General features: G+C 40.6%; 1 protein-coding gene across 4 annotated transcripts; it reads left to right on the plus strand.

Moving 5' to 3' along the window:
- Positions 1-4,089: 4,089 nt before the first annotated feature.
- STK31 (serine/threonine kinase 31) lies at positions 4,090-77,499 on the plus strand. 4 transcript variants are annotated; one of them, XM_072650940.1, is made up of 24 exons: positions 4,090-4,258; positions 8,448-8,494; positions 8,577-8,629; positions 10,365-10,463; positions 12,906-12,980; positions 17,369-17,527; positions 23,161-23,507; positions 24,425-24,599; positions 27,549-27,664; positions 28,868-29,027; positions 36,182-36,304; positions 46,528-46,707; positions 50,803-50,919; positions 52,484-52,603; positions 53,313-53,444; positions 53,774-53,875; positions 54,727-54,807; positions 56,208-56,333; positions 58,090-58,215; positions 58,426-58,512; positions 60,315-60,464; positions 64,288-64,413; positions 70,001-70,069; positions 77,104-77,499. In XM_072650940.1, exons 2-24 carry the CDS (start codon positions 8,467-8,469, stop codon positions 77,323-77,325), a joined length of 2,973 nt encoding a protein of 990 aa, XP_072507041.1. In that variant the 5' UTR covers positions 4,090-4,258; positions 8,448-8,466; the 3' UTR covers positions 77,326-77,499. The 4 variants fall into 4 exon arrangements, with proteins under 4 accessions (XP_072507041.1, XP_072507040.1, XP_072507038.1 ...); XM_072650939.1 differs by lacking the exon at positions 4,090-4,258 and adding an exon at positions 5,815-5,975 and having other exon boundaries at positions 75,683-77,291; XM_072650937.1 differs by lacking the exon at positions 4,090-4,258 and adding an exon at positions 5,817-5,975.
- The last annotated feature ends 66,680 nt before the right edge of the window (positions 77,500-144,179 follow it).

Here is a 144,179-nt window from a genome sequence, read left to right on the forward strand (position 1 = left end):
CAGACAGATGCAATCAATAAAATGAAATAAACTGATCCTTAATGAAGACATGTTCTTTATGGTGGCCAAATCACGTGATAGCTTAAATGTGCCCTTTAGTTGTCCCCTTCATGTGCCCGTCTGGTTTGGAGGCCTGTTTGTATTGGCAGGCCCTGGGGTTGCTAACTGCTTTTAGGAGTTCATTAGACATATTTCAGAGTGCCACAGGGCTGGACCCATACAGTTTGATTGCTAGGATCACAAGGGAGCCAGTGGAAGCCTCTTGCCTCTTTCCTGGTAGGGTAGGCACACTCCTTCTGCAATAAATTCGGATCAGATATGTATGGCTCACAGATGAAGGAGATAGCAAAACTGAAGCAATAAATTTCCAAGTTGGGGAAAGAGTGGATTAAAAGTACATATTGATACATAGATCTGCGGAGTGGAGCAAAAAGTTGTCTCTGAAATATATCATGAGTAACATATTGAGTGTTATTTAGTCTTGTCAGATTGTGGCCTATTGGATGCTGTGTTTGAAGATTTCCAGTCGCTGGAAATAATGAATTGCAGTTTTGTTTTATTTTGTTTTTTTCAGCTCTTAGGGCTTTATATAGCTAATGGAATGTTAGTTATGAGAAAATGAGATGATAACAACAAACCATGTTTACCTCAATAGCCTGATGGGCCAAGAGGTTCGGTGATTTCTCTGAGGTCAGGGAAGGAGAAAGTGAGGTGCTGGAATGTGCTAAACTGCTTCACTGTGGTCAGTTTGACCTCAAATCAAGCTTTCCTTCTTCCTCTGCCTTGGCAAGAAAGCACTTTGGAATAGTAAAGCTACTCGGGAGAAGTAATAATGTATAACATAATTACGGCTAAACCTTGGTATAATTTAAAGGTTTGCTACAATGATTTTTATCATATGCTTAATTACTGTAAAAATGAAAGTATTTACTTTTTGACAAAAACTTTTTCAAATAAAAATGATAACTTTGTTACTAGTTTAAATAGTAAAGAATTGTTTAATATGTTAAATTATTGATTTTAATAGGGTCAGATGTGTTTTTTTCTTCTGTTAATTGTAACGTCTTTCTGTCACAGGGTAATTTTTCAGTAAGGGAAACAAGCGAATCATTCCCTGAGCACACTCGGCCTCCGTAAACCATTTTACCCCCAGCTTCCGCCCCAGAGCGCCACAGCTGGATTCCAAGGGCTTGTTTCTTGTAAATTTCTAGCCGACGCCCAGTACAAGTCAGTACTCACCACCCATCCCTCTGAATCTAGCTTATCGACGGTAAAGGCCTCTGTGGAAGCTGTAGTCTGTGATCCTGATTCTTTTCTTGGTAGGGGGAAATTGAGAGAGAGAGAGAGAGAGAGAAAGAGAGAAGGACCTCGCTATTAAGAATAATAATGATATAACCCAGTTCTTACCATGTGCCAGGCGCTGTGCCAAGTGATTTATAAGTAGTATCTCATTGATACTCAACCCTGGGAAGTGGATACCATTATCACCTCTATTCTACAGATGAGGCAAACAGAGATTAAGTGATTTGGCCTAGGGTCGCATAGCTAGGAAGTATACAAGAAATATACCCTTTGGTAAATTCTGCGATGGGATAAGTGGAAAGAAACTTAGCATTTGCTTTTACATAGCTTATTGGTCTCTCCCTAATCTGGTGCTTCCTGGTGGTCTGGAGTTGATTTACCTTTGGTAATAGAAGACTAGACCAGTGGCAGGTCCTACCATGCTGGAAAAGCTTTAAGAAGGGTCCCAGCAGATTGTTTTCTAAGGATTCACTGACGAGAAAGAAGTAGACCATACCTCCTAAAAAACCCAACAAAAACTTTTGGGTAGTATTCCACTCTGGGCTACTCCTCCAATTTCCAATAATACTTGAGGGGTGGGACCCCAGAAAGTTTCTTATTCTCAGGGTGCAAGGGCCCTCTGTAGTACTCGCCTCCTAAAATGACAGTCCGGGAACCTGCGCATTTGTGATTCTCATTAACAATCAGCTGGCAGACTCAGATATCTCTTAGCAAGTACAGAATATTACCCCTGCCATCCTCCCCAGCTCCAAATATGCAACATGATGGCCATGGGGGTGAGTGGCTCATATGGAGGGCTCAAATGTGGCTAAAGCGACTCACAACTGCAGAACTGGGCTCACAACTGGAGTCTGGGCTTAGGTTTGGTTGCTCATCACAGCGCACAGCAGCTCTGATGGCACGGAAGGGGGCGGGGGCAGGTGTCCCCTTGATCCCTTTGGACTTGCTTCTTAATGGACAGATATAGTTCGCATCACCTCCAGCTTCAGATTGTAGTTCTCAGCTAGGGGTAAATCCTTTAGCCTAGGGCTGGTACAAGACTTTCGTTCCCTCATGATCTCAGATCTAAGGCTTCTTTCTAAGCAGGAAATAAGGCTTCCCAAATCTTTTCTCCGCAGGCTAGACTACAATTGGAGAATGGCAGTCTTATCACCTGTGGTCCTTATCAGACTGCTGGGAGGCATGATATGGGGCTCTGGACTTCAGTGTTTCCCAGTTGTTTATTTTTTAAACTCTAAGATTCTCTTATTGATCCATGCAAATGAGTAGCTAAACACCCAGGGCTTGGCACATAGTAAGTACTTAATAAATGCTTGTTGCTTGTTGGGGCGGGGAGAGTGTTCTTCTAAAAAGCTAGGTCCTAGGAGGAACTTCATGGGCTCTGCGGGCCTTTTCTTATGCCTTTGAACCACTCAAAGCTTCAGTTCCTCTGCCAGGGGTAGAATGGGCCCATGGCATCTGTTCTAGGTTCGAATACTGTGAGTGGGACCTAGAATGATCCTCTCATGTCTGAAAGGAGGATCACTTCCAATAGAGCATCTTTATCTGATGGGGAGTATGACAGAGTAGATTTAAGGGGAATGTGAACTTGGATTGGAAAAAATGTTTACGTCTACTAATAAAGTGATGCCTTTACCAGTGTTTTCATTTTAATAGTGTTTTTTTAAACTGGTTTTTATTTAATAAGATCTTGCAGAGTATATGATGTCACAGTTTCATCATCAAATATTACCTTTAAAACTTTAAATGTGATTTTTCTTACACAAAATCCCTTTTCAAAATGAGTGCAAATCATCTATAATTTATCAAGTTGCTTGCTTTCTCAAGGAAGGGGGAGAGTTGGGAAGGAGGGAAAGAATTTGTAACTCAGAATTAAAAAAAGAATCTTAAGCTTTTCTTCACATGTAATTGAGAAAAAATAAGCAACATACATAAAAACACACTATTGTTAGAAATAACTGAGACACATAAATCCAATAGCAAAATAATTTTATTGACATAAAATAGAAACTAGGAACAAAATCAGAATTTTTTTTAGGAGAGGGTATTTTCTTCTTTGGAGCCCTTCAAGTTCAAATATAATTGTGTGGCCTGTGATGATTTTGGGGGGCTTTTTCAAGATTTCACCTGACCAAAAACACAGGAGGGACCATCAACTGTTTCGTTAAAGAGCCACAATATGACCTCTTGCAGCATTCAAGGATAACTACAGTGTTAAGGTTGCTTTTGCATTTTGGTGCTCTTTACCTACCCTCCCTCCATCTCTTTCCTTCCTATCTTCCTTAGTTCTTTCACCAACCCGTAAGTTTAATTAAAAACAAACCATCTTCAATGCAGGGGCAGCCGGGTCGTACTTTGGATAGAGTAATATGGCTGAAGCCAGAAAGACTCATCTTCCGGAGTTCAGACACTTATGGCTGTTGTGGCCCTGGGCAAGTCACTTAAACCTACTTTACCTCAGTTCCTCATCTTTAAAAATTAGCTGGAGAAGCTAATTTAAAGTACCTTTGCCAAGAAAAGCCTAAATAGAGTCATGAAGAGCCAGACACCAAAGAACAACAACTTTTCAGTGTGGGGAGGTACATTTAATTTTCAGGAGACATTAAAGAATTCATTGGGCCTAAGGCATTTAAATCCACAGATAATCTAAATGCTTCACTTTAGTTATGAGCTCATTCTACAGGCATTTAACCTTTATCAAATCTTTTAGAAAATGAATTATATGAGCCACCAGAAGTCAGATCACCTGCTGGTTCTTAAAAGAACTAGCCAGCTTGAATCCAATTTAATCAAATCATTGATTGCCTTCCGGTGGGGTGTGTGGGTGTGCGGTCCCTCCTTTTTTAACCAGTAACATAATTTTTTACTTAGTAAAAAGCAAACACCAAACCTTTTGGGAGACAGATCGCGCTTTCAACGCATTATCCCACTTAAATGTCAGAATCTGCTGACCCGGGTAGGTGGCGTTCTCATTTATTTTTACTTTTAACTTGGATTCTTCACTATAAATAGTTGATGTGAACTGGGCAAGCTAGGGCTTGAATGGAGGTTCTCTGGCCTCTTTCTATACCCTGGGCTTTGCACTCAGTGTTTAATGCAGGCTTCATTCGAATTCAGGCTCCCCTGCGCTCGCCACTAGAGCGGGTCTAGGTCTAAAGCAAACCCCAGCCTCCGGTTGTGTCTGCAGAGCGTCACCACGCTTGTTTTGGTCAGGATTCCACGGGGCCTGGGAATGCCCAGGGCGCCCACAGCTCCTGCTCCGCTAGCCTTAGCCTTGCCTGGGGCCACTGGGACGGCCGGCTCCGGCTCGGCGTCTTTCGGCTTCCAAGCGCAAGGAGCAGGGCTCGGGGCCAGGCCCGGCCCCCCAGCCCCGGGTCCGGCCCCCCCAGCCCAGGCCCGGCCCCCCGCCCCGGGTCCGGTCCCCCCGCCCCCCCAGCCCAGGCCCGGCCCCCCGCCCCCCCAGCCCAGGCCCGGCCCCCCAGCCCCGGGTCCGGCCCCCCCGTCCCCCCAGCCCAGGTCCGGCCCCCCGCCCCGGGTCCGGCCCCCCCGTCCCCCCAGCCCAGGCCCGGCCCCCCGCCCCGGGTCCGGCCCCCCCGTCCCCCCAGCCCAGGCCCGGCCCCCCGCCCCGGGTCCGGCCCCCCCGTCCCCCCAGCCCAGGTCCGGCCCCCCGCCCCGGGTCCGGCCCCCCCGTCCCCCCAGCCCAGGTCCGCCCCCCCCCAGCCCAGGCCCGGCCCCCCGCCCCGGGTCCGGTCCCCCCGCCCCCCCAGCCCAGGCCCGGCCCCCCGCCCCGGGTCCGGACCCCCCAGCCCAGGCCCGGCCCCCCGCCCCCCCAGCCCAGGCCCGGCCCCCCAGCCCCGGGTCCGGCCCCCCCGTCCCCCCAGCCCAGGTCCGCCCCCCCCCAGCCCAGGCCCGGCCCCCCGCCCCGGGTCCGGTCCCCCCGCCCCCCCAGCCCCGGGTCCGGCCCCCCAGGCTCGGTGAATGTGCAAGAAGGGCATCGCGTCGGGCAGGGAAGGCGGCCGCGATCCACGGGCTCGGCTGGCACCCGGGTCGTGGAGGGCGCTCGGTTGCAGGCCGCAAGGGAGAGGGTCACGAGAGGCAGCGATCAGGGTGCCAGGGCCCTGGGTGGGGGGCGGGCCAGCGCCCTCCTCCTCCTCCACGGCAGATGAGATGCGTGTGCCCGGAGCGGGGAGGTGTGGGGGCTCCTCAGTCACCCCCCCCCAGCCCCGGGTGTCGCCGTGGGGGGCAATGTCTGCCCCCGCCCAGAGGGGAGGTGCTGGGGGCGGGGTCGCTCCTCTCTCCGCCTAGCGCGGGGAGGGACAGATTTCTCCCTTCCTTTGTCAGAGCCCCGGGTGCCCCACGAGGAGCGCGCGAGGGCGGGGCGCGAGGCAGGCAGCGCGGCAGGGGCGGCCGTGGGTGGCCCGTGGCCGTGGGCAGCGCGCACCCGGCTCGAGCCCTCGCCTCCCTGCCGCCTCTGGCAATTATAAAAGCCCTCCCCCTCCTCCGCGTGCCGCCCCGCCCCCGCCCGCGGTCTCCATGGCGACACCCGAAGCAGCCTCGCGCAGGGAGGGGCGGCTGCCTCGCCACGTGCTCTTCCCGCGCCCTGACGGCTGGACCTCAGTGCGCAGGCCCAGAGGCCGCCGCCAGGAAAACCGGCTGTGGTGGCGGCGCGCGAGGTGCGAGGAGCGGGGGCGGGGCGGGGTCACGTGGGCGGGGCGGGAGCGGGAGCCGACAAGGAGCGAGCGACCGAGGTGGTGGGGAGCTGGGGGAGGGGCCGCCTGTGGCGTCGTGTCCACGTCCGTGGGCGTGAGGGAGGGCGCGAGTGGGTGAGGAGCCCGGGCCGGGGCCGTCGCGAGTGGGGCGCTCCCCCTGGAGAGGCCGATGATGGACGCCGGGTCTACTGACCAAGGGCCCGCCCAGCTAAGGGCCCAGAGGTTCGTGGGCAGGCGGGCGCCAGGCCCCGGGGGCCCTCCCCTCCCCGGCCTCAGTTTCCTCGTCTGCCCCAGGAGGGGCTGGGGGAACGAGGGCTTCTCCAGGGGCCCTTCCAGCTTCAGACTCTTTCCGTCTGACTTTCCCCTCCCCAGCCTCAGTTTCCCCATCTGGACACCGAGGGGCTGATCAGGCGTCTCTGCTAGGGCCCCCGCTCGTCGTCCATTCTCTGGAGTGAGGGATGAGAAGGCGGCGCTGGGAGGGCGCCCCTCCCCCTCAGCCGGTCTCTGCGACTCTGCGCGTCGAGGAGGTCCTCGTGCAGAGGGCGGTGCTTCCCGTGCCCGGGGCGGGGCGGGGCGGGGCGGGGCGGGGCGGCCTCCTCCTGTGTGCCGGTGTCGGGTTACAGGAGAAACCAAAGGAAACTATGTTACTAATTTACGTGTAGTGCTTGCTTTGTGCACTGGGAGCACCTCCCCCGCTTTGTGCACAGGCAGAATGACTTGCCCAGAGTCACGCAGTAATTGCCTTAGGTAGGGATGGAGCTCAGTATGCCTGACTCCAAGTCCAGTACTCTTTCTCCTTATATAAATACTTGTATATTTAGATGCTGTTATAAAGATGCTTTTTAAACGAAGTTCGAGGGCTTGATGTTAAGAACCTTTGCTCTGTAGTCTGGTTGTCTTGGACGAGAGCTTGCAACATTTTTGTGCAATTTAGTTTCTAAATATTTTAACTTTTCCCATACCCTACTGGTGCTAGTGCAGTAATTGGTGTTTGTGAGAGGCTCTGAAATGAAGTACTGCATTCAAAGCGTTTTCAATTAGTTTTAAACTGCCTGTCAAAGGGACAGTGTTTCAAAGTCTTCAGCCTTTGTGTTCTCAGTCTGAGAAAAATTAAATAAAGTTAGTTTAATTCTCTTCCTACTTATTAGAAGATAGCATTAAGGGCTTGAAGCTCTGTGGGCATTTCTGTGGACATCTTTTTAGAGGCTTGAGGTGAGAAAATGCTTTCTCTGAAGTTATATTTAGTTTCTTTCTAAGAAGTGTCCCAAATGGTCCATACTGTTTTTAATTTGATAAGGATTAATTAATAAATAATGCAGATTTCTATTTTTTCTGATGAAGTAGTTGGTCTCCCCTTAGCCTTGCTTCCAGTATATGAAGAAAACTATTTATGTTTGAGGAAAAATTGAAGATGTTTTATCCCCTTTTGTAGTGTTTGTGTGTTTTCAAAGTCTTTAATAAAGGCTCAAGCCATGGCAGTTCCATATTTTATTTTAAACATTTTCCTTATGGCACTTTTAAAGTTGCCCTTCAAGTTTTTTGAAGATCTGGTTTCTTTGTGAACTCCACCATCTAGCTAGCTGATGTTTCAATAAGATTGCACATTTACACAGTAGTGTACAAAATTTTGCTTGCAACAATCCTATGAGTTAGGTAGTAGAAGCATTGTGTAGGTGAGGAAATTCATGCTTATGGAGGTTAGGTGGGTTTCTCAGGGTCATATATATATATATATATATATACACACACACACATCTATACACACACACACACACACACACATATATACATACATATGTATATATAACTAGCTAGTAAGTAACAGAGCTGGAGCCCTGCCGGTCCAGGCATTTCTGATGATCAAGTCCAGGTTTTTCTGTTTCATTACTCTTTCTTTATTGCAGAAAAAGATGTCAGGTGTCCATCTGGTAGTGTAATTAAGCAGAATGTAGTTTGTCTCTGCTTTTATGTTGTAAACTTTAGTGAATGTTTAGCAAAATTAAAGATCTTTAGTAATAGAGGCTATCTTGTAAAGGACAGGAAACATTTGCATTGCCTACTTTGTGAAACAAGTTTGATCAGAGCAGGAAAACTGTTGGTGCAGAAAACAGTTGACTACTGTCTTGTGGCCTGGATTTCAAGGGCAGAGACCTGCTTTTTGCTAGTTCATGTTAGCTTTTCAAAATGACACCAGGGTGGAACTATAGTTGAAATAGAATATTCAGTGCCTGAAGTAGTTAATCATGGGTTTGAATTTTGGTTCAGTTATTTATTATGTGCAATATATGTGTAATCTTGGGCAAGTCATGCACCTTCTCTGGGCCTCAGTGTTTTCATCTGTAAAATGAAAGAGTTCGTCTAGATTCACTAATGAGGTGTCTCGTCAGGTTCTCCATTTATGATCCTTACTATATTTAAGGTACTGCATAATTTTAGTTTTTCAGGGGCTGTTGACATGGATGAAGACGTAACCTATAACAAAGGTACGGATAATACAAATTCTTGTGTTCAAGAGCACATTCATGTCGCGTCACTTCTAACTTTTTCCTGTCATTCTGGTTTCAGTTGAGGATGTGGTTGGAAGTCATGTAGAAGATGCAGTCACATTTTGGGCACAGGTAAAAATATCATCTGGATGTTGAAGGCTTATTTTGTGTAAACAAATGTGAGGGTCACTCATTATCTTCAACCACCAGCCTTTTTTGGATAGAGCAATGGTAAAGACTCTGATTTGAATACCACAATGTACTGTGTCTAAGTATATGAAAGGCACTGCTGGATTCTTAGGAGATGATATTTAATAGGGAAAAACATAAAATCTCATGTTTGGACTAAAAGAATGGGCTTCATAATTACAAGTAGGGGTGGGGGAAGCTTGACTCAATAGGAGTTTGAGAAAGATTTGGAGGTTTTAGTGGATCCTAAACTCAGTGTGAGTTAGCTTTGTGATTTGGCAGCCTAGGAGGTGAATACATTCTTTGGTTCAATGTGTCTGAGACCACAGGAGAGCTGTTTCATTTCTATTGTATCCATTCAGACCACATCAGAATGTTCCAATTTTGTACTGGATGCCACTTTGAAAGGCCTTGCATTCATGCCATATAATAATTTGTTCAAGAAACTAGAGATGTCTGTCCTGGAAAAGAGAAGACTTGGGAGAGGAAGGGTTAGGACATGGTAGCTGTCTTCACGTGTCTGATGGAATGTCATGAATACAAGAGATTAGACTTGTTCTGTTTAGTTCTATGTACTGCCACAGATTGCCTTTACAAACTTGGTAGAACTCAGGATCATTTCTAGAATTCTCTAGAGATGCTGAGGAGTGATGTATGGATGGTGCAAAGAGAGCAATTTATGCTTGAAGTAAGGGAATAGTTTCTGTTAGAGATATTTCAAAGTGCAATGGAATGGAGTAAGCATCTCCTTATCTTCAAGCAAAGGCTGGATGACCATTTGTTGAAGGTATTATGTAGTGGATTTTTGTTAGACTGTTAGCTGCACTAGAAGTCTTGAGTTCCCTGTTGGTTTAGAAGTGATGGGATTTGGAATTTGGAATTTCTGAGCATCAAGGAATGCATAACTCTGCTAGTGGTTTTTTTTTAACCTGTGGGATTGAATTCCAGGCATCCCCAGGAGACAGAGAGGGGATTTTTTTAATCCTCAGAATTTTATCTTAAAATTAATGTCTTTGAGGAGCTTAATGAATAGGATGTTAATGGCTTTGAATATCAAGTGACTTGAGGAATTTCCAAGAAATATCTTTTTCATCCACATCCTATGAAATGTCCTGTTGAAGGGTGGGGATGGGGTGGGATGAGGAAGCTTCTGCTCAGCACTGTGAAGAAATCTGGGCGATTACTTAAAACCCCCCAAGTAGTTTTTTTTTGTTTGTTTGTTTTTGGCTATGGTCTTGCTGTTCCTCACTGTGGCGTGGAGATGATCTGGTTTTTTAGAGTCGAAGTGTAAGGCATACAGGGCCTGGCAGGCCTTATCCCAAAGCAAAGCTTAAAAGTGTGGGTCAGGCAGTCAACCACTTGTGATCTGAGGTCTACACTAAGTCAGTTCAAAGGTGCTGGTTATTAAGTTCCCTATGGGGGGTGGTGGTAGAGTTTTTTGGCCATAGCAAATCATGAATACTATTTATGGAATTGTAGAAACAATCTGTGGCAGTGTGGGGAATGTTCATGCCAATGAAATTGTGGATTCTGGAGAAAAATAGTTTAAAAATTGCCATAGTACTTAACGTGGCAGAAAATAAGACCGTCAATTAATAGAAACCTGTTGGATTATAGTTAACACATGTATTGCTTGCTTTCTCTCCCTCCCTTTGATTCCATGCCATTTGTCTCTTAGAGTATCAATAGAAATCGTGATATTTTGAAGATAGGTTGTGCTCTGGCTGAAGTTTGTCCCCAGTCTAATTCAGTTTTTGGGAATCCTGACCTAAACAAGGTGAGCCATTCTTTGTTGTATTTATTTCATTCATTCTTATACTCTTATTTTTCCCCTTTTTTTATTTGAAGTTGAGATCGTGTTTTCTTAATTTCTAGAGTTTATAGTGCATTTTTGACATTTGATAAGAAATGTATGTTTAGAACCTGTATGAACTGCAATTCTACTAAATTTACGCAGCTCTAAAAGTCACATTATAAATGCTTAAAGGAGAGGATATGATTTAGAATCCTAAAGGAGGACATGGTATGACTAGGAACTCTCACCATGTGTATACTTGTTTAGATCTGATCTCAGTGATATGAATACTCCCCCTTAACAATGCAAAGAGGAGCTTGTATGTCTAAGTGAGGGAGAATGAAGTGAAATTTAAGTTGACTTAATGTAGTTTCATGGCCATGTTCAGTGAAAACAAACAAGAAAACATAATGGCAGTTTCCTAGACTTGGGCTTCTCCCACTCTGAAGTTATGTAAGGAGGTACTTAAGTCTGACTTCTTAACCAGGATCACGTTCACTGTAAACAACTAATTTGGATGTTCTCAAAGCAGAAAAAAAATCCAATTTAACTTAAACAATGAAGTGCCCACTATTTTTGAGGCAGAAGTGGTCCATTTTCTTTGGACCTTCACATACATGAAGAGGAGCAGGATGAAGCGAGATATGAGGTGCTTTGAAGCCAGCCAATCAAAGGCTTTAAATACCGAACTCTCAGGTGTTTGCATTTTATCCTAAAGGCAACAAGGAGCCTGGGAAGACTCATAGTGACTTTTCTTTTCCTCTGCCAAAGTCCTCATCACCACAGGATCAGCTCCTAAGTGATTGGTCTTCTTCCTGGTCTCCAGTTCAGTCTTCAGATCGCTGTTAAAATCTTGCTGAGGCATAGGTCTGACCAAGTCATTCTCTTGCTGAAAACCCTTCCCAGGCTCCTTGGTGCTTTTAGGATAAAATGCAAATACCTCCGTTTGGTATTTAAGGCCTTTGGTTGGCCAGCTTCAACTTGCCTTATAGCTCACTCATCCTGCTCTTCACGTATGTAAAAGTTCAAACACACTTTTGTCTCACAAGTGGTAGGCACTTAATAAGTGTTAAAGTTAAATTGGATTTTTTTTCCTGCTTTGAGAACATCCAAATTAGGTTCACTAAAGGAAGGCATAGTTGACATTTTTGTGACCTATCTGTTAAGGATTTTTTTCGAATATGTTGTCTTCTTCTTCGATCCTTGATTAATGCTGTCACTGTCTCCCTTCTGGGTGGTCCAGTTAATAAAACATAATTCCTTTGGTGTACTGATCAGCTTGGTAGGGGAAAGTGGGACTTAGAGATTTCAAATAAGACCTGGTCCTTGTATAAGGACCTTGAGAGTGTAGTAGAGGGAAGTCAGGTGCCACGTGTATGATACACAGTGAAGTGCTGTGCATCTTGGATCCCTGCTCACCAGTTGTGGGGATGTCAGGAAACAGTTGGAATAGGAAAATGAGTGTAAGTGTTTCTGAATTCATTCCAAAGTCTTTTGTTTGCCTGTTATGTTTTGTGTTGCCAGCATGATTCCTCCTTTGTGTGGATAACTGGCTACTTGGGGTAATCCTAGCAAATTCCGGCCATAGAGTTACTCCTTGGTATTTTTACTCACAATAAGGAACATATCTCTGATTGTGACCCAGAAAACCATTTAGGGGACAAGAAATGCTCCCCAGAGGTCTGGCTGATTCACCATTGATCTTATCAGTACAATAAAAAACTAGATACACAATCTGAAAGGATAATTGATTTTTTCCCCCTTTATAGCTTAAAATTATATAATTTAGTGAAAAATGTTCAGAGCTTGAAAGAACTTGAAAGCTAAAGGATACAACCTGCTATGCTTTAGGGGTCTCTAACAAGATTAACTGTGCACAAATTAATATATTAATGAAGTGTGTAAATCTTTACTGGCTATAACCTAAGTTCTGCAATTAGACTTAATGGTATCTTCTGGATTAAAAAAATAAACTACAATCATTCATGCCTCTGCTATTCCACTTAATATAATCTGTTTTATCTGAAGCTGCTTAACAAACAATATTCTATACAAGTTGTCCCAAAAGTCTTAGTACTCTCTTATAATTTTTTAAAAAAAAGTTTTAGAGGAGAGGAAGTCAAGGCAATTGGTATTAAGTGACTTGATCAACATGACACAGCTAGTGTCAAGTGTCTAAGGCTGGATTTGAACGCAGATCCTTCTGACTCCAGGGTCAGTGCTCTATTTACTGAGCTACCTAGCTGCCCCCTCGGTGCTCTTTTAAGCTCAAAGCAGTGCTGAGACTTTGGAGACTCCCTGTATGTGTATCTACGTTCATTCTGACTCTTGAAAATTGGACTTTTTTCCCTTTTAAGCTCTGTCTTCCTAACGTCACTTAATGCTTGTAGATGGATAATCTAGTTTCCTTTTTCTCTTTTGCAGATTTATGCTGGGTTGTTTTCTGAAGATAAGTGCTGGTACAGATGTAAAGTGCAGAAAGTCATCAACGATGAAAAGGCAGGACACAAAGGATTCACTCTTTTGCCTTGATGATATATGAACTATGAACTCTGGGATGCAAAACAGAAGTGGTTTTGAGTGTTATCAGTAATTATTAACTTTAGCATTAGTCAGGGTCTGCGCGTTTGAGGATGTTTCTGTGTTTGAATTTCTGAAGTTACTCAGTAGAAGTAGATGATTGATCACTTTGTGCCTTGGATGTGAGTGGTTAATGAAGAGAGACCGAAGGAATATGGTCTTGAGCCAGGCATTGAAACTGGGTCTGAATTTCCTCATCTTGTCTAAAATGAGGGAATTAAGACTAGATCCCTTTGAGGTCCTTTGTCCCTCTTCTTACTTAGCCAGTGGAAAGAGGCCCTCTGACTCAGTGGCTAATTTAGCAAACATTGCTGAAATGAATGCCAGGAGCATAAAGGCTGAGGGGAAATAGACCTTGCCCTCAAAGAGCTTGTATTTTATTAGGGGCATAGAAAACCTACGTAGGTAAGTAAATGCAAGGTCATTTGGGGAGCAAAAGAACATTAACAGCAGCTGGGGGTGGAAGAAAGGTTTCCTGGAGCCAAGCCTAAGCTGAGCAGTGAAGAAAGAGAAGCTTCCTGAGGAACGGAAGGGAGGGGGCTGCATCAGGAGCGTGAGGGGCTGCTGCCAATCCCTAGCACTTTCCTTGCTTCATCCAGGGCACAGCTAGTCATTCACTTTGGCTGAGCTGTAATATGGAAAGCAAGGCTAGAAGAAGTAGGATCAAACTAGCCTTAAATACATGACTTTAATTGGTACAATGATAATCATACCAGTCAGATATAATCCTTTACCATTCACTGATTAAAGCTTTGTGTATTTTTGAGCAGTTTTCTCCTTTGGTTTCCATATTACCGGTTTCTCAGAGCTTAGTGCCTTTATAGGTTGTGTTGAAAAAAACCATTGAAGGTAGTCAGTTCATATCACAAAGTTGTGGAATTGGCTTTTACAGAGTATGAATAAAGTGATTTGAAATATTAGTGACTTAGTTTCTGGAGATGGGAGAAAGCTGTACAAAATGACATATGAATCCTCTGTAGGGCCAGAGTGTAACTGATCATAATTGGGGCTAGGAAGGAAATACTGCTCTTTTTTTTGTTTCCTCTGTCTTCCCCTTTCCTCCTTCCATGTAGCATCTTTGTAGCCTTTGATAATATTGACACCTTCCTTGGAGCTGCTCTGGCCTCCCTTGACTTCTGCGACACTGCTATTGCCTGCCTAAATGCACGTTGCTTTTTGGTGTCCTTTGTTAATCTCTGTTTTGTGCCATAAATATACGTGGTCCCCAGTGTTCTGTTCAGTTCCGTTTATGTTCTTTTGGTTCATTCGTTAGTTCCTTTGAGTTTCAAATATCAGCTTTATGCGGAAGACTCCCAAATCTAGAGATTTGGTCTTTCTGCAGAATAAAATACAGCGCATTCCAAAATGGAATTCCTGTTTACCCTCAAAGCCATCCTTACTTTTTTGTGTGTGTGACTGGAGCCAAATGACTTGGATTTTTGACTCTGCTGTTTATATTATTTCTTTATATTTCTTTTTTTTCCCTTTTTTTATTATTATTTTTTAATGTTTAACGATCACTGCCATACAATTGAGATTTATCCCCCCCACACCTACCCCCCACTACCCCCCTCCCTCCCCACGACTGCATACAATTCTGTATGGGTTCTACATATACTTTCCTACTGAGTATATTTTCACTATAGTCATGCTATGTAGTCAGACTAAAATAAATGAAAGAAATCATATAACAAATCAAAACATGATACACAAACACATACACATACACAAACATGATCTGCTACATTTTGTGAATGACTTCCATATTTCTTTCTCTGAGTGTGGAAGGCATCTTGCCTTGAGAACCACCTTTGGGATTTTTTTTTTTTATAAGAAGTTTTTGCGTTATTACAAAATTCCAAGTCTACCAGAAAAAACTCTCGCACACTGTGGTCGTTGCTGTGCACAAAGTTCTCCTGGTTCTGCTCCTTTCACTCAGCATCAGGTCATATAAGTCCTTCCAGGCCTCTCTGAAGTCTTCTTGTTCCTCATTTCTTATGGCACAATAGTACTCCATTACATTCATATACCATAATTTATTCAGCCATTCCCCAATTGATGGACATCCCCTTGACTTCCAGTTTTTGGCAACTACAAAGAGTGCTGCTATAAATATTTTTGTACATGTGGGACCCTTTCCCATTTTTATGATCTCTTGGGGATATAGTCCTAGTAGCGATATTGCTGGGTCAAAGGGTATGCACATTTTTGTAGCCCTTTGGGCATAGTTCCAAATTGCTCTCCAGAATGGTTGGATGCGCTCGCAGCTCCACCAACAATGAATTAGTGTTCCAACTTTCCCACATCCTCTCCAGCATTTATCATTTTCTTGTTCTGTCATGTTTGCCAATCTTATAGGTGTGATGTGGTACCTCAGAGTTGTTTTGATTTGCATCTCTCTAACCAATAGTGATTTAGAGCATTTTTTCATATGATTATAGATAGCTTTAATTTCTTCCTCTGAAAATTGCCTGTTCACATCCTTTGACCATTTATCAATTGGGGAATGACTTGTATGATTATACATTTGGATCAGTTCTCTATATATTCTAGAAATGAGGCCTTTATCCCCGAGCTTAGCTGTAAAAATTCTTTCCCAATTTACTACATCCCTCCGGATTTTGGTTGCATTGGGTTTGGTTGTGCAAAAACTTCTCAGTTTAATGTAATCAAAGTTTATTTCTTTATATTTCTGTCACAGTTTCTGGTGAGGTACATGGAAGGGTGATCAAATGAGTTAATACATGTAAAGCAGTTAGAATGAATAGTTAATAGGTACTTAATGAAGCTAGGTGACACAGGGCACGGACCTTGGAGTCAGGGAAGAGGTGTTTCTGTGAGTTCAAATCCAGCCTCACACACTTACTGGCTGTGTGACTCTGAGCAAGTCACTTTACCCAGTATGCCTCAGTTTCCTCATCTGTAAAATGATCTGTAAAAGGAAATGGCAAACTGCTATCTTTGCTAAGAAAACCCCAAATGAAAGAAAGTTGGATATGAGTGAAAAATAACTTCACATTAAATGCTTGTTTCTTCCTCCCCTCCCTTCCTACATTTCCTTATTTTTGTCAAGGGCACCCTAATCTTTCTAGTCACTAAGGTTTGTGACTTTGATGTTGTCTTCACCTAACTCTTTACTCTCACATATCCTCTTTAGTTAGTCTTCCTCCCCAACAACTTTAATGCACATCCTTCTTCACATTTATAGTTACTTCAGGCCCTTCTCTCTTGTCTACACTATCACAATAGCTTCCTAATTTGTCTCCCTACTTCCACCCAGTCTGCCATAGACATCTTCTACACAGCTGTCCAATAAGTATTCCTAAAGTATGACTTTGACCATGTCATTTCCTTACTCGGAAATCTTCATTGGCTTGCTCTTACCACTAGCACAAAATTTAGACTCCTCTGTTTGTGGTGTGGCTTCCAGCCACCTTCCCAGTTATATTTCATATTCCTCCTCTCTGTTCTAGTCAAGTTGGCCTCCTGCTCCTCTTCATGCAGTTTCTTTGTCTTTGGCCCACGTGGTCTTTCGTATTGAGCGTGGGCTTCCTTCCTGCTTCCGTCATTTAGAATCTCGAGCTTCTTTGAAGGCATGACTCAGGGGCCACCTTCAAGCTGAGGCTCCATGATCTCTTCCTCCTCTTCCCCTCCCCCATAGGCTCTTACTCTTGGGATCACTTCATCTATGCTTCCTGTTTTGTTGTGTACCCACAGTAGACTGTTTGCTGCTTGGGGATGGGATGGTTAATTTTTTTTTTTGTCTTTGTATCCCTAGCATCCAGCTCAATGTTTTGCACTAGGCAGGTGTTTAATAAATATTGGTGGCATTTCATTTCCTCTTTCCTACTCCTTTAGTGTTACATTTGCTCCCACTTTGAAGTAAAGAATTCGGAATTATTACAGCCACTTGACATTAGAAGTAGGAGGTAGATTGTTGAAATGTAATCCTGCATCATCCCTTTTTAAAGGATGCCAATGTTTTTAAAATTGCATTTAAAAGTCAAACAAATATTTTTCTGAAATATTACTTATTCCTTGGGCCTTGAATTTCATTGATTTCAAAGTTATAGCAGAGTTTTCTTAGTAATCTTAGTTTCATTTCTAAAAGCATTTGGTGCCTGGCCTGCAGGAAATGCTTAGTAAATGGCGGTTTTGAGAGAAGATGGCACACATGGTTTGTTGTGACGCTTACGGGTAGCGGATGGAGTGGAAACATGAACATACGTCTCAGTAACAAGCTGGGTTTTCTCTTGGGGCTGGAGCTCAAACTGCCGTTTCTATTGTTCCTTTGTGTTTCCTCACAGTGTCTGGTGAGGTACATTGACTATGGAAACACAGAGATTCTGAATCGCTCTGAAATTGTGGAGATTCCTGTGAATCTACAGTTTCCTGATGTAGCCAAAAAATATAGACTCTGGGGACTACAGATTCCTTCTGGACAAGAAGTTACTCAGTTTGACCAGGCAAGTAATATTCACTTTTTAAGACTGCATGTCATTGAGTGAATGAACTTTTAAGTATTGAGGTCCTTTCCTTGGGAAAGGAACATGGGGAGTATTGGGTAAATATGCTATAAAAGTATGGTAAATCTCACTAATTTAGACTGGGAGGAAGGTTAGTCTGAATGTTTGAGAACTATGAATTATAAACAAATTGAAAAGAAATGTAATATTAAAGTGTAGAGACCCTAGTTCCAGTTTGACCACCAGGTAGCAATAGTTTGCTAGCAAAACTATCCCGTAGTGATGATCCGTTAACTCAACATCCTTATTCAAGTTGATCAGGAACATAGAGGATGGTATGCTATAGAGGGTGGTGTAGTGGAAGTTGGAAGACTTGGTTCTGATTTCTTCTCTTGACTGTAGCTTTGTGACATGGAACAAGACCATTTGGCAACTCCTTGAAGTTTATTTGCTGAGTCAGTCATTTTTTTTTTTAATTCAATTTTATTTTACTTTAAGGTTCACATTCTTTTTCTCCTCCCTCCTCCCATTTGAGAATGTAAGAAAAACAAAGACTATTAGAAATATGTATAATGAAGCAAGACATGTTCCTCCATTAACCATATCAAAATAAAGGTGGCGGGGGATATTTCAATGTGCACTTTGAGGCCATCTCTTCTCTATTTGGAAGTGGGTAGCATAAAGCATAGAGTTAGGATTGCTGTCATTGAATATCATGAATATATCATAAGGTTTTGAAATAAATGGAACTGTTTTCTTGTTAAAAGGTCCTGAGCATACTTGTTTAATTAAATGTAGAAGTGATTTTGCAGTTTAGAATAGCTACATATTAATCAGTTCTTCTGATTTGCAAAGCCATGAAAAATGTGTCTTCTGATGTATTTCAAGTACATTCTCCATAACCTGGTTCATATTATTTCTTTCTGCTGACTTTTAACAAAGGCAGAATTGACAATCTTCTTCAGTATCTCCAATTTCAAGTTAGCAGAACCTGAATTAGTGAGATTTGGGAATTGGCAGACTCTCACGCTGGCAAGCTGCAGGTGCAAATGCAGTGTGTCTTAACTATGTTGTAGCGTATTAATTTCTTTAGGATTTTGTTATAATGACATGTACCCAAGGAAGGAGATAATAATTTCAGAGCTTTTCTCTCATACAAACTTCCCCCCAACTCTCAGTTTTGCAATGATTGTTATGCTTTTTTTCAGTGATAGGAAATTACATGCTTCTTTGCTCTGGGACTCCATTTTCCTTAGCAAAGTGGGTTGTTTTTTTTTTTTTTTGGTGAAAAGTAATTGAGATTATAACACACACAATTAAAATTCCTTCTCATACCTGTAATTACCTGTTTTTTTTTTCTGAGAATCTTGCAGGTGTTTTTGTAAAGTAGCTTCTCAACACTGTCATCGTTAAAGGGAACATTTCTTTGTGCTGAATTGGGTCAAATCTAGATGAAAATAGCTGTTCTTACATGATTGATTGTAAGCTTAAATGACCATATACAGTCTTTAGTACTTTGGCATTGAGGGGCTTAAGAGCAAAGCTGTAAGTATTTTTAAAAATCTGACTTTACTCTGTACAGACTTGTTTATAAACCCCTCCCCCCCATATATATATATATATATACACACACACTTAGAATCATACAGTTTTGGAGCTGAAAGAGACTTCATACTTGATCTACCCTCAATTTATTGGTTTTTTATGAGGAAACTGATTTAAGCAATAACTTTTTCTACATAAGACAGAGACATCTTTGAACCTTAGTGTCGTGGAAGAATGTTATTTAACTGGATTTTTTTCCCCTAAATGAGCATGCCAGGTTAAAACTCATCTTTGTGGATCTCTGATTTCTGTTTTGCTTTGTAGTAGTTATGTAGAATGACCCTGTCTTAAAAGAGCTTCCCTTCTAGATTAGACCCTGTAGGTGAGCATATGACTCATGAACTTCAGCAGTGGTTACCATTTAAAAACCGGATGTAAGGAAGTAAAATTCTCTCCTGTTAAGACTTTTTGAGGACCTGAATAAACCATCTAAAATATAGCCACTAGTGAGGAAGTATAAAATGGGGGCAAAAGCAGTGTTAGTAGAGGAAAAAAACAAAAAAAAAACAACAAAAAAGAAAAAAGAAGAAAGGCGGGGAGAAAGTAGGATTGAAGGGCAGGGAGAAGGTCTGTCTTCAGTGTGGAGGTCTTTGCCTAGGATCAGTCTTTCTGGATGCCTTTGCAGGAGTTATAACTCAGTGCCCACCGTCCGTTTTGAACTGCACTAGGTTTAGCTTTCTAGGGAAGAATAAACTTGTAGTCACAGTATCTCTGAATTAGAAGGAACTTTGGATATCATCTAACCAACCCATGCCTCAGTTATAATCTGTACAGTCCTGGAGTATGATCATTTAGGTTTTGAAAGGCCTCTCATAAAGGAGGAATCAGTTGCTTCTTTAGGGAGCCCATTTCATTTTTGGATAATTCTAATTGTTAGAAGTTTTTCCTTATGTTCTGGTAGGTATTAACATCTTTTCTTCTTTCTTAGATCCTCATGTGACTTTTGCCCCGATATTGTTGTAGGATCAAGGGAAAAATCCTTTATTAAATGTGACAGAAATGAGGCATTTAAAATATATCTCTTAACACCTGAGTTTTCTAATAAAATTATATATTTGGTTGGAATTTTATAGAAATTGAGCTAGTTCAATAATTGTTTACATGAGGAAGAGCTCAGTCCTTCCTTAAATAAATGTCTTCTGTATTCTTACACACCAGTGTCTTATGATGGGATTATTGAAGTTCTTTTAGTGGTTGATGGAGAATTAGAAATGCTTGTTTTTCTGTGTATGGGGAGAAGTACAGGACTGAGCATCAGAAAACCTGGGTGTAAATTAGTCTACCTATAGCCAGGTGACTTGCAGTCTAACCTGTGCCAACTATTATTACCGCAAAATCCAATTACAGGTGGAAGTTAGTCTTTCCAGAACATTAAAAAGAATTAAAAAATTCCTTGAGGGCAAAGCTTCTTTATTAAAAAAAAAAAGTCACCTGTGTAGAAAAATATTTGTAGCAGCTGTCTTTGGCCAAGAACTGGAAATTGAGGGGATGCACATCAATTGGGGAATGGCTGAACAAATTGTGGTATATGAATGTAATGGAGTACTGTTGTTCCATAAGAAATGATGAGCAGGCCGACTTCAGAAAAACCTGGAAAGATTTATATGAACTGATGCTGAGTGGAGTGAGCAGAACCAGAACATTGTACACAGTAACAGCCACAGTATTCGATGACTGATTTTGATAGACTTAGCCCTTCTCAGCAATGCAAGGACCTAAAACAATTCCAAAGGACTCATTATGGAAAGTGCCATCCACATCCAGAGAAAGAACTTATTGAGTCCGAATGTAGAGCCAAGCAGACTATTTTCTTTTTATTTGTTCTTTTGTCTTTTCTTTCTCATAGTTTCCCCATTATAATTCTTCTGTACAGCATGACTAATGTGAAAATATGTTTAATAGGAGTGTGTATGTAAAACCTATAACAGATTGCAAGCTGTCTTGGGAAGGGAGGGGAAGAAATGGAAAATTCATCAAAGTAAATGTTGAAAGTGAAAAATAAATAAATTAACTTAAAAAAGAAAAAAGTCAGATGTACTGTCATGGGTGGGGAAGAGAATGTCTCCCTATTTTGAAGAGGTTGGCAAGAGCTCTATATGTCTCCAGGCTGGGTCAGTGGCTGCTGGGGAAAAAATGATGCAGTCCCAGGTACAGGCACAGTGAAGGCATTCTAGGCATTTCATTCAGCTGAAGAGGACTGAACTTCTTCCAGGGCTCAGTCACTTTGGACTGGGGCAAGTGCTGCTTAGACCAGTCTAATTAATGAGGATTATTAAATGCTTACGAGGTGCAAATACATTGTGTTAGGGATATAGAGACAGAGCAATAACCCACCCACAAGAATATTATATTCTCCTGGAGGTGGGGGTGTTTGTGTGCTAAGTCGAAGTGTGTAAGTTTATGCAGAGTGAGTGTGAACCTAAAGGATTAAGAAAGGCTGATGGAGCTGGCCTGGAAGTCAAGTTTTGCACAGAACAACTGACCCTTCTCAAGAAGAGGAGTAATGTGGTTAGTCTTGGGCTTGAAGAGACATGGGGCACATGCTGAGTGAGGTGAGAGCACTCCCTGGTGTTCACGCTGGCTGCATGAGCAGTTCTCACTTGGGATGGCTCCCAGATCCCAGGCCTGAAGCAAACTCCTGGGCCTTTTGTGGTGGTGGCTCCCCTGGGAGCAAAGTTTCTAACAACATGCTGTCCATCTTGGTTAAGGGTTATTATTACAGTCTTACTGCTGTGGTGATATCTGTCTGTGCTTATCTCTTTGTCTGCCTGTATCCGCAAGGGGAACTGATTATGGAAAAAGTAGTTCTCAGAATAAAAGAGGCATGATCTTTGATTTGCAGCATGTCATTGTGAAAGAGCAGCTGAGTGATGCCATAGTGCATGGAGTGCTGGCCCTGAAATCAGGAAGACCAGATTTTAAAAGCAGCCTCAGACACTGACTAACTGTGTGACCCTGGGCAAGTCATGGAACCCTGTTTGCCTTAGTTTCTTCATCTGTCAAATGAACTGGAGAAGGAAATGGCAAACTACTCCAATATCTTTGCATGTTTATATTCAGTCATGTCCAACTCTTCATGACCCCATTTGGGGTTTTCTTGGCAAAGATACTGGAGCAGTTTGCCATTTCCTTCTCTAGTCCATTAGGCAAACAGAGTGACTTGCCCAGGGTCACACAGCTAGCAAGTGTCTGAGGCTGGATTTGAATTCAGATCTTTCTGACTCCAGACCCAATGCTTTATTCACTGAGCCACCTAGCTGCTTAGGTACCTATTTCTACCAAGAAAATCCCAAATAGGGTCAGTAAGAGTTAGACATGACCAAAAGGAAAATGAACAGTAAGAACATAGCATAATGGAAAGAGTGCTGAACGGTTAAAATAGTAATAATAATGATAGTTAAACATTTTGTATACTATTTTCATATTTACAAGGTGTTTTACATTATCTTATTTGATGGCTCAACAACTCTGTATATTAGATGCTATTATTGTTCCCATTTTACAGACATGGACACTGAAACTGAGAAAGGTTAAGTGATTTGCTCAGAGTCACAAAGCTAAGAAGGAAGAATTTGAACTCAGGGCTTCCCAATTCCACTTTCAGTGCTCTTTTCCTTGGGCTCCCCAACTGTTTCTGTTTTAGCTGTGTGACTGGGCCAGCCAGTTCTTTCTGGGCCTTAGCTTCCTCCTTTGTAAACTGAGAAGGTTGGATGAGCGGATCCTTGATGTTTCTACCTCTTTTTATATGCTCCATTTCTGGGAGTCTGTTCTTTCCATTCTTTTGTATCCCATAAGTAACCTTTAGAGATGACCTTAGAGGACCTCGGTTCAAATCCTGCTTCTGCCCTGTACTGTCTGGATTTGGGTGAGGCACCTCCACTTCCCTTTGTAATTTGTCCATTTGTAAAATGCAGTTTGCAGTAGATGATCTAATCAGTTTGCTTCTAGCTCCAAGTTGTAAGACTCTGACCCCTAGAAGATGTGCTTATATAAAATCGCATGACTTTTCTCTTTTCTGTCTTTCCTAGGGCAGATCATTTTTGGGGAGCTTGATTTTTGAAAAGGAAATAAAAATGCGACATAAAGTGACCTACCAGGATGGTACAATTGTTGCTCAGGCGGAGTATGGCAACGTGGATATTGGTGAAGAAGTGGCCAAGAAAGGCTATGCGGAGAAATGCAAACTGCCCTCCAGCAACAATGCCCTTGAGGAAAAGAAGACAGATCCTGGCCAGCTTGGCATTGGGAACCTTAAGAGCCCTACTCCTCTCTGGGGGCATAGGCCCAACCCGTCAGCCTTCACCAGGCCGAAGGGCCGCTTCAATGGGCGAATGGGTCCTGACCTAAAGGCGAAAACTCTTGTTGCATTCCCCAAGTAAGCAGAGGCTCTGTACCATAATGGGATGTCAAGGACCTGAGCCAGGGCACGTGTAGCCACAGGTCAAGTGTAACTACTGATGCTACACTTAATTTCCATTTCCTGTTCTGTAACTAGGTGATGACATGTCTAGTGATGAGTAATGTGGGAGGGTCCAGGAATAAATGTATTTCCATGGTGGTCGTTGTTCTTGCAATTCTCTAATTTACTTTAGAAGGCCACTAACTCTTTAATTACAAAGGCAAATGTAGAAAAGAAGAACTTGTAGGAGTTTTCCTCTTTTTTTTTTTTTTTCAAAGTATAGGCATGTTTTATTCTCATTTGTCCATTTTTACTTGGGAATAAAAAGATGAGTTCTTGAACCTTTAATAGCGTGGTGTGGGGAAATGAAGTACTTTGGAAAAGTGCTTATGTTTCTGAAATTGTGACCCACTTTGAAGCAGAAAGCCTGGCTTGTATCGGCACCTCAGTGTAGGATATTCTCTTGGACATTCAGGCCAGAGTTTGCCACCTGTAGGTGGAGACAGCTTGATAGTGAGGGTCTTTGGTCCCCAATTCCATGGATGAAGTCCAGGACAGAACAGCTTTCTGTTGTGTCACTGAGAGTCTCCTGTGTATACTTCTTGGGTTGGAGTAAGAGGAGGCAGTTACTGCTTCTTTGTGTTTTTTTTTCTTTTTTTGTTAAGTAGTATTTTTAGCCCTAGAATTTAGGCAGCCTTTTCTCTCCAGATGTTTGTATGTTGCACACTAGTTAATGTTCTGCATGGGGCAGTCATCCAGCTCACCTTGACATAGTCACAAGTCTGATTGTGAGCAACATTGAAGGTATTTTGAGTTCCTCATCTCAGATAGCTGCGTTTGAAAACTGGGTTGAATTTTCTTTTATTTTACTGTTTCTTACTCATTTTTAACAGAGATAGGTTAGCTGTTGGTGACTTTAATTTGGGATCAAATGTCAGCCTGGAAAAAATCAAGCAGGATCAGAAGCTAATTGAAGAGAATGAAAAGCTTAAATCAGAGAAGGAGGCGCTGCTTGAGAATTACAGAGAGCTGGAGTTGAAGGTTGAGCAAACTTCCCTAGAGTTGCAGGTACAGCCTGGGTGCCTCTTCTTGGGGGCGGAGAGAGAGGGAGGGAGGGTGTGTGTGTGTGTGTGTGTGTGTGTGTGTGTGTGTGTGTGTGTGTGTGTGTGTGTGTGTGTGTGTGTGTGTGTCTGTGTGTGTGTGTCTGTGTGTGTCTGTGTGTGTCTGTGTGTGTGTGTCTGTGTGTGTCTGTGTGTGTCTGTGTGTGTCTGTGTGTGTCTGTGTCTGTGTGTGTGTGTCTGTGTCTGTCTGTGTGTGTCTGTGTGTCTGTGTGTGTGCGCATACTCCACACCTTGGAAAGGTCTGACTCGAGGTTGGTTCAGTTTTCTTTGGGGTATGTGGACGACCCATTCTTCTTTCTCTATTTTCACTCTTCTAGCCTCAAAAAGAGGCAGCTCTGAAGTCTAGAGTCAAGTCATACTGAGGGGGAAGAAAGAAAGACCCCCTTATTCCCACCTAAGAAAGTATATACTGCACAATGGCACAGGAGATTTCAGAGCCAAGTTAGGTAGAAAGAAGACTCCCACAACAATGATTCCTCGGGTGGGTTTTGTAAAAATTCTAAAAGGGAACTTCCTCTGGGCTTCTGGGGTTGAACTCAAGTAAAGGCAACATACCTTGAATCCTCCAGTAGTGGAAGAAATCTAGAGAAACCACAGAACTCTGTGGATTTGTTGAGGAGGACAGTCCACTTTGGAGAAACAAAGGGAGGGTTGATTTCAGTTTCTCTTTCTTTTTATTCTGAACTTAAGAAATAAAAGAAATATTTCCATACCAAAGTGGAATAGAAAAAAAGAGGATAGCGCTTGAAACTGCAGATCTGTTATGTATAACTTGCTGTTCATTTCAAATATACAACAGTTATCATATAGCTTTTTTATCTCCCCCTCCCACTGCCCCTGATTTATGTCAGTTCTTTCTTTGGATGGAGGTAGCATCTTTCTTCATATGTCTTTTGTAGTTAATTTGAGCATTTATAATAGAATAGTCACCTCAGAGTTCTAACAATGATATTGCTGTTACTGTGTTCTCTTGGTTCTGCTTATTTTGCTTTTCATTATTTTGTGGAGGTCTCTTCGTGCTTTTTTAAAATCATTGAGCTCATCATTTCTTATCATGACCATATACCACAACTTGTTCAGCCATTCTCTAACTGATGAGTGTCTCCACAATTTCCAATTCTTTGTTACCACAAAGAGAGCTGCTATAAATGTTTTAGAACATATAGGTTCTTTTCCTTTTTCCCCTAATCATGTTGGGGAACAGATCTAATAATGGTATTGCTCGGTCAAAGGGAATAACTCTTTGGGCACAATTCCAGATTGTTCTCCAAAGTGGTTGGATCAGCTTACAGTTCCACCAACAGTGACCCAGTTTTTTCCACCTCTCCTCCAGCATTTGTCATTTTATTATTTTAGCCAATCTGATAGGTGTAAAATATCTCAAGGTTGTTATAATTTGCTCTTCAGTAATGATTTAGAGCATTTTTTCATATAGTTATAAATTATTTTGATTTCTATATCTGAAAACTGCCTGTTCCTATCTTTTAACTATTTGTCAATTGGATAATGACTCCTATTCTTAACGATTTGACAAAGTTATATATTAGAAATATGAGCCCTTTCTCTGAAGAGCTGTCTATAAAATTCCTGCCTCCCCTCCCAGTTTTCTGCTTTCCTTCCGATCTTGGCTGCATTGGCTTTGTTTGTATGAAACCTTTTAAATTTAATGTAATGGAAATGATCCATTTTACACCTCACAGTGTTCTCTCTCTGTCCATTAATCTGATAGGTAGTATGTTGCATGTTCTTCAGTCTTTCTTGTAATATCTCCCCTTCTAGCTAGGTCTTGTATTCATTTTGATCTTATCTTGGTAAATGACATAAGATGTTGGTCTATACCCAGTTTCTGCCAGATGCTTTCTAGTCTTCCCAATAATATTTTACTAAATAATGAATTCTTGTCCTGAACACTTAAGTCTTTATACTTGCCAAACTCTAGGTTACTATATTTATTTGCTGCTATAAATTTTGTGTCTACTCTCTTCTACTGATTTCCTTTTCTTTTTCTTAGCCAGAACCAGATAGTTTTGACAGTTATTACTTCATAACATAGTTTAAGATCTGGTTCTGCTAAACCTTTTCCTTTACATGTTTTCATTAGTATTTTTTTTGTTCTTCTAAATCTGACTTCATTTTCAAATGTAGTTTTTATTAATGATAAATGTTAATGATTTGATTTCAATGAATGTTTTAATATAGCTGTCATATATCATCTCTATATACTAGAGTTGAAATAAACCTATAAGGTGACTCCGAAATTTTAAAATATGCTGCTCTGTAAAAGTAAAAAAAAAAAATGTAGTGGAAGTACACTTTTGATTATCTGGGGCAAATGTTAAGTCTTATTTAAGCAACTCAGGCCTGTTTCTGGGCCACCGTCTGTTAGCTGGTAAATGGTACCACAAATTTAATTTTAATATCAGGGTAAAGCTTCTAGGAAAAATCATATAACACATTCCAGAGTTAAATATAGATAATTTAATATTACTAAGGCCATTGCTTTCTTTATTCTAGAAAATCCAGTGTGGGCAAAAATTTGGAATAACAAAGGCAGGGAAATTGTACCTGCTCTGTATCAGGGAAGTATTTCACATTCTCTGTTGTATAAACTGGCATAGTGCTCATAGGGAAGACAAAATTTTAGAGTTCTTTCTGAGGGCAGATTTCTATATTGAAAGGAAAATGATCTGACTCCTTCCTCAAGCTGCCATGAACATGAACTGAAGATAATTCTATCTTCTGACGCAGGATTATTTGTCTTTCCCTGTGCCATCTGAATTTTTTGTCCATTTATGTCTTTTTTTTTTTTTAAAGAACCCCCCCCCCCCCCAGTCATTTCAGTTTTAGAATTGTATTACCCTGTGGCTATACCAACATATGTTTTTCCTGTTTTCAGCGAGCAAAGGCAACTTCTGTGGAACTGACTAAACATTTGGAAAACACTCTGCATACACACGTAGGGACAAGAATGAAGAGTCTTGCTGCAAAGGTTGAAATATTGAAAGAAGTCAGGTGAGTGAAGTCACTGTTAAAGAAAAGAGAGGAAGACTCTTGTTACATTTTGGGGTTGGTTTCATTAGTGCGACCCCAGCTTTCTCTTGCTCATTTAAAAACAAACAAACAGCAACAAATCCAGGTTTTTTCCTGAAGCTTTAAAGAGAATTTGGTGTAATCAGCCCACCCTCTTATGGGTGATTGATCTCATTGCAGAGGAGCTTTTCTGGTCACAGCTTGAAGGGTTGACTCCAGGATAGAAGGACAATATTTATCTTGCCTTGTCCCCCTGGCATATTGCTTTGCATGAAGCAGGCACTTAGAGTCATATTTGATTGGATTGTTTTAAAAGTGATTTAAAAAAATATAAAAAATCAAAGTGGGAGGGTTTCATTGTGGATAGTAAGAAACTGGGTTCATAGACAAGAAAAATGTGGGTTCTAAAGTCACCTCTGCATAATCTGAACCAAGTAGCTTAACTTCCTTATGGTTAAGGCAACTCTGTAGCTGTCCAGCTGCAAAGGCCTAAAGAAGTTTGATTGGTTTAGACTTTAGAGCATTTGCTATGAAGATGAAGTCATGAATTGTTCTCTCTTAGCTGCTGAAAATACAGATTTCTTTTTGAATTCAGTATTAAAAAGTGAGAGGATTTATAGGTTTATCTGAGAGATTATCAACGCTTTAATTGTATAAATCTTTAAAAAGTTGCAGGGTTTTTTGTTTTTTTTTTTTACTCCTCCTTGAGGTATTGCTTCTCTCCCATCCTCTTTGCCCTTTGGAAGCTGAATTGGCTATGTTGGGTTTATAAGTAGGTTAATATTAGGATAGGCCTTCCCTAGAAAAGTAAGTATGGATTTGATAAAAAGGGGGTTCTAGATTTCATAGCAGGATTTGAGTTTTTATTTTTGTGAAGAAGAAATAACTATTTTAAGAATGGAAACGTGTAAGTAACCAGTTATGGAGAGAAAAGCTAGAAAACTCTGGTGACATGTCAGAAAGGACATGCAGAACTTAATAAGTGAATTATGTAGTAAATTTTAGTTCCTAGAAATGCTCTTAGGAAGAATTTAACTTTTTGTTTAGGCTAGTGGGGAAGATCTAGACCTGGTGAGAGGTTAAAAACTTATTTGGAGCTCATTGATATTAAATGGTAGTCATCTTTTCTATCATGAGACTTCTGTTTTCTAAAAATTTGGTTTCTTGTTTTGCCCCCACTAACAGGCGAGCAAACATCAATGTTCGTTGTGGAGACGACCTCTCCGATGCTGTCAAAGTGGTGGCTGAAGGTCACTTGGTCACTCCGTCATCCTTAGATGAGCTGGAGAAGATATGGGAGGAATACAACTTGGCTCAAGAGAAGATTCAGATTTGCCAGAATGTGGTAAAGGGGACAGTTTTTCTTTACTTTGTTTCTGGGTGTGGGAATATGATGGTGCAGGTATATTTGTGTTGCATCTTTTAAGAGAGGACGGATATTTGTATGTTTTATTTGTTCACCACCATCAAGCCTGGACAGGGTGGTGGTGGTGGTGGTGGTGGATAGTGTTGCCATTTTACATATGAAAAGCATATGAGGATGTGACTCCTAAGTCCAGAGGCTTACTCTATGTCTTTCCCCATTGCTACCACATTGTTTAAAACTCTTTCAAGGTATAAAGAGACTGAAATTGGTAGATTGGGGAATGTCTTAAGGTACAACATGGCTAGATTTCACTTTTGATAAAGTCTCTTAATACTTTTATGGACAACATGGGAAAATCTTGGCTAGCTGACAGGTAGATTTGGGTCTGTCTTAAAACTGGACTCAGAATGTTGATTGATGGAGAGAAGTTTCTGTTCCCAGATCCTGCCCTTGGCCCTCTTCTGTTTAAGAATTCCTGTGGTTTTTATGAATAGAGGAAATGCTTGTCACTTTGGGACATGTCTTGAAGCTAAGAAGGATGACTCATTGTTGAGTCTGAGTTTTTATTATTTATTTAGTCAACACACATTATTAGGAGTGCACTTTGTACCAGGCACTAAATGAAACAGTTCTTGCCCTCTGTGAGCTTACATTCTTGGGGAGATGGCATTTAATATACAAAATAAATTTAAGGCAGTTTTTTGGCAGGGGGGATAAGACCTAAGGGAGTCATATCTAAGGCCGTACAGGAGCTTATTTTGGGAGGAGACTAGGGATTCTAAGCCAATTGGGAGCTTAGTGAGAAGCATGCATGGCCTAGGGGACAGATGCAGAGCTGGAATCCATTAAGTTGTGTGTAAGGAACCACAAGGAAGCGCATAGCACAGGGGAAGGAAAGGTATTTACAGACTGAGACTAGTGGAGGGAAAGCAGGCTTGTATGTGATGCTGGTGTCAGCTGGAGCCCATAACACTTCTAGCAGAGATGAATTTATAGATATGATCACAATGGGCACTGTATGGAGGGTGGATTTGAAAGGAGAGAGAATGGAGGTGGGTGCAAAATTTCAGGCAAGACTGGATTAGACCTGGTATTCAGTGGTTTTTATGTGACTATGGAGAAAGGAGATAGATTCCAGAGAAAGGGAGAGAAAGAGAGAGAGGGAGACAGAGTTTGGATTGACAGGAATTGGTAAATGGTTATCTGTGTGTTATGAGTGAGAGAGAGAGATCTGAAGAGGACACCTGGGAGGCCACCACCAGCCTTATATACTCCTTAAGATTTACCTGTCTCATCACCAACTGTCTGCAAGATGTCTGGCTTTGCATTTCTCATTTGTACCTTAAGCTTAACATATCTTCAACCAGTCTTGTGGGCCGGAGGAAAGGTGTCAGGAGATCCACATAGCTCGTACATGGTTGTGGTGAGGATCAAACGAGGGAGCGTTTAGAAAGTGCTTTGGAAACCTTAAAGTGTTCTATAAATGCTAGCTGGTATCATTTTACACTCTATTTGTGATCATTCATTCCTCTTTCCCAAAACTAAGCTGCGCCTCCAGAGCCAGGCAGTTTCAGAGCATCAGTTCTCAGATGAAGAAAGCCTTTTATTCTTTCACTAGTCAAATTAAGTAAGGAGGTCTTTGTGCCAGAGAGCTTGGACAAACTTGGCATTTCCATCCTATCTATTAAGGAAAAGTATAGAATTGAACTGTAGATTAAATTAGTTAGAATGGAAAGCAGGTGATTGAGAATACCAGTCACTAAAAAGTAAGTTGTTTGAAGAAGTCTCTTGAACTGAACTGCTGGGGAGGCCCCCTGTTCCATCTTCTTTCTCCTTGTATGTGAGTCCTTTGTCATGAAATATTCTCATGGCTCCTTTCCTCCTACTTTGAGGATCTAAGGCAGGATTAGTCATAGGTTCCCCACCTCTGATAAGGGAAGGAGGAGAGGATTTTCATAAGTGAAAGAGCTCACTCTCTGTCTTGGACTCTTCTTTATTTTTTTTTCATTATCATTTCTTGATTGTCCATGGAAACAAAAATGGGGAGTGTTAGGTTCCAGGGAATTTTGCCTGTTGCTCCAAGTCTAGCTTTGTGCCCCTAGGAATATTGATTTCCTCTTGTCTCACTCTGTCCTCTGTTTCTGGACTTTGGGAGTGGTCTCTCTTGATGAGGGACCCCAAAGGAGTCAGTAGGGAAATCAGGCCTTGAAAGCTGTCCTTGGTCTCTTCTGGAGGGTACAGAAAGCATTTGTTCCCTAATAGCCCATCAGTCTGGTCCTACTGTGTGTTGCTGTTATCTCTTTCAGTAGAATATATTCCCAATGACTTCTCAAGGAGATTTGTTGTGTCACCCCTGTTCAGAACAATACAAAGTGAACCCAGTTGCCTTTGACTTGTTGGAAAACTCAGTTGTGAAATAAGATACAGGAGAGAACTGAAATTTCTGAAAGACCTGAAAGGAAGTAGCTGCTGTCTGGGGAAATTGGAGAACTGCTTGGATCTGTGTAATAACAAGACTCATTGGAGTTAATCTTTATGATTGTAGAAGAGATCCAGTAACTCTGTGCGAACTGGGTCTTTTAAATTTCACAGCCATCTAAGTGATTTGCTCCTCTTGCTTCATTTTGGGCAGAAGGCCAGTTTGAGGAAGTTGATGGGGAGGGATGCTTGTTATTTCCTACTCCACTTAGAGCACAAGAATACTTTAAAGGGAGTTGGATTGGTTGGTTAGCTTAAGGGTAAGAATGTTCCTGTTTTCTTGTCCTTAGATGCTTGTTAAGTCACTGATTCCACATTAATTCCCCATGAAAAGGAAATTACTAAAGATTTACATTTTGAGAACCTCTTAATTTATCCTGACCTAATTCCAGTTTTACTTAGGAATCGGACTTTACAGAACTTGGCAAAGGAACAAAGCTTTTCTTTATCTGATGGGTATGTTCAAAGAAAGCAGGTGGATAGAAGTTTTGAAATTTTATGATCTCTTACATTTTATCTATGGTAGACTATTTTAACTCAGAATTTAGTGACTGTAGTTTGACTTTAGATGGGATCTAGTTTGAGATAGACTTTTATTTGTTTTTCTACACACACAAACACACACATATTTGTAAATGATACTGTATGTAACATCTTGTAAAACATGCCCCAGTGTGTTTCAGTATTTTTATATCCTCAGCCTTTTAAATTAGGGAACAGATTTTTCAAATCTGGGAATAGTTTTTCAGACAGACAGTTTTATAATGTCATTTCCCTTTTACTCATGATGCATCTTTGATCGACAAAAAAAATATTTTTGTGGATATAAATTCTTTTGTTGTAAATTCTTTCTTGTTGCTCTTAGCCATAATATTTTTCACCAGTCTTGTATGAGTTTGCACATTTCGACGCTGAGCTGATTTCAAGTAGATGGAAAGCAGCAAGAGGGCAGAAAGAGGAACAGTGATGGGGTGTTTCATTCTAAGGGACCTCTCCTGCCAGTCTTTTCTCTGTTAGCTCCACTTGTTCCTTCCCATCTTCCTCTTCCTCCTCTGGGACTTTCCCCACCTTTCCTTTGTGCTGGCAGAAGCCCCTTAAAAGGGCTTATGCTATCAGTAGTAGGGAGCTAGCTGGTGCAGGAGAATGAAGCAGGACCAGGATAAGACATCAGGTCATTTCTCCTGCCTAGTTCCAGGTTGGGTGCCCATATTCCCCTATAGCCCTCCTGGGTGCCCAGGCACCACTTAGGGATCAAATGTCACTGCTCACCTCTCAGGGAAGGCTTTAAAGTATCAGCACACCCAGCTCCACTGGCCATTTGAGCCCAATATCTGCTTGTGGTTGATTTGGGCTTTCTCTATGGTGGATTGGCAGAGATGTAGCACCAGCAAGGGCTCTGGATGTCCTGGAGTCCATGTGGGCAGGTCCATGTCAGAGCATCAGCACTTTGAGGGACCTTAGATGTTATCCAGTCAACACCATCATTTCTGATCCGGTGGAGCAGAGAGAACTGTCTAAAAATGATTCTCCTAGGCAGAGTGTATTAAAATACACAGCAATGTGCTTTGTGTCTATTGGCTTATTTGATCCTAACAACAACCCTGGGAGATCTGCTTTACTATGATAAAACTGAGTTACAGAGGTTGTGACTGGCCCAGAGGCACACAGCTAATGAGGATCTGAACTCGAGTTTTCTTGACTCCAAGCCCAGACACTATAATACTTAGCTGAATTTGCCCTTAGCCCAACTGGCTGCCCTTGAAGGAAACATAGATTCTTTTTCAAACAAAATTCTGGTTCCCAGTCACTGATCCTCAGGAGTAAGTGGAGTGGGTAAGATTCTCTTTAAACAGGCAGTTTTTAGATGAAGAAATTAAAGCTGTCTATTGTCACGTGAAAAAATACTCTAAATCACCATTGATTAGAGAAATGCAAATTAAAACAAGTCTGAGATACCACCTCACATATATTAGGCTGCTATGACAGAAAAAGAAAATGACATTGGAGGGGATATGGGAAAATTGGGACACTAATGCACTATTAGTGGAGTTGTGTTAGAAATAAAATTTCCAAGAAAAGCAAAGACTCCTGAGGTAGATGAGGTCGACTTATTTATTTTACCATCCTTACAAGAAGCAGGTATGTAGCAGCCACACACCTACAGAAGTGAGAACAGGATAATTTATACCTGTCCCGAAACTCGAAGTCCCTCCCTCATTTCCTCAATGAATGCTTTGAGGTGTGCAACTTCTTGGTACCCTGACTTCCTGTTACCCCCTTGAAATGTTGCCCTGTCTTCCACATACATTGCATGTGCATTTAAATGAGCTTTAGCTCCTCCTGGGGATATTTATGAAGCAATTAAGTGTGTGTGTGATTGAAGCCTAACTGACCTACTTACCCTTTCCTAACCTCAAACCTGGTTGAGACTGGTTTCAGGTGATTGGTTTCCTGTTTTTTCCTTTATTCTAAGAAATATTTTTGTAGAGAAGCATGAAAGGAAAACCCCCTTTCCTTTGATCTATGTGGAAACATAATTTTTATATCTTACAGTTGTGAACTGATCCAACCATTCTGCAGAACAATGTGTGTGTGTGTGTGTGTGTGTGTGTGTTTGTGTGTTTGTCCTTCATTCTCGAAGAGGACCAGGACATCAAGATGATGACATGACTTGCACTTAACTGTGATTTGAGTGAGGGAGGGCAGTGCAAGGTCACCAACCTCACTTTCTTCTTCTGAACCATCGGGATACAATTGGACAATCAAACTGCATAATCTTTGATCCAGCAAAACCACTGCTAGGTCTGATTCACCAAGAGATCATAAAAGAGGGAAAAAGGAACTACATATACAAAAATATTTATAGCAACTCTTTTTGTGGTGTTAAAGAATTGGAAATTGAGGGTCTGCCCCTCATTGGGGGATTTCTGAATGATGTTATATGAGTGTAATGGGATATTATTGTGCTTGTAATAAATGATGAGCTGGTGGGTTTCAGAAAAACCTGGAGAGACTTACATGAACTGGTGCAAAGTGAAGTGAGCAGAACCAGGAGAACATTGTACACAGTAACAGCCACAGTGTAAAGATGATCAACTTTTCTCAGCAACACAGTGATCTAAGGCAATTCCAAAGAGTTATGAGGAAAAGTGCTATCCACACGCAGAAAAAGAACTATGGAGTTTGAATGTGTGCGTGTGTGTGTCCGTCCGTGTGTCCGTGTCCGTCCTTCGTTGCTGGAGAAGACCATGCCATCAGAGAAATGATGACATGACTTGCACTTGACTTTGTTTTGAGTGAGGGAGGGCTGTGCAGCTCACCAGCCTCACTTCTCCTCCAGAGCCACCTGAATCCAGTGACCAGATATTCATCAGGATGACTGGAGGTAACTCAGGATGAGGCAATTGGGGTTAAGTGACTTGCCCAAGGTCACACAGCTAGTGAGTGTCAAGTGTCTGAGGTGAGATCTGAACTCAGGTCCTCCTGACTCCTGCACTGGTGCTTTATCCACTGCATCATCTAACTGCCCCATGGAGTTTGAATACAGATCGAAGCAGTATTTTCACTTTATTTTTTTCATAGCTTTTTCCCTTTTGTTCTGTTTCTTCATATGCAACATGACTTATGTGGAAATATTTTTTTTACATTATTGGGACTCAAAATTTTACAAAAAAATGTTAAAAATTGTTTTTAATATAATTGGAAAAAATAAAATGCTTTTTAAAAGGGAAAAGAAGAAAGACAATAAAAGACATCCTTCTGTTCTAATAGTGCTTGATAAAAGCCTCTTAACTTGTTTTTATATAAACAGAGTATTGAATCAGTTTCATTTGGTTGTTTTCTGTTCAATATAAGATCAACTAGGATGTTGTTCTTCTTGTTAGATTAGGTTATTTGGAAGCCATGTGCATAAAAGTCTTAGGTGTTCTCAGAGCATCCACGTTTTCTTTCGTGAAGTCCACTCACCAATTTGGTAAGAATTTATTGTTGGTAGATCTATAGGGTCATAGCTTTGAGAGCTGGAGAAGGGATCCTAGGGATTGCCTAGGCCATCTCCTTTATTTAGAAGATAAGAAAACTAAGGTCCTTCCCCAGGGACATACAAGTAGAGAGCCTCAGAGCTGGCCTATCAACCCTCATCTTTGGACTTCTAAGGCTTGCATACTATTCTTTTTGATTGTTTTCCCTGGGTGTTTTTCTGCTGAAGAAAAAAAATTTTAAAAACAGTTTTTGTTATTGTCTTGGATTTTGAAGGTGTCTGTAGGTATTGATTATATTGAATTTGGATAAGAAATATGAATTAAAGGCTAAGCTCCTTAGTACCAGATTGATGAGTAAAATGAATTTCATTACTGTACAGTTTTTTAAAGAAATGAAAAAATGTAATGTTAGAGAAAGAACTAGGAAAAATACCACGGGGCAGGTTATTGGATGTAATACTTCTTGGGTTTGCTTTTTTATTTTAGATGAATGAAAATAATTAGGCAGATAAGTATGTGTGGTCACCCACGGAAGACACTTATCATCTGAGAACTGAGATCTGAGAACATAATACTGAAATATGTGGTATTGTAGAGGATAGTTTTTTTCTCTTATGTACCTTGATATATTGAGGTCAGATGGTCTATTGATGGTGCTTTTTTTTCCCCTCACAGAATGAAGGTGATATCTTGATAACCAAGAGGAATGAAGTCAGACAGAAGCTGTATACAGCTGTTGAAGTTTTCATTGTGGAAGTGGATGAATTATCCCTTAATAAACGCTTGAAAACTTTGCAGGTTAGAAATTAGTAATTTGTTACTTTCAAATCAAAACATAAATTGAATAATGAGGATAAGATTCTTATTATTTCATAGAAACTCCAAGTTGTATTTTTTCTTTTCAAGTTAGAAATTTTACTCTTTTGGTTATTGTTACTATTTTATTTTATAATTTTAACAGCTGTCTTATGTGTTTAAATCAAAAATAGCTGCTATATGAAAACCATTTAAGGCTAATAATAGTTGTAGAACTGTAGATTAAGGCAGTTGTGGTTCCAGCTTATATGCTTCTCAGATTGGTAAAGTTGATTAAAAAGGAAAAATGATAATTGCTGGGGGGCTGTGGGAAAACAAGTGTATTAATGCACTCTTGTTGTGAACTGGTCCAGTTATTGTGGAAAGCAGTTTGGATTGAAGCCCCAATAATTATTAAGCTGCATATGCCCTTTACCCAACAATACTGCTATGAGGTTTATACCCCAAAGAGATTCAAGAAAGAAGAAATGTAGTGAAATGATTCCTACCTTGGTATAAGAAGTGGTGAAGCGGAAAGTCAGTAAGCTTTTATTAAATGCCTACTGTGTGCCAGGCGTTGTGCTAAGCGTGCCAGATAGTTTCGGCAAAACTTGGAGAGATTTTTATGAACTAATGTGTACTGAGGTCGGCAGAAGCAGGAAAACAATTTCTAAAATAACATTGTGAAGACAAGTATGTTTGAAGATTTCAGAATTCTGATCAATATAAGGACCAGCTGTAGTTCCTGAGGTCTCATGATGAAACATACATGCTACTCAGCTCTTTACAGAGAAGCGATTGGGACCTCTGTTTGGATGTGGCCAGGGTGTGAATTTGTTTTGCTTGACCCTGCACATTTATTCCAGGGGTTCTGTTTTTCTTTCTTTTTCAGTTAGGAAGGGGCTAGGTTTAGGGTGATCTTGGTGATCCTGAGCAGTTCCCTTTAGTTCTTTGCCTCTGTATCCTCATTCTTAAAATGGCAGGTGGGGGGAAGGTCACTGGTTCCCAGGGCTGTGGTAAGGCTCAAATAAGGTTATGGATGCAAGGCAACTTGTAAACTTTGAAGCTGTGAGTAGAACTTGTCAGTCATGCTATTACTACTACTACAATGACAAGTACTACCTCTACTACTACCAATACCACTACCACTACCACCACCACTACAATTACTATGCCTTTTCTGGTACCCCCAGCTGGTAGTGCTTTCTTGCCTGAAATTATGTCCCAGTGGCTTTTTACATAATCTTGACTGTATCTAGTTATGTACATGTTGTGTCCCCCAGTAGTATGTAAGCTCCTTAAGGGCAGGCACTATTTTTTGCTTAACAAGGACAACTCAATGCTTAGCGGTCCTTAGACATTCATTAAGTGCTTACTGTATGCCAAGCACTTTGCTAAGCACTAAGGAAACAAAAAAATGTGAAAGATAGTCCCTGCCCAGGAGCTTACAGTCTAATAGAGGAGACAACTTGCAAATCACAACTAATTTATAACCATGATAAATTAGAAATGATCAACAGAGGGAAGGCTTTGGAATTAAGAGGGGTTAGGAAAGGCTTCCTGTTGAAGGTAGGACTTTAGCTGAGGCTTGAAAGAAGCCAGAGAATACAGGAGAATGAGTTGAGGAGGGAAAGCATTCCAGACATGGGACATAGCCAGGGAAAATGCCCAGAGGCGAGAGATACAGTGTCTTGCTCCAGTAATAGCCAGGAGGCCATTGTCACTGGATGGAACAGTACATGTTTGGGAGTAAAGTATAAGAAGACTGGGGGGGTGTAGGTTGTGTTCAGGGAGGACCAGTACCTTTGGTGTGATGGTTGTTGAGCCCTTTTCAGGGCTCTTTCCACCTTTGGTGTCCACCTGTTCTGCCTAACTCTCTCCTGTGGCTCCAAAAAGCTGCAGCATGTAAAGCAGCCACACCCCGCTAACCATTTTGGCAGACGGGCCAAATCAGGTTAAGGGTAACCAAGGGTTCTCAAACCCATTGGCAAGTTAGGGGGGTGTCTACCTCAAGCATGTGGAGACTTCATCTGGTGGAATGGGTGGATGAGAACAATTTGTTCCAACGGCCATGAAAGCAGATGAAGCAGGTGATGTGGCGTGCTTAGCACTTGGTTAGACACCAAAGACACCAAAGTCATCCACTGCATCCTGAGCCATCGCCAGCTGTCTTGACTCTGTCCTGCCATTGGACTATGATGACTCTGGAGGAGAGAGTGAGGCTGATGACTTTGTGCAACTCTGCCTCACTTAAATGCAGTTTACACACGAATCAAAAGACATCACCCATACTGTTTCACTATTATGCCTCAAAGTCATGTGGAGACAGGCAAGTGATGAAGCAGCAGGTGTGGATACACTGGGAGCTGTAGTCACAATCCTGCACACAGGCGGCCCAGGCCATAGGGTCGTTTCTCACTGGAAGCAGCAGTGGGGCTCAGTAGCCCCCTGGGTGTCTGAGCAGCCTTTTAAGGATTGCACTGCTCACCTCCTGGTGTGAGGAAGGGGGCTAGAAAAGGCGCCCTAAACATTGTCTGCTTACCCAGCCCTGGCCTGATTACTGCGGCAGGTGGGGAATCCCACTATGTGGTCAAAACACAAAAGAAAATCATCTGTAAAGATGATTCCACTCATCATCAGCACATGGAACGTGCACATACTAATAGACAACATAAAATCCAGTAGACCTGAAGAACTGATTTTATTGCAAGAAAACTCAATAGGTATCCCATCCAAATAGCAGCCCTGAGTGAAACAAGGTTGGCAAATGAAGGCCAGCTTACTGAAGTTGAAGCTGGATACCCCTTTTTCTGGAGTGGACACAGTGAAGGGGAGCACTGTGAAGCTGGCCTGGGTTTTGCAATCAAAACTAATCTAATCAGCAAGCTGGTATGCCTGCCAAAAGGAGTGAATGACAGGCTCATGACAATGCAATTGCCACTCACAGGAAGTCACCATGCCACTATGATCAGTGCCTATGCACCCACCATGACAAACCCTGATGAAGTCAAAGACAAATTTTATGAAGACTTAGAGACCGTTGTCATCAGTGTGCCAAAAGAGGACAAGCTTATAGTACCAGGTGACTTTAGTGCTAGAGTAGGCTCAGACTACCAGGCTTGGCAGGGAGTCCTAGGGAGGAATAGAGTTGGAAACAGCAACAGCAATGGTCATTTACTGCTGAAGACTTGTGCATCACATGACCTTCTCATCACCAACATTGTCTTCCATTTACCTAAATGCAATAAAACTTTATGGATGCACCCTTGCAGCAAACACTGGCATCTAATAGATTATGTGATTGTAAGGAGAAGAGACAGACAAGATGTGAGAGTGACAAAGGCAATATATGGTGCAGAGTGCTGGACTGATCATAGACTTATCCTTTCCAGGCTAAATATTCACATTCATCAAAAGTACCGCCCCCAAGGCAAAATGACACCAGAAGAATTAATGTCAACAAATTAGAACTCTTCTCTGAGCATGAACAGTTTGCTGCTGACTTGGAGGGAAAGTTGAGCCAACATACAGTTGGCAACAGTGGAGCAGAAAAGGAGTGGGCAGCTCTCAGAGATTTGGTGTATAGCACTGCATTTGCTCATCCAAGTCAGAACACTCACAAACACCAAGACTGGTTTGATGAAAATTATGGGGAAATTCAGAAGCTGCTAAATGAAAAATGTGAACTCCATAGGATTTACCAGCAGGATAGTTCATCCACCTCTAAGAAGGCAGCATTTAATTCCATCAAAAACAAAGTACAAGCAAAGCTTAGAGAGATGCAGGATTCCTGGTTCAGTAAGAAGACAGATGAAATTCAATTTTATGCTGATAGTAACAATCCAAAGCACTTCTATGATTCCCTGAAAGCTATTTATGGACCAAAAACTTATGGTGCATCACAACTACTCAGTGCTGATGGAGCCATATTGATTAGTGATAAGGACACGATCCTAGAGAGATGGGCTGAACACATTTCCATAGTGTTCTCAACAGACCATCATCAATCAATGCTCAGGCCATTGACTGTTTACCTCGGGTTGAAGTTAAACCCTCCTTAGCTGAACTTCCAACTGAAGAAGAGATTTTGAGGGCCATTAGACTCCTTTCATGTGGCCAAGCACCTGGTGCTGATTCTATTCCAGCTGAGATTTGCGAGGTAGGGGGACCATTGCTCATACAAAAACTGACTGAAATTTTCCAGCTTATATGGTAAGAGAAGGTTCAAGGATGCCTCCATTGTCCATCTCTATAAGAGTAAAGGAAACGGACTATTCTGCGACAATCACAGGGGGATCTCTCTCTTAGTCATTGCTGGCAAAATTCTTGCTAGAGTCCTCCTTAATAGACTGATCCTTCACCTGGAAGATGGTCATATACCTGAGAACCAGTGTGGCTTCAGAAAGAGCTGAAGAACAGTTGATATGGTGTTTGCTGCCCAACAACTCCAGGAGAAATGCCAGGAGCAGAGCAGAGGTCTGTACACAACATTTGTGGATCTGACCAAGGCCTTTGACACTGTTAGTGGTGAGGGCTTATGGAAAATTATGTCAAAATTTGGTTGCCTGGAGAAGTTTGTTAATATTGTATGTCAATTTCACGATGGCATGTTTGCTGGACAATGCTCTCATGCCTTCCCAGTTTCTGGTGGAGTGAAGCAGGACTGTGTGCTTGCTCTCATGTTTTTTACCATGATGTTTTCAGCCATGTTGTCAAATGCTTTCAGTGAAAATGAACATGGCATCAAGGTCAACCACTGTACTGATGGTGAGTTCTTCAGTTTGAAAAGGCTACAAGCCAAGACTAGGGTGGAGGGAGTGCTGGTGCACGATTTTCTGTTTGTAGATGATTGTGCACTCAATACAGCTTCTGAAACTGAGGTACAACAAAGTATGGATCAATTCTCTGCTGCCTGTGGTAATTTTGGCCTAATAATCAACACCAAGAAAACACAGGTGCTCCATCAGCCACCACCACACCATCCATACATGGAACCATTGGTTACCACAAATGGAGAAGTTTTGAATGCTGTGGATAGGTTCATTTACCTTGGTAGTGTACTTTTCAGGGATGTACATGTTGATAATGAGGTTGATACATGCATTGCCAGAGCTACCTCAGTGTTTGGGAGGCTCCAAAGAAAAGTTTGGGAGAGAAGAGGTATTAGACTGACTACCAAAGTGAACGTCTACAATGCTGTTATGCTGACCTCATTATTGTATGCCTGTGAAACATGGACAGTCTACCAGCACCATGCCAGGAAAGTGAATTGCTTCCACTTGAACTATCTTAGGAAGATTCTGAGGGTCACCTGGCATGATAAGGTACCAGACACTGAAGTCCTTGCTCGAGCTGAACTGCCAAGTATTCAGACTGTGCTTCGGAGAGTGCAACTCTGATGTGCTGGCCTTGTTGTTTGAATGCAAAATATACGGTTGCCAAAAAGATTATTTTATGGAGAACTTGCATGGGGCAGGCGATCATGTGGTGGCCAGAAGAAGCGATGCAAGGACACTCTCAAGGTGTCTCTCAGGACCTTTGGATTTGACTGTGCAACATGGGAGACACTGGCACAGGACCGCTCAGCATGGTGTGCCCACATAAGAAAAGGTGATGTACTCTTTGAGCAAAACAAAATTGAGACAGCACAAAGTAAACACAGGATGCGCAAATTTGGGATATTCACCCCAAATATCCAGACAGACTATCTATGCCCAATCTGTAGTAGAGTATTCCTCGCTCGTATTGGTTTGATCAGCCACAGTCGGACACACTGGAATTTCACTTTACAATGGTGATGTCACTTTGATCGTCTTCGAAGACGGACAACAACCACCACTATAAGAAGCCTGGGAGCAGGGAAGGATGTGGCAAGGTTTGATCCTGGAAATGATGGAGTGCTACTGTGGGACCTGCGCTTTCAGAAGATGACTTTGACAGCTGAGTGGACGACTGGCCGAAGAGGGGAGTGACGTGTGGCAGGGAGACCCTGTTGGTGGGAATGTCCAGATGCCTGGTTTGGAGGTAGCTCTTTTCTGATTGAAATGTGTAGTGCCCAGCATTGAGCATACTGTTCCAGATATTTGCTGGTCTAGGAAGAATGCAGCAGGATGCTCACTGCCTTTGTTGTACAACCTGTAATCCTTCCTGCAGCCTAAGGTTGTGTTACCTTTGTTGTGTGAAATATTATACTTTGGTCTCACAATGCTCCTAGAGTTGGCTAAAACCCTTACTTAGAAAAATTTTTATTGGTGCTTTTTTTTTATATCACAGACCATTTTTTTTTAAACCGTTGCTGGTAACAATTGTATTTCCTAATCGCATAACATTTAGCCATGGGAAGTCTTCTCACGTTCATCCTTGTTTGAAAATAATAAAAAAAAATTAACCTGTCCTTCCCATCAACTCCCCCTTTCCATTGAGCAAAGAAAACGACCCCTCCCCCTCCCTACCATCATCCTCACTCTGCAATTTAGCCCCTAATATGTAACTTTGTTGTAGTCCAGTGAAAGAAATTCCCAGTTGGGCCATGTCTGAAAATCTCATGTGTTTCCTCTGTTTTAAGCTTATCACCTCTGTCAGAAGGAGAATATGGCATTCCTTTTTATTCTTTTGGCATTCCTTTTCATTCTTTCGGCATTTTTGGGGGGGATGGGTGGGTGTTTATCATTGTGTTGATCAGAGTTTAAAGTTGTTAAAATTTTATTTTCTTCTTGTGTTTGCATTGTATAAATTGATCTCTGGTTCTTATTATTCTCCATCAGTTAATAGAAGTCTTCTCAGTTTTCTCTGATGTCCTTTTCATCATTTCTTATGGTATAGAATATCCCATTACTTTCATAGGCCATAGTTTAGCCATTCTCCAACTGATGGGCATCTATTTTGTTCCCAGTGTTTATCTACCATGAAAAGAGCTTTTATTTTTGGTTAAACAGCAACAACAAAGAAAACTGCTATAAAATTTTGGGGTGTGTTTTATCTTTTTTTTCTTCTTTCTTTGATTTCTTTGGAGTATAGGCCAGATAGTGGTATAGCTGGGTTAAAGAATATACACAGATTAGTAGCTTTTTAGGCATTGTTCCAAATTGCTTTCCAGAATTACTGGGCCAATCCACAGGGCCAACAACAGTGCCCTGGTGTCCCTGTTTTTCCACAGCCTCTCTAGCATTTGACATTTTTCTTTTTTACCATCTTTCATAGATATGAGGTAGAACCTCAAAGTTGTTTTAATTCGTATTTCTCTAATTAGTAAGGATTTAGAGCAATTTTTCATATGACAATAGCTTGTGTTATTTTTTCAAGCTAAATTCTTGCCCCTCCTTCAACTTCCACCCCTTGATCCTTCCTTGGTAATAAAGAAAAACAGTTAAGTTAAACCAAGTAGTGGTATATCCAACTGCACATGCAGGGTTCTGTACCCATTATCTTTTCTCCAACAGTTAGGGAGTTGTGTGTTCTCTTGGGCCAAAATTGTTCATTGCAATTACTTATGTGCTTTTGTTTTTAGTAGTCTTTTCTTTATATTTTGCAGACCGTACGTTGTATTCCTGTTTCTGCTTGTTTCACTCTGTATGGTCCATGCAAATCTTCACATATTTATTTGAATCCTTTGTTTTTATCATTTCTTGTGAAATAATAATATTCTGTCACTTTGATGTACCACACTTGTTCAACTGTTCTCCAGGCAGTGGACACCCACTTTGTTTTTAGTCCTTTTGTTCTCATGAAAAGTGCTCTTATGAACATAGTGGAGTACGAACATGGGACCTTTCTCTTTCTGACCTTTTCAGTGTGAATGCCAAGTGATGAGATGATTGGGTTAAAGAGGAGGAATAGTTGAGTTGCTCTTTTCCCACAGTTCCAAATTGCTCTCCAGAATTCAGTCTACAAATCCAGCAGGAATCTGTTAGTATGCCATCTTCCTTGTTGGACGTAGTAACTGTTCCCATGTTTTGTCATCTTTGTCAGTCGGCTAAATAAGAAGTGAAGTATCAGTTTTAATTTTAATTTATCTTGCTGTTGATGGAGAGCAGTCTTTCTTTTCTTTTTGGAGTTATGGTGTGTGTTTATTTTTAATATTCTTTTAAAAAAACATTTTGAGTTCTAAATTCTCTCCCTCTCTCCTCGTTTCTGTATACTCTGAGCTGCCATTTCTTTCCCTGGAGGTGAATGGCACCTTTCTTCATCAGTCCTTTAGAATTGTCTCGAACAGAGTATTGAACAGCATTGAACAAAGCAGCCTAGTCTTTTCACAGTTGTTTGTTGATAACAACGTTGCTGTTCTTGTGGACAGTGTTCCCCTGGTTCTGTGGAGCAGTCTTTCACCTAATGGGGGATAGCTTGCAATTGTTGAAAATATGTTTTATTTGTGTTATTTAATAGTTATCTTTTTTTCATCACTTTAATTTTTCGTTATATTGCTTTTTCTCCTCCACTGAGAGAGTTATTTCTTATTACAAAGGATAGAAAAGAAAATGAGAATAAAGAGCAGGTCAGCAGAACTATTGAGCCCATTAAACAAGCCTGATAGGGTCTGCAGTATTTAGCACCCAAAAGATTCCATTTTTTCTAAGAAGGGAGGAAGGTACCCCTACATCTTCTGATGTGACCTACTGTCTGACCATACCTCTCCTCTCCTAGAGGAAGAAATTTGGCTTATTTTAACTCAAGTAGAAAAGTTTATATTTATCTCTATTGAATGTCGTCTTCTATATTCAGTCTGTTGTTCTGGCTAGTCAGATTTTATTGGGGATAGTCATGGTTTCCAGCTGCCCTCTCCTTACTTACTCTTCTCTCTTTGTACTTAATGAGCATGCTATCTGTGTCTTTATTCTAAGTTGTGGATGGAAGGGGAGTCACTGGGTGAACCACTGGGCGCCTTTCTTCAAGTGATCCATCAGTGATGACTTCTTGGCTCTTGACCGCTGAACCAGTCTTGAATCTGCTAACCTGATCATATCTCTCCACCTTGTTCAGGTGATAGTGTGAAAGCCGTTCTTTTTTTTGCTGAGCTTCAGGTGTACTGGAGTAAACATATCAGGTCTCTTTTTCGTCTTTGCCAGGATTACCAGAGTGGCAGATTAGGAGAATGCTGTAGACACATTATGTTGTATTGGCAGTTTTGATTTTTCACAGATTGTGCTATTAGGACTGAAAGCTAAGAATTACCATATAGGAAGATGGGTTTTTGTGTCAGGGAATAGCTTGGGATCATTAGAGGTGCTGTGACTTTCTCTGTGTGAACCACCCTGTTCTGTTTGCCACATTCAATAAGGAAGGACTGTACTGTATTGTCTCTTGCAAGGCAAATTAGTTTGACATCTAATGCTGATGGGAATAAGCCTCTCTTTCTTTAGCTGGGCTGGTAAATTCAATTTAGCCAATGCTGATTAGGTGTTCACTAGAAAAAGTTACTATAGCAGTAACTGGTGATAGGGTCCATTGCTTGAACTGTGTTGGAAGCCCTGAATAGCATAGAGGAAGCTAGTCTTGGGAGAACTGAAAGAGAAAGACATTAGCTTGATGTTCTTGGAAAGGGGTGACTTTTTTCTGCATATAGAAGTCACATAGGATTTAATTGGTAGTTAATCTACAGCCAGGAATGAGAAAGGGGAAGGTAAAAGGAGGGGAACCGGTAACATTGGGGCAGAGGCACATATTGAAATAATGCATTTATGAGAAAGGAAGGTCCCTTTAATATTGGGCAGGGAGAGACCAAAATCAGCTTCTGAAAGTCCCCAAATGAATGTCCTTTGGCATACTTTGAATGATTGTACATACTTCACTGTCATATACTGCAAGGAATCATGCCTTTGGAAATATATTTTTGTGGAGATGCAGATTTAGGCAGAGAGATTGGGAATTTCCAATTTAAAAACATAACTTTGTATTCTAATTTGAAGTTGAGCTTTGTTATTCAGAGACAATAAGTGATATAATTATGATATAAGCTTTCTTTGTTTTTTAAGTCCGTTTATAGCAGAGATTCTTAGTCTTTTCTATGTTGTGGACCCCTTTGGCAGTATGGCAAACCTCTGGATCCTTTTTTCAGAATATTATTTTTAAAAAATATGACTTAAAATATATAGGATTTCAGTAAGTTCAGTTTTCAAAATATATAAAAACTTCAACAAATGCATGAACCTTAAGTTAAAAATTCATGATTAATAGCATTCTGGGCACCCATTAAAATTCTTGTTGAAAAGTGGTATTTAATATCTTCCTAGGAATTGTCTGCTTCCCTAGAGGCTGTGTATGGGCAGACCAGAGAAGTGACAAATGCTGAAGAAATCCTGCAAAAGTTTTATGAGTGGAAACATGGCAAGAGAGAAGAATTTAACCGAGTTAGAACAGAGACAGACGCTTCTCTACAGCTTCTTGCCGAGTGGTTCACTTCCACTATAAAGGTAAATCAGCCCTTGCCTTCGAGGAGCTAGAGGAGACTCCTGATCTTCCTGTTCTGATTTCAAACATTTAAAAAATTTTGACTTCATGGGTGTGGGCAGGCGTTCTAGAGCAACCTTGTGAGGGGGAAGGGGAAGGGAAAATAGTGCCCACTATGTGCCCAGCCCTGTACCAATATGGTACTTAGTTATTCCCCTAAGTGATGGATGCCAGTCAGTAAGCATTTATTAAGCACTTACTGTAAGCCTCAAGAATTGTGCTAGGCCCTGAGGATACGATGAAAAGTCAAAGGCAAAAATAATCCCTTCTCTCAAGGAGCTCTTAATCCAGTGGGAGATGCAGTAGATGAACAATGATGTACAAACAAAATATATGCAGGATAAATTGGAAATAATCTTAGAAGGAAGCCACTAGCATTAAGGGGATCAAGAAAGACTGTTCTTTCGGAAGGTGGTATCTTAGCTAAGACTTGAGGGAAATCAGGGAGAACAGGAGACAGAGATGAGGGAGAGAATTCTAGGGATAGCCAGAGAAAACCCTGCAGTTGAGAGATGGAGTTTCTTGTTCAAGGAACAGTGAGGAGGCCAGTGTCACTGTGTATCATCACGTTTGGAAGGGTAATATGTAAGAAGATGGAAAGGTTAAGAAGGGTTAGCTTTTGAAAGGCTTTAAAGGCAAAGAGAGCATTGCATTTTCTTTTAAATTTTTTAAAAATTCAAATATATTTTGTTTTTAATTCTCCATTCTCATCCTTCCATCTCCCTCTCTCTCATCTGTTGATAAATCGAGAAAAATAAAACCTGCTACAAATACACATACACATGCATATGTATATATGTGCATACATATAGTCAAGGAAAAAATTCACATTAGTCATGTACAAATATGCATGTGTACACACCCACATATACACATATGTATGCAATACATATAAGCATAAAAGTATGTTTCAATCAGCACTGTGAATCTATTACCACCCCATATAGACATGGAGAGTTTGCTCCATTATGAGTCCAGAAATTGGTCATTATATTGTTCCAGAGTTCCTAAGTCTTTCAGAATTGTTTGATTTTATAATATTGTTGTTACTGTAAAAAATTTTCTCCTGGTTCTGCTCATTTCACTTTGCATCAATTCATGCAAGTCTTCCCATGCTTTTCTGGAACCATCCTCTTTATTTCTTACAACACAATACAACAAAATATTCCATTATATTCACATACTGTAACTTGTTCAGCCATTCCCCAATTGATGGACATTCCTCCAGTTTCTAATTCCTTGCCACCATGAAAAGAACTCATATAAATATTTTTGTATATATGAATCCTTTTCATCTTTTATCTCTTTGGGGTTTAGATCTCGTAGTGGTATCACTGAATCAAAGGGTACTCTCATTTAGTAATTTCATAATCCCAAATTGCTTTCCAGAATGGTTAGATCAGTTCACAACTCCAGCAAGCACATTAATGTATCCAGAGGATTTTGTATTTGATCTCAAGGTAATGAGCTACTGGAATTTATTGAATAGGGAGGTGATATGATCAGACTTGTATTTTAAGACGACCAATTTGACAACTCAGTAAAGGATAGATTAGAGTTGGGACAGATATGTAAGGTGGAAAGACCAACCAGCAACCTATTGCATTAGGCCATGTGTGAGGTGATGATGGCTTGCACCAGCATAGTGACTGTGTCAGAGAAGGGGGCTAATTTGAGAGATGTTATGAAGGTAGAATCCACATGACTTGGCAACTGATTGGATGTGGGGGTGGTGGAGAGATAGTGAGGAGTGAGGCTGACACTAGATTGTGAGCCTGGATCCCTAGGAAGTTGGTGGCATCCTCCATAGCGGGGCTCGGGGTCATGGTGAAGTGTGCAAAACCAGGGGTGTGGGCCAGCAGGTAGCAATTAGGTAAGTGGAACAGAGAAGATTTTTTGGGAAAAATAATAACTTAATTTTTGGACATGTTAATGTTTGAAGTGTCTTCCGTTCATCTAGTTCAAGACATTCAGTAGGCAACTGGAGATTGCCCATTGGAGGGCAGGAGAAAAGGTAGGACTATGTAAATAGAGATGTTAGGAAAGGCTTCAGGCAGAAGATTGTGCTTGAGCTGGTTCTTGAAGGAAAAGAATGAGTCTCGGAGGCTTAGATGAGGAGGTAGCACATTCCAGACATACAAGGAGTGGCCAGTGCCCAGGCGGAGATAGGAGAGGGAGCATTGTGAGTAGTGAGCGGAAAGGCGGCCTTTTTGACTGAATTGCTTAATTAAGCATGAAGGCTCGTAATGTTCAGTGAGGCCAGTTTGCTGAGGGATTTCAAAGGTAAACAGAGGAGTATATGTTTTATCCTAGAGGCAAGAGGAAATCTTTGGAGTTGATTGAGTGGGAGGGTCAGGTCACATGGTCAGATCTGTGTTTGAGGAAAATGACTGGCATTAGTGTGGAATGGATTGTAGTGAGGAGAGATTAAAGGCAGGGAGATCATGCTGTGTGAGTGGAGAGAGATTTTGGAGCTAGATATAGCAAGATTTAGCAACCGATTGGCTTGATGGGGTCAAGGAGAATGAGGAGCCCGAGGGTTTTTGTTGAGGGTTCTATGCCTGGGAGCCTGGAGCAGGAGAGCTGTGCCTGGGACAGAAACAGGAAGTTGGGAAGAGGGTGGTGGGGAAGCGGCACATTGTGTTTGAATTGTCCAACAGGTAGTTCTTAATTCTAATTCTCCCTCTGCTGATTATTTCTGATTTCTTCTGTCTTTTGTACTGAATTCCTTGCATCTTTGTCCCTCCCCTGAGACTGGGAGCTCCTTGAGGACAGAGACTGTCTTTTGCCTTCTTTTGTATCCCCAGTGCTTAGCGTGTCACCTGACAGATAGTAAGGGCTTAATAAATGTTTAACTGACTGAATTGGTGAAGTGGGACCTGAAGCTTAAGGGAAAGTCTGGGCCTGGAAATTCTCTCTTGTTCTGTGTCTGTCTTCATCACTCTCTCTTCCTTTCCATCCTTCTCTGTCTCTGTGTCTCTTCCTTTCTGCCTTTCATCTATCACTCTGTCTGTATACATATGTGAGTCATCTATAAAGAGATGAAAGGTAAAATGCTTGGGACCTGATGAGATTCCCAAGAGCATGGTAGAGTCTGACCAGTACTCTGGTTCATTCACATACCCTAGTTTTTTAGCCACTTTGTTTCCAGTTCCTGGTTACACTTCTGGGAGACTGGTAGGAATAATTTTGCTAAACACTGCACCTTGGTTTCTCTCTTTTTGGCCTTCTTAGGGCACACCCCCAATGGAGGAGTTATTAGGTTGAAAGATGTGAATGTTCTAATTACGTTTTTGTATGATTCCATGTTCTGAAATCCTGAATGGTTGAACAATAATCTGATCTTTTGCAATTTTTTGTTACTTTGCATTGCGGGAGGTAAAGTTCAGTTTTTAATTTGTATTTCTCTTCTTGGTGCCTGCTTTCATGCAGTTCATGACTTGTTCTTTTTTCTTTAAACATTTTTATTGATATTCTTTTATTTTCCTTTGCCTTCATTTCCGAATATCTCTTCTCCTTCACACACCAAGGAACCATCTCTTAATGAAGAATCAAAAACAAAGAGGAAAAAAAAATAGCAAACCTAACGACCACATCAGCTGAATCTTGCAGTGTCCCAGACTCATATCGTCCCCCACCTCTGCAGTGAAGGGGTGGAGAGGTGTGTCTGGACATTCACAACCTTCTAAAAATAATGTTTTATAATTTTTCCAAGTATCGAAGTGAAGCTTCCTGGCCTTTAGTTTGCTAATTCTCTTCCTTTTTTTGTAAATCTGGACCAGACTTGTTCCTTTCTGGTCCTTCAGCTTTTTTCTCATTCTTCATGATCTTTCAAAGATTAAAGTGGCTTAGCCATCACATTGGAGAGTTTTTCCCGCCCTGGGGTATGATTTGTCTGACTTGGATTACTTGAATGTTCTCTTAACCATTCCCTACTTATCCCTGGTTTTGCCTCTTAACTCTTTTCTCAACTATTAATTGCTAAATTTGGAAAAAACCTAAGGTAGCTCAATAAATTAATCTTAATTTTGTGCATATTTCAATTTCTTTCAACTAAGTTTTTTGATCTAAATGATGAAGAATCTCTGAATTCTGAAGAAGTAATTGGCAACATTGACAAAATACTGGAGAAGATTGAGTCTGATGTTTGCAAAGAGCTGGAGATCTCTCTCGTTGTGAGTTACTGTCCTTAAAATATGTATAGGCATTATATTTTATGGCATGTATACACTTGAAAGGAAATAAAGTGACTTGTGATTTTATAAATAATTTTACATGATAAATCTGTTCATGGAAAGACTTCTTCAGGTGCCTGGCAAAGTCTGTTACAAATTTTAATTTCAAAGCTGAATTTGAGGTTTCTTTTAAATAGAAGAAAACCAATGCCAATCTTTTAAATGGGTGAGTTTTCTGTACTAATTAATGATACAGTCCTGTCAAACTTTTGGTTTGAAGGAGTTGCTTATGGAGGAAGGGAAAGCTTCACTTGAAATGATCTCTGGGAGAGAGCTGAAAGGGCAGGGTTCATTGGTATCCTTTCCCCTCAGGATGTCCTTTGGGAACATCATAGTCAACTCCCTCATTTACAGAAAAGAAACCAGAGCTATGGTGGTTGAGGCAGCCTGGAGACTCCGGAGCCAAGTGGTTGTTCTACTCTGCTGTCTCTATCCTCCCTCCTTGCCCAACCTGCATTAAAATTAGGGGTCACTTCAAGTGTCTGTGAGGCTCTTTCTCTTATCTCATCCTCGGAGTTGGAATGATATTTCTGCTATTAGAGATGGTTTTCCAAAGCCATTTTTTAAGGCTGTGCTGTTCTTAATTGTTTGAAATCCTAGCAGCTTTTTTTTTTTATTCTTGATATTTGTACCTTTAAGTACTTGTGACATTTGCAGGTAGGATTCATACTCTGTACAGATTACTGTTCTCATAAAATTAACTGCCCTCCTTAGCACACTTTGCCTGATATGATATTGTCTCAGAACCAGTTAATAACATCAGGTCAAGATAGACTTTTTCCTCATTTGACACACATTCCTGATTCCTCCAATTTAGGTTTTTTCCTAGAGGGGTTTATGAATAGAATGACCAATTCAGTTCACTCAGCCATTCTTCATTAGTAAGTGCCTTCTGTGTACAAAAACAGTGTTAGTCTCTAGAGATACAGAGAGGAAAACTGAACAGACCCTTTCCTAGAGGAGTGTACACTGTTCCTCATAAAGTTGTTACGAGCCCTCAGATTGATTTTGCTGTCTTTATGTGCATTTTCATCAAATTCATTTTATAGCTTTTGCTTCTTCCCTATCTTAATTCTAATCATTAAATGAGAAATGAAATTAATTTATAAGATTAAAAAATTTTTTTGGTTAAAAGTCTTCTGACTATCTTATTGGAAATAAAAGGTCATTTACTTAAAACATTTTTTTTTTTTAAGGAAAGTTAGAATCTTGCCATTCCTTAGTGTCATTTTGGTGTATAGTAGATAGGGCAAAGAATATGGAGTCAGAAGACCTGGATTGGAATCCTGCCTCAAACACTTTGGGCTGTGTGGTCTTTGGAGAGTTGCATCCACTCTCTGGGTCTCAACCTCCTTATCTATAAAATGAGGAGTTGTGCTTGATGGCTTCTGAGGTTCCTCCCCTCCAACTTTACAGCTGTTAGGCTGTGCTGTTGCCCCTACCTCTTCTCTTTTCACTCAAGACTTTTGGTGTTTAGTGTACCATTATGCGTGTTTTCATTTAGGAGCAAGGTGACATAGACAAGGAGATCATCCTGAATACATATAATGAAGTCCTACAAAAGATACGTTCGGAGGAGAGGCTCATCACTATAGTGCAAGCTAAATATAAGGCCAGCATTGAGGTTAGTTTGTTTATACTTAAGTATTTGGGTGATAGTTTGCCGTATTTAACTTTCTCAAATAGCCTTTTCTCTTAAAAATTTTTTTATTATTTCTCTTTTTTAAATCAAATATTGCTTGTGCTCTACTTAGTTTTGAGGTAAATTTTAATAAAAATGACCTTATGTTGTTGAAATCATACATATGCTTATAAAAATACTAAATTCATTAAGCTAAAACACGGATTTTCTTCATTTTATATTTAAGAACGACTAATTGAGAAACTAGTAGAACTAGGTAACACCATTGTAATGCATAAATCTAGGAATTATGTAATTTTGTTTAAAAGAAACCTTTACCAAACCAGTTTCCTCTAAATAACTAGATTTACTCCTAGTAGTGTCCATTTGAAAAAAGCAAAAACAGAAACAGAGCACTGCTCTGGTTGGGCCTTTAATAGATTATGTGATACTATAGAAAAACGGATTTATAAACCTTTGTGGCATCCATGATTTGAGAGATTTCTCATATGTTATGTTTTTCACATGGGTAATGGTGGATATTTTAAAATTTTAATTTAGTCTTTGGTTCCAATAATGTGTAGTGTAGTGGTTGTTTTTCACAAAGGTAGCTTCTAGGTACTTTTCACAAATTAAACATCTCACAATGCCTGATACTATTGTTGATGAACTGAATTAATCAATGATGTCATAACTATTTTTTTATTCGTAGTTTAAGAAGCAAATTATGGAATGGTTAAATAAAAGCCCCAATGTGGACCATTTACTTTCTATTAAGAAGACTCTTAAAGGCTTAAAAGCTCAACTGAGATGGAAACTGGTTGAAAAGAACAACCTGGAGGAGGTATGGAAACCAGCCATAGTGCTGAGCACCTGCTCTTTTGGCTGATTTTTGAGTCTAGTTAAACATAAGAACACAAGTGGAAAGTGAATCATTTGCAGAACTTTCTCACTCAACACAGCAATTGGTTTTATTTCTGCTGAAGAAAACCTGTAGTAAATCTTAATCCTCAAGAAGAAAACCCCCAACTATTGACATTCACTGCTTGTGGCTTCTGCCTCCTTGACCACTCTCTCTAATAAATGTGCTTGCTTTGTGTTAGCATCCCAGAAAATAGTCTCAGTTTCCTCTAAGAAACATGTAGCATAGTTTTGCTTTTCTTCTGATTACAGGCTGATGATTGTGATGAATCTGAAATGGATAAAATAAAAGATGAAATCATTCAGTTGCGTCAACATGTCTTTGAGAAAATTCACCACGAGCAGGAGGAATATGTAAGTTCTGGGCTAGGTCTATATTGAGAGATTGACTTCTAAGAGCCAGCTCCCAGGCTACTGGGTACCGTAGTACCCAGTGTCACAGAGAGGCCCCATAAGTCTGGGTCCTGGCCCTCAGCCACCTCCTGTCACCTGGAGTGTCCTTATTTATAATGGGGGTGGTCAGATCTTCTCTTGTGTCCCTTGGGTGCTGGGAAGACAAAAGGAGGTCCCAGAAAAGCAGCATTTGGTCTCACATTGTGTATAGTTGTTAATGCAGGCTTTACTGGTGTCACCTAGGAATCTGTTTTTAACTCAGTTAACAGTGTGGTACCTCTTTCCAGCAGACAGCCAGAAACTGGATGAGGATTCAGATAATTTGTCCCTGAGAGCTATTGTTAGGGCAGAATTCCTTCAGTTTACACACTGGCTTCAATACCTTTCTCGTAGTTACTTGTATGTTGTGATGTTTTTGTCACACAGAGCAAACCATGCAATTTAAAAACTTGGATTAATCCAGTATAAAACATAAACAAGTTTTTCTTTCTGTTTTGGGTTGTGGATTGGGGCATTTAATAACTGGGCTTTTCCTGTACATTGACCTAAAGGAATCCCCAAGAAAGCAAAGGTTTTTTTCCCCCACTTGTAAAGGTTGGGTCTGGACAGGAAAGGGATATTCATTTTTAGTTCCTATTCCAGTATTTCTTTAAAGAAAAGTCTGAAATGCATTTTTAACATTTTTAATGCCTGTATATATGATTAAAATCAAACTTTCTAACTTCAGAGAAGTAAAATAGAGGCTTCTGGAGAGAAATATTGAATAAATTAACTGTATTTTCTCAAATGATAACTAGTTGTTTTAATTTCAGGAGAAGCTAACTAGTTTGGTGCAAAAGTGGTTCCCTGAGCTACCTCTTCTTCACCCAGAAGCAGGAATACTTAAATACATGGTAAGTTTGGGTGACTGTGAAATCTGAGAAAAATGTCCAGAAAAATGAAGTCTCTTGGTATCTTAAATTTTCACTGCAAAGAAGAAAATTTCACTCAGCAGCTATTTGTTTCCCTGTTTTCAAGTTTCTTAAATAAAGTAACAGTGTGATGGTTGTTCCCCTGTGCTTTTTCCGTTTGACTCACAAGAACTGAGGCTTGAGTGGCGTTTGTCAGAGTTGACCTCTGTGGATGCCTCTGTTGCTGGGCATATCAGAAAGGACCAGCGCCAGCCCAGTGCCCACCACAGGGTGTCAGGGAGGTCAAGGGGTTAGCCTAGGGAGCAGCAGGGAAGCAGTGCAGAACTCACTTCAGGGGAGTGAGGAAGGATGATGTCAGTGGGCCTATCCCCCAGTAAAAGCACTTTCTTCTCTGCTTTCTTTGATGTAATCAGCCAGGTATGTACTGTTTGTATCTTTGAGGGGCTTAGAGGTTGGCAGGTGAATCTTGCCCTTGACCGATAGAGTGACAGGCACCAGGATCACTGTTTGATGCCAATGCACCAGGGGTTTTTCAGTGTGGTCTTACTCATACACTGGTGTATCTAGGTCTTGAAAAAGTATGGTCATTGATAGACTTTTAATTTTAGTTCATTCAGCAAGTGCTTACCAAGCACCTACTACATATGTTAGATATAGGGGATAAAGACAGAAAGCCAGACCTTTGAGAAAGGAACTTAACATTTTATTGAGAAAAAGGCAAAGTGTACGTAGAGAAGTCAGTGCAAACCAAGTAGATATGTGATACACCGTCAGTTTAGGACAAGCCTCCTATAGGAAGTAACATTGGAGCTGAGCTTTGAAGAAAGATTAGCGTTCTTTGAGGTGAGAATGTAGAGGAAGAACTTTCCAGGCATGGGGAACAGACTGCCTGTACAAAGACACGGAGATGAAATGGAGGAACAAGGTCAGCTTGATTGGATTATAGAATTATATATACTGAGCCTGGAAAGGTAAGTGGGAGCCAGATTGTAAAGGATTTCAATTTAAAACTGAGGAAATTGTAGTTGATCCTAGAAACAATGGGCTGTCACTGAAATTTGGGAGGTAGAGGAGGAACATGGCTAGTCTTGCACAGCTTTAGGAAAGGCACTTTGGCAGCTCTGGGGAGAAGAGAGTGGAGGGACAAGCTTGAGAACTGAGCCAGACCTTGATACAGGGAGCTCTGGGGCCTGAGATCAGCAGAGTTCTGGAGAACATGGTCTTCCCAGCCCCTGCAGTGCTATAAAATTACATTTCTATGCCAACCAGTAATAGATGATGAAATACCCTTCAGATGTTAAAGTGCAGGAAAGTTTAATTTTGTGTAATGCTTTGTCCACGTATCTTTGGCTAACGATAACGAAACCACATGTATTACTCAGAACTCTGGAGGAATTTTGACTGTTAGCCTGGAACGGGACCTTTTGGATGCTGAGCCCATGAAAGAACTTAGCAGCAAGCGTCCTCTGGTATGTTGTGAAGTGGATGGGCAGAAGGTCCTTCTAAAGGTCAGTCTCAGTTCTTGTAGCTAATAGAGGCTTGTAGGGTTAAATTGGGTGGGGGTTCCTTTTAAGCAACCGACAAGTAATGGAGGTTCTCTTTGGAAGAATATGTTTATAATTAAAATATCTAACCTTTTCTCCTACGTTCTCTTAAGGGACAGTCTGATGAATATTGGAATGATTTTTCCCCCCTTAGCCAACCAATCTTTTTTTTTGCATATCATGCTCCTGGTGATTCCTGTGAATTGAAGTTCTTGCTTTTCTTGCTGTTAGGCTTAACTAAGATTATTAGTTAAAACATTGTGCTGTTGGATTTTGCTCTCTGTTCTTGGAAGTACATCATATAGGAAGCTGTTAACTTGATAGATAAAACTAAAATCTTAGAGAAATTGTATACGTATTTGTACATTTGAAAATAAGGTTTTGCACTGTCACTTCCTTTACTCAGATAGGAGCGCAATAGTCTTTAGTATGACGTTTCATATTGCAATTTTTAGCGTGATAGTCATTTCATGTTCTACTTGTCAGTCAGCAAGCCATTATTGAGCTCTGTGCCATGTCATCTCATTTGATTCTCACAACAGTCGGGTGAGTTAGATAATTCTAATTTCTTTTTTGGTTTTCAAATAAGTTTTATTGATGTCCGTTGTTTTTCCTCCTTACTTCATGTAACAAGTAGTATTTTTTTTTAAAGGCAAAAAAAGAGGAAAGAAAATCTGAAAATCTGTGCAATGTGGCCCTCTCACCTCTGCAAAAGGGAATGGGGGTGGGAGTGGTAGCTCACATCTCTTGTTCTGAGTTCTGCTTGTTCTCTGTGAGTTTGCCAACATTTACTTTTCAATTTTGGGTTGGTTTTTTCATCTGTATCGTTGTGGTCATTTGTCTTTGTTTTTCTTGGCTCTGCAGAATTCACTTTGCATCTGTTCATGTAGATCTTTCCATGTTTCTGTGTCTTTATTACATGCATAATTTCTTATAGCCCAGTCACATTCCATGACGTCCATGGACCACAGTGTGTTTAACCATTCCCCAATTGATGGGCATCTGCTTGGTTTCCAGTTCTTTGCTCTCGTAAAAAGTACTGCTATAAATATTTTGGGGAGAGAGAGAGGGGGAGAGAGAGGGGGAGGGGAGAGAGAGAGAGAGAGAGAGAGAGAGTGTGTGTGTGTGTGTGTGTGTGTGTGTGTGTGTGTGTGTGTGTGTGTGTGTGCTTCTTATCATTAGCCTCCTTGGGGAATAAGCCTCATAATAGAATATATGGGTCATAGGGTAGGAATATTTTAATTACTTTATTTGTATCATTGCAAATTGCTTTCCAGAATGGTTGGACCATTTGCTGCTCTTACCAACTGCCACAACTTCTCCAACATTGACTGTTTCCATCTTTTCCCATCTTGACTAATTTTCAGGGTGTGAAGTGAAGCCTCAGGATCATTTTAATTTGCATTTCTATTATTATTAGTGATTCGGAGCATTCTTTTGACTGTTAATAGTTTAAAATTCTTTTGAGAACTGTTTGTTCATATCCTTTGACTACTCACCGATTGGGGAGCGAATGCCTTTTGGTCTTGGATATTTTTGTTAATCGTTTGTTTGTCTTGGACACCAAACCTACATCAGAACACCTTGATACAAAGTTGCTTTTAAAAAAAAACATTTGTGATGCTAATAATATTATCCAGATTTTATAGGTAGGTAGGAAGTAGCAGAGGGGTATGGCTGGCGGCCTGTGTGGCACAGGAGCCTTGTCTCTTGGCTCTAGGGCTATTCTGTGGATATGAACACGGAGGCCACAGTGATCCAGAGAGCGGCCCGCTACCACAGAGCGTGGAGAGAGTCCAAGGAAGAGTCGGGATTGCTACCCTTGATGTTCCTCTTTCTGTGTAAGGTAAAATACAGACTTTTCAAGTTTAATTCGTGAATGTTTTTACTTTTTGACACCTAGGAAGGATTTTCTTTGGTATAAATGGACTGTTTCAGATTTCGTTGAAAACCGTTATTCCTTTTAACATGCTAGAAAGTTGATTATTTACTTTAAAAATTGTGTTAGCCTCCTTGTCACTCTTGAGTCACATTATCTCTTTCTTTTTACTCTTAGTCTGACCCTTTGGCTTATCTGATGGTCCCCTATTACCCTAGGGCAAGTCTGGGTGCTGTCCAGGCCAGCATGCCTTTGTCTGCAGAAGTAAGTAGAGGAACAGAGGGCATCTTTACCCCTGGAGCTTACGAAACCTTTCTTTCTTAACAAATGCTGTATTTCTTGAAAATTCCCACTTTTCAGCTAAGGCCTTACAAGCAACATGGGAGGAAGCCTCCAGTAACATGCATTTCTTAAGTACCTAATTTGCTTATTCCCCGGTGTATTACACTCTGCTTTGTATAGATAATAAAATAATATCGGGTAGTAGAACATGATTTGTTTGCACTGATCCTTTTCTGGTCTTTTTCTCTGTTCATTTACTTAGAAATGTTGTGGCTATTTTTCTACAGTAGGTGATTTGTATATTCTACTTTTAGTATCTCTACTTTGCATCACTTTGCCTTTTCATATTTTTTATGATGCAGTAGTATCTGGTTACATTAGTATGCCACCGTTTATTCAGCTGTGTCTGCTGTTCAGCAGTTTCAACCACTTCAAAGCAATTATCAATATTTCTGAACCAGAAGTCTTTTGCGTATTTGTTGTTATTGTTGTTTTCGTCATGTCTAACACTTCATGACCCTATTTGAGCTTTTCTTTGCGAAGACATTTGAGTGGTTTGCTATTTCCTTCTCTGACTCATTTTACAGATGAGGAAACTGAGGCAAACAGGGTGAAGTGACTTGCCCAGGGTCACACAGATAGTAAATATCTAAACTGGATTTGAATTCAGGTCTTCCTGACTTTAGACCCAGCACTCTATCCATTGTGCCACCTAGCTGTCCCATTTTACATTTGTCTGTATATTCATTTTTAATAATGTCTTTGAGCTGTAGTCCTAGTAACCAAACAAGTCAAAGAGTATTATCGGTTTTTATAACTAACTATTTCTGTCTTGTTCCCCTTCAAATCTCACACCAATTTATAGTCTTATCAATAATGTAATAGAGGGCCTTTTTCATTTTAACCCCTGTATGCATGAATATAATTGTTTTTAGGATTTAGAGGCCAATTTGCTAGGTGTGTGGTGGTACCTTCAAGTTTTAATTTGCGTTTTTTGATTTGTTTGAATAGCATTTCAATTAGTTATTAACAATATGTGTATTTTTCTTTGAAAATTACCTGCTCTGTCCATTTTAACCATTTTTCATTGGGGAATGGTTTTTGTTTTTTTGATTCTGGATGTCACATAATTTATCACGTGTATTTATCATAGGTATTTATTCCAGATTTTTCCCCTAACCTGTTTTTTTTTTCTTTAAATATTACTTTTTATCTTAGAAAATATTCTTGGTAATCATAGCTATATATTTTTATCCTATAATTTCTTCCATTTTATAATTTTTTTTCTCTATCATAGAGAACAAATTTTCCTTTCTTTCTCCTTTTTTTTCTAACTTTAAAACATTGAGCTGAGGGATCGAATTGGATTTTTGTATATAGTATGAAGGATGACTCTAGTCTTTCTGCTGTTTTGTGTTTTCCATTCCTCGTGTCTCATAATATCAGTTTAAGTTTGAGCTTCTTTTCTTCAGTAATAATGTAATTATAATAATAAGTAAATAATAAATAATAATAAGTAAAATTATGACCAAGTGGAGTATCTATAAAGGGGCTTTGGGTGGTTTGCTGTCTTGGAAAAACAGAAAAATGTTAAACTGTCTTCATTTTTAAACCTGGAACTTCGTCTGGCCTTAATTTAGTTATTTTTTTTTTACTCTGACTAGTCATTATTTGAGAAATCATCCTAGCTTTTTGAGAGGGCTTCTTTATATGATTAAAGAAGACCCAGGAGCAGAATGAGCTGACCATTTTTTGATTTTTCTTTGTGTATTGTTAAACTCTAGGAAGCTTTAAAGGTCATGAAGGGTGTTGCACATGGCCTTCATACATTGCATAAAGCTAACATCATCCATGGATCACTGCATCACAACAACATATTTGTCTTGAACCGAGAACGAGGAATTGTGGGAGATTTTGACTTCACCAAATCTGTGGTAAAAAGTCTGGTGTTGGGGTTGGTTCTTTGAATGACTTTAAATGTGAGTACTCTGTTATCAGTAGGTAGTCCTGAATTTAAATGTACGTTTGAAACACAGGTGCTTCGACCTTGGGCTAAGGGATGTCAAGATTTATTCAGTTTACTGTTTCCCTATTATGGGTAGGGAGAGGGTCCAGTGGAGGGGCAAATAGTGTTTGTATACAGAGCCTTAAGTGACTGATTGCTATGTAACCAGTAACAATGCTTATGCGATCTCATTTCACTCAGTCATCAAGCATTTGTTCAGGCCTGCCACGTGTCCAGGGATACAAATACAGAGAAGGAAACAAGAGTTTACAGTCAGTTGTGTTAGCTGAGTATCACTGTCTTTAAAGATGAATCTTGTGTAATGCCGTCCTAGATTTTGTAAGATTTCCTAGCACTGTGGAAGGCCAAGGGCATGATAAACAAAGTCAGTTTTTCAGATGATGCATGTGTGCAGAGTACTGTGCTGGATGCCAGGAGTGCACAAGTGAGAAGTCAGACCATTGCTGTCCTCCAGAAGCTTATAGCCCTATAAGAGGGGGCAAACACACAGGCGACAGCAGGACACAGTGGAGGGCATGAAGAGGGCAGGGGCAAGACAGAGCCAAGGGCATTCTGATTTTTAGGAAGAGCAGTAGAGGGTTAGCCACTTGGCTTGTCTCCAGGAAGGCCTCACAGGGGTGGGATATGCTCCAGGCCTTGGGCACAGCATGTAGGAAGGCAGACAAGTAGAACACTGGCATTGTTTGACTCCTGAAGTTACCCATTCATAGTGGGTGCTGAGCTAATGATGGTGATGTTTTTAGTTGGAGAAATTGATGGGTTCAGCAGTCAGCTGAGAGGGTGAACCCTCCTGTGAAGGATTTGTTTGTAAAAAGTAGAAGGACAAATATTCCTTCTTGTGTATCATGGATTGTAATGGTAGTTAGTTTTCATGTCGTCACCCTCAAATCATAAAGTAATGCCTGTTATCTGTATAAAGCTGGAGAGAGATTTTTATACTGTATTCCACAAAATGAACAGACAAATGAAAATCTATATCTGATTTTCTGATCAAATGCCAGATTATGCAAAGGCTGCAATAAAACAGATTTGCTCAGATATTCAATTTAGCAGGTTAATATTGCATAAAAATCAAGAGTATATAAAAAATTGAGTTATGAATTTTAAATAGAAATATATGAGACCTAGTTTGGGCTAGCCACCAACAGTAAATGCAGAGTACTTAAAAAAAAGCATGCTTTAATGACAGACCCACCATAAAACAATTCTGACTTGTAGGCTCTTTCATTGGGATGGTTCAAGGAAAAATGATCTTGAGGACTTTTCCCACTGTTCACTTAGAGATATTTTGCTGGCATTTTAGTGCATCTCTCCAAGGTGGCACGCTGGGCAGGGAGTGAAAGTCAGTTTGGCCATATAGGAAAAGGATATGGTCAGAGTGAGTGATTAGGATTGGGAAGGAGAGGGTAATCTGCGTATTTAGGCGATTGCTTTTGTTAGCTGTATTTCCCAGTTTTTCCAGTAATGTAATTGTCTTTGTGATAAGTCATTTACAGAGTGCTTTTAGGGTTTGCTGAGTATTTTTTCCCCCCAATCTTATGAGGTAAGCAGCATAGGTACTGCTGTGTACATTTTACATGAGGAAACCAGAGTAGTCACCCTGCCAGCATTTCACAGCATCACAGAGCTGTAGAGTTGGAAAGGACCTTAGTCTTCAATTATTCTCCCTCATGCATAAGGAATCCCACTAGAGCACCCCGGACAGGCAGCTCACCTCTTCTCTGGGCAGCCTCTTCCATTTGGAGCAGGTCCCCCTGACATCAAGCCTTAGTTGGCCTCTTTGTGGTTTCTTCACATCCTCATTTTGCTCTGTGAGGCCAAATGGAAGAAGTCTAATACCTCTTCAGCATGGGACATCCCTTTTATGCATTAACATTGCCCCTGAGGTTTTTTTTTTTCTTAACACTAAACATGCCCATTTTCTTTAACTGATCCTAATGTGTCATAAACTCACAGTCCTTCACCAGTCTGGTTGTCTTCCTTGGACACTCTCCGGCTGGTCGATATTCTAATAAATTATGCTTCCTAGGACTTAATACAATTCTTTCAGTGGGGTTATTGCTTCTCTACTTCTGGAAGCTGCCCTTTCTTAAATCCTGTCTCCTCACCCCAGATCCTGTTCTTTTCACTACATTATCTGCATTTCTTATGGAGTAATTTTTACTTTTATTTTCAGTGCTATGTACATAGTAAGTACTCAGGAAATAACTTCTTTGAATGATCAACTTTTTAGCTTAATTGAAGTTAACCTGACAGTGGAAGGGATGTTCTGCTTTCGTTTTGGTTCTCATTGGAAACCTCAGATTTTTGAAAGAAAAATAGCTTTCTTTGCTCTAGCCTCTCACTAAAGACTAGAAGTCTTTAATTTGTAGAGGCTGAAATGATTTCTAACAGTTGCTAATAGAATATGCCCTGGGCCATGGGAGGTCAAAAGAAGAGTCCCCAGCTTGACACACGAAACAGTGACCAAATAAACATAGAGTCAGGCCATTCTGAGGTAGTGGCACAAGGGGTCTGAGTTATGTTGGTTATTTTACAAAGATGACATTTCATTTCCCAAGTGTACATGATGGTGAACGAATAGATTTTGTACTTAATTCATTAATCAAGTGAGATACATTGTCACATGATTGCAAACCATATAGCACTATATAAATGCAGGCTATTAGTAGTAGTGGTAATTGTATGAAATTAAAAAATAGCCACTCTAGGTCATTTCAGATATTCCTTCTATGACATTGTTTCTATTTGGATTTCCTTACCAATTCCTTACATTACAGCACAAAACATTTTAATCTAATTTTTGTGTTCAGATTATCAGAAATTTCAAGATGAGATTAATGATTTGGATTAAAAATAATAGATATTTTTAGTGGAGATGGATCTTGGCCTTGGGCTGGTATCAGTATTTGTTATTAAGTACCTGATGTGTGCCAGGAGTTATAATGATGTCATGGAGAGAGTATCACCTTGGCCCCCTGATTTTAAGTCCTGGCCCCAACATGTCATGTTATTTTGCAGAGTGATCCATTTGTTATTGCCTCTAGCAGAACAACTCACATGTATCACGACCATTTATCCATTTATTTTAGTGTTTTTAGAGATTAATATGAGAACACGGAAACCATCCTTGATCTTTGGAGGGGCCATTGGTTTACTTGTTTTTGGTTTGTACCAGGTTTTCATCCTGGTAAAGGAGCTCTGAAATGTGATCTCCCTTCTTCCCTCCTTTCCTCCAGTGATGCTGATCAGCACCTGGTCTCTGGGCTCTTTTGTAGGAGGATGTTTCTAGGGCCCTGAGATGAGAAATCACTTGGCAAGGGTCAGCATAGCTACTGTGTGAACAAGGGAGGAGTTGGCTTCTGACTTGGGGTCATTCTACCCCTTAACACGCCATGCCTTTCATTTAGTTTGTGAGAAAATAAAATTTCAATCTAAATGTTTAAGTAAGTGAGTCAACAAGTAATGTTAACAGTGAATATATATCTGAAACTTTGTTTAGATTTAGAGTCATTGGTGAGTTCTTGATTTTATGGGATTAAGTAATCAAAAGGGATATTTGAGAGTATAAAATAAAAATCTAGTAATTTTTGAGTATGAGAAGAAGGAATATAAATAAGTCTCATGGAACTTGTAAAGTTCGTATTAGATGAGTATTAGAAAGTATTGAGTTAAAAAGCAACTTTAAACTTTATACTGTTTTAAAAATCTGTGCCTTGTCTTGTGTGCAGAGCCAACGTACCGCTATGAATTCCATGCTAATCGGTGGTTTGAACCTAGTGTCACCGGAATTGAAAGTGGGGCAGCCAGCTTCTCCATCTTCAGACTTGTATGCCTATGGCTGTCTTTTGTTGTGGGTATGTCATTTCTTATTGAAATCTTGACTGATGCCAATTTTTTATATGTGAAGATTTAGCAGTCACCAAGAAGATGCTTTATTTTAAAAGCCAATTTTTCTTCCAAGCTTGTTCTGCTATAAACTCCCTTCTCCTGTAGGTAGAACACCCTGGAGTTTCTGCTGGAAAATGAGTTTTTTATAAGTAACCCTATAGTTTTCTATTTCTTCATCCCCTGCCTTATCCCTTCCTCTCTTCCTCTTATCTCCCTCATCATTGTATGTGGTATCATTTGACCTTTCCTTTCACAGAGTAGTCACTACACATGGAGAGTTGCCCTGATTGTGTTCAGTCTGTGATCAGAATTGAGGGAATTGTTTGGCCAATTCCCTCACTTCCTGTGAAGACACCGATCTTGCCTTTCTGCCAGGGCTTTCTGGAGTCAGTCACCTTTACGATTCAGCTGCCCTGACTTAAGCCTATTTTTGTTAAGTGGGAGGCATGTAAAAGTAATTCTCAGTTTTTACCTCTTTGCAGTTAAAAATAGCTTTTATTGATTTCTTTTTGTTTTAACTTCCTTCTGCTTTTCTCATCTTCCCTCCTAAAGAGCCATCACTTATGACAAATAATTTTTTTTTGAAAGAAAGAAAAAGAGAAAAAAATTAAACAAAACTGATCAATGCATTGGAAAACTCTTGATGTTATATGAAGAATTACGCTCCTGAAGAAAAGTGTCATACATGTAGGAGGGAGGAACCAGAAATATATAAAATGAAGACCAGTATATTTATTATTTAAATATGGATGATCTGAATTTTAAATGGAATTTAGTATGAAAACTGAAAGTGTGAGCCGTCATTCTGGAAGTGTGACATAATGTAAACTGAGAATTGGAAATGGACATTGATTCTAATCTTTTTTTAGTTGTTTGTGCCACTTCCTTAAGGGTTCTATAAATTCAACTAACATTTTCTCGGTTGATAGAAAAATGACCCAAGAAGCCTGTGTAATGTGTAATGTTGACATTAGCCGGGTATCTCTTAGAGGGCCAGGCTGGATTTCACACAGTATGGTCACAGCTCGCAGTGAGGTGTAACTCATGTGGGGAGCAGTTTCCAGGCTTAAACACTTGATTGGTCATTAGAATGCCTAATAATTTATTTTGAAAGGGGAAGAAGTAACTGGTTGTGGTTATTAATCTTGCTCAGCTGGCATCTCAGGTTACCTGGGCTTTCCCTGGCTTTTACAGTGACCTTGGTTTGTGTGTGGTTTAAACAGATGATGTTGTTTATTTGTTTGTAAATTTAAAATATAAATTATTACTATTTGTTACTGTTTATTTGTTTCTTTTTGGTCTTTTCTTTCCTTTGAATGAAATTTGTGTTTTTTCTTAAATCTTGACTGTATTTTATCCTTAGAAATTGCTTCAAATCAGTAATAGGTCATTTGATTCTGGAGAAATATGTATATTTGCTATAATAGTCTGGTTTGGTGAAGGAGGTGAAGTGCTTTGTTTGGGATCAGAAGAAGGGAAAGAGTGACATTTAAAAAATATTAATGTTATATTCTCTAATACATTGCCAACCATCACCTACTGGAGTATTTCTTCCACCAATTCTTCCCTTCCTTTTTTTTTTGAAGGGTTAAAGTCTTCATAGTAGAAAAAACTGGATTGTCCCATACATAGGCATCTTAAACTCCGCATGTCTAAATCATAACTCATTCATGTCTTCCCCAACCTTTCCACCTTCCATATTGTTATCAAGTGTCCACTATATTCTCAGTTAGCCTAGGTGTTATCCTTGACTCCTCAGTCTGTTGGCAAGTCTCCTTATTTCTACTTAATAACTAATAATGGTAGCTCTGTTTGTAATGTCGCACTTGCTTTGTCAGACGTGGAGCAAAGCACTTTACACCTATTGTCTCATTTGATCCTTACAGCAATCCTGGGAGATTGATGCTGTGGTTACTCCCATTTTACAGAGGAGGAAACTGAGGCAAACAAGTGAAGTGACTTGCCCAGAATCACACAGCTAGTAAATGTCTGAGGCTGGATTTGAATTCAGGTCTTCCTAACTCTAGGCTTGGCACTCTGTTCATTCTGTCAGCTGGCCATCTGTCTTGTACAAGCTCCTGCTTTAGGCCTTCATCACCTCATGCCTGGAATCCTGCAGTAGCCCGCTTGGGGCCTCTGCCTGTCTCTGAGGTCCAATCCTCCCTCCACTCAGCTGCCAAATGAATCTTCCTAAAGTGCAGAGGTGACCATGTCACCACTCCTTAAATTTTTGGTAGATGGCGGGTTTATATAAAAGGAGAGTCTCCTGTAGGACTGTGGTGATGTTAATACAGAACAGTTTCTCCAAATGCTTGCAGACACCTGCCCGCTAAATGACTGCCTCCTTTTATGCCTCCATGTATATTGACACCTGGTCTATGAAGTGAGTCTAGAGACAGCTCCATTGCGACTTGTCTTGGTAGTGGGTTAGAGCGATCTGAGGACGGGCAAGCCTTGCTCTGGTCACCCTGGGTGGGGTGCTGGGGCACATGTCTGCATGTTGTCTTTATCATGCCTTCCTCAGTGGGCATCTATTGCTCAAACTGAAACTGTTTGTCAGTACCCACATCTGGGGGATGCAGCCATTCATTTAAGAAATGCTTGTTAGAGACAGTATTCTGAGAGCTGAGTCAGCATTCCTTCTTTGAGCCCCTTGGTCTGATTAATGTGTCCATCACAGATTTTCCCCTTGGGTCCATTTTCTAATCAGTGTTTGATTCTGAGACATGGTGGTACTTGTTTATCAATTTAGTTCTTTTTTCTCTTGGCTTCTGCCCCTTGGGTTACTTGCTGCTCCTCCGCTGAAAGGAGGAGTTGGTTTCTGTGATTTGATGAAATGTAATAGGAATGTTCCAGAGAGGCTGTTCCAGAGAGGAATGTTCCAGTTCATTTAACTGGTGCTTCCAGAAGAAGAGATTAGAGAAAACAGCCTGTGAAAGACTTGCACTTTGTTAGGGATTAGGATGTTACAAACCTGCCACTTTTCCTTTGGATATTCTTAAGTGAATAAAGATATAGTTTCTTTAAAAAGAACATTACTGAAAACATGCCAGCAGGTTGGCCAAACCAAGATACAGCTTCCAAAAGAATTTTTTCCATTCCCAACAGAGAGTGAACATATGTGAGTGTGCACTGTGCTTATGAGGCTTAGTGCTTGCTTTTCATTTGTCTAGAAAGTGTCACACCTACGTATTGATAGATTTCCTGAACCCTATAAATTAAACCCAGATCTTGGTTTACGTGCTAGATAGCTATGTTCTCATCAGCTACTTATTACTGCTGTTGTTTTGAATGTACTTCAGAAAACTGAATTCTGGCATTTTATACTTTTATACTTTTCCTGCCACAGTTCTGTCTCTAGAGAGGGAAGGAAATAAAGGCTGAATAATGTGAAACATTCTTTAACTTTAAGTTCAGGATATTGTGTTAATGATGTTAAAAGAAATATCTGCTCAGTTAAGGATCTATGACTTTTATTAGTATACAGGAATAGAGAGTACCCTTATAGGTGCAGATATAGTTAGCCTCAGGACCTGATGTTAGTTTTCGTTATTGGGAATGACTTAACTTTATTGCTGTACCATGGTAGCTCTTTCCATTTACCTTGTGTGTAGACATAGGAAGCTGACTACTTATTGACACATATAAGAGTTGAAAAATGGATCTTTTTTACCACCTCTTTACCCATGTCTGATTGTGATCCCCCATCATGGTATGGAGTTACCTCATATTATCCAAAGGCTGTGCCAGTGGAGTGCAAACTGTGACAGGTTCTATCATGATAGAAAAGTTTTGAGTTGAGTCCTGGGAACAGACTTTGTTTTCTATTCATTAGCAACAGGCTGGGCTCTTGGTGGTTAATTCTTTAGCCATGGCAACCTCTGAAAGCATGGAAAATGCCAAATGTTCCTCATTCCTGTGTGGCGCCTTTTCCTTCTGATGTCTTGGGGACATCAGGAAGCTAGAGGAGGCTGCCCACCTAGTGTATCCTTGGCTTGTGGCTGGCCCACCTCCTTTTCACTCAGATGTGTTCCTGTGGTGGCCTTTATCTCAATTCTCCTAAGTTCCATGTTTATTAAACCTCCTCATGCCCATCATAAACTTTCACATGGGCTTCTTTTCCTTTTAAAAGCATTTTTATTGAGATTTTCTGTATCTTGCATCATCATAGCATCCCAAGGGATCCCTGCTCCCCTAATCCTCCTTCCCCTGCTCGCGCCCCACCCAGAAGGTAGAAGACAGTCTCTGCTTCAGAGGCACTCACAGTCTTAGGACACTGAGTGGAGTCCTTAAGTCTTTCAGACTTGGTTCTTCTTTTTAGTATCATTCTTATAGATTATTTTTTAGCTTTTGCTGTCCTTATTCTACATCAGTTCGCACAACTGTTTTCCAAGTTTCAAATCATCCTTTTTAAAATTTCTTATAACACAATAATATCCCATTACATTTACACACTGTAATTTGTTCAGATATTGCCCCATGGATGAGGACTCTGTTAGTGTCTAGTGCTTTGCTAAATTAAAGGAGCTTCTTTAAGTACTTTTGTGCATGTGAATCTTTTTTCTCTTTCTTTGATCTCTTTGTGGGGGTGTAGGCTTAGTTGTGGTATTACTAGGTCCCAAGGCATGGACATTGAGCACTTTTGGGGGCAGAGGTCCAGAAAGCTTTCCGGAAGAGCTAGACTAGTTCACAGCCACACTAACAGTGGTGACTGGACCTCTTTGGTTCATAGCCTCCCTATACCCCTTGCTCTTTGCCATCCTCCTTTATTGTCCTCTTTGATAATCTGAGGGATAGGAGGTGGAACCTCAGAGTTGTTTTAATATGTATTTCTTGAATTATTAATGATTTGGAGTGCCTTTTCATAGGATTTTTTAGGATCCACTACCTTGTATTTTTTTCTTTAAAAATTGCCTCTATAGTCTTTGACCATTTATTATTTGGGAAATGGACTCCTGTTCATAAATATTTTTATCAGTTTCTTATATAAGGTGGATGTTAGACTTTCATCAGAGAAATTTGCTGTAAAATTTTTTTTGGGAAGACCAAAAGATTTTAAAATCCTTTTTATGTAGCTTTAGAATATAGCAAATGATTTTTGAGGGTGGAAGATATTTATCTCTATATTTTTATCGGGCTAATAAAATGTTTGTAGTTCATAAATATATTGGATAAAAAACCTACAAAGCTGTGTTAGATGTTGGGAAGAAGTCACACTGAGAGAATTACGTGGGATTATCCAGAGTTGTCGTTAACAGTTTTCCAGAAATAATGGGGCTAAGTATTTGTGACAGTTGGTGAAACTAACTGGGTACAAGCTAATCATTTTTAGCACAGATTTGTTTGGGGGGAAGAAGGAAAAAGTTAAAAACTTATTTCTTCTTTATTTTGAACTTATGATGCAGCTGTTATCCAAGAGTCACTATGTTCCTCTAAGTAATCTCTTTGTTCTTTTGCAATCTAGAAGCAAAGGTGATAAAAGCTTGTAGCTGTCCATAATGACTTTTTACTTCCTAAAGTTTAAAATGAATTTTTATTTGTTTATTTTTACAGCTTTGTGTTCAGAATCAAGAATTTGAATTAAATGAGGATGGAATTCCTGAAGTAGATGGACTTCATCTGGTATGTGAACTTCTCATATTTGACTGATAGGGAACATGTAAATTAATTTTTATACCAGTGCTCATATTTAAAATCTGTTAAATGTATGACCAAAAAAGACCCATCATTTTTCAGCTTCTGAATTTGGAAAGGGAGATGACTTTTTCAGTTATATATTGATCATTTTGACCTTTTGCTGCTTTTTAATTTTGTATGCCTTGGATTAGTCATCCAAGAAGGGAAGTTTTTCTTTTTTTTTTTTTCCTTTTTTATTATTATTATTTTTTAATGTTTAACAATCACTGCCATACAATTGAGATTTTATCCCCCCCACACCTACCCCCCACTACCCCCCTTCCTTCTCACGACTGCATACAATTCTGTATAGGTTCTACATATACTTTCCTATTGAGTATATTTTCACTATAGTCATGCTATGTAGTCAGACTAAAATAAATGAAAGAAATCATATAACAAATCAGAACATGATACACAAACACATACACATACACAAACATGATCTGCTACATTTTGCGAATGACTTCCATATTTCTTTCTCTGAGTGTCGAAGGCATTTTGCCTTGAGAACCACCATTGGGATTTTTTTTTTATAAGAAGTTCTTGCGTTATTACAAAATTCCAAGTCTACCAGAAAAAACTCTCGCACACTGTGGTCGTTGCTGTGCACAAAGTTCTCCTGGTTCTGCTCCTTTCACTCAGCATCAGGTCATATAAGTCCTTCCAGGCCTCTCTGAAGTCTTCTTGTTCCTCATTTCTTATGGCACAATAGTACTCCATTACATTCATATACCATAATTTATTCAGCCATTCCCCAATTGATGGACATCCCCTTGACTTCCAGTTTTTGACAACTACAAAGAGTGCTGCTATAAATATTTTTGTACATGTGGGACCCTTTCCCATTTTTATGATCTCTTGGGGATACAGTCCTAGTAGCGATATTGCTGGGTCAAAGGGTATGCACATTTTTGTAGCCCTTTGGGCATAGTTCCAAATTGCTCTCCAGAATGGTTGGATGCGCTCGCAGCTCCACCAACAATGAATTAGTGTTCCAGCTCTCCCACATTCTCTCCAGCATTTATCATTTTCTTGTTCTGTCATGTTTGCCAATCTTAGAGGTGTGATGTGGTACCTCAGAGTTGTTTTGATTTGCATCTCTCTAATCAATAGTGATTTAGAGCATTTTTTCTTATGATTATAGATATCTTTAATTTCTTCCTCTGAAAATTGCCTGTTCATATCCTTTGACCATTTATCAATTGGGGAATGACTTGTATGATTATACATTTGAGTCAGTTCTCTATATATTCTAGAAATGAGGCCTTTATCCCCGAGCTTAGCTGTAAAAATTCTTTCCCAATTTACTACATCCCTCCGGATTTTGGTTACATTGGGTTTGGTTGTGCAAAAACTTCTCAATTTAATGTAATCAAAGTTATCCATTTTGCATTTCATAATGCTTTCTATCTCTCCTTTAGTAAAAAATTCTTGAAGGGAAGTTTTTCTAAGACTCTTAGGTGACAAATGGGGCTCAAGTAAACAGACCAGAATATTCTTTCTTTTAAAAAAATAAACATATTTTAAAAAAATGTTTTCAACATTCACTTTTATAAGATTTTGAGTTTCAAATTTTTTCTTCCTCCCTCTTTCCCTGTCTCCCCTACCCCCTCCCCAAGATGGCAGGCGATCTGATATAGGCTATATATGTACAAACATATATATTTTTTTGTTGTTCCTAAAGGACTATTCTTTTTTTTCTTATTAAACACATTTTCACATTAGTCATGTTGCACAGAAGAATTAAAATGAATGGGAGAAACCATGAGAAAAAACAAACCAAAACAAATCATAACACAAGAGAAAATAATTTGCTTGATTCTGCATTCTGAGTCCATAGTTCTTTCTCTGGATGTGGATGGCATTTTGCCTCGAGTTCTTTGGGAATGTTTTAGGCCCTTGCATTGCTATGAAGCGCTAAGTCTATCGGAAACAGTCCTCGCACGCTGTGGCTGTTACTGTGTACAGTGTTCTCCTGGTTCTGCTCATTTCACTCAGCATCAGTTCATGTAAGTCTTTCCAGATTTTTCTCAAGTTTGCCTGTTCGTCATTTCCTACAGCACAATAGTATTCCATTACATTCACATACCACAACTTGTTCAGCCATTCCCCAGTTGATGGGCATCCCCTCAATTTCCAGTTCTTGGACACCACAAAGAAAACTGCTATAAATATTTTTGTACATGTGGGACCCTTTCCCATTTGGCCTGGCCCATCCGTGAGCGCTGAATATCCCTCTAGTTATTTAAATTCTTATTTCTTTAAGGATCATTTTATAATTGTATCTGTACAGCTGTTGAGTATGTTCTAGTAGATTGATTGCTAGATCAATCTTTTGTAATTAGTTTGTTTGGGTCCTCTCTGGATTTAATTTTTTTAATATAAGGAAAAGTAGAGAAAAACCAATGTTTAGTTAAGGGATATCCTAAGAACTTTGTTTTATCATTCAAACTTTTTTTAAACCTTCCATCAGGCTTTCTGTCTTGTGAATCATTTCTCTACGTGAGTGGAGCTACAGAGGTTTTGAAGTTTTGGAATAGGTCTTGGCATAAAAGATTTCGATTTGTGTTGGAAGAGTGCTACTACATTTAACAAGACCTCTTGATTCTGTGTTTTGTCTCTTCTCCTTTGTTCTTCTTCATCCCAACACATCTGTGTCTTCACTGCTGCGCCAACATTCTCACCCCAAGTTACTTTTCCTCTTTTCTGCCCTGGCCTTCCTCCTGCTGCTGCAAGGACCCCTCCTTGACAAGTGCTGCCTTCTGCAGGAGGCCCATTTCCCCATTTCCCCATCTCCTTCCATCACCTTCCATCACCTTCCTTCTGTCTCTTGGGCACATAGTTCACTGTTGCCTCCCTTTCTGGACTTTCCATTTCCGCTGGGCAGAGGCTCTTGTCTGCCAGCAGGCTGTGGTGTCAGAGGATTGGGGTCAGATCTTGTGTCTCAGTTACTTAACTTCCCTCAGTGGAATGATGATATTGGACTCTGAGGTGAATTGCGCTATTTGGATCCACATTTCTTTGCCTGACATTCATGTCCCCTCATATTCTGACTCCTTGTTCTCTGGTGCTTTTCAGTCAGTTCTATTCAGCTAACATTTATTAAGCGAGAATTGCCTGTCAGTCACTGCATTAAGCTCTGGGTCATAAAGACAAAAAGGAATCATACCCTGCTTCCAAGGAGTTCATATTGTCTTGAGGGAAAGTAACACATGTACAGTTAAATCAGTAAAGATTACATATAAAATAACACAAAGTCATTTAGAGGAGGAGTATTAACAGGGAAGATTTGAAAAGGCCTTGAACATGATTGGGAAGAGGAGGCTTGGACGAGAGAAGGCCAACTTCCATGGCTCCAAGCCTAAGGTGGTTCTGGGGTAAAGTCCAAACGTTTGGTAGCCATCATCCAATGGCTGAAGAGTGGCATGGAGCCGCAGCCATCTGCTTATAGTCGAAGACTGGGATGGGCCCAGCAGAGCAGGTCTGATAATGTAGGTTTAATGAGGTTCTTTACATTTTCAAAGAATGAATCCCCAAAAGGCTGTATGATAATAAAGAGGTGGAAAAGTCAGGTCTGGAAGGGAAGGGTGGCAGACAGCCCATGGAATCCTCTGGCATCTGCTCAGTGTTGAAGTCTGAAGGAAGGACCCAGGCAGATTGGGTGGGACCCCTGTGGGGTTATAGGAGAATGAGAATGCTGATGAAGCTTTACCATGGGAAAGAGCATTATTGAGAAAAAAAAAAAAAGGCCTGTGAATTAGAAGTGAACTTCCTGGGAGATCATGTCTGAATTTTATAGTGGACTTGGTCTTTGAGTTTCTTCAATACCAACAACATTCCACATTCCTGGAGTGCAAGGGAAGAAAGCAGTTGGGAGGCAGCTGCTTAGAACTGAAGATGATCGTGATGGGAACATCAGGATGCCAGGTGGTTGAGGCACATCCTGTGATGGCAGAGAGAACATTGTTGACTTTTTTAGACTCCAGGTAACATTTTAGCTGGGAGACAGTTAGGTGGTTCAGTGGATAGAGAGCTGGCCCTGGAGTCAAGAAGTCCCTGAGTTCAAATCCAGCCTCAGTCATTTACTCGCTGAGTGACCCTGGACAAGTCATTTAACCCTGTTTGCCTAATCTACTGGAGAAGGAAATGGCAAATCAGTCTAGTATCTTTGCCAAGAAAACCCCATAGGGGACCATGAAGAATTGGATTCAACTGGACAACAAAATTTTGCTAACGTTATGTAGCATAGGTGTGCCTATCCCCAGCTGTCCCCAATCAGGATTACATGCAGAAAATCATAGAATTTTAGAGATGAAAGGGACCTTAGATGGAAAGATCCTTATCAAGATGATTATTGCCATTTTATTTTCTTCAGTTGCTCAGAACACTTAGAAGTAAAGAAAGAGTCACTAATTTGATCAGAAATTTCTGAATTAAAATCCCCAAATAAAAGGCAGTTGATTTTGCCCCTCCCATTATTGGTCTAGAGAAAAGCACTTTATTAAAGAACTTTATTTCTCCATGGCGAATTTTTCTCAAAATTAATTTCAGTATTTTTTCAATTAATAAGCATTTATTTTCTCTCCCTCTCATTCTTCCACCAAGTCCTTCCTCCCCATCGAAGGAAAAACAACCCCTTTCCTAGAAACATGTACAGTTAGGCAAAGAAGATCCCCTGTTGACCACTGAAAAAAATGTGTCTGATTTTGTTTTGAGGCCTCTCTGTCAAGAGGGTAGGCAGGATGCTTCATTGTCAGTCTTCTGGAATCATAGTTTGTTACTTCAGTGGTTGAGGCTAAAAGTAGTTAAAATTGTTGTTATTTATAATATTATTGTATAAAATGTCTTGGTTCTGCTCATTTCACTTAGCATCATTTCATATGGCTCTCTCTAACTGTTTGAAACTGTCTGTTTTATAATTTCTTATGATGAAATAGTGTTCCACTACATTCACATATTATAGTTTGGTCATTTCCAGTAGTCTGTGAGGCTCTTAGTGTTCACATGTTGTAGAGAGTACATTAAGTACATTGTTAAAAGAGGTTGATGACATCAGGTCCCAGGTTGGTAGCAAGGTGAATGAAACCAGAACGAGGGATGGATTTAGGAGAATATGGAGGGGTTCAGGGCCAGAGATCTTAGGTGGAGAGAAGTTTGTTTTTGTTTTTTTTAAAGTAATGGTGCCATTTAAGCTATGCCCAGAGTGGATGACTGAAGTAGAGCAGAGCTAAATATTCAAGGAGTTGAGTAAGTGCAGGCAATGAGGTCAAGTATAACAGTCATTACCACAGAGAGTCAGGATTCCATGCGTTGGGAGATAGGATAGAGAAGGGAAATCTTTGAAGAAGGTGGGTAATACTAAGAACATAGAGCTTAACATAATTGGAGTGAACGAGATGAAATTTATTGTCCAGCTTCAGTTAGAGCTATTTTTTCTTCATTCACTTCACCAACTTTGCAAGCGATTGTGCCAGGCTCTGAGATTACAGAGGTGCAGAGACTGCAAGGGAGAGGACAAAGATGAAGTGGAAGAAACCTGTTCACTTTTGTTTCTAGGACCAACCCTTGTCATCATCCACGGCAGTAGAACCACCAGATCTGACCTCCGAACAGAGCAGGCACACACATGACATCTGTCTTGGAGGAGACATGATTTTGAAGACATTGAAGGATTAATTTCCAACGTTGCTTTTCTCCTTTTTGATACCCAGCGATTAGGAAGAAAGCACCATAGACTTTGGCCAGTAGAAAGCATTTGAGAGCGCATCAGTAAGATATGCATATGTCTGTCTCTAAAGTTGTGGAGGATTATCTTCCTCTACACTTGAGGAAAACATGAGAAAGGGACAGTCAGGCTTGTGCAGAGTTTTGTACTGCAGAACCTGTCTTCATTGACCTGTACTTGACTGAAAGGTTCAAAGAATGCACAATTCTGTTGCTTGATTATTTAAGATAAAAAAACCTAGCTTTTCAAAGTTTTCCCTTTTCTGTCCTGTCTTCCAATGCATGTCCACCTGCCTCTTTTTGTGTTAGTGACTCTAACACCTGACCTTATTTTCTGCACTTACTCAAATCCTTGAATATTTAGCCCTGCTCTACTTCAGCCACACAGGGCATAGAGTAGACCTTACCATTACTAAAACTATTATCTTTCTCAGATTATTTTTAAAAAAGCATTTGTAAAATGGAGCCTTAGAGATTCCTTGATAGATGCAAATACAGAGGTAAGTTTATTCAGTGATGCTTTTTGGTATCAAAGAAAGGCATGACATGGAGTTTCTTCTGCTCTCCTTTGTGGAAGGTGTGTTGATTGCATCAAATTCAACCTCCCTAGATAGACACAAGACCACACAAGAGAGATTGACATCACAGTTGACCCAGGAAAAGCCAGTCAGAAAATGTCTGTTGTAGTTGGATGGGCAGGTAGTCCATTGTATTGGTCCGCCTGTTCCATCTTAAACAGACGCTGAAGGTGGATAATGAGATGGGCCCTACATTGAAGAAGGAGAAGAGAATGGGGTGGGTGACATTTGGGCACTTGCATGGCAGGAAGAGGCTGACTTGGAATGAGAGACAATGATAGGAAGTATTTGAATGCTAGACTGTCCAGTTCCTTGAAAGGTTTGCTATTATTTGTTTGTTTAAAGGAGGGAAGAGTGTGTGTGTGTGTGTGTGTGTGTGTGTGTGTGTGTGTGTGTGTAGAGGGGTGAGAGTTGGGGTGGGGAGATGAGAAGGGGACCTGATCTGAAATTTCGCTTTGTTCCCTGATCTCTCTCCCTTTTAAGATATTTGACTTTATTTTGGACCAAGAATGTACTCGATGAATGTGCCTGTGGCGTTAGTGTAAATAACACCTTCAGTTTTGTGTTTCATTAAGATATTTAGGGGGAAAGTCGGTTATCCCTCAGGATTAAAGGGTTTAAAGCTCCTTGCTTGGAGTCAGTCCTCCTTTATTTATTATTCTGTTTTGTCTTCAGGATGATGACGTCAAGACCCTGCTGTCCAGTTTAATCTACTGTAGAAACTCAATGACCGCTGAGCAGGTCCTGAATGCTGAATGTTTCTTACTGCCTAAGATAACATTGATTGCATACCCAGAAAAAGATTCTGAATGTGAAGAGAAGGAAAAGCTTGAGGAGGAGAACTTGGATATATATAACGAAAAGGCCCGAAACACTGAAGACAGTTTTGACCAGTAAAACAGTTTTTCCTTTTGCTTATCAGATTTTACTTTTTTTCATTTGTTTAGTTTGAATTAAAGGAACTAAAAGGTTAACAATTATACCTATATAATTCTGGAAGGGTCCAGAACAAGTTGTCCCATTTTTTCATGTATTCAAATATAAAAATAAAAGGTGTTTGGATAAGCAGAACATTGTTTTGTATGATTTGGAAATTTTCTTGAATTTGAATTATTAGACAGATTTTAAATTACGTTACTACTTTTGGAAATTGAATAAACAAATTAAGAAATTGCAGCCATTGAAAGGGAGTTGCATTTCTTTTTTATCATCAGTATATTTTTAAGAATTTTGCCAATATCGTTACAAAAGAGAGCATTTTTTTAGATTCAAATTAATTTCTTTTTTTTTTGGTATTCATATCTTCAGTATTTTTTTTTTCAGTATTTTTTTAAACAAACTTTGAGTTCCAAATTCTCTTTTTCCCCTCCCTCTCCCTTTCCTGAGATGGTAAGCAGTTTGATATAGGTTGTACATATGAAATCATGCAAAAAGTTTTTCCATCCTAGTCATGTTGTGAAAGAAAACACAGACCTCCCCCCAAAAAACACCATGAAAAAAGTGAAGAATGGTATTCTTTGATCTGCATTTGTATTTCATCAGTTCTTTGTCTGGAGGTAGATGGCATTTTTCATCATAAATCCTTCAGAATCATTTCGGATCACTGCTAAGTTATTCACAGCTGATCATCACATTGTATTGCTGCTACTGTTATGATGTTCTCCTGGTTCTGCTCACTTCATTGCATCAGTTCATGTAAGTCTTTCCCAGTTTTCCTGAAATCATCCTGCTTGGCATTTCTCATTACACAGTAGTGTTCCATTACAATCGTATACCATAACTTGTTCGGCTAGTTCCCCAATTGATGCAAATAGGGTTGACTTTCCAGGGTGAACGTACCCTATCACAGCTTTTGAATTTCTCCCAAGTATTCTACTTTTCCCTTGGGTCAAGGCTAATGATAGATCACATTATATAGTGCTTTCCTTATCAAATTTAAAAGCATTACTACAGGGGCTAGGCAAGGAAGAGGAGGTGCTATCCCTCCTTCTTTGGCCTGTAGCTAGGTGTGTGGTTCAATCTCAAGGACCCTAGCCTCCATTAAGTGGGCTTCTTATACTTTTCTGCTCATTAATAGTGTCTTGGGGATGACTTTATGGCTTATGTCTAAGCCTCCCTCAAAAACAGGAAATAAAACCGGTACTTAATGTCCAGTAGGAATCAAGTGTGGGACAGGTAATTTATTCCTATACAAGAAATGCTAAACCTAAGACTTACATGTATGCACTAAGAACAGGATTCAATAAAATTACAAGGGATAATTAAACCTCTTCATCAACAGACACAGGGACAATGCTCATTTGCCCATTCACTGAATCGCTGGCTCTTCTGGCTGTAGGCTATTGGTAAGAGAGGGGCCTCCTCATCTACCCATTTGAATATAACCCTTCAGGGATGAATCTCTGGTCTTCCAGAAGGCAGGAAGCAGCCCCTCTGCCCCCCAAACCTTCACATAGTTGTCTTGAGGCAGGAAAGGTGAACATGCTTCGTGGTGGCACGAGTATCCCTCTTGACACATTGCACCCTGCAAGGTAAACTAGAAGCGTTTAATGAGCTCCTACTCTGTGCTAGGCTTGGGGATGCAAATACAAAAGTGAGACACTAGATCTCAATTGGTGCAAATAATGACTCCCCTAAAATATTCAAATGTGTACTATTCAAAGTTATGGAAAATAGGAATACAATGTTGCAGTACAGTGAAAATGTTAATAAGTCCTTTCAGTTGTGTACTACCCTTTGTGACTCCACTTGGGGTTTCCTTGGCAGAGATACTGTGGTGACTTGCCATTTCTTTCTCCAGTGCATTTTACAGATGAGGAACTGAGGCAGACAGGATTAAGTGACTTTCCTGAAGTCACATAACTATTAAGTATTTGAGGTCAGATTTGAACTTAGATCTTCCTGACTTCAGGCCCAGTGCTCTGTGTACTGTGGCACCACCTAGCAGCCCTTTGAAGGAAGATAGAGGTTCCCAAAGGTGGAAGAGAGGAGGGATAGTATAGCAGGCATGCAAAGTCGCCTTTGCAGACAGCAAAGTGGAACATAGAATGTGTTTTGATGTGAAGCAGGAAAGTAAAAGTCTGGGGTTTAAATATCAGAGGAGTTTGTTTTAACCTAAAGGTAATGGGGAGCCACAGGAGCTTTTTGAGCAGGGAAATAATGTGTTCACATCTGTGCTCTAGATAACCCTTTGAAAGATGGATGGAGAATGGATTATAGAGGAGAGAGACCAGATAGAAGGGCACTACTTAGGAGGCTATTGGAGATGTCTAAGCAAGAAGTGATGAAGGTCTGGATGAGGGTGATTGTGTCTGAGTGGAAAATGGTGGAGGACAAGAGTTGAGATGAAATTGACAAAAGCTGGTAATTGATTGAACATGGAGAGAAGTGTGAATGAAGGGTTCAAAATGAGGTCTAGATTGAAATGCTTGGTGACTCAGTGGTGCCCTTTGGCAGAAATAAGAAAGTTGGAAAGTTTGCAGAGAAAGGTCTGTTTTGTTTTGAACGTGTTGCATCTGGGATGCCTATGCAGGACCAGGAGGAAATGGATGATTGAGGATCAAGAAAGAGATGAGGGCTGAATTTAATGATCTGGGAGTGCTATGCACAGAGATGATGGTTGAATTCTTCAGTCCTATTATTACCAGTGAGAAGGTGTGGAGAAAGGCTAGAAGAGAGCTCAGGACAGAGCCCTGAGGGACACCTATATGGACATGGATGATCTTGCAAAGGAGTCAGAGGAGAATTAGGAAGAGAGAGTGAATCACCACAGATTAAGTCATGAAATTCCTTTTTTTCCAATTTATTTATTTTTAGTTTTCAACATTCAGTTTTAAATTGTTTCCTCATCTTTTTCCCCTTCCTTTCCGACGTGGCATGCAATCTGATATGGGCTCCACGCATATATTCCTATCACACATATTTTCACATTAGTCATGTTGCATACAAAAATTGTAACTAGGTGGACAAACCATGAGAAACGTAAAACAAAAAAGAAAATAATTTACTTCACTCTGCATTCCAGCTCCATAGTTCTTTCTCTGGATGTGGATAACATTTACCATCATGAGTCCTTTGGAAGGGTCATGAAATTTCAAGGAAGAGAGTATCCTGAAAGAAGCATTTATCAAGTAAGCACAATGTATGTCAGATACTGTGCTGGGCACTGGGGACAGAAATTAAATAATCCTTGCCCCCAGGGATCTTGCATTCTAATGGGAATGCAATTCTACAAACATCTAAGTTAATGCAAAATACATGCAAGGTAATTTTGGCACCAGCAGTTGGGGGAAACAGAAAAAACCAGAAAGCAGGTGTCATTTGAACTTGAACTTCTGGAAAACCAGAGATTCTAAGGTTCAGGTGAGAAGGGAAAATATTCTAAGCAAGGGAGAGAGTCAGCCTTTGCAAAGGAAGGGGAAGCATTGTCACATGGGAGGGGCATTAATTTCCTTTTCCTACCTTTCTTTTCCCTCTTCCTCCCCCTACCCTCTGCCACTGGCTGTCTCTGTCTCTCCCCTCCCCTCCTTGTGAGGTGTAAATAGGGTCTGAGCTATAGCAGCTTGTTTTAGCTTGTCACTGCCGCCATTACCAGTGTACCATGGGAAAGGAAATTGGATTTATTGCTAGAAGAACTAAATTGCTGAGCATAATCTATTCTGGGAGCATAAAACATTTCCCACTTGAAAAGCTCCTTCAGACCAGGTAGCCAACTGAACAAACATGAAGTCTCCCTAAGTGCTTAGAGGTATTTTGGGGATCACTCCTGTGACATTTATTTACTTTTCCCTAAATGCTATGACTCATTTTTATCTGTTAGTTGCTCCATTTAGGGCTGCCAATTAAGGACTGCAAATTGTACTACCTAGGTTGGATGGAACTGTAATTTAGATATGATCATCTTATCTGAGTCATGGGCAGCATCTGTCTTAGTGATTCATTGACTGATGATTCATAGAAATTTGGGCTTCGTTGCTTCCCATCCTTTCTAGGCAAATTTTGGGGGCAGAGCCAAGGTGGCAGAGTAGAAGGACAGACCTGTGAAAGCTCTCCCCCATAGCCCATAAAATACCTGTAAAAAATGACTCTAAATAAATTCTAGAGCACCAAAAGCCACAAAACGACAGAGCAAAACAAATTTCCAGTCAAGACAGCCTGGCAAGCTGGCAGGAGAGGTCTATCGCACCAGGTGTGGAGCAGAGCACAGCTCACAGAACCTAGCACAGCTTTGGCAGTGCGGCAGGGACAGGGCCAGAGCAGGCCTTGGGGGGCAGAATCCCCAGTGGTTCCCAGATTGCCCAACTCACAAATGCGAAAGACAGCTTCAAAGGTCAGTGAGAAAGCTCTTTCACTTGGGTGAGAAGGGAACGTGGTCTGGCCCTGCCTGCAGCAGCCACTGTAGCAGCAGTGTCCATTTTTGGAGCCCTCCCCTTAAAGATCCCGGGGGAACTGAGCCACTGATTTGGATCTTAGTCCTGAGTGGTGGTCCTGGGGAGAGCAAGAGTGCTGATGTGGTAGAGCTGGTGGAGGCTTTGGGTAGGGAATTCTACTTGCAGATCCTGGGCAGAAAAACTTGCGATAGCTCCCAGACCAGAGTGCAGAAGGTTACTTTCTTGGTGAACAGGTATTTTCTTCCATTATTTCAGATGAGGAAGTCATAAAAGTTAAGGCTTCTGCATCCCAAACTTCCAAAATACATATGCAATGGTCTCAGGCCATAAAAGAGCTCAAAAAGGATTTTGAAAATCAAGTAAGGGAGGTGAAGGAAAAATTGGGAAGAGAAATGAGAGCAATGCAAGAAAATCATGAAAAGTGAGTCAACAGCTTGCTAAAGGAGACCCCAAAAATGCTGAGGAAAATAACACCCTTAAAAATAGGCTAACTCAAATGGCAAAAGAGGTCCAAAAAGCCAATGAGGAGAAAAATGCTTTAAAAAGCAGAATTAGCCAAATGGAAAAGGAGGCTCAAAAGTTCACTGAAGAAAATAGTCTTGAAAAATTAGAATGGAGCAGATGAAAGTTAATGACTTTATGAGAAACCAAGAAATTACAAAACAAAACCAAAAGAATGAAAAAATTGAAGACAATATGAAATATCTCTTTGGCAAAACAACTGACCTGGAAAATAGATCCAGGAGAGACAATTTAAAAATTATGGTACTATCTTTCTGGGCAAATTTTGGACTCAACTCACTGTCCATCTGTAATCCCTGGCATGTCAATAATCTTTTAGTAAGTGCTTACCATTGCCAGGATCTGTGCTGAGTGCTGAGGAGACCCAGAAAGCCAAATGACAGTGCCTTCCTCAATGAGCTCACAATCTAATGTGGGGGAGAGAACAACATGCAAACATCTGTGGACAAGATTAGGTAAGATAAATTAGAGATAACCAACAGAAGGAAAGTATTAGACTTGAGGGGGATCAGGAAAGGCTTCTTGCAGAATGTGAGATTTTAATGGGACTTGAAACCAAAGTGAGGGAGAGGAGAAAGGGTCCTTTGAGGGAATCTTAAACTTCTATTCTTCATCCACTATTAAGTTCTATGATTTAGAGTATGCGATCTTAATCAGGGGTCGGTTATCAAAAATATTTTGATAACTTTTAATTTATTTGGTTCCCTTTGTAGTCTTTTATTTTGCACATTCATAATATTCTGAGAAGGGGTCCATAAACCTCACCAAACTGCCAAAGAGGTCCATAACACAAAAAAGTTAAGAACTTGTGACTTAGAGTCATCCATCACCAATGATGTTAAAAAAGTGGGCTTCACTAAAAAGTCATTCAATTATGCAGACCAGAGATTCCACATCTTAGGCCCATATGCCAGAGATCAAAGGAGAAGGAAAAGGACTTATCTGTACAAAATATACTGACGGCAGCTCTTGTTTGTTTAGCCAAAGAATTGGAAACCAGGGGGTGCCCTTCAACTGAGGAATGGGTGGACAAGTTAGGGCATATGATTGTAATGAAATGACAAAAGGAATGGTTTCGAATGAAGCCAGGAAGACTGTATGAACTGATGCACAGTGAAGTGACCTGGACAATTTATACAATAGCCACAACATCATAAAGAAACAGTTCTGAAGGATCAATGCAGTGACCAACCATGATTACAGAGGACTGAAGCTGAAGCATGTTGTCCACCTCTTGGCAGATTATGGACTTAAAATGCAGAATGAAAATGTTTTTGGACATGGCTAATTATTTTGTTTAAATATGCATTTAAAAAAGCCTCTGCCATTAGAGTGGTAGGGGGTAGAGGATGAAGAAGGAAGCTAGGGTTACAGCAGCCAAAAAATTAAAAAGAAAAGAGGATCATTGGAGTATTTTTTTATGGTCACCTCTTTTTAAAAAAAAAATTTTTTTTTTTTTAGTTTTCAGCGTTCACTTCCACAAGATTTTGAGTTCCAAATTTTCTCCCCATCTCTCCCCTCTGCTCACCCCGAGACATTGTGCATTCCAATTACCCATTTCCCCAATATGCTCTCCCTTCTTTCTTTTTTTTTTAATGTTTATTTTTAGTTTTGAACATTCATTTCCACAAAATTTTGAGTTTCAAATTTTGTCCCCATTTCTCCCCTCCCCCACCCTATAACACCTTGCATTCTGATTACCCCTTCCCTCAATATGCCCTCCCTTCTGTCAAATCCATACCTTCCCTTATCCCCATCTTCTCTGTTTTCTTGTAGGGCAAGATAGATTTCTATACCCCATTGCCTGTATTTCTTATTTCCCAGTTGTATGCAAAAACAATTCTCAACATTTGTTCCTAAAACTTTGAGTTCCAATTTCTCTCCCTTCCTGCCTCCCCACCCATCCCCACTGAGAAAGCAAGCAATTCAATATAGGCTATAGATGTGTAGTTTTGCAAAAGATTTCCATAGTAGTCATGTCAGACTATAATAGTCATACAGACTAACTATATTTCCCTCCATCCTATCCTGTCCTCCATTTATTCTATTCTCTCTTTTGACTTTGTCCCTCCCCAAAAGTGTTTACTTCTAGTTACTACCTCCTCCCATTTGCCCTCCCTTCTGTCATACTCTTACCCCACTTGTCCCCTTCTCCCCTACTTTCCTGTAGTGTAAGATAGACTTTCATACCAAAATGAGTGAGCATGGTATTCTCCCCTTAAGCCAAATGTGAAAAGAGTAAGCTTCACTTTTTCCCTTTCACCTCCTCCCTTTTCTCCTCCATTGAAAAAGCTTTTTCTTGCCTCTTTTATGAGAGATAATTTGTCCCATTTCATTTCTCCCTTTCTCCTCCCAATATATTCCTCTTTCACCTCTTAATTTTATTTTTTAGAGATCATCCCTTCTTATTCAACTCATCCTGTGCTGTGTGTGTGTGTGTGTTTGTGTGTGTGTGTATAATCCCTCCAACTACCCAAACACTGAGAAATGTCTCAAGAGTTACAAATATTATCTTTCCATGTAGGAATGTAAACAGTTAAACTTTAGAAAGTCCTTTATGATTTCTCTTTCCTATTTACCTTTTCATGCTTCTCTTGATTTTTGTTTGAAAGTCAGATTTTCTATTCAGCTCTGGTCTTTTCCTCAAGAATGCTTGAAAGTCCTCTATTTCACTGAATGACCATTTTCCCCCCAGAATTATTATACTCAGTTTTGCTGGGTAGGTGATTCTTGGTTTTAATCCTAATTCCCTTGACTTCTGGAATATCATATTCTAAGCCCTCCAAGCCCTTAATGTAGAAGATGCTAGATCTTGTGTTATTCTGATTGTATTTCCACAATACTCAAATTGTTTCTTTCTAGCTGCTTGCAATATTTTCCCCTTGACCTGGGAACTCTGGAATTTGGCTACAATATTCCTAGGAATTTCTCTTTTTGAATTTCTTTCAGGAGGTGATCTGTGGATTCTTTCAATATTTATTTTACCCTCTGGTTCTAAAATATCAGGGTAGTTTTCCTTGATAATTTCATGTAAGATGATGTCTAGGCTCTTTTTGATCATGGCTTTCAGGTAGTCCCATAATTTTTAAGTTGTCTCTCCTGGATCTATTTTCCAGGTCAGTTGTTTTTCCAATGAGATATTTCACATTATCTTCTATTTTTTCATTCTTTTAGTTTTGTTTTGTTCGTTTCTCATGAAGTCATTAGCTTCTATCTGCTCCATTCTAATTTTTAAAGAACTATTTTCTTCAGTGAACTTTTGAACCTCCTTTTCCATTTGGCTAATTCTGCTTTTTAAAGCATTCTTCTCCTCATTGGCTTTTTGGACCTTGTCTTCCAATAGTAAGCCTATTTTTAAAGGTGTTATTTTCTTCAGCATTTTTGGGGTCTCCTTTAGCAAGCTATTGACTTGCTTTTCATGATTTTCTTGCATTACTCTCATTTCTCTTCCCAATTTTTCCTCCACCTCTTTTACTTGATTTTCAAAATCCTTTTTGAGCTCTCCTATGGCCTGAGACCATTGCACATTTATTTTGGGAGTTTTGGAAGCCTTGACTTCCTCTAATGGTATGCATTGTTCTTCCTCATCCAAAAGGATGGAAGAAAATGCCTGGTCACCAAGAAAGTAACCTTCTATAGCCTTATTTTTTTCCCTTTTCTGGACATTTTCACAACCAGTTACTTGGGTTTTGAGTCCTTTGTCAAGAGGAGGGTATACTCTGGGAACCTGTAAGTTCTCAGTTCCTCCAAGGTGGCACAATCAAGTGAGAGGAGTTTACTCCTCTTCTGGTCTGTGCAGTGGTCTGGGAGCAGCCAAAAACTTTTCTGCCCAGAATCTGGGAGTAGTAGAATTCCCTCTCCACAACTACCTCCAGTTCTACCATGCCAGTGCTCCTCCTCACCTCAGGGCTGTGCTCAGTGCTAAGATTCGAATCAGCTGCTCAATTCTCCCAGAGACTTCAGACAGAGGGCTCCAAAAATGGATGCTGCCTCTGCAGAGGCTACTGCCTGTGGTCCAGACCATGTTCCCTTCTGCTGGGTTAAGCAGTTTTCTCACTGACCTTTGAAGCTGTTTGTGGCATTTGTGGGTTGAGCAGTTTGTGAACTGCTGCTTCTGGTGGCTCCCTGAAGCTTGTTCCATGTCTGGTCCCTACTGTGAAGTGTGACCCTCGCTGGACTGTGCTTTGCTCCCAGCATGGCATGATAGATCTTCCTGTTGACCTTCCAGACTGTCATGGGCTAAAGATTTGCTTCACTCTGTCATTCTATGGGTTCTGCAGCTCCAGAATTTGTTTAGGGTCATTTTCACAGGTATTTGGCTAGGTTTGGAGGGAGAGCTCAAGAAAGTCCTTGCTTTTACTCTACTATCTTGGCCCTCCCCCAAGGAGCATTTTTAAAAAATACACAGAAGAGAACAGAAGGAAGAGCAGCAAAAAATAGGCAGGGCAACCTTAAAGTTACTTGTTTATCATATATTTGAAAAAAAAAGCAAATTATCATAGTTTTACACGTGATCTTTTCTGTTCTCTTTATCTGGGAAAGTCCATTTTAGTTGGTGTTCAAGTTTAGAATTAAAAATAATTTTTAGAAAAGATGGATGTTTGCTTCAAGGAGAAGCTTAGGGTCTTTAAAAAAGTATTTTCTGAAAGAAAATCTGCCTGCTCAATTTTGGGTTCAGCTCATTGTGCACTTTTACTGTCTATCTATCCACTGTACCACCTAAGTTGCCACATACGTACATATTTGTGTGCATTGTGTGTGTGTGTGTGTGTGTGTGTGTGTGTGTGTGTGTGTGTGTGTGTGAGATTTGGAGTCAGGAAGACCTGAGTTCAAATCCTGTCTGTGTGAATGTGGGCAAGTCACTAAAGTATTGTGTGCCTCAGTTTCCTCATCTGTAAAATGGTAGTAATAACAGCCCCTATTTCACAGAGCAGTTATAAGGATCAAATGAATTTATACACTGCTTTGTAAAATTTAAAGCACCATGTAAATGATAGATTAGCTATTTATTACTACTGTTATTATCATTATTACTGTTTAGCTTGTCCATCTACCCGCCTATCATAGCCTTGGACAACAGGCATTCTTTCTTCATTTAGTTTTTCTTATGTGATTTGTTCCACTGAATTCCTCTGATCTAATTTAGGAGCCATTGCAGGGTTACAGTGATTGATGTAATCAGTACAATGTCCTCTACAAATATGCAGATAGACAATTTGGTAATGACTTCCATGTCAGAGGAAAGTTGTCTGTTAATTTCTATTCCATATTTTGTACTCAGTGTGCTCAGTACTTCCCAATTCTTTTCTCTACTTGAGCATTTATGATGTATAGACATGAGGCTTCTGAGTGGTCTACAAGACTTGAACCTTTCATTGATTCCCTATTTGAAATATATTTTCTAATATTTTCATCTTATCTTGTGTGGACCTACCTTTGTAGAGAAGTCTCTAGGCACTAAGATTATATTTTGATTTAATTTGGAGGGTCTCATTGAGTTTGTAAAAGTATTTCTTTGTCTTTTCTTCCTTTTTAACAGATGTAGGTGTATAAACCACAATTATTATATGGTTTTAAGAAATACTTCATTATGAGCACTATGACAAAGGCTACCAAGAATCCCATGAAATGATATTTTTTACTGCTTGACAAAAACAAAGTTGTCTTTGCATTGAAGAGCTTATACTCTATTAGGGAGAGACAACATGTCCACATACAAGGTTAAAAGGGGGCTGAGGAAATCCTCAGTCTCCTACATAGAATTGCAATGAGACCTCCCCTAGAAAGACCTTTGGACTGAAAAGGGTCTCCCTCCTTGGTTTCATTCTGAGAACCCCATGATGAGGAAAGGGATTGTAGATGTCTTTGCAGCCAGAATTGAGTTGCATTCAAAAGACAAAAGGGCAGGGTGAGTTTCCTGACTGACCCTCTCCAGACTGGCTGGTATTGGGCAGGATGAGTTGCTGTGGGCTTCTAGGTAGGGGTGGCCTTGGGCCCCCTCTTACCTGGAGCTGGTACAAGCACAAGACTCTTCCATTGCCTTTGTTTCTGCTGTGTTTGTTCTCTCTCCTTAAAGATGAAGGAGGATCCAAGCTAGTTAGAGTGAGCCAGCAGAAGTCTAGGAGGTGGAATCCATGCTGGAATTTGCAGGAAGCCTGTTGACGAGTGACAATATTCCAAGCACAGCAATTAGTGCTGAGATTCAACCATCCATAGGCCATGCACCATTTGGAATGAATGGGTAGGGGCAGAGCCAAGATGGCCGTGTAAAAGCAGGGACTTGCTTGAACTTACCCTTAGACCCCTCCAAATACCTGTAAAAAATGCCTCTAAACAAATTCTAGAGCAGCAGAACCCACATGATGACAGAGTGAAACAGTTTCCAGCCCAAGACAAGCTGAAAAGTGGAAAGGAAAGGTCTTTTGTACCAGTCTGAGAAGAGCACACACAGTCCAGCATGTGTCAGCACAGACTGAACCAGAGCAGGCCTCAGGGAACTGAATCACTGGAAGCTGTGGCAGTTTCGAGACTTCTCAACCCACAAATGCCAAAGATAACTTAGAAGGTTAATAGAAAAGGTCTGCCAGACCAGGGGAGAGAGGAGTGCAGTCAGGCCCTAGCCCCAGGGAGACAAAGGTGGAGGAGGCTACTTCCTTGGCCCAGAGATGGTGGGGGGATCAAGTAAGAGGCTGATCAGAGGGGTATTGCAGGGATCTCTTTGCTGATGCTGAAGCAGGATTCTGTTGTTTTGCCCTTGCTTTGATCTAGGTCATAATCCTGGGTAGCAGTCCTAGGGTGAGGAGGAGTGCTGGCGTGGCAGAGTTTTTGGTAGAGGTGGAGAGGGAATCCTCCTCACAGGTCCAGGACAGAAGAGTTCTTGTGGTTGTTCACAGACTAGAGCATAGGCCAGGAAAGGAATAAATCCCACTGTGATCATGGAAGAAATGAAAATTTACAGGTCCCTAGAAATATCTCTGAAAACAGCTGTGCAAAACCCCTGAAGCTTGGAACAGTACACCCTCCATGCTGAAAGCAAAGTCCTACCTTAACAAAGAGCTAAAAAGCTGGGAAAATGAAGAAATGAACTAGTGGGGTCCATGTGTTATAGAAATTGTGTTAAGGGTGAGCCCATTCTTTTCAGGAACCAGGAGTTATGGGGGGATTGTGTCCCCAAGTGTTGGGGGAAATGGTTGTAACTTTTTTTTTTTGCTATATCTTTGCAGTAAATAACCCTTTGTAAGTCTAATTGATATTCATTGGTTAAATGTAACTGGGGCACTAATTTCTAGTATTTAACATGGTGGGAGGAACACATTAAGATTTCTTGATCTGATACTAAGAAGCTATCACATGCACTGTGACCACAGCCTAGGAAACCATGTTGGCAGACAGCTAACCCAGGCTGAGGGTAAAGGGCAGACCTCAAAACTGTCAGTGAGTTAGGGGGAGTGTTTACCCCAAGCATGTGAAGACTTCCCCCGGTGGAATGGGTGGATGAGAACGATTTGTAAGCAGCTGAAACAGGTGTGTGGAGTGCTTACAGCTTGATCACACATTGAAGACACCAAGTTCATTCGCTGCATTTCGGGTTATCACTAGACTTCTTGACGCAGGACTTTGTGTAACTGCCTCACTTAAACCTAATTCACTCAAGAGGTCAGACATCACTCTGTGACGTTGGTCCTCTTTGAAAAGAAGACCAGACAACACCACCATCTCATCCATTTAGGCATACTTCTGGAAGCTTGGGAGACAATGTAGCCAATCTTTCTCTGGAAGAGTGATTCCAGATTTGCTATGTATGTAGGCAAAATACACTAAAGATGATTTTATTAATTTTTTTTTGGGAGGGGGAGGAAATGTAGATGCTAGCGACTAGGATAATCAGGAAGGACCTCAGCGAGAAGGTGGTACTCGAACCGAGATTTGAAGGAAAGTAGGGATTCTAAGAGGCTGAATGGGGAGTGAGCCTGCCAAGGCACTGAGATGAGAGATGGTGTCAGTGAGAAGGCCCATTTGGTGGGGCCATAGTGAGAGCTTACTTTTCAAGGCATTGATGATACAAAGAGGTTTGAGAACCTGGTCTCTGTCTTTATGGATAGGAACTGGTCCCTGGCACAGTGCCTGTCACAGAGACCCCAAAAAGATGCTTGTTGAATGAAGGGAGAGCTGTTTCTCCATTTCTCTTTCTTCTACTCCAGTGTACAGGAGAAGGCTAAAGGTTCTTTACAGGGCAGAAAAGGACAAAGAGGGCTTTGGCAGAGTAAACACATCACTCATGGCTGGGACCAAAGGTCATTGTTTCTCAGAGAGGAATAGGCTGGAACAACTATGCTGAAGGTTGAAGACAGATTTGGAATGGGAGGGGAAGGTTGATAAGAAACTCAGATTCGGGGAATGGAAAGCAAAAGTTGGGAATTGGAAACATATTAAATTGTATTTGAAGTATGTCATGGGGTTTCCAGAAAATATTGTTAATACTCAAGTAGATCTATGATCTCATTTCAGAAGTTCCATTTGGAGATGCATGTTGCAGCGCATCCCTACCTGTGCCACTCTGATCTAGGTTGATCTCTCAGTCCACCACAGGGTGGCCACTCAAAGTAATTATAGTCTTCAACTTATGAAATAAAGGAAAATATTAATAGTTACAGTCAATAGTTAATATCATACTGACAAACAGTTGAACAATTAGCAGGGTCAGGTTAGGTGGATTGAGAGCTGGGACTAGGAAAGGGCTGAACTAAACATCCAGTTCCCAGTTGAGCAAACCAGATCTAAGTCTCTGCAGTCACCAGTTCAAGTTATCCTTGCTCAGAAGGCTGAGGTCTCAGGTGGCAGGGGCAAGAGGAGTCAGAAGCAGGAAGACAAAGCAGATGTGGGAAGAAGCCATCAGGCTTGAGTAATGATAATGTGAGCTTCAAGAATCCTGGAACTTAGCACAGAGGGTCACAGTGCAGGATTGAGTCTAAACCAGCAAGAAGGGGATTTGTTTGTCTTTTATAGTAATTACAAGTGACCCTTGATCTGGGCAACATAGGATGTCAAGAGCCATTTAGGTGTACTGAAGCTACCATTATTCTTATATCAGAGCCTAGGTTAGATGAGAGGGGACAAGATCATAGGATAATCACACAAAAATAATAGTACTAGCTAATATTTAGGCACTGGGCTAAGCGTTCTACAATTATTATCTTCTCAGAAACCCCAGGAAGTAGGTGTTATTTCTATTTTACAGATGAGGAAACTGAGGCAAATAAAAGTTAAGTGATTTGCCCAAGGTCACACAGTAAATGTCTGAGGCTTGATTTGAACTCAGGTCTTCCTGACTTGAGACCTGGTTCCTTAGCTACTGCACAACCTGAGTTGCCCAGACATAACTCAGAGGCAGTTAGGTGATATAGTGAATAGTATTAGAAGTGAAGGAGACTTGAGTTAAAATCCTACCTCAGACTCTTACTAGCTGTATGACTCTGGGTAAGTCACTTAACCTCTACCCCAATTTTCTCATCTGTAAATGGGTTTAACAATAGCACTTGATTAATTTGAATTGTTGTGAGGATAAAAATGAGATAATATTTGTAAAGCTCTTTGCAAGTCTTAAATATACATATGCCAGATTTTATTTTAATAAGGAATTAAAGAAAAAAGAAAATATCTAATGAATAAAAAATTAAGGAAAAAAAATCTCTAATGAAAGATAGACAATCCCTGGTTAGCTTTGGGGACCTTGAGCAGTTAAATTTTAGTCAACAAGGGGTAGCACTGCCATCTTGTGACACTAAGCTGTGATGACAGGCTAAATTTTGAGAGGTGAATAAACTTATTAAAGGTGATTGTGCAAAACTACCCCAATGAGAACCGGCAGGAAAGATCAATATTGAATAATTACACTACTAATTGTGACAGTTAATGGGATAGAGATATTGATTGGTTTAGCCTAAAGTCACCTAGTGCTGGCTTTCTGGCTGTTTTAAAACATTGATTCTCTGCCCAGATGGTAAACCCATTCAAATGTGATAGTTTCTCAAGCATGTACTATCAGTTATATTTTTAGTAATTAAAAGCAGGATTGCATGTGTGTTCTATATTGAGCCTTAATTGGATAGGACCTAGATTTATGAAAAAGGCATGAAATCAGGACAGCTGTTAGCTCGCTTTGCAATATGTTTTCACGCTGTTTAAGATACTACCTTTTGAGATAGGTAGCCAGGCACTTCCCTTTTGTAGGATAGACACCCTAAACCCTTCCAGCCCCACCGTAGTTTTAACCCATGGAGAAGTTTCATGAAATACAATGGTCTAACTCTGAAAAATTGGAGTTAAGGTCACCCTAAGGAGAATGGAGAGATGCATGGTAGCTGTGAAGGGGCTGCAACACATTTCAACGTAGGGGTTACATAGGAGAATCAGTATCAAGGATAATTTTGGAGACACTGGTAATCCTAAATGAAGATTGGCTGATCGTGGGAATGAAGGGTAAGGATTGGGCAGCCCATGTGCTTCTATGATGTCAAGAAACTGCGGAGGCTTTTAGCTTGTTGGATGTTGCTCCCTGAGGTAGGACATTGATAAGAGGACATGGACAAGTCCCATAAGATGGGCAGGCATGGACGGGTGGTCATCTGCATTACTGGAGGATGTCCCCACCTCCAGGAGATCCAGTATGTATTGGGGTGTGGTCATCCTTGCTATTCACTGAGTGAACTGGGTCCAAAATATTATTAGTTCTTCGGGCTCTTCTCAGAATTTCTCACTAAGCCAGGAATGACCAAAATATGGTTCTTCAGGTGGGGCACTAGAGGAAACCCAAGGTGACACTTGCACAGCCCTGAGATAGTGGTAGTGATGGAAAGCTCACATTGTCCTTTCTTGAGAGGCAACATGGTATAGTCGATAACTTGTGGAACTTGGAGTCTGGGGGACTTAGATTCTAATTCTGCTTCAGCCACTGTCAGTAACCCCGGATAAGTCACTCAATTGTTTTCAGATTCAGTTTCCTCATCCATAAAATGGAGATAATAACAGTGCTTACCTTACAGGTTTGTTGTGAGGAGTCGTTGAAGTAATATATGTAAAGCACTTTGAAAGTCTTTAAATGTATCATCATCATCATCATTATTGTTAGTGGTGGTGGCGATGGTGTAATGGAGTCCTTCCCCTTCCCCCCAGAACTTGTGCAGATATTGTGTCTGTATGAAGAGTCCCATTACATCATTATTAGATAGGGACCAGGATGTAAAGCAAATGGGAGCTGTATGCGGATAGTTATTTCCCTTTCCCCACTCTCTCTTTCTCCTGTCTCCTCCATCTCCCTATGTCTTCTCTGGTCATCCATTCCATCTCCCTGACACTTATATTTGTAACAGATTGCCAAATTGCCATTTTGGTCTGGTGGGATGGGATAGGATTGGGTTAGAGGAGAAAGGCTAAAGGGAATTCACGAGACAACACTGACCTTTTATCTCCAAGGAAATTATAATGCTTCCAATTCCTTGAACTTTTCCTTAGCATTTTGTTCTGGTTCTTAGGCTGCCTCATTGTTTTTTTTATAATTAAAAGATGATACCACTGGTGGTAGTTACTGATAGCATTGCTGAATATAGCTGGAGACACACACCTCACTACATGTTATGTTCTTTAATTTGTCATGAAATTCAAATGGAATGATGTGTATAACATACTCTGCAAACTTTAAAGCTCTCTGTGTAAGCTTTTATTATGTAGCCTGAGGTACTAGCCAAGCCTGCTGCATTTTGCAAAAAGCTCTCCTCAGTGGTGGGAAGAATGCTGATGTGATCTTATATGGCTGCCCAAGGGCTGAAGTATGAATGAGAGATTTGGAAAGGAAAAACATTCTTTATTTCTTCTTCAAGAAATACAGACACAAGAAATACAGACTCTCTTTGGAACTTGACTCCAGGTCAGAGAAAGGGAGAGACTGTCTTACAAACTTATCAAAGGTAAGTTCATAATCAACAACTTGAAGGTTGCAGAATCTAGACCTGAAAGAGATCTTAGAGATAATCTATTCCAATCTCTCCCTTTTACAGATGAGTAAACTGAGGCATAAGAGGGGAATGATCTGGCCAAGGTGACATGGAGAATTAATGTCAGAGCCAGGATTTAAATACAGGTCTACTAACACCAAATCCAGTGCTTTTTGCGCTAGGTCTTACATCATGAAGACAAGAGTCTAGATGGAAATGGAAAATGCTACCTTGTCATGTATCCATTTGGTTAATGTTTGCTTGTAAATCTTTACAAATAAAGTGCTTCATTAATGGATAGGATCATTTAGATATTTATTTCTCAGAGCTATTGAACATTGAGGGGAAGATTTGTTGAGTTTTGTAATAACCATTTATTTGAGAGTAAAGGCCAATCATTCCTTCTAAGATCATAGATGCAGAGTTGGAAAGGATCCCAGAGCTCATCTCATTCAACTCCTTCATATTAAAGAGGAGGAAACTGAGACCAAGGGAGGTGAGGTAATTTGTCAAAGGATATACAAGTGGTTAGAGGCAAAACTGAGATTGGAAACCAGATCCCCAGATTCTAAATCAAGAACTTTCCCCACCCATGCTGCTTCCCCTATGAAATCAGGCATCTTTATTTGGAATAAAATACTTTGTGATAAAATAAATTCATGGCTTAATCAGCAAATGCACCTCCAAAGGTTCGAATGCAAGTAAAGAACACATAAGTAAGGTATGCCTGGGCTAGGTACCATGGACAGCAGCAGCAGCTGCATTCACTGATCCATCAATGTTGAGTTTTGTGAATCAGATATCTTGGGGACTGACAGTCTAAAGTTGATTATCTAGGCTCATAGGATACAGGACTAGAAGGAGGCATGGAGACCATCTAGTTAATGAATTCTTAATCTGGAGTCCATTAACTTGTTTTCTGAAAATATTTTAATGATTACTTTTCAAGATAATCAGTTTTCTTTGTAATCCTATGCATTTTATTTTACACACTGGAAAAATATCATTCTGGGAATGCTTCATCAACTTTCACCAGACTTCCCAAGATATAAAAATAATTCAAAACCCATTTAAATCCCAATTCTACCTTTTAGAGGTACAGAAACAGAAGCCAGAAAGAACATGACCCAGAGTCCAGGGCTTGTGCCCTATTCCGTTTGTATTCATTGAACTCCCACTCTCTGCAGACACGTGCCAAGCACCAATGGCTCCATTAGAGAGCAGCACAAGACTGGATAAAATGATGAGCAGGCTCATGCGGTATCAGACATGTCCAGGACCATTGATCTCTTCCCAAAAAGGGAATTAGATGTACTTTATGTGTCCTCTTGCCAAATTCACAAGGCTATTGAGATTTAGAACGCAAACCATTCCTACGATTCACCACCTGGAATGTCATGAGTACATTCCTCTGCTGGGGCCTAGAGAAATCTGACATTTCCCTTTTCAAGGCCTACCAGTGGTGCAATGGAAGGGACACAGGGTTTGGAGGCTCCTGGGCTCCTTGGCTCTGGAATTCCCTGCTAATGTGATTTTGATCTCTGGGTCTCAGATTCCTCCTTTGTAAAATAGGATTTTTGGACTGAATAACTTTCGAGGGTCCTTCTGGCTCTAAAAGAAAGGAATGGAGTTGTTTGGGGATGAGGTCATATTGAGGGGATTCCAATATGTGATTCTTTTGGAAATGCCAGCATTTTTTTTGTCCTGTGTTAAGGTAACTGGGTCATGTATGATCTCATTCATCCATTCAAATTGCTGATTTTATTTCCATGACTTGTTAGATCCCAGCATGGTTTTACTTTATGGGTACGGAGTGCCATCTAGTTGTGGATTGTTTTACATTCTTCAGATGGATGAATCTTTCTCACCCATCTTTCTCTGCTGGACTTCTTCTGTGGTCCCTAGCTTCCCATCTTCAGGTCAGTGTGAGTCCTATAAGGTCTTTCTGTGCCACTATCTAATCCCGTGTGGGACATTGTTCTTTGACCCTTAGCTCCTACTTTTGTTGATTTGCCTATCACCTGCATTTATTTATGAGCTGCTTTAAGTAACTATTGGAAGTCTGTGCTAAAAGAAGACTGCGGGGGGAAAGGGGAGGCCTTTAAAATGTTATATTTCTTACCTCCCTTTGTAAAGATTCCCAAGTTGAAGTTAAGGCTGCCTTGGGCCCTCCAGAGGATACATTGATATGAATATCATGAACATTCTGGACTGCAGTTGTTCCTTGGCATAGAGTATCTCCTCTTTGAGAATTCTGGGCATGATCTTCCTCCTGGACAGCCCTAGGAAAATGCATTCTCTGTAGGAAATAAGAGTGTATATCAATACTTCCACCTCAAGCTTTTAAAAGATTTTATTGTTTCTCTTAAAAATAAAAGCTCCACAGTCATCACCCCAGGCCCCATGCATAAGGAACCTTCTCTTGCATGAGAGGACTGGGCAATGAAATGCTCTGTTTGGCATGATTCCCTCTTCTCCCCACCCCCTGCCTTGTGAGTTTCAGGTTCTGTTTTCTGCCTGTTGGCCAAGAAGGGCTGCTGCTGCATTAGCTGTTAAGCCAGAAGGGTTTATGAATGCCAAAGGCTAAAGTGTCCTCCTGGCATTTCCTGGCTGCACTTCAGTAAGGAATAGGAAGTGCTGTAAACTTTGGGGAGGGAGCCCCACCACAGCCCGGTTACTCTGTGGCTTCAAAGCTGTATGGTACCTAAGTTGGGCCTGTCCCTATTTTGTCTGCAGAAATATTAGAGATGAAGTGACCTTGTAAGATTCCAAAGAGCAGAGGAGCAGAGATCCAGCGATAATAGTTATGATGATAATAGGATTTATATGGCACTTGAAGGTTTCTAAAGTGCTTTACAAATATCTCATTTTATCTTGGGAGGTAGATTTCATCATCATTTTGCTCATTTTACAGATAAAGAAACTGAGGATGAGAGGGCTTTAGTGACTTGCCCAGGGTCACACAATTAGTACGTGTCTGAGGCTATATTTGAACTCAGATCTCCCTGACTGGAGGTCCTATGCACTATCCACCACCATACTTGACAGCTAGCATTTATATAACACTTTAAGGTTTGCAAAATTCTTTGTACCTCAATTTATCCTCACAATAACCCTGGGAAGTATATATTATTATTGTCCCCATTTTACAAATGAGGAAACTAAGGCAGACAGAAGTACAGTGACTTCCTTAGGGAAGTCAGTAAGTGTCTGAGGCTGAGTTTGAACTTAGGTCTTCTTGAGTCCAGATTTGGTTCACTCTCTACCATGTCACCAAGTTGATGGGAGTCCATTCCTGCTTTGTCAACACTGAGCCTGCTGAGTCGACATAGCCCCAAAGAATGACATTTGGGATGTGGCCCAATGGTGAGTGGAGATGGCAATGACACACCACATCCCTCAAGCAAGGGGGTGATTGATCATCAGCTGTGCTGCCTCTGGCAGTGAACTTGGTGAGGTAGAAGCTTTTTAGCAACCACTTTCAGGTTAAACTCAGTCTCCCCTGGGACTGAAGTGGTCGAAGGGGGAGAGTGTGCTACTGATTTGTCTTTCTGCTCTTCCTGTCTTCTCAGTAACTATCCTTTTGTAAAAGCTAATTGATATTTATTGGTTAAATGTTATTGAGGCACTAATCGCTGGGTCAATCAGCGACATAAGGGAGATATGAGCTAAAACTGGTGACTGATAGTGGGAACAGCAGAGCAGAATAGGGGCTTAAATCAAAAGAATTAAGGAAAACCCCATCATCTTTTAGGGTTATCCTTAGAACCCTGAGGGGGAAAGTAGTCAGAACTTGAGAACCTGACTCAACAGAGGAGGCTCTCACTTTTTACTGAGCTACATTTGTAACAAGGAAAAATAGTTAGGTAAAACATACTGACGCAGACTTTGAGTGTGTTAGCAATATTCTAGACCTACAGCACCCTGCCCCCTCTCCCTGCCAAGAGAGAGGAAAACACGCTTCACATTTTATTCTTTAAAATCAAGACCCCTAGGTTTTTTTTTTGTGGTTTAAAAAAATTCAAAAATTGGCTGATTTATGATAATTTTTTTTACCCTTCTTAAAAGCAACAAATATCAAAATATCACCCTTGAAGTGCTAGGATGAGATGGAGAAAGAGAATGATTTTCCAAAGCTCTAGCCTCTCCCTCCCCCTCCCCTCTCTGTCTCTGTCTCTCTCTCATTTTCAGTCTAGCTTCTAATTTTGTCATAGGGGTCAGCAAGTAGAGGTGTAACACTGAATGGTCTTCGCAGGGAATTTGTCGACGTCTTGGAAAGAAACTTCTCCAAGCCCTCTCACGTCTGGTTCTTTTCCTCGTTAATCGTTTCCAGTTTGTTTGCTTTGTTTATCATTTGCTTTGTTATTTATTTTTGGCAAGTTGTCTCCCCCATTAGATTGTAAGCTCCTTGAGGGCAGGGATTGTCTTTTGTCTCTTTTTGTACCTCCAGCACTTAGTACAGTGGCTGGCACATAGTAGGCACTTAATAAATGTTTATTGATTGATTAATTTGAAACAGACAAGGCTGCTTCCTTGAATGGATGATGCTGCCCTAAATGAAAACAGCCTGGACATTTTTATAGCAATGGTTGATTTGACATCTGGCCTAACTGTATCATGGCTTGGTGGAGAAAGGAGAAAACAGAGATTTGAAGAAGCTTAACAAATTCATATCTTTTACTGATAAAATATAATTGTTTAATTGTTACTAGAATCATAGACTCATAGGACCAGATCAAGAAGACACTTTAGAGGCCATCTATTCCAACCCCCTCATTTTACAGTTGAGGAAACTGAGATCCCATGAAGGAAAGGGACTTTCTGGATGTCACACAGGTTGTTAAGTAGCAGAATTCCTTTGACTTTGAATCAAGGACTGTTTCTAATTGTTCTTAATGGAGTTATTTCTTTCCCTAAAAGACAGCATATAAAATGTTTTCATTTCCTAAAACTTTTGCATGTGTCTTCCAGATTATCATAATACTTTATTTTTATAAAGCACTTTCCATTTATTTATTCACTAGTTTCTCACAATGTTCCTGGGAGGCAGATATGCCCAGTTTTCTGGTTCCTGTAACAGGTGGGCACCTTGACCCCTGCCAGTGCATCAATATTCTTCATCTGCCCAGTTTTTGTTTCATGATTTGTTGCTCTTAGACGGATAGTCAATGGAATGAAGACGATGTGAGGTCTGAAAAACATTTCATGTTCTGTGCCTCAGGTCATGTCATGAGCCTCCCATTTGGACTGTCTAGCATAAAAGTGGGCCAGAATTCAACAGGGAAAATCAGTCCCAGACATCATGGTAGGAAGCTCTTGAGAATGAATGCAGAAGACACAAAAGGAGATGATTTTAGTTGGGAGTAAAGTCAAAAGTTATCCAAAGGTGGATTCAAAGATGTTATACAAATATGGAGGCACAGAGCTCTCCTCAATCAACTTAGATTTTTAAAAAGATAGATACAGCATGTAGAAGCAGGGGCAGATAATACAGGGTAAATACAAAAAACACCTGGCATAGTCCTGTCCAAAGAGTGACAGGAGTGCTAAAGCTCAGAACTAGCCCAGGCTGTGGAGAAGATTAAAGACCAAGCAAAGCTTAGTACTGGAAAAAGAAGAGGATGAAAAGACAGGTGCTTGGGAATAGATGGAGCTGGGATAGCTGACAATGGAACAATGGTGGAATTCCTCAGTTCTTGCTATGCTGCTATTGTCTCTGCTGAGCAAGATGGCAGCCTTTGGATTTCCAACCTTTGGACTGGGAAGGATGAAGTGGATAACGGGGAATTGGAACCAAGATAAATTCAGGATGTAGTAAGAAAAAATACCTATCTGCCCTTGATAAATTCACTTTACACTGGCCAAGATGAACTCTATCGTTGGAGAGAACTGATGTGATGTGATGGCCAACCCTCCATTGGGGACTTTTGAAGGACTGTGGAGAATGAATAAGAAGAGGTACTGTAGATTTGGAGGTGGTGTTATGTCTTTCCAATTTTGGGAGGGAAGCCACATTATTTCATTTATATAGCGATCTAGGTCTTTACATGTGGCATTTCATTTGATCATGATAAAAGCTCTGGGAGGTACATGCTATTATTATCCCCAATTTACACAGGAGGAAACTGAGGCCTAGAAAGTTTAAGTGACTTGCCCAGGGTCATATATCTGATAACTGTCAGAGGTGGGATTCAAACTCAGGTTTTTCTGATTCCCAGTCCAGTGTTCTATTGACTGGTCCACCTAGGAGAAAAGAGAAGTGAGTTTGCAAATTATAGGTCAGTCACATGATTGGGATTCATGATGAAGTTTTAATTCCACTTCACTGGAGATGTTCATCCTCCCTTATCTCTTCTGGAGACTTTCCCTCTCCCCTTCTAAGAAGAAAAGAGATGGCATGTTGACCACAGGTTGGTGACTTTTTATACAAGCTACTGTGGGGTGCTCTTTCATTTGCAAATTGAACTAGATGGCCAAAGAGCTCCTTTCAAAACCCCCAGTTCTGCGATCTGTGGCTTGCCCAAGGTCCTGCTGCTAGGGAGAACCGAGGTGGGAGCTGAAGCCTTCTTTCTGATTCCAAGGTTATCTTTCTGTCCACTCTGCCTCATGCCGGTTTTGTCTGTGGGCAGATTGTGAGCTTGTCTTGGGGCAGGACCATCATCCTCTCTATTTGAGGAGCTTTCATCATCACTGCAAGAGAGAGAAGCAGGAGATGAGTCTTTGTTAAGGGGTGTCATTACTCTGGAGGAAATCCCCTACTGGGGAAGGTTCTTTGTGGGACTCCCCCCAGGTGTGGAGCTGGCAGGAAGTTTTTCCAGCTAAGGTCTAGTTTACAAGTGCCTTTGTTATCCAGGGTGCTCTGTATCCCCACCATAACATAAAACCTGCATACTCTGGCAACCTCCTAGAAACACAAAAAGGTGAATTTGTCATTGGTGTCTGATAGAGGAGAAGCCTCCTCCATGTGCAGAGGTCTTTCTGTTCAAGTCATGAGTGTTCCAACTCTTTGACCAGCTTATTAACCTAATTCTTCCCCTACCCCCAATTTCATTTTTATGGATTCTTCTGTGTGTTTGAGCACAAAATTTTTTTTCCGTGCAGCTGACAATACATGAGTAGAAATCAATCCTATTGCATGGCTCTAGGTCATGTTTTCTAGCAGGTAGAAAAAATCTAAGCCATTCTTAAAGCCAGAAGAAACTGAGTTGAAGTCTTGCCTCTGACGCACATAGGCTTTATAGTTAGTTTTCCCTTTTGTCCCCTGCTCCAACAGTCAATCAACAAACATTTATTAAGCACCTATTGTGTGAGTCACTTTGCTAAGTATTGAAAAGATAAATATAAAGAACGAAATGGTCTTTACCCTCAAGGAGCTTACATTCAATTGGGAACCACCTAAGACTATAAGTTACAAATGAGTTGCTGAGCTTAAAATTGGTAGAGGGAATCTCCATGCTGAGAGTCAATGAAATCCCATCAGGATATATCCCTGCATTCCCACTCCACCAAAAAAAGGAGAATATTAAGTTAATTCGTCTTTTGGTACCAAAATTAGTGTTTTAACTGTATCTTCACTTTGAAGTTCTTTATCTGAGCCAATTTTGTCTCTCCTCCAAACAAGCCAAGGGCTGAAGTTTTGCTTGGATAAAAAATAATCAGGACATGGGAAGAAGAGCAAGATGACTCACTTCCTTTTGCCTTTGGTTTCAGAAAATCTTATACGTGCTCAACCATAGGCATCTACTGCTTCTTCTGAGAATGCAATGAGCTATATTCACCCAAACTCTTCTCCTTAGTAAGATTCTCCCATGTGAGTATCACTTCTAAGAAAGGGTGTCTTGTTCCCCATCTACAAGCCCTAGGATGTTGCTGCCACTGAAAGAAGGAAGCAGGCACCATTTGGATTACAGATTTTTTTTCCTTTTTAATATGTAATAGATCTGGGTTAGGATGTAAAGAGCTCAAACAATTATGAAAAACTCCTTGTGAAAATGTCAAGTTTTGTTTCCTATATAATAGAGGAAGGGCTTTGTAGGAAGCTGATCTCTGTTTTGGAATAAACATGAGAATTGCCTAAGACTCATGGGACCAAAGTGCCGTGAAGTGAGGAGGCAGGGTGGGTTATGGGAAGATAACTGAAAAAACCCTGCACTTGATTTTTGAATTGGAGTCCCAGCTCTGCCCCTCAGCAGCTATGTGACCTTGGGCAAATCACAATTTCTCTGAAGCTTAATTCCTTTATCTGTAAAATGAGAGATGCCTGCCAAGGGCCCCTTTGACGTGGCAGCCTCAAAAGGTATAATATAAGCCTATGAAATGTAACAATCTGAGGTCATGTGCTTGACTCCCTAATAGCCAGATCCAAGGGCTGTTGAGAGAACCAGATGACCCATTGTTTGTGAAGGCATTTAGACATTGGACATGTACTTTAAGACTGCAGGGAGTCTAAAATAGTGAAACTTTTTGGAAGCACACAGTCTTGGTGCTTTGAGTCCCTGATCTGTCTTTCCTTCTTGACTTTTTGGACCAGCTTTTCCTGGGCAGAATTCAAATGTTTTCTTTGTACACTTTCTGAATGTGAAGTTTCAAAGGTTGTTAGTATTGTGAGCTGTGCCTTTTCCCTTTTATTCTTTCCACTTCTCTTCCCAAGTCTTTCTGTCTCCTTTCTTAGATAAAGTTTCCTTCTCCTCCTCCTTAGATAAAAGAAGATATGACAACTCTTCCAAATTTTCCCATAACGTAAAGCCAGGAGGCAGGATCAGAAAGTTCTTGACAGGTCAGAAAGGCTGGTTGAATCCAGCAAATATCAGTTAATAGTGATAAATGTAAAGTCCTTCACTTCACAAGTACAAGATAGAGTAGGGGCAGCTAGGTAGTGCAGTGGGTAGAGCACCAGTGCAGGAGTCAAGAGGACCTGAATTCAAATCTCACCTCAGACACTTGACACTCACTAACTGTGTGAACTTGGGCAAGTTACTTAACTCCAATTGCCTCATCCTGGGTCATCTCCAGTCATCCTGGTGAATATCTGGTCACTGGATTCAAATGGCTCTGGAGGAGAAGTGAGGCTGGTGATCTGCACAACCCTCCCTCACTCAAAAACCAAGTCAAGTGCAAGTCATGTCATTGTTTCTCTGATGGAATGGTCTTCTTCCGCAACGAAGGATGAGCACACACTAAGAACAAGATAGAGTAGGGGCAGCTAGGTGGTGCAGTGGATAGGGGCAGCTAGGTGGTGCAGTAGATAGAGTACCAGTACAGGAGTCAGCAGGACCTGAGTTCAAATCTCACCTCAGGCATTTGACTTGCACTAGCTGTGTGACTTTGGGCAGGTCACTTAACCCCAATTGCCTCATTCTGAAGAATATCTGGTCATTGGATTCAGATGGCTCTGGAGGAGAAGTGAGCCTGATGACCTGCACAGCCCTCCCTCACTCAAAACAAAGTCAAGTGCGTGTCATGTCATTATTTCTCTGATGGGGTGGTCTTCTTCAGCAACAAAGGATGAACACACACATGAAATAGAATAATTGTGGATAGACAGTTCATCCAAAAAGATCTAGGGCTTGAAGGGACTGGAAGCTCAATGCATCTGAGTTTATTTTGCACATATCATGTATTTCCTTATCCATGTTCACATTGCTTCCTCCTTGCAGAGACTATAAGCTCCTTGAAGGCAGGGGCTGTTTCATTTTTGTATCCCCACTGCTATCACAGTATCTGGCACAAGCAGGTGCTTGAAAAATGCTCATGGAATGAACACAGCGGTGTTGTACAGAAGCCAGAAACTCTAGTTTCATTTAAAACTTCATTGGAAAGAGTGGTGTCTAGTGTTTGGGAGGTGGAAGTCCCAATATCACGTTTCTCCACACTGGCCAGACCACCTTTTGTTCATGGTGTAGTATGTACATTTCTGGGCATCATATTTTAGGAAGGATGTTGATAAGTTAGAAAATCCCCAAAGGAGATCATATAGGATAGTGAGACATCTTGAGATTGTCCTATATGAGGATTGGGAGAAAAAAGTGGGATGCTCACCTGGGAAAAAGACTTGGAAGTACTGGTAATTTATAGGTGTGAGGCATGAAAGCTGTCTTTCTATTTGAAAGGACTTCAAAAGCTGTCTTGCTGGAGAGTACTTACATTGGTTTGACTGCAGGGATAGAAATAGGGTCAGTGAGTTGATGAAAAGAAGCATATTTAGGCTTCTAATGCATGGGCTATCCCTATATGGAGCCATTGGGAGTATGGGATGCTCTCCTAGTTGAGTTTTTCAAGGAAAGTCTGGTAAGCACTTATTGGTTCTGCTATAGTGGAGATTTGTGTTCAGGTCCTCAGAGGTCTAGATTGTGGTGAAGACTCCTTAAAATTCTTGAGAGCCTGGGAGACACTGTAAGTCATGTGCTGAAAAGTATGTAATTTGGAGTTGTCTATTTGAAGAAAAAATTACCATTGCACCTGGGAAGAAGCTTTGGCTTTGACCTTGAGGCCAGAGTGAGTTTGAGGGGGAGTGCTATCAGTAAGTCAACAGGCGCTAATTACGAGCTTACTGTGTAGGATGAGAGTAAGAAGAGACATCTGACTGCTTCCTCTCTCAGCTGAACTTGCTAGGAATGTAGGGTGATGTTTTCAAACTGGGAATTTTGGGGTTTTTTTTTTGAGTTGTTCTATTGTTTTGATGGAATCTTTGTCTCAGGTGTTAAAAATCAATCCAACAAGCACAGTTAGAGGCTTTGATGGGAACAGGGCAGGAGGCAGATTGGGTGAAGGGGAGGGAGGCCGGGTGGGATTTCCAAGAGCACTGTCTGATAACTGCATGCCCACCTCAGGGATTGTCATTAGGTGAGCAGGTTTCCTGGGGTTGTCACTTGTTGAGCAGGTCCCTTTGGGTTGCCTTCTCTCCCCCTCTAGTTTATTCTCTTTCTTGCTTGAGTTCCTGGGAGAAATGATCACATTAAGGGCTTTGTGACATGCTTATTACCCTGTTCTCTGAGATCATTTTATAGATGTAGAATGTAGTAATCCCTGCTAGCTGAAAGATGCATGAGAAACCTGGTCATGAAAGAACATGGACTTCTGCCATTCATCTTGTGATGGGTGAAATGGTTGCTCCCCCTAGCCCATGAGTTGTCTGTTTACTCCTTTTCAGACAGAGAACATGGTGACTATAGCAATAGTCACTGTCAATGTCCCTCCCTTTTCCCCTCTACTCTGAGGGGAAGTAGCTGCTGCCCCCCTCTCCAGCCATTCTACTTAGGGATATTAGGGTCCCAGAGAGCAGGATAGAGTGTAGTGGGGTATCAGGATAGAGGCTGGGGCTTCATATTATGGGAATCATTGATGTTGATGTGAGAAGGATGACATATAACCCTTACCTGGAACCTGCTGTGTTGGGGCTCAATGACCCCAGGATACTTTCTCTTCGCTGCCTCTCTTTCAGCCCAGACAAATGTTTGTTCCTATATTACTGCCATAGTGGGAACCTATTAAGTTTTCTTTGGGGATAGTGGGTGCTCATTTCCTATTGTGGAAATTGCCTTGTTCTGGAATGGTTCAGTTTTAGGAATACTATCAGCATTATTGATCATATCAACAACAAAACTAATAGAAACCATATAATTATCTCAATAGATGCAGAAAATCTTTTTAACAAAATACAATACCCATTCCTATTAAAAACACTGGACAGCATAGGAATAAATGGAGCCTTCCTTAAAATAAAAAGTAGAATCTACCTAAAACCACCAGCAAGCATCTTATATATAATGGGGATAAGTTAGATGCATTTCAATAAGATCAGGGGTGAAACAAGGATGTCCATTATCACCACTCTTATTCAATATAGTACTAGAAATGTTAGCTGTAGCAATAAGAGAAGAAAAAGAAATTGAAGGAATTAGAATAGGCAAAGAAGAAACCAAGTTATCACTCTTTGTAGACAATCTGATGATATACTTAGAGAACCCTAGGGAATCAAGTAAAAAAAAAGACTACTTGAAATAATAAACAACTTTGGCAAAGTTACAGCATACAAAATAAACCCACATAAATCATCTGTCTTTCTATATATTACTAACATAGCCCAACAGCAAGAGATAGAAAGAGAAATCCCATTTAAAGTTATGGTAGACACTATAAAATATTTGGGAGTCTACCTGCCAAAACAAACTCAGAAACTGTATGAACACAATTATAAAACACTTTTCACAGAAATAAAGTCAGATTTAAGAAACTGGAAAAACATCAGTTGTTTGTGGGTAGACTGAGCTAACATAATAAAATCATAATTTTACCTAAATTAATTAACTTATGCATTTCCATACCAATCAAACTACCAGAAAGTTATTTTCTAGAACTAGAAAAAATAATATCAAAATTCATCTAGAAGAACAAAAGGTCCAGAATATCAAGGGAATTATTGAAAAGAAATGCGAGGGAAGGTGGCCTAGCCATACAAGATCTCAAACTGTATTATAAAGAAGCAATCATCAAAATCACTTAGTACTGTCTAAGAAATAGATGGGTAGATCAGTGGAATAGGTTAGGTACACAAGACACAGTAGTCAATGATTATAGCAGTCTACTGTTTGACAAACCCACGGACTCCAGTTTCTGGGATAAGAACTCACTTTATGACAAAAACTGCTGGGAAAACTGCATAATAGTGTGGTGGAAACTGGGGTCCAATGCCTAACACCACACATCAGAATAAAGTCCAAATGTGTACATGGTCTAGGTATAAAGGCTGATACTATAAACAAATTAGGGGAGCAAGGAATAATTTATTTGTCAGATTCATGGAGAATGGAGAAATTTATGACCAATCAAGAGATAGAGGACATTATAAATTGCAAAATGGCTAATTTTGATTACATTAAATTGAAAAACTTTTGCAGAAACAAAGCCAATATAATCAAAATTAGGAGGGAAACAAAAAACTACAAAAGAATTTTAATAACTAGTGTTAATTAGTTAGTTAACTAGTGTTATTAAGACCTCATTTCTAAAATATATGAAGAACGGAGTCAAATTTCAAGAATACAAGTCATTCCCCAACTGATAAATGGAGGCAGGAGGAAGAAATTAAAGCTATCTATAGTCATATGAAAAAAATGCTCTATATCATTATTGATTAGAGATGCAAATCAAAACAACTCTGAGGTATCACATCACACCTATCAGATTGGCTAACATGACAAAAGGAAGATAATAAATGTTGGAGAAGATGGGGGAGAGTTGGAATATTAATTCATTGTTGGTGGAGCTGTGAGCTGATCCAATCATTCTGGAGAACAATTTGTAACTATGCCCAAAGGGCTATAAAAATGTGCATACCCTTTTACCCAGCAATATCACTTCTAAGCCTGTATCCCAAAGAGATCATAAAAATGGGAAAAGGACCCACATGTACAAAAATATTTGTAGCAGCTCTTTTTTGTTGTGGCCAAGAACTGGAAATTGGGGGAATACCCATCAACTGGTGAATGGCAGAACAAGTTATAGTATATGAATGTAATGAATACTATTGTGCTATAAGAAATGGTGAACAGGAAGACTTCAGAAAAACCTGGAAAGACTTATATGAACTGATGCTGAGTGAAGTGAGCAGAACCAGGAGAACATTATACACAGCAACAGCCACAGTGTGCAAAGATTACTTCTGATAGACTTAGCCCTTCAGAGCAATGCAAGGACCTAAAACATTTCCAAAGGACTCTTAATGCAAAATGCTATCTACATCCAGAGAAAGAACTATAGAATCAGAACACAGAATGAAGCAGACTATGTTTTGTTTTATTTTCTCATGGTTTTCTCCATTCATTTTAATTCTTCTATGTGACATGACAAATGTGAAAATGTATATGTAGATATACATGTATATGTACAATGTAGATGTAGAAACCATGTAAGATTGCATGCCATCTTGGGGAGAAAATTTAAAACTTATGGAAGTGATTATTGAAAATGGAAAACAAATTAATTATTAATAATCATGATAATTATTATTCTCTGTAATAATAAAGAAACTGCCCTGCCCTGCTCTCCCACCCCAGCCCCTAAATTCTCATGAATCAACAGCTCTTCCTCATTTCCTCCATATTTGAGCTATAGGTAGGAAGGTCCAAGGGGTACAGAATACATGACAGAAGTCATCAGGGAGATGTAAGTTACCTCCCAACAAACAGAGGGAATCTCTTAAGTGGAGCTAAACAGCCATGGGTTTAAGGGTTGTTAGAAGACCCAGGTTCAACTCTGGCCTTTGAGAGACTAAGTTCAAAAGTAATTTGAACTTGATTCTTCAATACAGTGCTTAATTTGGACTTTCTGGTATCCTGAGGGTGATGCTAATGGCTGGTGACTCCAACAGCAACAAAGTCAAGTGCAAGTCATGTCATTATTTCTCTGAAGGCACGGTCTTCTTCGGATGAAGGACAAACACACACTCACTTCAAGGTTTGCAAAGCACTTGATTGATCCTCAGGACACTCTGTGAGGCAGGTGTTATTACCATTCCCTTTCTACAGATCTTGATCTTTAGTTGTCTCAGTCCGGCTGATTAGAGTTGGAAGCTTTATTCCAGTATATAAATTTCAGACAATAACAAATGTAATTTTAAAGACATGGACTATGCTTCTAACCCTGAGCAGGCATTTTTCTAATCGGTGGCACTGTGTAAACTGAGGGATGCATGAGTGGTTCATAGCAGTGAGGGGAGAGGTCACAGTAGTGAAAGGATTTGAGATGAGATAGAGGAAGAAGAGGGTTTGATTGCCTCTTCTGTGGACCTTAACTCTTGAAGTTGTACTCTCCAGATTAGGCTAGAGGGAAATAGCCACAGTCATTACTGTCTTGGGCTAGAGGGAAGAAATGGTAGGAAGGTCAGTGTAGGAGGAGATGGTCAGGGAGAATCCATAGCATGATACAAAGAGAACTGGATCTTAGGTCCAGATCCTGGTTCTGCTATTTCTGCTTGTGTGATCTTGGGTAAATAACTTCAGTTCCCTGTGTCTCAGTTCTTCATTTGTAAAATAAAGGGATTGGACTGATGATCTCTAGAGTCCCTTATGGGTCTGGTCCAATGAAATGAGGTATGTGTTCAATCATATACGAATATAAAGCCAATCCAACAAATATATATTAAGTGCCTACTTGTGTGCCAGGAAGTATGTAGAATTGTTGCTGCTTTATTTTAAAACCAGGAGGTAGCAGAAATGGAGTGTAAAATACTCCTTTAGCCTTAAAAGTCTTAGATGGAACTGTTGGTGGAGTGGCGAACTGATCCAGTCATTCTGGAACTATGTCCAAAGGGCTATAAAACCATACATACCCTTTAATCCAGCAATACTAGGTCTACATCCCAAAGACATCCAATAAAAGGAAAAGGACCTATTTGTACAAAAATATTTATATCAGCTCTTTTTGTGGTGGCAAAGTATTGGAAATTGAAGGGATGTCCATCAATTGGGAAATGAGTTGTGGTACATGATTGTGATGGAATATTTTTGTGTTGTAAGAAATGATAAGCATGATGATTTCAGAAAATCCTGGAAAGACTTCCATGAACTGATCCCTAGTGAAGTGAAAACAATCAGGAAAAAGCTGTACACAGTTACTATGATATTGTTTGACGGAAGAACTTAGAATGAGTTAGCTATTCTCAGTAATACAATGATCCAAGACAATCCCAAAGGACTAATGAAGCATATTATCTATGCCTCGAGAAAGAACTTATATTGATTGAACACAGACTGCAGCATGCTATTTTAAACTTTCATTTTTTCTTTTATTTGAGTCTTCTTCCACAAAATGACTTATACGGAAATGTTTTACATAATTGCACACGTATAACCCATATCTGATTGCTTATCATCTCAGGAAGGGTGAAGGGGAGGGAGAGATAGAATTTGGACTCATAATTTTAAATAAAAATGTTTAAAAATTTAAAAAATGTCTTAGCTAAGGGTTTGTACTATGACTTTGGGGACACCTTGTATGCTAAAATCAGTGACTTGTAATTTTGAGTGCCTGGTGTGTGCCAGAGGGGAGTGATTTTCCTCATTGGACATACAGCACAGCTCATGTCGTCTGTGAGCTTGAATTGTATGTTGTTCTTAGATTCAGGATGATGGTTCAGATTCTGCCTCCGACACCAACTCTGTGTCCTTGGCCATTGCCTCTGAGCAGCCTTAGTTTCCTCAAATATTAAATAAAGTTTCTAATATCTAATTCACAGAGTTGCTATGAGACTCCAAAGAGATGGTGTTTGTAAAATGATAAAACATTCAATCAAAGGTCCTACAGCAGAAACACTGAGGAGTTATTGCTGCTCTTTAATGGACTGGTGACCGCCATGATGTAGGGACTCTCTGCACTAAGCACATGGCAACCTCTCATAACGTCCTAGATTCAGAGTTGGGAGGGACCTTGGAGCCTTCTCGTCCAGGTCCCTCATTTTACAGGTGAGGAAATTGAGACCTGGAGATATGGAGTCTGGATTGGAACCCAGTTCTCCTTGCTTTGATTCCAAGACAATTTCTACTGCAGCATCCACATTGCCTCATCCTGCTGGATTCAGTTCAGTGCTCCCAGAAACCCTCCACGGGGGCCTGCCCGACATGCTAGAAGCCTTCCTCTAGGTCTTTCCCATTCTGCGAACGTCAAAGGAACGCTCACATTGTCCGTCTATGACTTGCTCTTGTCACCAGTTCCTTTTGAAACCATAACGAGAAAGCTGCTTCCCTGAGTACCCCTACTCAAACTCTAATCAGTGTTAATCAGATCATTATGATTCCATGAGGGGTAATGATTGTTAGTATTTATTTCAATATATTCATCTAGTAATACATATTTAGTCAATTATCTAATAATAGGTATAAGAAGAAGCAGTGTATTAATCCATGCTTTGGACTATAGATTCTAATGGAAAAGTCCTTTAATGGACTTCAAACCTTAGTGTAGTGTTCATTGCCTGTTCAACAGCTATGGAGTTCACTTGAGCAACCACAAGGATACTGACAAAGAGATCTCCATCCTGTTTTGCTCAAATTCCATGACCAAACCAAGCAAGGGTGGTGGGGTGGTACAGGAATGTTCCCCCCATATGTTCTTGGAGCAGACGTAAAGGTTGTACAATCTCCTCTTACCTAATCTAAGGAGGAGCCCATTTGTCTTATGACATGTAGTCAGTGGAGACACTCCTTGCTTCACCCACTTCATGGCCCTGCTACAGATCATTTTTGTTTACTTTAGTTTATGTATCATACGTCAACCAATGAGATCCTGTATTTCACCTTGTCTCTTTTGCATATTTGGGTATCAAACTCCATAACTACAAGGTCCTAGAAGAAGGGGGCATCTCAGATCTTGAGGAAGATTGGAGGTCCACTTCATTAGAGGGAACCATGGATTCTTTAATAATGTGCCATAGGCTCAGAGCTCTGCCTCAGTCTCTTTTATTGTAGGTTGGACAATTTTAATCCCCACAATGCATTCCCTAGATGATGCCTTTATGCTCCTTGCATGTCTGTCATTGGTGATCCTGTGCCACTCCTTACTTATAGTGTGTACCGGGGGGAGCAATTTTCCTCATTGGACATATATAGCGCAAAAAGAAGCAAAATCATGGGTGATGCATAGTGCAGTGGAAAGGCTAATAGCAGTGATGTTTAAATATATGAAAAAATTAGGGAACTAGTCAAGGGTCTGTAAAATTGTATATAAAACATAACCAGAAGGCTCTTTGAATAGAGCCCTGGACTTGGAGTCAGGAAGACCTGAGTTCAAAATCTTGCCTCAGATATGTGTGACCCTGGGCAAGTCATTTCACCTTTCTTAGCCTCAGTTTTCTCATTTGTAAAATAAGGATAATGATAGCACCTCCCTTCTTCAGGTGTTTTGAGAATCCAATGAAATAACACATATAAAAACACTTCTCAAACCTCAAATTGATATATAAAGGTTAGCTATTGTTATTAGTGTTAATAATCAGATGGCCAAATGTACAGTAGTTATCATAGCATGAACAATATCTAACATTTATATAGGGCACTTACAGAGCCAACAGCAGCCCAGGGCTTGCTTTGTTACTATGTAGAAAACTTGAGAGCATGTTAGAAATCCTATCATAAAGTGAACTGTTGGGAATTTTGGAAAATTTGAAAAAGAATTATAATGATGATTAACTTCAAAAAGTGTTAAATAAAATCCCATTATGGTAAGAAATTGTGTGTGTGTGTGTGTGTGTGTGTGTGCGCGCACATGCACATGTGTGTAGGCAGGATAAAGGAGAACACAGCTCTTTTCTGTTCCTGAGTCCTAAGCATGAAAAGTGCCAAGTGCTGAGTTAGTATCTTTCTGTCCTGTTGATATTTGTCAGTTAAGGCTGTCAAGGATGAACCTGACTGTGCAGCAAATGACTAACTTCAATCTGAGGACCCCAGTTGTGTCCACATGCATGTGTGTGTGCATGCATGTGTGTGCACACATGTGTATGCATGTATGTGTTTTAATCTTTCAGTTTCTGACTCAACGTTGCCCTTTACCTCCAGAGCAAGTAAACACGGGGGGCAAAGCTTCCTGATTCTGGAGATCTCCAGCTCCTAGCTTGGGGGTTGTCAAAGAACCAAGAAGCATCTCTTCAGAAACCTGGTATTTCAGCTTAATCTTTCTTACAGTCATGTGAGAGGCAGAAGCCACATCCCCACTTAGGGCAAGAGCCTGTCATTGTGTCTGTGTGGATACGCGTAGTTCACACTGATTCCTACATACATGGCTGCACACGAGACGTGAATGTACCCAGGGGGAGAGGGAAGCTGTTGAATTGGGTGGCTATTTCCATATGGCACACCTCACTTTACATAATTGGCCCAGCTCCTCAAAAGAGTGTGACATTCATAGGATTATAGAACCCAGAACTAACAGGGCTTTAGAAACAGTCTGGCCTAATTTTTCCTTCCTTCCTTCTTTCTTTTTTTTAGTGAGAAAATTGAGAGATTAAGATCAAAGAAGAAAAGAGTTGACATGACAGTAGAGTGAGAATTGGAACCCAAGTCCTTTAGATCCTGGTGCTAGTGCTCTTTTACATTTATATTTCAACTTTTATATCATTTTTATACCAGGGGAACTTACTTGTGATTTAAAGGAAACTAGATTAAATCCTTTTGCTAAGAAGAAGAATCGATAGTCCCAAGAAGACCCAATAATGGAGGGCACCTCTCGGCTTCAGATTGTTCCTAGGAATAAAAGACTCCGTATTTGCTAAAGCTGCAAATCCCTCCTCCTGCCCCTATGATGCTTACAGGCACTGCCCCCCCTTCTCTAAATGTCACTTTGACTCCTATCCTAATAGAACATATTATTTATGTTAATAGAATGTGGTTCTATTAGTTTGTTAATATTAATTATTATTTTATGTTACTAGAGCAAGTTAGGTTCAGGCACCTGGAAGTCTTTGATGTGAACACAGAACCTGAGGTTGTTTTCTGAAATGGCTAAGACGTTGGAACATGTCCTTGTTTACATGTCCTGCCCACTGCCCCCCCAAAAGAAATCTGAGTCACAGGACCTCAGAGCTTGAGCTAAAAGGAACCTTTAGACTAAATCATCTAATCTTACCTGAGGAAGCTGAGGTCAGAGATGGGATGTTACTTACTCAAGGTCACACATTCCTTTGGCTGAAGAGAAGTTCACCTTGATGGTTGGAGAATCAACCCGATGTACATTTGTGTAGCACATTGAGGGTTTTGTAATGCTTCATGAAACACTTTCCTTATAACACTCCCGTGAAGTAGGTAGTAAAAGAATTAACACCTCTCTATTACAGATGTCTAGATAGAATCTCCAAGAGGTCTTGTGCTTTGGCCAGCATCACACAGCTAGGAGGTGTTAGAACTGGGACCCTTAGCCAATAGTCTTCCACTCTTCCACATCTGGCTTTTTGAGTATAGAGGTTATTTAGGAACTGAGTCCCACTGTTAGGAAAGTGTTGGGAAATGTCAGAATTTGTGGGAAACTAGATAACAGTACATCTGATACAGGGAAGATTAAGAAGGTTTTAATTGCATATCTCAAAGATATTTGGAATGATCCAGGAGAACTGACCTGGGAAATTGTGTCTACTCAGAGGTTTTTAGTTCAATCAGCACTCACACATAACACATGTACCCTGAGCCCCAGTCAGATGTAAAGAAGTTTATAAGGGAGTAATAAAATGCTTTAAATAACCAAAGGAAAAGAACTAGTCTCTTAGGAAGCTAAAGGGAATGATATTGAAGACACGTGTGCCTTGATTTAGAAAAACTCAGGATACAAAAATCCCAATTCAAAATTTGTTAAATTAGGAAATGACTTTTCCTCATACAAGATGGTTCCTTCACTGGACAAGAGGGCTGATGCCAAATTTCATTAAATAGATTTCCTAATGCAGTTAAGTGTAGATCATCAGCTAAAGTGGAGAGGAAAATTAGGTGAGTTTAAATGTGTTTGGCAGTGAGCAAGGACTAAAGATCCCCTCTTTCCCAAATTAATTGACTTTTAAATTAATTTGTTTAATAAGCTTATTTAAAAACAGGGCTTTCGCCCATAAAAAAAAATCAGTTTGCTAGTACTTTAATGGAAAATAAAACAAACCAAACAATTCTCTAGCATTTTTGACCACTTTGGAATGATTTATTTTAAATTACTTTCAGAGCTGAGGGAGGTGTGAAAAATGGGTCATTTTATGATCCCTTAATGGTTTGATCCTCTAATAAATCCTAGTTTGATGCCTTATTGTGGCAGGGAGGTGAGCCTGCTTGAAGGCTGTGCCAGTGGAACCCAGGCTCTGGCAAGTCCCCCCAAGCTGGAGATGTGTTGAGAAGGTTTGTTCATGTCCTTGTAGGAACCAGGGACATACCCTCCCTTACATGCAGGTGAGTCCCCTCATAAGGCAATCTTAAATTCAATGTACTTGGTGGGACTGCCTCCATTCAAAAGCATACCTCATGACCCCCACTGACATTTCCCTTTACTAGTTGGCCAAGGACACAGTCAAAGTGAAAACCTTTAGTAGATAAATAAGAAAAATAGCCATAAAACATCCTTCCCTTCTCCCTTCTTCCCTTCCCAAGCCTGGGGCACCTTCTACCATATACACATACACTATCAATGGGAGTGGTATACAATAGGAGGAGTACACTGTGGGAGCACATGATAAGAGGCATGCATGTAGGGAATGGATGGCTTGCATACTTGAGTGTAATGGTCAACCCATGCCTCTGAATCTGTCAGGTCTATCAGGTCCTTTGGGGATGGCACTGTGCTGCCCCCTCTTGGTCCACTGGCCACAGAGTCTCTACTGGCCAATCTTTCCCTTCCAGACTTTGCTCCTTGCTGGTCTCCTGTGAGTGTTGCTCAGTGTTACTCCACGGGTTCTGTTGTCACTGCTGGTTTCTGCCAGGTATGGCTTCACTGGACATATCATTATGTAGCTTCTGGGGTCAGCTGGAGGCCTTGACTAGGGAATGCTCTCTTAATCTCTAGAAAGATGAAGAGGTTCTAAGATGCTAGACTGCTTTTACAAAGAAGAAGCCTTTGGTACACTCTGAAATTTGAAAGGGATTTTCCTTAGGAAGATTTTCCTACCGGCTTAGTAGTGGCTGGATAGGGGAAAGGTTTCTGCTATTGAAAATCTGTATCAGGGAAAGACTTGCAGTTTTAAGCTAAGGTAGCTTAGCAGTACACACTCAACCAGCGTTTCTGCCACCTATATCAATGCACTGTAAGAAGTGCATTTGATTAGGAGCAAGCATTTATAATGAGCATACTCCATGCTAGTACTTCATAAATATAATCTCATCTGATCTGGGAGGTAAATTCTGTTGCTATCCCATTTTAAAGTGGTGGAAACTGAGGTGGGAAATGGTGTAGTGACTTGCTCAGGGCCACATGACCTGCAAGTGTCTGAGGATGGATTTGAATTGAGGTCTTCCTGACTTCAGGCTTAGCACTTTCATGTTTTACCTGGCTGCCTTGATGAGATTGAAATTCTCACTCAGACTTTTGGGACCCTTTGTATATAGACACACACACCCACCCACATACACCCCCACACACTCACACCCCCACACACTCACACGTACAGATGAGATGAAATGGAAAAGTTGTCAGCTATAAATTATTGTGGGAACAACAGACATTCTTCAAGCATTCGTGGACAGATCATAGTTGTTTCAAGTGATTATGGATCTGACTTAGGAGACTATCAGATGTTTCAGGTCTTAGTACAATCCGCACAATATCATGCACAAGCAAGAACATATGGAGAGCCTCCTCATCTGCAGGGAATCTGTTTAGACTTGGGTTCTGGGCCAAGTCTCCTCCATGATAATGCCCAACATTTTGGCAAGTGTATAGTGTATTTGGCAATCCACAGACTTTGGTGACAGCTTGGATATGGAGGGTGAGAGAGAGTGATGAGTCAAGGATGACACCTATATGTGTACCAGGAAGATGACAGTGTCAGGGGAGAGAAGGGAGGCTATACAAGAGTGGCTGCCAAGGTGAAATTTACAGGCCTTGGCAAGAGCTTGGCTATGGGAGGTGGTGAGAGATAGTGAGGAATGCAGAATGACTTCTGTGTTGTGATCCTTGGGGACTGGGAGGATGGTGGTGCCCTCTAAAGTCATCTAGAAGTTTGGAGGCTTAGGGAAAAAGATAATCAGTTCAGTTTTGAACATGTTGAGAAGATGTCCAAGAATAATATCAGATTTAGTTTGTTTTTTCCTCTTATCTAAAAGTGCTGGGGCATTTACTTTCTATGGGCATGGTGGAAAAAGTCTAGATTATTCCCTGAGGAGGCATGACTTGAAAGGCAGTTGACTTTGCACAGAATTGACAAGGGCTGCCAGCTGCTTATCCTAATGATTGATGGAATACCAGCCCCACCTGGCAGATTTCTAAGCTCCCAGCAGTCAGTGGAAAGGTAGAACAGCCAGGGAGAAGCTGGTGGATTCACAGCCTGGATGCAAGAATATGGGTGGGTCTGTTTCATAATCTGGAACTGACAGTTATTCCCTAGATTAAACTCTGTAGGCATCATCCAGGGAACCTGTTAAGGGTTGTCGAATACAGAGTGATTCAGCCTAGCACACTACTTTGTCTTTCTTCTTGCCTCAAGACCCAAAACCTGAGACCTGCTCTCCTCTTAATCCTAAACTGCTTAATTAGTTGGTAGGAAATCAGGCTGCCCAAGTCCACTATAAACTTCTATCATTAGAACTCAGAGGACCCCATACAATGGTCAATTCAAGTCTAGGTAACAAGCATTTATGAAACATGTACAATGTTCCAGGCACTGTGCTAAAAGCAGGGACAGTCCTTTCCTTCAAGGGACTCACATTTTATTGAGGGATCCTTTGTCAACTGGGGCATGGCTCTTATTCTTATAAATTTTTGAATCTTTGTTGTTGTTGTTGGTTTTTTTTTGGGGGGGTATCTTGGAGATGAGACCTTTGACAGAGAAACTTGTTGCAAATATTTTTCACCCAGTTAATTGTGTTCTTTTTAGTATCAGCTTTATTGGATTTGCTTGTGCAAAACCTTTTCGATTTTATGTAATCAAAATGATGTATTTTATCTTCTATGATCCTGTCTAGCCCTTGGTTAGTCAAGAACTTTTCTCCTGTCCATCAATCTCATATACAATTTTTTCCATGTTTCTCTAATTTATTTATGATGTGTTTTTTTATATTTAATTCATATATCCATATGGAGCCTATCTTGGCAAAAGAAGCGCTATATTGGCCTAAATCTAATTTTTCCCATATTGCTGGCCAATTTCCCAGAAATTTTTGTCAAATATTGAATCCTTATCCCACTAATTGGAGTCTTTGTGCTTATCGAATTCTAGAATACTAGATAAATTAGCTTCTATGTATTATATAATTAACCCATTTCACTGATTGGTATCTTTATTTTTAATCAGTGTCAAATTGTTTTGACAATTGCTTTTTTGTAGTAAGATTTGAGATCTGGCACTGCTGGACCCTCCTCATCATTCTGACTTCTTTTCACTTGACTTTTTTGTTTGGGTTTCCATATGAATTTTGTTATTATTTTTCTAGTTCTATAAAGAAATTCTTTGATTGGTATGGTATCAAATAAATAAACTTAGGTGGTATTGTCACTTTATACGTTTGGTGATAATTTTAAATGGAATTTCTCTACCTCTTCCTACTGGATATTTTTGGTATTGGATAGAAATACTGATGATTTGTGTAGATTTATTTTACACTCTGCAAGTTTGCTGAATTTATTAATTACTCAATTAACTTTTAATTGACTAGGTTCTTTAAGTACATCATTATATTATATGCAAAAAGTGAGAATTGTTTTCTTTTTTACCTATGCTTTTCCCCTCAGTTTTTCTTTCTTGTCTTATTACGATAGCCAGATAAATACCCTATCGGATAGAAGTGTAATTATGAACATGCTCATCTCATCCCTGATTTCATTGGAAAGGATTCTACTTGATCTCTACTCTATACTATTTATCATTTTAAGGAAAGATGCATTTATCCCTGTGTTTTCTACTGTTTCTAACTAACAAGTGTTGTGTTTATCAAAAGGTTTTTTCTCTGCCTCTATTTTCATAACACTTTTACAATTTTGCTATTAAAATGATCGAGTAAGTTTATAGTTTCCCTAACATTAAATCAACCTTGCATTCCTGCCATAAATCCAGTCTGGTCATAATGGATACAAACTTTGTGACATATTTTAGCCCTTTTATTAATAATGTATTCAAAATTTTGCATTGATGTTCATTAGGCATGTTAGTTGATCGTTTCCTTTGTCTGTTTTGACTCTCTCTGGTTTATGTATTAAGACCATCTCTGGTCAGATAAGGAGTTTGATAGGATCCCTTATTATGCTATTTTGCAAATAGTTTTATGTAGTATTTTAATTCATGGCTCTTTTAATGTTTGATAGAATCCTCTAGTGAATCCTGGTGATTTTTGTTTCCTTTGGCAATTTGTTTATGACTTGTCTGATTTCTTCCACGGTGTGAGTTATTTGTATTTTTATGTCTGGTTCTGTTAATTTAGGTAGTTCATACTTTGGTAAACATTCATTTATTTCATTTGATCTGTCAGTTTTATTGGTGTATAGTTGGGCAGAATAGCTCCTAATAACATTCTTGATTTCTTCTTAATTGGTAGTGAATTCTCCTTTTTAATTTTTTTGATCCTACCAATTTGGTTTTTCTTTTTCTTTTTAATCAAATTAGCTAATGGCTTATTTATTTTATTGATTTCATAAACAAACTCCTAGCTTTATTTATTAATTAATTAAGGGTTTTGTTTTCAGTTTTGTCCATTTCTTCTTTGATTTCAAAATACAGTATCTGTATTTTGGTCTTTATTTGGGGTTTAAAAATTTGTTGGTTTTTAAAAATATTTTTAGTTACATTCTCAATTTATTAATCTGTTCTTTCTTTTTTTTTAAATAAAAGTACTTAGAAACAAATACCCCCTCCCCAGGATTGTTTTACCTGCATCCTAAAAATTTTGCTGTGCTGTCTGTATCATTGTTATCATTATTTTTAATGAAATTATATATTATTTCTATGATTTGTTCTTTGATCCACCAATTTTTTTAGGACTTAAGTAAATTAGTTGATTTTTAATACTTTTGAAAACAATCCTTTATTTAATGTAATTTTGATTGGATGTGGGTGGTAAATGATGTGTACAATGCTCCTTCTTTTGTGCATTTGTTTGTGTGGTTTTTATGTCCTAAGATATGATTAATTTTTGGAAAGGTGCCATGCATATCTGAGAGATATGTATTCTTCTTTCTGTTTCCATTCCATAATTATCAGAAGTCTACCACATCCACTTTTCTAAAATTCTATTCAAGTCCTTAATTTCTCTCTTGCTTAATTTTGGTTAGAGTTATATGAAACTGATGGGAATAACTTGCCCCCCACTATTATAGTTTTCCAGTCTATTGTTATTATAATTAATTTAGGTTTTCCTTTAATATTAAGAGGTTATGCCATTCAATGCATATATAGACATATATATATATATACTAATATATCTGTACCTATCTATATCTAATCAATTCATTGTCTATGTTTCTTTTAGGGGCAACTAAGTGGTACAGTGGATACAGTGCTGACCCTGGAGTTAGGAAGACTCATCTTCCTGAATTAAAATCTGGCTTCAGATACTTGTTAGCTATGTGACCCTTGGCAAGTCACTTAAATCTATTTGCCTGTTTCTTCATTTGTAAAATGAACTGGAGATGGAAATGGTAAAACACTTCAATATCTTTGCCAAGAAAACTCCAAATGGGTTCCTGAAGTGTTGGACATGACAGAAATGACTGAACAACAACAAATGTTTCTTTTTAGGAAAAATGTAGTTTCCCGCTTTGTCTTTTTCAAGTAAATCTCTCTCTCTCTCTGTCTCTCTCTCTCTGTCTCTCTCTCTAAATGTTGGAGGACATGTGAGAAAACAGATGTAAGATGTGCTATCAACAGATCTATTAATGGATGCAACCATTTTGCAAAGCAAGTCAGAATTGTACACAAAAAATTACTAAACATTGCATACCCTTTGACCCAGCTGTATCATTGCTTAGGTATATATCAAAAAGTGATCATAGAAATAGGTAAAAGGTCCCATTTATACAAAAATATCCAGAGCAGCTCTCTTTGTAATGACAAAACAAAACTTAACTGGACAGCAAAAGATTGCTATATCTCTCCTCTGTTCTACAATATGTGCCTCCACTCTGATTCCTCTCACCCTCTTCTTAACTTTCTTCAGTCTGACTTGCAGCCTCATCATTCCACTGAAATATTCCCTCCAAAGTTACTAATGTTCTATTAATTGCCAAATCTAATGACCTTTTCTCAGTCCTTATCCTTTGTCACCTCTCAGTAGCCTTTGACACTGTTTATCACCACCTTCTTCATCCTCTCTTCTGTCCAGCTTTTTGGGTCACTACTCTTACTTGATTATCCCTTACCTATTTGACCACTCCTCAGTCTCTTATGTCATAAATATAGACTTTCATCCATGTCCTACTTGTAAACCATGAATGTCTCATAGGGCTTTATCCTGGACCTTTTTCTCTTTTCCTTCTATATTATTTCTTTGATGATCTTATTAGTTCCAAATTATAATCTCTAGGATGATGACTCTCAAGTCTATTTATCCTACCTAAACCTCTCTCCTGATCTCCAATCTCACACCTCCAACTGACTATTGGACTTCTTAAAGGCCACTGGATGTCCAGTAGACAGATAAACTCAACATGACCAAAATTGAACTCACGCCCTTCCTCCACCATCTTTCAAACTCTCCTGTCTTCCTAACTTCTCTATTACTGTTTTGGGCTCTGCCATTCTTCCAGTTCACCAGGATTAAAATCATTTTTACCTCTCTCTCAGCTCCCTTCATATACCTAGTCTCTTGCCAATTCCTGTTGATTTCACTTTTGTAACATTTTTTCTATGTGTCCCTTTCTCTCTTCTCCCACTATCCTGATAAAGTGTCTCCTCACTCCATGGCTGGACTATTGCAGTTGCTCATTGCCTCCCTGCCACAAGCCCCTCCCCATGTTCGGTCATATCCACTCAGCTGTCCATGTGGTCTTTCTAAAATACAAGTCCAACCATGTCACCTCCCTACTCAATAATGTCTAGGGACTATTATCTCCAGGAGCAGATAAAAAATCCTGCTTGGAGTTCAAAACTGTTTATAACCTGTCTTACTTATCTTTCTAGTTTTCTTATATTTTACACCTCTCCCCCTACTTACTTTTCAAGCCAGTGACACTGTCCTCTTTGCTGTTACTTGAAGAAGATACTCCACTCCTGAGTGTGGACATTTTCACTGGTTGTTCTGGAAGCCTGGAAAACTTTCCTTCCTCTTCTTTCTCTCCTGGCTTCCCTGACTGCCATTAAGCCCCACCGAAAAGTCCATCTTCTACAGAAAGTCCTTTTCAATCCTCCCTAATTCCAGTCCCTCCCTTCTTAATAATTTCTGTTTTACCCTTTCTATAGTGTGATTGATTGTACATAGCTATTTGCACATTATTATCCCCATTAAAATGTGAGCTCTTTGGGAGCAGGGGCTGTCTTTTGACTTCCTTTGTATTCCCAGTGCTTAGCATGATGCCTGGCATATAGTAAATGCTTAATAAATGTTTCTTGATCTACTCTTATTAGATGCCATTGCTTCCTGATTTCCTGAGAAAACAACCCACAAGGGATACTATTTTGGAGCTCCTTTCCAGCAGACTTGTCAGGGCTGCCCTCTTTGGCTAGTGTCTTATTTCTTGCCTCCTGGTACAATATGGAAAGAATCCAATATAGGTTTGGGGCCAGAAGAGATGAGTAAGTTGCATCTCCTCTTTACCATTCAGTCTCCATCTCTAAAAGGTGTTATATCTATGATCCTCAGATTCCCTTTTAGTTTTAGATCTCAGGATTCACTGTCAATGTCCTTGGAAGAGTCATTTACACTTGTTGCTTCCCCTTGCGTAGTCCCTTCCTCAATCCCTCCAATTTCTGCTTTCTTTCAGCTTCCTTGGATGGCTTCTTCACGGATGAATCAAGTCATCTACCTCACTCCTCCTTGACTTCTTGGCTCTCTTTGACCCTGTGGACTATTTCCACCTTGTTGTAGAGGGCCTGTGGGGCCAGTGATCCATGTGGGAATCCAGGAAGGAAATAAAGAGAGTATCTACTATATTCCAACCTCTGTGCTAAGTGATTTACAAACCTCATGTGTCTACTACAGGCCAGTTCATAGTGGGAAATAATACCGATATATGACTTTTTGTTTTTAAAAGTAAGGCAAAAGGCTGAATCAAACTCCTGGGTGGAATTGAGTTTATTTATTGCATGCTGTAACCATCAATGGAACATTTATTTTGAGAGCCCCTCTGGCCTAGGAGCAGACATATTTGTGTTAAATGAGGCACACTGTCATCTCCTCTAACTTCCTTGTCAAAAGTTCAATAGTTGTTTTTTTCTTAAACTGCCTATAACTTTCTTGATCTCAGCAAGGAAGCCTCATGGTGCAGCTCCCAGATGATGAAAATAAAAATAACCACAGATATTCACAAAGTGAATTTCAAATTTGCAAAGCATTTACAGGTATTACCTCATCTGAGCTTCCTAACAATTTGGTGAAGGACCTATAGAAGTGTTATTGCCCTCATCTTACACTCAGAGAGAAGGTTCAGAGAAATATATTGACGTTGTGTGTAGTCATGTAGCTGCCAAGTGTCAGAGAGAGGATTTGAATTGGAGTTTATCTTTTATTTACTCTCTCTATATCATGTAGATATCTAGTGCCTGACACACAGTAGGTGTTTAATAAATGATTACTGACTGATGTTTTTTTACATGCCTCTCCATTAGAATCTGAATTCCTTGAGCAGGGTAGGGGGCATTCTTTGTCTTTCTTTGTATTCCTGGTGCTTAACCCATTGCCTGATCCACAGTAACTGCTTAATAAATGCCTTTTTGATTTCTTCAATCTCCTGACTGCTCCTTCTCTGAGTTTTCTGCTAGATTCTCAGCCTTCTGTACCTACCCCCACCCTGGGGGTCCCTGCTGCCCTGAGTGATGAGCCTCTTGTAGCAAGTACTGTCTGGGTTGGTTCCAGCCATGCTTCACCCTACATTCCATCATTCTCTCCAGTCACCCCGTTGCTGTGTGTATTCTCCCTCTTCCCTTTCCTTGCCTCTTCCTCTTTGACTTCTCAAAAGTGTTTGGTACTGTTGACTCATGCAATTCAATTTAATAAGCATTTCTTCAGGACCTCCAATGTGTCAAACACGGAGCGATGCTTGAGTAGATAAAGTCAAGAAAGAAATCACTCCCTCACCTCTTGGAACTTTCATTCTCCTGGACTTCTTATTTCTGGAAACTCTCCCCTACCTTGGTTTCTGTGGCCTCCAACTTGGACCGTTTTTCCTGGGTCTCCTTTACTGTTTCCTTTTCCTCCTCCCCCTCTCTGTATGTAGTTGTCTCCCAAGGTTCTAACTTTCAACTTTTCTTCTTCTCCCTCTATACTCTCTCCTTTAGAAATTTCATTCTCTTCCTGCCAGTTCAATGATCACTTCCTTTTAAAAGGGTCCCAGTGCTCTCCCTCCATCTTCATCCTCCCTTCTGAGTTCCAGGCTTTAAATTTCAATTTCTTGCCGAACGTTCCCATCTGGATGTTCCGCTGGTGCCTCAGATTTAACCTGCCTTGAACTTGATTTATTGCCTCCCTACCCAAATCTTCCTCTTTCTGCTCCTTCCCTCAACTTATTGATTTCTGTGGTTGGCACCACTGTCCTCCCTCTCCCTCAGTTAGAAGTCATCTTTGATGCCTTCTTCTTCCTCTTGTCTCCCATCCAACCACTGGACAAGTATTGTGATTTCTACTCCACCGCCCTCTCCTTTTGCCTCTTTTTACCTCAAATATTGTTTCTGTCCACTAGCTACCTCACCTGACACCCCTTTCCTGCAATGTATGGAGCAGTGTGTGTATGAGGGACGGAGGGGATCAAAGAAAAGGGAGAATGAAGCACCTTGCCTCACACAGTTTACCATCAGGATGCTTAGGGAGCTGTCCATCAGTGCCTGCTAAAAGCTTGTATAGGAGCCCACATCTGAATGAAGACAGACATAGATTGTCTCAGGAAGCAAGCTGACTGAGGGGGGCTAGATTCATCTTTGGGGACAAATGTCTGGGGTCCTCCATCTTACCATCCTCAAATCTTTCCTCTCTGAAAAGGAAAACAGAATAAGCCTCATTTTTCTTTCTGGTTTATCATCCCTTCTCCCCAAAGGATTGCACTTGACAGCAGAAACTGAAGCTGGGGAAGGGAGATGCATTCTCACAAGGGCACTTCTTGTTTAGTTGCGGTTCTGATTCTAGCACAAGAGGCATGGAGACTGTCCGGGATGCTTGTGGGGTGCCATTAATATTCTGTCCAGGAACTAAATCTGCCTACCAGCAGGGAAAAGTGAGGCTTAATTGGATTTCTGCAGGCTCAGGGTGGATTGCTCTCCCCCTTAGAAGCCCTAGATCAAGTTCAGAGTCACCCCAGCCCTGGATCTCCTTATTAACTTCACAGGCGGTTAAATAGAAGAGGGCTTACTGTGCTCACAGCAGCTGAAAACCAGATAAGGCTATTTGGAAATCCTTTATTTTAGCTGCTAAATACATTTGTGGTAATAAATAATAATGCAAAAATTACCCTTTGTTCAGAGCTCTGCCTCTGTTCACCTCCCCTGCATCCCCACCCCAGCTCCAGGATGGATCATAAGCCTGCATTTGAAATAACCTTGAGAATCCGATTTTATGAAGCTTCAGAGGAACCAGCAGAGGAAGGGCTGAAGCCCTGCAGGGTAGTGTCTGACAATGAGAGATGCTGGAGGTGTCTAGGAAGGTCAGTGAGGTTGGGGAGGCCCCCTGTCTTCCCACTCCTCATCACTAGCAATGGTAGGATCATGAGTCATTACAGATAGGTGAAAGGGGGGATCATTGAGGCAGACAAGCCACCACTGGCACTTAGGGATATGAGTTTTAGGGGAGTGAGTCAAAGCCTGACATAAAAAGGCATGAGGACTAGGAACCAGAAGACCTGGCTATGAACCTCAATCCTCCTACTTATTAGCTATGTGACCTTAGACAAATTATTTCCTTCTCTGGGAATCATTTTCCTCCTTTGTAGAATTGGGAGGGTTTGACTAGATAATCCCCAAGATCCCTTTCAGCTCACACATTCATTGATTCTCTTAGGATGGTTCACATATCTATGAAATTTTAAAGTTTGCAAAGAACTTTACAAAATTATACAGTTTAAGGACCTGTATGCCTTTCCATCTGCCCCACAGCAACATCCTAGGTCTTCTGTTACTTTCCATCAGCAGCCCTGCAGCTGAACTTTTTAAATATATTGTCTCTCCCTCCCCACCATTAATAGTGAGTGGCCTCTGAGAACAGGGATTGTCCCACTTTTCCTATTTCTACCCTTAGCATTACCACAGTATTTGGGATATAGTAAACAGTTTTGTGGTTGTTCAGTTGTTTCAGCCATGTCTGAATCTCTGTGACCCAATTTGGGTTTTCTTGGCAAAGAGACTGGAGTGGTTTGCCATTTTTTCTCCCATCCATTTTACTTATGAGGAAACTGAGGCAAACATAGTTAAGTGACTTGCCCAGAGTCACATAGCTAGCAAGTGTCTGAGACCAGATTTGAATCTGAGAAAAAGAATCTTACTTATCCCAGGCCTGGTGCTCTGTCTACTCCACCATCTAACTGTGCCAGTAGAGAAATGCTTTTTCATTCATTCTTCACTCACTTTCAAAGATCATCCATATTGACTTTACAATCACATCTGCCAGTGTTTTTTCCCAGTAAACTAGGTTGTTGTTTGATTAGGCCTGGGGACTTGAACTCTTCAAGGTAAGCTAGGTGCTCTTTCAGTATTTTCAAACTTATCTTGAATTTCAATTTCCTATTTTCCACTTTTGGAAATTTATTATTTGAAGGATTAAATTGGTATTGATGCAAACCAAGGTTTTGTTAGACGCTCTGCTTTGGTGGGGGAGAGAGTCACTGAACTGTGTGTTGATTAGTTTTTTAAGCATCTTCATGGGTGGCACAGCAGATAGAGCTTTGGGACTTGAGTTCAAATCCAGCCTTTGGCACTCCCTAGCAGTGTGACCCTGGGCAAGTCACTTAGCCTGTTTGCTTTAGCTTGCTCCTTTGTAAAAGGACAATAATAATAGCACTTACCTTCCAGAGGATCAAGTGAGAGAGTAGTTGTAAAGCACTTAGTATAGTGCTGGCACATAGTAGGTGTTATATGAATGTTAGTCTGATGAGCATGATGATGATGGCCATGATGATCACAAGTAAGTGTTGTGTCTTTCCAATTGCTTTCCCCTTCCCCCTGATCTTTTGATTTCTTCCCTTCTTTTTTTGAGAAATCTTGAAAACCAATACCTGAACACCTCAAAGATGGATTACTTGTGGCATCAGTTTTTGGGTGTGTATATTCTGCCTGCTTTAGTTGCGCTTTCCAAGTTTGTCTTCTTATGGCCATTTCTCTTTCATCCTACACACAGCATACCCGTTATTGAGATGTTGGAAACCAAATGTTGTGGTTCATCTCTCACTGGTAATAGGAATGAATCATCATGGAAGTTCTGGCTAATCTCTTCCATTTTGCTATCTATTATTTTTTTTGATAGGCCACTGCAATTCTTTTTTCTAGGGACAAATGCATGGCTTATTTTTTACAATTATTATTGTGGAGTCCACCTCCATTATTTTGTGTTTCTGTTTTTGTTTTTCTCTAGATCTTCGATTTCATTGGCTTAGAGACTTCCTTCCCTATGAGGAAACCCCCTCTATCAAAGTTCTTAGAATGTCTGGGGCACAGAGACATTGTATGACTTGTTCAGCTTACATAATTGGCATGTGGGACTTGAAGTGAGACTTGAGCCTAGGTCATCCTGACTACGAGGTCAGCTCTCCATCCATGGTGCCATACAGCCTGCAGAGCTTTCATCATATAGGAGTAATTTTTGATGGAATTATGTTTGTACTGAGCTAGGAATTTCCTTCAGTGGTTAGGTCATGTGCTTGATAAATACTGGCATAATGGGTTTTTATATTTGTAACATGGCAAATGAATTTCCTTATCACCCACATATTTCTTGGTCCTCATTCCACACCTTTTGCCCTCCATCAGAATTGGAGTGTGTGTATGTGGTTTAGCATGGGAGATCCAAAGCATGTTGGCCCCTAATGCACACTTGATTCTGGGTGGGAAAGGCAGTTTATCTCTGGAACTTGTCAAGTGAATATTGTGGCTTGAAATGCAGATACTTGAGAAGGAAATGCCAGTGAGAAAAGTGAACAATCTTTAAATGAAAAATGAAAAAATAACTTGACAAAATAATCTGCTTTCCCTTTCTCTCTAAACAATGTGAAACCAACTATCCATTATACTGACTGTCACAACACAGAGTCCCTCACTAGATAACATGGTTTGGAGAGTGGACAAAGCAACTTCAGTGAACAGTGCCACAAGTTCAAAACCTGTGAAAGTGGGGTCAAGTTTAGGTTTGGTGTGGACAGGAAGACAACAAAAGCCATGCTTGGTCATGGTGTTTACTTTCCAAAACTGTGACAGTTACAGAATTGTCACAACCCTCAATACACAGTAAGCCTTTAATGCCTATTGATTTGACTTGCTGTTAGGTCCTAAGACATGGGCTCCTAGGCTACAGCTGAAGGGTGGTAGTTGAGGTTGTGGGATGGTCAGCATGGAAAAACTGTTCTGAAACCTCACTGTATTCCACAGTTTCCATGGTGGAAGTGCATTGCTAATGGCTTAATTTCTGCTGTCTTTGATGATAGGAGCTTTTGGTATATGCTAGACTTGAGGGCTTTGTGGGGTCCCTCACATGCCCATTGGGTAATCTGAATATAAATAAGGGAGTTTGGGATGTCAGCTCATGGCCATAAATGAGATTCATGCTGGTGAGCTTCTGGAATCCCAATATCTCCCCAGAAGTAGGGTCTGGGCCAGAAGCTATTCAGGGGGTCAGCTATCCAGTTTTTGATAAAAGCTAGAGGTCTAAATAAGAGAATCTTTAGGATGGCACAGATAAGGAGGAGATATGAGACTCTTGATATTCAAAAGGCCCCAGCATGTTCTCCCTTGGAATTAATTTGCACTGGTTGTATTTGAATGGTGGACTTCATACTTGAGAGGGTAATTGTGAGCATCAGACATTTCTCTGTGGATTCTGGTGGGTGTGTGTGCTTTCCATGGTTTTGGGGGTTATTAGATAGCTTGCAAAATGCTCTTTCACAAATTCTTTTCCTTTAGGGCCATCATCCTCTCTGGGAGGCTATGTTGTGGCAAGTCCCAGAACAAAATGATCTCAGCGTTGGTAATAATGGATTTTTTTCATGAATGTTCCGCTTGATCAAGAGAAACCAATAATGTCTAATGGAACATTTTTAAAAAGACACAAATAAATCAAAATAAATTTGGTGCCTGAGGAGCTGAGATGAAAGACTCATGTTGTATCCTATTAATTTCTTGTGACAGTGATTGTGTTAGAGCCCAGAACACAGAGCAGACTTAGGAGAGATGAGTAGGTCCATCGAGAACAAACCTTTTGTTCTGAAATCCTTCCGCCTCGATTCAGCAGAGCTTTGATTAAGCAACAAGCATTTATTGAGCACCGACCACATGCCACAGCCTGTGCTAGTCCATGGGGATACAAAACCAGAAATGCAACTGTCCCTCTTCAGAATATGCTTATTTTCGACTAGGGAGACGGGATGCAAAATATATACAAGGCATAATGAAAATCGAGGCTCTAGGGCTTGCTCTCTGAACTCCAATGGCAAGTTAGGTTTCTGGAGCTTGGCTACATCAGCCCCTCAGGCTTCTAGGGTTAATTCTATGGAAATAAGGGCATTGTTCTAATGCTATAGGCTCAAACCCCCTTTCCAGTATATTGCCCAAATATCAGTTGTCAGTGCTTACTTCCCCCATATTCTTGATATCATCAAGAAAAAATGAAGATAAATTAGCTTTAACAAAGAGGTATTTACTCAGAAGATATACCAAGAATCAAAGTACAAAAGCATGCCCTCTAATCTGGGCATACTTTCCCTTCTACCACCTCAGTTCCTGGAGAGAGTGAGTTCAACATTCAAGTGGTTGCTTTAGGAAGATCACTTCTGAATGTGGCCTAGTTGATGGACAGAGTCCCTTTCTTGATTTCAGCTATAGGGTTGATCCAATGTTGACCTAGTTTCAATAGGCTGCCCCTGAGGGATGCATTGGCTCATTGGACTTGGATGACAGCAACTAGAAAACTCCAGTATGGTATCTGGTTTCTGGACCTCTGGGGGATCTTCTGACCTTTCTAAGCTTTTCAAGGTCATATCCTAGTCTGTTCTATTTCCTACACTCATTCACCTAAAAACAGGAAATAAGGAAACAACAAACACCACTTTCTGGTGACTGGGTCAGAGAGGGACTGGTACCTGTTCTTCACCCAGAGGCCCACAACAGTGAGAGAGAGAGAGAGAAAGAGAGAGAGAGAACTTTAATTTGTTCAGTTAACACTTCTTGTATGCAGACTCAGTTCTGGCTCAGCAACCAGTTAAAAAACTTCATTTCTGCACACTATAATGAGACAAGAAACAGTCACAGATTACTTGTACATGCTCTGCACTGAAGTAAGGTTCCTCTGTTGCATCATCATACCCTTCCATTAGAAGACTTGCCAAAATCCATGTAGAGCAGATTGCACTTGCTATAGCATTGGTTAGCACCGCTCTTTTTAGAAAAGTAAGTGAAAAGTATTTTCAAGAGGCAAACAATGCCAATAATGAGACTGGGCAGTCAGAAAATGTCTTGTGTGGAGATGACATCTGAGCTGTGCTTTAAAGGAACTTAGGGATTCTATGAGGTAAAGGTAAGGAGGGAGGGCATTCAAGGCATGGAGTATCAATTGTGCAAAGACACTGAGGTAGAAGATAGGATATTATATACAGGGAATAGCTAGTAGGCCAGCTTGACGGTGGGCAAGGGGTACTTAACTCACAGGATTTTTGGGAGACTCAGGTGCATCATACATAATGCTTTTAAAGTACCTTGACATACTATTTATCAGATATTATTAATTCTTCTGAAATTTTGGTCCAGGGATTATGGTAATGCATCATCCTTGGAAGAAAAACTTGTGTTAAAGAGTAGGTAGATAGAAGTGAGCAGTTTCTGATCACTGAGATCACTAAGCATTTTCTGAAATATAATCCAGCCTCTTCTACTAAAAAAATAGCTCCACAGCATTTGTAGAATATGGCTGATGGACCTATTAAATGGGTTGCCTCTCTAGCTGCATGCCATCACTCAGACAATATGCATTTTCATCCATGTTTGTTTTTCCAGTCTGGATGGTTAGGTTGGTCTTCATATTACTATAGTTTTCTCTGATGGGTCTTTGAAAATTCACAGGGCTTAATGCAATTAGGACATGCCATCTGTGCATTCAGAGAACTTCACTATCTATATACTATCCTTCCTTTGATAGGATCTCATGTAGGTTCACGATGATGTCAAATTCTTTGTTGAACATAGAGCTTCCTTTTCATTACCTTGATTGATGTCAGTATTAGGGATCACTGAACAAAGTCACCTCTGTAGCTTCATCTGCCACAGGACCTTGTGGTCTTTGGTGGTCTATACACCTTGTTAGAGGAGATGTTCAGAGGCTGCATTCTGTCCTGCTGAGACCAATGACTTTTTGAAATCAACAAGCAACAAACTCATTGAGACCTTATGTTCTCTATACCTCCATTCAGTTATGTGACTGTAAGAATATGTTCTGCTATAGAAAGTCACTTGTGAAGCCCTGTTTGTTTCCTTCCAAGTTTTCACTGAGGATATTCTCATGACACACATAACCCACCTTCATCAATATTTCATAGGGATGAGAAAGCAGGCATGTAATGATGTATGTAGTATACTATTGTTGCTATCTGTTCAGTTACCTTTCCTGTTGATCAAAGCTCTATCTGTGATATTTTCATTACTCTTGGAATTTTTCTTTCTTTGTAATATTATAAAAATTAGTATTTGGATGCCTTTAAAATGTTGTTGTCTTCAACACTGATTTATTTTTTCCCCCTCTCAATTTTTAGTTTTTTATTGATACAGTTTTGCTTTTTTGAATGCATCATTCACTTCCCTTAAGATTTCTCATTTTATTATAAATGATACATAACATTTATATCACACTTTAAGGCTTACAAAACACTTTACATATATTATCAAATCTGAATTTAGCAAAAATCAACAAACATTAACATCTCAATATACAGAGAACAAGAAAGAGATTTTTATATGAAAACATGAACTGCTATTATATATAGTTAGCATTTAGAAAGAATGTATATCAAATTTATTGTATTAGTAACAAAATCATTTTATTTGGTTATGTCCCATTCTGGACTTCTTTTTCCCCTCCTCTTCTGAAAAACTAAAAAAATGTTTTAAATGGATATTTGATTGCTTGCTCCCTGCTATCTAGATTTATGTTGGTTGTTTATATATTTTGGATGTCAAACTTTTATCAGAAATGTTAGATGTTGAAATTTTTATCCATCTCTACCTTTCCTTTAAATTCATGTTGCATTGTTTTTGTTCATGCAAAAGCTTTTGAATTTTGTACACACAAAAATTGCCTGTTTTGTCATTTATAATCTCTTCTGCCATGTACATAGTTATGAATTCTTGTTCCCAGTTGTGGAAGATATAACCTTATACTTGTTATCTATTTCTTGGTATAATTTTAAAATGTTTAGATTTTTATGTGTCTGGAATTTATTGTGATATGTGGTATAAAATGCTGCTCTAAACCCACTCATCTCATTGTTTTCTGATTTTTACCAGAATAAGGGGTACCTCTTCTAGTAGCTCATGTTAAACATTAACCAGACACATTTGCTTCTAAAGCTTGCTTACTACAGGATTCCATCCATCTTTTCAATTTAAAAAAACAAGATGTACTGGATAGTTTGGATGATTATTGCTTTGAACTTCCTGTTCCTTTCCTGCAACAGCAGAACAGGGATAAGTAGGAATGAGGAAAATTTTGTAATTTTGTCCATTTTCTGCAATGTCTTGGCCAAAATTATTTAGGACTTGGTAGCCATCCTACTGGTGGTGAGTCTCTCTCCATGTTTAATGGGGCTGGTCCTTAGAGAAAAGATGTTCAGTTTACAGTTGGCCCAAAGGGCCTCTACTTAAAGACTTTCCATCTTGGAAGAACCTTCTGGAGCTTGTGATCTGTTGACAGAGGCTTCAAGAATGCAGGGTCACCTCCCTTACATGAAGCACCAAAGAAGGACTTAGATGGAGGTCTCTATCCTGATAATTAAATGCAGGCAAACAAGAAGACCAAATCTAAGAGCTCTACATATAAATGACATCTCTTGGTGCTGCACATAGTCCTTTCTGGCCACTAGATCGTCACTGCAGTCAGAGCTGACATGAAGATGAGGCCCAAAGAAAGCGTCCCATTACTAACCTGTCACTTTTACCCACAGTGTATTTATTTATTCATTCTTAATTTATCAGGTCTTTGGAAATGGAGTCACTGGGCTAGACAATTGTCGCCTTTTAGGCAAATGCTAGGAAAGCAACGCAGGGATGCATTGATCATAAAGGAGTTAATTAATTATAACTCTCATTATCCCTTGGGGTCAGTGGCAGAAATGGTAGGCCTGAAGTTATTTAGGGAGTGAAGAAGTGAAAAAGTCCTTTCCAGAGCCAATTATCTGGAAATAAATTACTGTTTCAGATGACAATACACTCTTGTCTCAGAACAGGAAATGTTGGGAGGGTGGTCTTTTATTTTGTCCTCAAATGACCCAATGCAGCTTTTCATTACAATTATGGTGTTTTAAGTAATCACCAAAGGACACAGGTTCCCTGTAGGATGGTTTCTTTGGATTTAGTTATCCTGAACATGTTGAGAAGATGCCATGAGCATGGGTTCCTGACTGACATGTTCACAAATGCATAGATTTCAAAAAAAGTACATCATCGTCATACCAGGAGGAAAGGAGACCCCGACTGCAGCCTTAGTCCTGGAGAGGAGCTGGGGAGGACGTAGAGACTGGATTTCAAAACTCAACCAGCATAGAGCACAGGTTTACACTGGGAAGGGTTCTTCAAGGTCACCTAGTCTAACCCCCTCATTTTAAAGTTGGGGAAACTGAAGCCTAGAGAGATGAATGGACTTGTAGCATAAGACAATACAATAAACATTAACCAAGTACCTACTATGTGCCCAGTACTGTGCTAAGCACTTACGCAAGATCTCATAGGTAAGAAGCATCAGAGGCAGAATTTGAACTCAGGACCTCTGACTCCAGAGCCAGTAGTCTTTCCAATGAACCATTTTACTGCCCAGTTGTAAACGGATGGCTTAGAAATGGCAGCCTGGTACCCAGCCTCATTTCTTTGCTGGCAGTCTCCTCTCCCTCCCAGGAATCCTAGGCAGTGGAGCAGAAATGGAGGCCAAGGAATGACCAGGAGCACGGGGCAGCAAGAGTATCAGGGAAGAGCATGGAACCATTCTGTCCCAATCCATTCTGTCCTTTCTTCCCCTTCTTGCTTCTGAGTGAACACTTCCAACACTCAAGAAATAGCTACTTAGACACCTCTGCTGCTGTCATCCTGGTGTGAAAGGGCCCAGAGCCATAACTAGGGTAGGAGGATCAGGGCTTTCTCCCAGGGCACCAACATTTAATGGTTTCTGAAAACACTATTGACCCTCAGTAGCTTAGAAACAGCTGAGCTTAGCACTTGGTTAGCAAGAATAATTAGTTAAACAGGAAACTACCAGATGGCTGGCTTTGTCCCCTGTTTACATAAGTTCCTGCCCAGCCCTGTTCCACTCTACCTCTACCTTTGCCTAAAAAAGTGATTTAAGAGCATGCTTCTCACGACTTTCCCCAGATACAGAATGGATAGTTATAGCTCTGAAGGTGACTTGAGATTCTTTTAGGCTATTCCAGTGGAGACAAGCTCTGGCAGGTCCAACCAAGTTGGACAGGCTCTGATTGTGAGCCCTTTGATTGTACATCCATGGTCTGAGAACCGTGCCCAAGTCTGGAGAGGCGTATGTGTGCTTATTGACTGATGAGCCCTGCAGACCAGCAAATCCAACTATAGGTCACAGGCTGGAAAATACGCAATTTTTGTCTACTTCATTCCTCCCCTGTGGATTGTCAGGCGGGCGCTTTGCTGTAATTATGGATTTCATGCTGCAGTGGAAAGGGCATGAACTCTGCAGTCAAAGGCCTTAAGCTCGGACCTTACCTCTGCTTCTTGTTTTCTGTGTGACCCTGGACAAGTTACTTAACCAATTTCCTTGGGCCTCAGTTTCATTTATAAAGCAAGGGGGCTGAACTGGGACCCATTCTCTCTCCACATCTGTGAATCATTTAGGTGACTTTGTAGTATTCTGGAATTTGATACATTTGGTTATAATGTTACCCCCAAACAGGAACATTTCTATCTGTATATCTGTCTGTCTATCTATCTGCCTAATTTAATTTTCAGTGGATGAGGGTATTTAGCAGTTGGGAAGAATCAGGAAATGCCTCTTGTGGGCAGCAACTGATGGCAATTATTGGATTAAGCAAAAGGCAGAGGTGAAGCAGGGTGGAAGTCATTCCAGGTATGGAAGACAGCCTTTGCAAGATGGGAGATGAATTGTCATGCATGAGGACTAGAAAGTAGGAGAGTGTGATTGGAACCTAGGGTTGGTGAAGGAGAGTTATGGAAAGGAAGGCTGGAGTTCAGGCGGTGAGTCATAGGCTCACAGATAAGCCAAACAGAGGCATTGGTCTTTAATCCTAGAGGAAAGAGTCAATCAATCAGTCGATAAACATTTATTAAGAGCAAACTGCATGCCAGGCACTGTGCTAAGCACTAGGGAAGCAAAAAAAGGCAAAAGACAGCCCTTGTCAGCAAGGAGCTCGTAAGTGAATGGGGAAGGTGGGTAAAGAAACACTTATAAACTAAAGAGGGAGTGTCTTGTTCCAGGAAGAGCCAGGAGGCTCTTGTCATTGGACCAAAGAGTCGATGGGGATGGTGGTGTAAGGTGTGAGAAAACTGGGGGTGGGAGTGGCATTTTATGAAGGGCTTTGAATGCCAAACAGAGGATTTTGTATATGATCCTGGAAATAATAGGGAGCCAATCGAGTTTCAGGGAAGGGGGTGGTGATATGGTCAGAAGTGATGAGAGTCGTTAGCTTCTTGAGCAAGTGGGTAGACCTGTGCTTTGGGAATATCAGTTTGGCAGCTATATGAATCATGAACTAAAGAGGTGAGATAACAGAAGCAAAGAAACTGATGAGAAAAAGCATTTTTAAAATGCTTGTTGTATGTGCTCAATGACAGAAGTGCAAATTGGCTTGCAAGCAAACCAATCTCCATCCTCAAGAACCACGTATTCTAATGGGGAGAGACAGTATGTAATGGGGAGCTGAAAATCAGGGAACAGAGTACAAGACAGTGGGGTGATTAGAGGGAGGTGCAGAGATTTGGGATGTGAGTGAAGTGGAACAAGGCTGGGCCCGCTCCTGAAGTAGACAGGTCCAGGCAGGCAGGGGGACAGTGAGGCCTCTGGACCAAGACATCTCCAGGATGACAAAGTGCCTAGCAAGGAGCAGGAGGCTACTGCAGTACTTTAAGGGAGAGGGGAATGGAGACCTGCATTAAGGTAGTGGTCCTGTGAGCAGAGGGAGAGAGATGGATGATTTTCTCCTTGTGGACACCTTCTCCTCCTGTGACCCAGTAGTCAATCTTCATGAGTAGCCCTGGCTGAAAAATTCTTCTTCCCTTGGTGGTCAGCTCGGCTGGTGATCAGTCACTAGGCCAGCCCTTGAACAGCAATTATAATCCATCTCTAGGCCCATATGTCAAGTGTTCTCAGCTTGACATACCCTGGCAGAATTTGTTTTCTGCTAGTATGACCTTTGAGAATCTACATTCACCTCTGTATCTTGATGAGGCATCAAGGGAGTACCTTCTTAGAGGTAAGAGAGAGAGAGAGAGAGAGAGAGAGAGAGAGAGAGAGAGAGAGAGAGAGAGAGAGAGAGAGAGAAAGAGAGAGAGAGAGAGAGAAGGAGCAGTGGTCATGGTTTAAGGGTGTGAACCTGGCAGAATCTTGGTTTGGATGAGTGAATCTAGCCCAGGGGAAGGCAACACCCTTGAGAACATTGGGAAAAATGGAAAGTCACTGCTAGGAAAGCTCTCCATTTTCATTAAAGGAAGAGCTAATGTTAAAACAAGATTGATGAAATTACTTAGAAATTATTGGAAAAAATGATAGCCCTTCTTTGCATATATATATATGTATATATATATATGCAATATAACTGGATGAAGGTGAGGGCAGGGGTGTGGGATGACCCATTCTGATATTGAGTACAGATCATGCAGATGATTAGAGATTGGCAAAGTGGTTGGAAATTTTTCAGCTGAGCTCCATGAAGGAAAATCATTCCCCAAGAATTTCCAATTTCAAGGTGCAAAGAGATTTATAAGTGGTAATAAGTTTGAGAGTTAGGGAGTGGAAATCCTTGTTTTTGAAATGTGGGGAAAAGGAAAAGGAAATTTTCTTTACTATCTTCCATTAATTCTTGATTTCTGGGTTTCCCTGTGAAATGCCACTTAGTTTTGCCAAGAGGATTTATTTATCATTTTTGGAATGTCATCCAGACATTAGATGTTGTCAGGTGAAGGGACCCTAGATATTCTAGCCTGATCCCTTTATTTTCTCATTTTACAGGAGAGGAAACTGAGGCTCTGAGGTAAGGCCACTTAGCTATTAGAACTGGGACTCAAACCCAGGTCAACATGACTCTACCCTTACACTAAATCATGCTGAGTTTCTAGGTTGAGGAGTTATTCATGGCTTCCAATTCCATCAGTGTTATTTGTTTGGTTTTTATTTTGTATACCTATAGAATGTTAGAGCTCAGAAGGATTTTAAGACTCACCTACATGATGTGATGAACCTTGGGTCTGGAATTTGAGGATCTGAGTTCAAACCTTGCCTTTCCTACTTATTAGCTATGTGACCTAATTACTTAGCCTCTCTCAGCCTTGGTTTCTTCTACAAAATGACAGTGTAGGACTAGATAATCTCTAAGACTGCTTCTAGCTCTAAACCTTATCATGCTACCACCTCCACTTTAGAGATGAGGAAAATGAAACCAGGAAAAGTTAAGTGGCTTGCTCAAGGTAGACCTTGTGTTCTCTCCCTCAAAGCAGGGGTGGTTCTACTTGGGGTGACTCAGGACTTGGGAATGTTGCTGCCTTATACACATATGTCATAAAGGCAGGGATGTGAGCCAGGAGAAGTTGAGATTCTGTGCTTCCTCAGATTTATTTACATGGCAAGACCAAAGGGATTGTGGGGTGGGGGTTGGGACAGGGCTGAGGAAAATGGTGATTCTCCAAGCACAGGCAGTGCTTTCTGGTTTGTTAGGAGGAAACTCCTGAAATGATTTGAGAGTGCTTCAGGTTGGCAATAAAGAATTGATGGGAATTAATGGGACTTTTAAACAATAAGTCAGATAGAAATTTGGGATGGAGACTGATCTAGTAACAGGAATAAGTGAGGTTTCAAAATATATTTTTAAATTAAAAATATTTTAAATTATAACTTGATAAACATCAACATGCATGAACATACATACACTTCAATATATACAAAATAACAGAATGAAGATTGTATGTGAAACTGTAAGCTTATATACAGTTTATTTTTGTTCATTTTGTACAGCATGAGTTTTTGTTGTTGGATATTTCAAACTTAGGATGGTAGTTCCAACATTTTCTTGCTTTTCTGTGTTCCCTTCTGAGTTTCCTTCTGCTCTCCTTTTTATTTTGTTAACAATTCACTGGTGCTCTTTTCTAATATCATTATTGCTACCTTTCTCCTATGCCTCCATCTAACTCTCCTCCCTCAAAAATGGAGTGAGTTTAAAAAGTTTAAAAGTGGGCTTAGGGGATCCAGTTACCAGGCTGGCTATTCCATTTTCCAAAAAGAACTGTATCCTTGGGAGTAGACTCTGGGATCTAATCAGACAATCTTCTTATGGAAAAAAAAGTAGCTGTGGTTATTCTTTCTTGGTCTGATGACTGTATCTGGAGGGACCCTTGCCTTTCCAAAGGCTATGCTAAAAGAAAATGGCAGGGTGTGCACCTCCTCCCATGAGAAGTGGGTTGTATATTAGCCCAAGGTTCCATCTGAGCCTGGGAGAGAGAGGTGGACAGCGGCAGAGACTGTTTAGCCAGAAGTGTCCTCAGCTTGACGCAGCGTCCAGGCGTAGGCTCAGCAGAGGACAAGCCTGGAGCAAACAGCATGATTATATCACTGGAAAGACATGTTTCTGCTATTTGTACGCTCCATTAAGCATGATCCCTCTTTGTGCATATTCTCCTCACTGATAGGATGTTATTTGTGAGTGTGCCCTCAGTTCATGAGAGGGTACTTTATATCATTATTTTTCTTACTACCAGTAAGTATACTTTCTTGGGGTCCTCTCACTGGCACATACAGGACATAAATAGGCAAGAGAGGAAAGCAGCCCCATTCTGAGGTCAAACCAGTGACTTTGGCTTTTATGCGGAAGATTTGTTCAAATCTAAATAAAATGTGTTTCTCTCTTTTGCACATCCTGGCTCTCTCTAATCAGGGTTTCCAGACACATTTCCAGAAGCTAGTTCTCTCATTAAGGTATTTAATCTTCTCAATAAACATGTGTTTGTCTGATAATAAGGCTCTCCTCTGGCTCCTTTAAGTTGCCTGGGGCTCAGACAGCTCCATCACAGTTCATTTTGGAGGACCGTGTGAATTAGCCTTTGGCCATGGTTGGGGTTTTAACCCAGTGGGGAAGCTGTTGCTGGACTCACATCTATTGAGCATTTCTCTCAGTTTAAGAGAATGGAAGCTTTTTGAGGACAGGGACTTCTTATTCTTGTCTTTGTATATTCAGCACTTGGCACATAGTAGGTGCTAAATAAATACTTGTTGAATTGAATCCAATTATTTTGGGGATCATGGGTGAATAATTAGCTGGGAAGGAAAGCCAATGTGAATGGCAGGCTCTTGGTCTACTCCAAGGAATCTTGGCATTCACAGATTGGAAGGCTGGCTCATCACCCTTCCTTGTTCTCATCCCTCCAAATGAGCACCTCATTATTTCTGACCCTTCCTCACTTACTTGATAACAGACTTGGAGTTGCAAAGGACCTTAGAGGCTATCTAGTTGATTCTCCTCATTTTTAAAGATGAAAAACTGATCTTTGTCCAGTTATGTAACCCCGGAAAGTGTCCGAAACAGGATTTGAACCCAAGGTCATCCAGACTTCAAGTCTAGGTTTCTATCCATTATGCCAGACTGACTCCTAATCAATTGTTCCTCTCTGGTTCCCCCTGGCAACTAAAATTCAGGCCACAATTTACATCCCTTTCAGCAGGATTTGTTGCCATCAGTTACACATCAGGTGAAATCCAGGGTCTTTTATGGTTTGTAATTTGCTTTGCGCTTTAACATAAATGGTCTCAACAACCAAATCATTTCCTGCAGCTGCTTTTGTGAAGAGCACACAGTGACGAGCCTGCCCAGGAAGAAGACCATGTGAAAAGTAGCTCCCCAATACCTCCCAGTTCTCCTCGCCTCAGTCTGGAAGCTGCAGGAGGACAGTGTCTATTACATGGTCTGTGTTCAGCCTAGAGGAAGCAGTTGAAATCTGCTCTGACATATACGGGGAAAGAAGGAGAAGGGTGATGTCTGGGTAGCAGTGCTTCTCACATTCCACAAATGAGCCACATGGTGATCGAAGGACCTAATGAATGTGGAAGCAAGTTCCGAGGTCAAATACCTGCATTTTAGACAAAACGCTGTGACTTACAAAAGATCACCCAAGTAATAACTGTCCAAATAAGGGTTCAAACTCATATTGTCTGACTCCAAATGTGACACCAGGGAATCAAATACTGGTCCAAGTGCAGTGGAAATGATTGGATCTGCAGTCAGAAAATCCTGGTCCTGTTACTCTATACTTTCTGCCCATAGGACTGTTACATCAGCATCCGGGCCTCAGTTTCCTTGTCTATAAAACAAAGGGTTTGCACTAGCTGACCTCCGAGGCCTCTTTCAGCTAAAAAACTCCAATGGCTTGTCTTACAAATAAGCACGAGCTCAGGTAGCTCATTCTCACGTGTGTCTCTTTCCAATTGTGGAATCCCCTGCAAAGGCAGGGGGATGAGAATTGATAGTCAGTGAATTGTAAATTTGTAGTTTGAGAAGAAACAAAAAAGATGCAGTTAATCTGCGTCAGATGGTCCTAGAAGTAGTTTTTTCCTGCCTGGGATGTGTGGATGAATAGCTGTGGTCCTTCATGGCATCCCTGTAAGACCCTGGACAGCACCTGGGCCTCACTAGTCATTCCTGCCAAAGGATTTTTCCTGGTCAAGTTCATAATGAGCTGATGTCTTTGAAATTCTGTCTGTCTTCCTTCTTCTGCCTTCCTTTAGTTCTAATAGGGACCCAGAAAACCCTCTAGCACTAACTTGACTCTATGGCACCTGTCTGGTTATTGGTTTATCTTCTGATTTAGGAGACTTAACCATTTTCCATGACTCCCAGAGCCAGGATGATTGCATTAGGGGTTGGAGCCCCTGGCATGATCTGTCTGCCTCTGCAGGTCCCTTTCTCTCTAATCAAACATGTGATATTCCTTTAGCTTTAGCTTGAATGGAGATATGAGGAAGGGTAAGGGGAAAGGGCCTAGGATCCCTGCTGAAGGCCCAGGAGATTCTAAGTCATATGTCCAGTGCCAGCTGTAAGGGCTCCTACTCAGAGCTGCATCACTGAGAAGTCTGTGTGAAGGTGGGGAGAAGGGGAGGAGAGCAGAAAGAATGAAGAGAAGGATACCAAGCTGGTTCAGGGGTTGGGGCAGAGTGTAAGTAGGATGGGGCAAACTGAACTTCATCCTAAGATGGCGTGTGTGCGTGTGTGTGTGTGTGTGTGTGTGTGTGTGTGTATGAGAGAAAGAGAGAGAGAGAGAGAGAGAGAGAGAGAGAGAGAGAGAGAGAGAGAGAGAGAGAGAGAGAGAGAGAGAGAGAATATAAGAATTTCTTCCCTATGATTACCCCTGAACTTGTACATCAATTATCTGGTGGTCTTCTAGGGATGGAGGGTTTCTACCTCCAGTTGCTATCCCCAGGATACCATAGTTGTGATGCCCACTTCCCTCATCACCCCTCAGTGGTATGGGCCACCCCCTCTCCCAATGTGATCATATTTGTTTCCCCTAGAACTTCCTGGCACACCTTTTCTGCCATCACCAGTGCCTACCTCCTCCTTACTTAGTTCACCCCAGGCACAGTAAGGTTGGCAATGGCTCTGGTTCTGCATTTGTTGAATGGGTTTGTTCTTGGCTGCAAAGGGGAAGGTTGGAGGCCATAGGTTCTCTCTGTGTGCTCTTGGAAAAGCCTTTTAATCTTTCCAAATCTTTCCAAGCTTCTCTTTCCTCATCTGTAAAATGGGGGAATGGAATAGGTGCTCCTCACCTCACAGGGAAAGTTCCTTGTGCCTCTCAGGGACCCCCAGGATTGGGGGCCCCTGCTGTGGCTGCTACCCATCTCTTCTCATTTTATAATTTCTGAGAGCTGGGGTTTTTCTGATGTGAGGAATCCTTCAGCTGGTGCAGATTGCAATCCTTTCACACCTTAGCCTGTATTATTTCCCCATTTTACAGAAGAGGAAACAGAAATACAAAAAGACCTGTGAGATAATACACAGGACTGAGCCCTGGGCCAGTCACTAAGGAAGCTACCAAAGGAGTAAGTGACATGGCCCTGACCTCAAGTGACTTACAATCTTGCAATTGGAGAATCGTGGATATTTCTTTAGTCTGGATCATCAATATGGCACAGTCTTGGCTCTGGAGTTGGTGGGCCTGAATTCAAATCCTGCCTCTGATACTTGCTACTATGTTGCATTGGACAAATCCCTTTCCCTCAAACACAAATTTCCATTAACGCAAAACTGGGTGGTATGTTCACCCCTTCTAGCTCTCAATCTATGTGCGATGCTGTGATCTCTGGACCTCAGTTTTCCTACTTGTGAAACTAGTGAGTCCATCCTACAAACTTATCTAGGACTGAGATACCTGGAAAGGCTTCCTGGAGGAGGTGACCCCTGAGAAAGGGGGAGATTGTGGGGTAGGGAAGAAAGAGGGAAAAGATGGAGCTGAGTGAAGAAGAGAACACTGAAGAGTAATGGGAAAGAGGACTGGAGAAGGAGCTTGGTGCTGGTCTCTACCCTGGCCAGAGAATATACCATCCAGCATTTGTAGAGGAAGTTTCCTCTTCCAGAGTTTCCTGCACCAGTGAAATCAAAAGTCCAGTTTCTGTCACTACCACTATTGCTACTATAACCACCACCATCACCACCACCACCACTACTACCACTGCCACCACCACTACCCCCACTACCCCCCCCCCACCACTACTACCGCTACGGTTGCTGTTGCTGCTACTCTTACCGCCATTCCTACTATTGCTGCTCCAGTTACTGCTGCTGCTACTACTACTACAACAGAGAGTGCTAAATAACAATCAGGTGTGTTGCATCTTGAATCAACTTGAAATAAGAAGACTTGTGAGATTCCAGATTCTATCAGTTGCTACTAATTCTCCCTCAAGTTGCTTACTTCATTACCTTGCATTAATATTGTATGAGACACAGCACAGTAGAATGTACAGAACTCTTACACATACTGACTCTGCAACCCCGGACAAATCACTTAACCTCTCGGTGTCCCAGGTAATGCTCTAAGACTGTAAGTTAGGGGAAAGGTATCAACTTGCATTTAGAGAATGAGTGTCCTCACCTGAAAGCTCCCTATGCCAATGAAATCACAACTTTAGTCTGCTGCCCTGTCTTTATTTTATATTATATAGAATTCCAGCCATAGCCTTATATGTAGGATGGATTGGATGGGGACTGGAGAGAAGCTGGAGGATGGCATAGATTAGAATGAAAGTGGGATAAATGGGGGGAAAGGGATGAAGCAATGAATCAGGTCTAGTCCACCTTGAGAATAGACTGGTGACTGCTTTTTCCAGCAAGGCATATTTCATAGATAGTCTCAATGGAAGCTTGAAGCTAACGAAAATGGTAAGTTTTCAGCTACTTCTGTGTGTCTTGG

The sequence above is a fragment of the Notamacropus eugenii genome, chromosome 3, assembly GCF_028372415.1.
Source record: "Notamacropus eugenii isolate mMacEug1 chromosome 3, mMacEug1.pri_v2, whole genome shotgun sequence".
NCBI lineage: Eukaryota > Metazoa > Chordata > Mammalia > Diprotodontia > Macropodidae > Notamacropus > Notamacropus eugenii.

Excerpts from the sequence above, each read along its gene's own strand:
- STK31 (XM_072650937.1), top strand. The coding sequence starts at position 5,836 with ATGGCGACACCCGAAGCAGCCTCGCGCAGGGAGGGGCGGCTGCCTCGC. Across the intron at positions 23,508-24,424 it reads ACTCTTGTTGCATTCCCCAA|AGATAGGTTAGCTGTTGGTG; the intron begins GTAAGCAGAGGC and ends CATTTTTAACAG. Across the intron at positions 50,920-52,483 it reads AGCTGGAGATCTCTCTCGTT|GAGCAAGGTGACATAGACAA; the intron begins GTGAGTTACTGT and ends GTTTTCATTTAG.